The 144,179-nt window shown below is 36.4% G+C and overlaps 2 protein-coding genes across 7 annotated transcripts; both read left to right on the top strand.

Annotated features, from left to right (window-relative positions):
- Window positions 1–7,002: 7,002 nt before the first annotated feature.
- Window positions 7,003–45,317, top strand: RNF180 (ring finger protein 180). Of its 4 annotated transcripts, none has more exons than XM_026670534.2 (6): window positions 7,003–7,516; window positions 18,070–18,165; window positions 22,295–23,208; window positions 32,104–32,317; window positions 34,175–34,300; window positions 42,750–45,317. In XM_026670534.2, the coding sequence occupies exons 2-6, from the start codon at window positions 18,111–18,113 to the stop codon at window positions 42,947–42,949; spliced, it is 1,509 nt and encodes a 502-aa protein (XP_026526319.1). In that variant the 5' UTR covers window positions 7,003–7,516; window positions 18,070–18,110; the 3' UTR covers window positions 42,950–45,317. The 4 variants fall into 4 exon arrangements, with proteins under 4 accessions (XP_026526319.1, XP_087814482.1, XP_087814484.1 ...); XM_087958356.1 differs by having other exon boundaries at window positions 7,010–7,516; window positions 42,753–45,317; XM_087958358.1 differs by lacking the exon at window positions 42,750–45,317 and adding an exon at window positions 40,783–42,743 and having other exon boundaries at window positions 7,010–7,516.
- A 24,126-nt stretch (window positions 45,318–69,443) lies between these two features.
- On the top strand, window positions 69,444–141,884 carry RGS7BP (regulator of G protein signaling 7 binding protein). 3 transcript variants are annotated; one of them, XM_087958369.1, is made up of 7 exons: window positions 69,530–70,339; window positions 73,161–73,327; window positions 80,348–80,453; window positions 128,367–128,497; window positions 138,825–138,972; window positions 139,662–139,732; window positions 140,757–141,884. In XM_087958369.1, the coding sequence occupies exons 4-7, from the start codon at window positions 128,434–128,436 to the stop codon at window positions 140,846–140,848; spliced, it is 375 nt and encodes a 124-aa protein (XP_087814495.1). In that variant the 5' UTR covers window positions 69,530–70,339; window positions 73,161–73,327; window positions 80,348–80,453; window positions 128,367–128,433; the 3' UTR covers window positions 140,849–141,884. The 3 variants fall into 3 exon arrangements, with proteins under 3 accessions (XP_026526321.1, XP_087814493.1, XP_087814495.1); XM_026670536.2 differs by lacking the exon at window positions 80,348–80,453 and having other exon boundaries at window positions 69,444–70,339; XM_087958367.1 differs by lacking the exons at window positions 73,161–73,327; window positions 80,348–80,453 and having other exon boundaries at window positions 69,460–70,339.
- Window positions 141,885–144,179: the final 2,295 nt, after the last annotated feature.

Below are 144,179 nucleotides of genomic sequence, written 5' to 3'. Positions count from 1 at the left end.
CATCAAGAGGAATATGTACAGCTCCTTTTTTTCTCTGAAAACCTTATTTTTGATTAACAAAATATAGCAAATGTTTGCAATGTCTTAATTTAAAAAATTAAGAGTTTAGTCTGTTGTTAATCTATACACAAGATATTTAGTAAGTTTAGGAAGCTTACACCTTCAGTATCATACAGGTCAAAATATAGTACAGCTTTCACAACCACTCAAATCCGTATCTCATATGATTATGTTTCATATTATAATATACATGCATTTCTGAAAGCTAATGTAAAGAATATGGCTCTTACAGAAAGGCTTTAATTAAATTTGAATACATTTATTTTATTTCATGTTAGAACCTATTAAAATCTTATTTCAATGTGTTTTATTCCTATTCTTCATGTCTCCCCATTATTTTCTTTTTGGGTCCAGAAAGGAATTAGTATAATATTTGAACATCGTATTAGAAATAAAATATATATGACAGATGAGGACACATGGAGAGAAACATGAAGCTTTCGAACAGGCTTTTAGTGAGCTCAAATATCACATCACGCCAGGCATGTATACTATGCAATCTGGCCCACCAACACAATGCTGGCATGGTCCAACAGGCAAGGAATTTTGAAATATAGAAGCATCCGCAGTTTAGACCTTCTGCTAGTTGGTCTTTTCTTTCTTCCTTCTCTGCATATAGCAATTTTACATGACTATATTTAAAGATCAGCAAATGTTGACATATTTCAGTCTTCCCTGCCAATTCATTCAGAGAGCAATTATGTCCCAAAAAGATCCAAAATCAATGATATGTTTGAGCCTGACATTCTGAAAAGGAAAATTAAATGGCCTTAGAAAATATTGCTGATAACAAAGCTGCAGGAGTTAATGAAATATCAACATAACTGATTAAAATTTCACAAGATAAAGCCATTAAAGTGCTGCATGTGGTTTGTAAATAAAGCATGGAAGATACAGCAGTGGCCAAAGTCTGGAAAAGGTACCTTTTTACCTGAATACTCCAAAGCAGTGCTAAGGAATGCTCAAGTAAACAATCACAGAGTTATTTCACATGCTACTAAAAGTGGTCAAAATTGTACAATGCAAACTTCAGCAAAAGATGGTGTGAGAACTCTGTACAAGCTAGGTTCAAAAGAGGCAAAGGCACCTAAGATTGACAATTGAGAAGGCATTGGAATTCCAAAAAAGATATTTATTTTTGCTTTATTTGCTGCCAGTTCAACGATTTTGGGTCATGTATGTATATGTACAAAAGGGATGAAGCTTGCACCATGATGACATGACACTATTTTTGTCATTTCCCCCCCAACATGTCCCCCCACCCCAATGTCACTGCTTATTTAATCTCTTGCTGCTAAATCCTGGTGTAATGTTTTGTAATTAAAAAAGGCACTACTAGCTATGTATAGAGGATTTTACCATTCTAAGCTCACAGGGACTGAGAGCGTACATAGAGTTCTTGCTGCTTGGGAGAAAGACTATGACACATTTAGAATAAAATATTAATGTGCTGAGATATCACATTCACAACTGATACTTAATGCCAAGGATATGATGTTCCCAATTGCAACATATATTTGTGAAAGATGGAACATCAAAAAGGCTAAACAAATAAAAGGAAATACTTTTAAATAGTTGAGAATGCCTTGGACTGCATAAAAAACAAATCATTCAGTGATAGATGGAGTAAAGTCTAGGTGCTCACTAGAAACTTTAACAACTAAGCTACAGTTTAGATATGTTGAACCCAATACAAAGATAACAGTTAATAGAAGACACTCTGATGCTGGAATAAAATGGAAGGCAATTTAAAAAAAGAGACTGACAGTAAACAAGAAAAATAGACTATCACTAAAGAGACAAGGATAAGCTTACAAGGATATAAAAATAATCAATTTTGCAGCAATTACTGCCTCAATGTGGCGTGGCATGGAAGCTATCAGCTTGTGGCACTGCTGAGGTGTTATGGAAGACCAGGATGCTTCAATAGCAGCCTTCAGCTCTTCTGCATTGTTCGGTCTCATGTCTCTCATCTTTCTCTTGGCAATGCCCCATAGATTCTCTATGGGGTTCAGGTCAGGCAAGTTTGCTGGCCAATCAAGCACAGTAATCCCACGGTCATTGAACCAGGTTTTGGTGCTTTTGGCAGTGTGGGCAGGTGCCAAGTCCTGCTGGAAAATGAAGTCAGCATCCCCATAAAGCTCGTCTGCAGAAGGAAGCATGAAGTGCTCCAAAATCTCCTGGTAGACGGCTACGTTGCCCCTGGACTTAATGAAGCACATTGGACCAACACCAGCAGATGACATGGCTCCCCAAATCAACATAGGCTGTGGAAACTTCACACTGGACTTCAAGCATCTTGCAGTGTGTGCCTCTCCATTCTTCCTCCAGACTCTGAGTCCTTGGTTTCCAAATGAGATGCAAAAGTTGCTCTCATCAGAAAAGAGGACTTTGGATCACTGAGCAACAGACCAGGTCTGTTTTTCTTTAGCCCAGATAAGACGCTTTTGACATTGTTTGTTGTTCAGGAGTGGCTTGACAAGAGGAATACGACATTTGAAGCCCATGTCCAGGATCCGTCTGTGTGTGATGGCTCTTGATGCACTGACTCCAGCCTTAGTCCACTCTTTGTGTAAGTCCCCAACACTTTTGAATGGCCTTTTCCTGACAATCCTCTCCAGGCTGCGGTCATCCCTGCTGCTTGTGCACCTTTTTCTTCCACACTTTTCCCATCCACATAACTTTCTATTAATGTGCTTTGATACAGCACTTTGGGAACATCCAACTTCTTCTGCAATGACCTTTTGAATCTTTCCCTCCTTATGGAGGGAGTCAATGATGGTTTTCTGCACAACTGTCAGGTCAGCAGTCTTTCCCATGATTGTGATTCCTACTGAACCAGACTGAGAGACTATTTAAAGGCTCAGGAACCCTTTGCAGGTGTTATGGCTTAATTAGATGATTAGAGTGGGACACTTTGAGCCTAGAATATTGAACCTTTTCACAATATTCTAATTTTCTGAGATTGTGGATTTGAGGTTTTCATGAGCTGTAAGCCATAATCATCTCAATTATGACAAATCATGCCTTGAATTATCTTGCTTTGCATGTAATGAGTCTATCTCATATATTAGTTTAACATTTTAAGTTGCATTACTGAAATAAATGAACTTTTGCACAATATTCTAATTTTTCGAGTTTCACCTGTATCTTATATCCTTTGTCTAAATCATTTATTTAAAAAATTGAAGAGCACTGGTCTCAGAACAGACTGTTAAGTACCCCACTGCATACCTCAATCCATTTATAAATAAATCCATCAAAGATCATGAATTGCTGTTCAACCAAACTGTGAATTTGGATGTGACCATCCAGCACATGTTGCTCCATTTTATCAAAAGGGAGCTATGGTTACCTTTCTCAAATAGCTTACTGAATTCTAGCTATACAATATCCACAGTATTCTCTTGATCCAGTCACTTTGTTTTAAAAAGCAGTATGATTAGTCTGGCACAATCTATTTTTAATAAATCCATACTGGCTTCTAGTAACTACCGCGTTCCTTTCTATCCTTCCCAACCCACTCATAGAATTTTTTTTTTAGGATTTTCCAGACTGATTTCAAGCTGATTGGTCTGTAGTTTCTTGTTTTCTTTTTATACATAGTAGTTCTGACATCACATCCACCTGTTTTCTTTACCACCTTGGCATGTAATCCAACTGATCCTGATATCTTGAATTCAAAGCATCTTGGTGTTTTCTCACTATTTCCTTGCCCACGTTGTCCAGCATTTCTCTTTGACCTCCAAGTTAGGTAAGAAAAAACTTTCCCAGAACCCCCAATCAAGACACAAAACTGATAGACAATTGGGGATTATTTTGTCCTCAAGTCTCTCAGAGAATCCCATCAACTGTGGAACACTGAAAAAGCCTTGCCATAGAATATAAGGGAATTTAAGATAAATATACAAAGGATTGCTCTGCAAATAAGATACAACTCATCACTGACACAGAAGGGCATACATCTTATATTCATTTGAGAGAAAGTAGACTGCAAAATGAAAATATTTATCTCCTCATATAATTTTAAGAGTCTGTAATATGATTTATCAGGAGCATTGCCAATGGAAAGCAGTACACGCACACATCAGTTTTCATTCTAACTGTGAGCTCCTTGATGAGGGGAAGCTAGATTTCCCACTTACTGAGAGCAGTTCAGACAGCTCTCAGTATTTAAGTACTTAGTATTTCATTTAAGCATTTGTTTTATGAATTAATATCTCATCTTCCACATATGAAAATTATCAGTCAGTAAATGGGAATGCCTGAAAAATTCTGTGAATTGAATACACTACATGGTACTATCAATAGCACCTCCACTGTTTCGATGTCCTGATTTTTTTTTAGATCTTTTAAATTAAAAATAATTAAATAGGAAGCCAGCACAGCACGAACCGTCAGCCTGGGAAATGCATTCTGCCTCCTTTTTGGAAAGAAAGGGCCTGTGAACCCTTGAATTTATGTAAGCAACTCCTGGTAGATGTCTATGGAGATTCTCAGTTAATCTGAGGGACAACGGGTAGACTACATAATCACATCCATGTTGTCCACTTGCCAATGATATAGAAGTACTTTTCCGATGTGTCTTTGGGATCTTTATTTTTTTTTATTTTTCAGTCTTGTCTACAATGTTTATATTTCTACAAGGTTTTCCATATTAACTAGACTCAACCCTGCTTAACTTTCTGAGATTGCCAATTGCTGTTACCCATTGACGCTATCTAAAAGAACCTACCCATAAGATTCAGTTGCCTGTGATTGAAAATGATGGAAAGGTCATTCTGATTCACTGAAACAATCTAGAGGTCTTGGACAATTTATACATCTTCATTCCAGGAAGAATAAGAATAAAGGAAGGTAGCGGTATCCCAGTTTCAATGCCCCTTTAAAAGAGCATCTCTTATACCAGCAACATCAAACAGATCTCTCCTTTGCCTTTCCTCTACTATATGTAAGGATAGATGTGTGTATGTGTTTCTGTGTGTGTTTCTTATTTTTAATGCATTGGTACTTTAAGTACCTGTTCAACATGTACATAATTTTTCTTTGAGAAATAACAAACAACAAACAAGTTTCTCTTCTCTGCCCCATCTCAAGTTGCATTTCTAAAGAATCTTAAGATTCACATCTTATATGATTCCACAATAGGAAACCCACAGGTGTTATATTATATTTTGTATCAATGTAACATTTAACTATGTGAAACAATAACATAACAAGCAACAAGGAGCAAGATTTTGTGAATGGGATTCAGAGAATAACCACCGAGCACGTGTCCCGAGGAAGACAAAGACCGACAAGATGGCCAGCATGATCCCACCTTCGTCGCCAGTGTCGTGTCCGGCGCGGGAAGGAAGCTCGGAGTCAGTGACTGGTTTTCAGCTCTTTATTGTGCTCCGTTACAGCTTGGGCTTGGAGGGAAAAACTGCGGCTTTTATTCCCAAGCCGCGGCGAGCACCAATGGCACCGCTGAATCTCCGCGATTAGTTTCCACCAATCGCGGGGATTCGCAACGGCCAATCAGTGCAATTTGCAATTACCTTTTGAATCTTTCCCTCCTTATGGAGGGAGTCAATGATGGTTTTCTGCACAACTGTCAGGTCAGCAGTCTTTCCCATGATTGTGATTCCTACTGAGCCAGACTGAGAGACTATTTAAAGGCTCAGGAACCCTTTGCAGGTGTTATGGCTTAATTAGATGATTAGAGTGGGACACTTTGAGCCTAGAATATTGAACCTTTTCACAATATTCTAATTTTCTGAGATTGTGGATTTGGGGTTTTCGTGAGCTGTAAGCCATAATCATCTCAACTATGACAAATCACGGCTTGAACTATCTTGCTTTGCATGTAATGAGTCTATCTCATATATTAGGTTCAACTTTTAAGTTGCATTACTGAAATAAATGAAATATTTTTAAATATTTCTGTGTTTTTGAAAAGCCATGTTTTCACAGCCATGAAAACATGTAATAAGGAGAGAGTATTCCAGGTATCTGGGTTGGACTATTTCAGAGGATGAGGGGCCATCATTGTAAAGCCTTGAGCATATAGTCTTTTCCCAGTAACTGGAATCCCCTCAAATTTGGGATCCTCGTTAAGGGGCCATTATATTCTCTTAAATAATATATAAGATACTAGAACAATGCCAATAGTTGATTTTCAATTAACTGTGTGTGTTTTTGTTTCTGTACTTTTACTTTTCCATTCCAATCTGTCTATCATCTCAGAGGGGTGAGCAGATGTTCAGAATAGCAGATGTTGACCCAAGATCTTCCTGGCTGTGGTCCACTACTTCTGCTCACTGCTAATTTTCAATGTCAACTTCTACCTGTGACCATGCATGCAATAACCTCACCCAACTTTGATTAGATTAGGAGATAAGAGGACAAATGGCCCTTGCAGCATCTTTTCCTGAATAGTAAAAATAACATACCGGTTAGTCCCCATGTTCTGAAAAAGAAAAAGCACCCCAATCAAGACACAAGCAGATCTATTGATCGGTTTCTGAGTCATTAATGATTAGCAGTTGTAACAGCTGCCATCACTCCCCTCTTCATTCACAAATATCCATAAATTCAATTCTTGGTGACTTCAGGAACACAGCTACACAGAATAATTTTATTGGCAGCAATATCCGCATGATTTGCCTCTTAAGGATGTTTCCCCAATTTTCCAGTATAGCCTAAAATGATATTACCTAAGAATTTCCCTTCCAAGGGAAGGAGTAACCAGTTTTGAGTAGAAATTGGGGGGGAGGGGGATGTCCAAAAAGTCAAAAATGGCAAACCATGTGATGATAAGCCACTCCTCTTTCTACATCAGTCCCCGCCCCTTTCTATGTGATTATGTGCCAACGAATCCGCTTTGATTCCCAGCGATCACGTGGTAGGTACGATCAATTTTTCACGTGCCTCAGTTACAAAAAAGGTGGGGCTTCCATCACTGCCATCTTGACTTTTCTGACTCCGTCCCTGCAGGTGTGACACCCCACGGCAAGTTCCCGGGTTCGAGCACCGTCCTTGGCCTCAAAATGTCCGAATTAACTTTGCTCCCCCCTAAAAAAGGTGTTTGTGGCAAGCTTCTAGCGTGATTCCCCTCCCCCCCCCCGCCCGAGGCAGCTCAATAAATAAAAAGCTGTTCCCTCCCGTTTCGCACCGACTCGGGAAGGGGCGGTGACGAAGGAAAGGTGGGCCAAGGCAAACCAGCCTTTTCGCTTTTGCCTGGAACTGAGCGCTTTTCGTGTCGTTTGTCTCCAGTCTCTTCCCGTTTCCCGCTGCTGCTGCCGCCGCTGCCAATACTATACCCCTCTCCGGACCCGGCGGACTGGCACGGCTGAGACGGCCTTCCTCGTTTTTCCTCACCGACCGCGGCCCACCCACTTGCCAGCGCATCCTCGGCGCGTCTCCGGCATGGACCGCGCGCGGCGGCAGCGGCGGTGGCGGGAGGCCGAAACAGGTAAATGGGCGCGGGCCTTTCGTCAGGCAGCACCGTGGTTCGGTCCGACGTTCCGTCGAGGGGGAGGCCTACTCGTGGCGGCGGCGGCGGCCGCCGCCTTAGGACGAGAGCATGAAAGTAAAGGCGAGGTGCTGCTTCTCTTCGGCGAGAGCAAAGGCCGCTTTGGAGTTGGGGCGCCCCGGTTTCCCTCCCGCTGTTGCGAGGAAGAGCCGCGCTCGTTTCCACACCGCTTGGTTATATAGCAGGGCACGGAAAAGCGGATGAGGATGGGAATCGCTTGGGCTCCTGAAACATAAATCCCTTTATTTTGAATGGGTGTCTTCTAAATTTTGCAAGATGTCTTAGTTCTTCTTAGGTGTATTATTGGGGTGTATGCGGGGGAGGGGGGAAACTATACCAGAAAAATTTGAAATAACCAATGATTTGGGGTTTTTTTAAAGTAATAATAGCATTTAAATCAATCTCTGAGGTAGCAATTAAGTCATTTAATGTTCATTGGCTGCAGCATTTTCCCCATCCCTGCCTGTAAAGGAGGCTGCTAACTAATAAAGTAACTAATAGTTTGCTGTAAGTTTAATCAGCATTGTCCCAAAACAACAGTCAGTTGGGCAGGTTTACATTACTTCAAGGATGTCTAGGAGATGCTGTAAGTCACCTTTGTGGAAATGACCTGTGTTAACTGGTAACCTTGGCAGCATTAAGGAACTGGTTTGATGAGTTCCTATATTTGGGGGGAGTGGGGAAAGCATCCCTTCTCTAATCCAAGGGTAAGCAAAAGATGGAACTAGATCCATAAACCATGTCTGAGTGATTTCTCATTGCCTGTTGCCCTCTAATATATGATTAAAGACACAACAAACAAGGAAGTAAGACAAGAAACATTCAGTATGTCTGCTGGCATAATACCCATATGTTACATTATTTTCAAGGGAAGTAATCTAAAAAATTATTAAAACATATAATTATTTCCATCAGGTTAAAAAGTAATCCTGAAATAATTACCCTTTGATAATGCTCCTTCCACCATTTAATTTAGTGAAATTGTTGAAAATTGTTTAACGGTTATTGCAGCTCAAACCAATAATTTCTGCTTATGGTTGCATTGCTGAATCAAAGTATCTGGGAGAAAATGGAGTTGAATTCATCTTCAGATTAAAATTCAGATTAATTTTACACCATCAGCTTTTTGAGATAGGCCAGGTCAGGAAACTGAGGTTGCAAAGGTTACAGGAATGCTTCTTTGTTACTCTCAGTTATAATAAAAGAATCTTGAAAGCCTGCTAGTTTTATTTTGACCTCTCTTATACCAAACAGAATCAAGATGAAGTTACAATATTTGTTCTTCATGTTTTGCCCTGGCCTGTTAAAATGTTGTTTGTGTGGAAAAGCTGCTTAACTATTCAAAAGTTTCTTTTCTTCCTAAGGGACAGTCTACGAATTTGTTGAAAGTTTTACAAAGGCATGACTTGTGAAATCCTGAGGCAGTAAAGAATTCCCATACCATGACATTACCACTTTCATGCTTTATAGTTACTATGAAGTTCTTATGGAATTCAGTGTTGATTTAAAGAGTTGTGGTAGCACAGTGGTTAGAATGCAGTGTGGTAGGCTAACTCTGCCCACCGTCAGGAGTTCGATCCTAACTGAACCAAGGTTGACTCAGCCTTCCATCCTTCCGAGGTTGGTAAAATGAGAACCCAGATGTTGGGGGCAATATGCTGACTCTAAACCATTTAGAAAGTGCTGTAAAGCACTATGAAATTGTATATAAGTCTATTGATGTTGCTATTTAACACTTTAGTTTTATTTCAGTCAGAAATATATATCTGATAGAATTTAACTAATGACTTAAAATGTGGAGAGTCAATCCAGGTTTTTCAGTCAATGTTCAGATGAACAACAGTGTTTTTCTTCTTAAATAGTGGTTTCCTCCTTGTGACTTAGAAGTACAGGTAGTCCCCAACTTGCAAACAATTCATTTCTTGATCATTCAAAGTTACAGCAGCACTGAAAAAAGTGACTTATGGCTGTTTTTCAAACTTACAACCTTTGCAGCATCCCCATTGTCATTTGATCAAAATTCATATGTTTGGCAACTGACTCATATATATGATGGTTGCAGTGTCCCGGGGTTATGTGATCACCTTTTGTGACCTTCTGACAAACAAAATCAATGAGGAAGCCAGATTCACTTAACGTGTTATTAACTTCAGTGTTATTAACTGCAGTGAATCACTTAACAACTATAGCAAGAAAGATCAAAAATGAGGCAAAAATCACTTAACTACTAGCTCACTTAGCAACATAAATTTTCAGCTCAATTGTGGTCATAAGTCGAGGATCACTTGTATACATCCTTGAGAAATGAGGAGCGAACTTCCGGTTTGTCGGCTTCATGCGGCGGCAGGGATTTGCGAAGCTGCGCGATCCCTGCCGCGCTGCGCTTCTGGAGCTCCGACCCAGACGGGTGCGGAGCTAGGCTGCCCTCGGGGGCAGCTGAAGGTAGGGGATCCGGAAAGGGGTTTGGGGGTGTTGCAGACCCCTCCCGGCCGGTAGAACCCCTTTCCCAGGACGGTGCAGCGGCGGTCCGTAATGGCCGCCACAAAGAAGCTGGCAGCCGGGTAAGAATGCGCAGGAGGAAGTGGAGAAAGTGCTTGAGAGGAGAAAGTTTTCTTGGCTCCTAGGACTCTAAGACATATTTAATAAAATTCCTGAAAAGTATGACTTTCTGAATAATACCTGCCAGAAGAGGAAAAAAGCGGCTGTTTGATGGTGCTGAAAGGATAGCTTTCCCTCTTCTTCTACGGAATAAATAACTGGATATTAAGAAACCTATTTTTTAGGTGAAAATTGGTTTTAAGCGATGAGTGGGAAGAGAGAGGATTAAAAAGAAAATATTTGTATGCTAAGACTTTGTTGGAGCAGATGCCTTAAGGATTTGAAGACTAGAAGATATTGCAATAAGATTTTAAACAGATTTGGACTTTCTTTCTCTTTGATTGATATTACCCCAGAAGGAGAAAGTGAGAACTCTGCCTTGGTTTGGACTGACTGATAACTTTGGGACTGTTTTATTTTTTTATTTTCTTTTGAATATTCTGGTTGTTGTAAGAAGAAAGAAGGGGAAAAGAAAAGAAAAGATTTATAATGGCTCTTTCTGTTGAGGAACTAAGAAAAGAATATGAACAAGTAAAAAAATGGTAAAGATGGTGTGGAAGAAGCTTTCCTTTTTAGAAATGGCGCTTACTAACTATCAACAAACATTACAACAGATGAAGACAGCAGAGGAACAAGAAAGAAAGGAAGGAGCCATTTTTAATGAATCTCAGAATTTGATCAAGAAAGAAGGAAGAGAGAAAAGAAGAAAACTAAAGGACTTAAGATCTAAAAAAACATTTAAGAAAGGGAAAAATAAGGTGCAAAACCAATATGATGATAGTAAACAAAAGGGAAAAGGAATACGACAGAGAAGGGAAGCCGGTAAGGCAGAGGTTAGAAGAAGGGGGTAGAAAGGTTTGTTGGGAGAAGAAAGAAAGGAAAAGGTGGAGAAAAGCTACAATGTTTTGAAATTAAATGGAAAAAGAAATTTTTATGGATAATGGATAAAGTATAATTTTAAAAAAAAAAAGATTTTGCAAGGTACATAAGATGAGATGGTAGTATTGTAATGGTTTAAGAGTTGATAAGAGATTAAAATGTTAAAATGTTTAAAAATGATTGGCTTTAAAATTTAATAATAGGGAGGTTTAGAATACTGTTTTAATTAAAGGGTTTAATAAGATTATGGTATTGATGTTATTACAAAATTTTTATTATAGTATCTTTTTTAATATTTTGATTTATTGTCTAATTATGTACTTAATTATTTTGGATGTATTAGATAGAATGTACCAAGCAAAATCGGATTGGGTATTGGATATTATTTTAAAGATTAATTTGTTTTTAGGGGGAGATAGAAAGGCATCATACTCTGATTAATGATTTCAGGAGAAACTTATTTTCTTCTTTTTTATAAGGAATGAGACAAAGGGATGATAAAAAATGGACAAAAAGATATAAATATAATGATTCAAACTAAGATGATTAATTAAGATAGAATTAAGAAGGGTGAAATATGTGGAGAAGTTAATATAGAAGGCTTAGAATGGTAAATAAAATAAGTAATGATATGTAAGATGAGCATGAATATAATTGAAGTCCATGAAGAGAGAGACACCTGGGTCCAAGTTACTTTCCAAAAGATTCTTTTTATGTTTTGTGTGTTGTGTGTATATGTTTTTTTTGGGGGAGAATTAGTAAAAACTTGTAGAAATATAGAATGAGAATAATGGTAACTAAGTCAGAAAGAAATAGATGAAATAATAATAATGATATTGAATAAGAGTAAAGAGAAGTAAAGAGAAATTGAATAAGAGGTTTTGGTATGTTATATGGAAATGGTTTAAAATAGAATCATAATTTATCTGACTTGTTAAATTTACAATGAAAAAAGGTTTAAACATGTAATGAATAATGATAATTTGTGTGTTTTAAAAATTAATAAAACTTGTTATAAAAAAAAAAAAGAGAAATGAGGAAGCAAGGCTTGCAAGGGCAAAACATTCTGGAGAGAAGGCATTGTTTAGACTAGAGATATATAACAATGCTATCATTTTTTTAACTGAAGGAAGACTCTTGTCAGGCTTGTCAATAAATACTAACAGGTGACCAGGGCATTGTTTATGATAATGGCCTTCCATGTAAATAAATTCTGAATAAATCTATTCAATCACTGATCCTTAGCAGGTGGCTCAGAGTGACTCAGATATTATTTTGGTCACCAAATCTGAAGAAATCTGCATAGCTTTGAAAAACTTAGCATCTAATGAGGCAAGATGATCTGAATGTTTATTGATGCATGGAATCTGAATCCATCTTTAGGATAAACTAAATAACCTCGTGGATCATCATTTCAGAGATATTTGCTTACCAGATTCCTCAAAGTCTTCAACAATGGCAGAGCATCTAATGTACTTGAACAGTTTTAAAAATTCAGGGAGATGTATAAAGCATTGAAAGTAGTCTATGTTGAATTGTATAGCACTGTCAAAGATCAGCAGTTGATCACAGGAAATTGTTGTATTTTGTATTGTGTGATAATATGTTTTATGATAATTTTTATGTATAAATTATTTCATAGAATTTGCCAAATTTAAATTCAATGGAATTTCTGAGTCCTAGATTTTGTACACATTCTGTATATTAGCTTATTTCAGATACAGGTGTCTTGTTTAAAAGGTTTTGGCCTATGATAACACCATTTCACCTAGTTAAAGGTTACAGACATGAGCATTTTAATAATATATAGATTCAGTTTAAGGCACTTATTAATGGTAAATTACCTAATTTTAAAATTAGTTGTACTCTTCCAACTCTGACTGCTATATTAAAATTTCAACCAACTACAGAGAACAACACTCTAGGAATGCAGAAGATCATTCAAATTTTGTTGACTTTTGGTTGTCCCAGTTACTATATAGAATGATTCTAATTTGTGCAACTCCAGGTGATGATAGTGATTATCTTTTCTAAGTATCATGGTATTAAAGGTTGGAGATTACTACCTGGTTTTTCAAACTATCTTTCAGCTAATCCAGATCTTTTATATTTTTCTTAAAGTAGACTCTGACTAGCCATTGGTTTCTGGGCACTGATTTCAAAAACTGGCATTTAGTTATCCCAGTTCTTTCAAGTTAACACAATAATTAGTTTTGAAATATAAGGATGAAAGGAATAGTTGTTCAGCTGCTTTCTGTTATATTATCTTGCCAGTTGCCTGTTTTAATTAAGGTATTCAGAAGGGAATTAGTTATTTCTAGGAAGTGTTGGCTGATTTCATTCATAGGAACTTTATCTTGTAGGGAAGAAAATCTCAGTGCAGAAAATTTTTAATTTTAATATTTTTATATTTTCATTCCCATCTCGGTATTGAAAGGTAAATGAAAGAAACCTCTCCTGATATTCACTTGTATGCACACAGCAAAAACTATGTAGGGGGAATGGGTTTGATGGCAACAACCCTCAGTTTCCTAGCAAATCACATTCATGCTTGTAGAAATATTTTAAATAGTATCTATCCTAAATAGTATTCAAGTATAATCTATTATTGCTCAAATATTTTTGCTATATTAAATGTTGTCAACTTAAATGCTACTTCATTTAGTGCTATTTTCTTTTTCTTTTTTTGAAAATTTTATTTGGGTTTTCACAAAAAAAATATAATACAAATAAAACATCTTTTTTTGAAAATAGCATGGTCCTGGGTTACACTTCTTCATACAGACACAAACTCAATTTCATGCTCATTTTTGTGTTCTATTCCATATCTTATTACTGTTTTACATTTTCTGCATAGTTTTTCCCCTCTTTTAATTTTCTCAACTTTATTTTGATTATCTCATCTCAATTCAAATAATTATATTTATACTTTTGTCTGTCCTGTTTCAATTTCATATTATTTTTTCTCATTAAACAAATTTTCTCCTGTAGTTAGTAATTGGAGTATGACACCTTTATATCTTTTAATTTTATCCATTCAACTCTTATTTAAGCTTCAATGTATACTTTTAAGATTAAAATGTTCAATATAATACATAACTTACAATCGAATTCTGCTTGGTACATTCTTAAAATACACACTATATTCTTTTTAAAAAGGATTATAAATACATGTAATTAAAACCCTCATTCCATTCCAGTTCAATTCTTAACATCTTTAACATTTCTTTTCAATTAAATATCATACTTCCTTGGGGACACGGATAATCTTTCCATAATTAATTTTTCCCCTATTTCTCTTCACTTATGTTTTATAAATCATTAAATATTCATTTTATTACATTTATTTATTAACAAACATTCCATAAATTACGATAACTATTTTATCCATCATTTTGATCATACATTGTTTCATATTTTCTGAAATTGTTTCTATTTCTAACATAACAATACTATCTTATGTACCTTTGCAGAATCCCTTTTTCAAATAGATTTTCGCCCATTATCTCTAAATAGGCCCTGTTTCTTTATATCTTGTTTCTGTCCTTTATAACTTCTTTTCCTTTCCTTCTTCCTTCTCTTTTTCTCCCTCCCCATTTCCCCCCCTTGTCTCTCTACTTCTAATTCTCTCTTCTGTAATCCCCTCTTCTGTTGCTTTCTAATGTTATACTTATTTTTCAAAATATTCTTCTTTTTTTGGTTGTTTTTTCAAATCTTAAACTTTTCATTCTCTTTCCCCCCTTTCCTTTTTCCCCCCACATAAAATTACTTGATCATTAAAGATGGCTTCTTCTTTGTCCCAATCTTCTTGTTCTGCTAGCGTTTCTTGTTGTTTCTCATAGTTCCAGATCCCCATTTCTAAGAATTGAAATACGAAGCCAAAAGAACCTCTCCCTTCTTGTGTATCTTCTTTGTACTTTTTAAGTTCCATTTTCAGTTCTTCTAAAAGTGGTGCCATTTAAAACACTTTTAAACAACGACCCGATTGATTTTAGTCATTTAAATGCAGTAACCAAAAATCCAGAGATCACCAAGTAATCCAAATAATCCCAAGCTGTTTCTTCTTGCTTCTTTTTTCAACTTTCTGTTTCTGGGGTTCTACTATTTTGTTGCCAAGTTTCAGTTAAAATGTATCTTTTAGGAATCTTGTTGAGGTTTTTAGTTCCAGGTAGTCTCCTCCATTTTTCCAGATCCTGCCCTTTTATTCTTTTTCTCTCCTTTCCTGCTTTTCAAAACTTTGAAGTATCCAGAAATCTTTATTATCCCTTTGACATTTTATTTTCAGCTTAAATGCCTGTTGATGTCAGAGTGGATTTTTTTTCAATTTCTTGCTTAAGTCTCTTAGCTGTCAGTATATGGAAGGGAAGAGAAAAAACAAAACCAAATCCTTTCTCTTCCCTCTCTCCTTCGCTGCTTCAAAGTCTTCTTTGGGAACAATGTTATTTTTTTAATAGTTTAAATTCCAGGGTACCTTGCATTGTGCTTTTGCAGTTTAACCCAGTCAACCAAGACTTTCTCTTCTTATCTTCCTCCTGCACATTCTTTTCCGGTCAAGTTCTTCTTTGAGATGGCCATTTCTGACCACCACTGCAACTACCTTCGGGAAAGGGAGTAATGGCCAGCTGAGGAGGAGAGATGCGGCTCTCCTCAACCCTGCTGGCAATCTCCCCCCTCTTCACCACCTGTACGGGGTGGCTTAGCCCCGAAGCCAGCCGGCTCAGGGCGCTCCGGCGGTGAGCACAGATCGAAACCGTGCACGATCACGGTTTCGGTCTGTCAGCGAAGAAACTCAAACCGGAAGTCCATTTAGTGCTATTTTCTACTGCATGTTGGCAATACCAGTGTTACTTGTTCTTTTGATATTACCATCCAAAACAAGATCATTATATTATGAATTCTAAATATTCCACAATTTCTGTCCCCAATCTTTAGGGGACCAACTTATTTTGTATACATTCAATCCAATTTTTTTATTTTACAGATCAATTTTTCTTCATAATCCGTTGGTGCATTCCGTTATATTTTTCCTTTTTTATGTTTTCATTTTACAACATTATTCCATAAGCTGTAAAATTTAACTTGATATCCATTTTTTTCTTTATCTTTTTCAGTCTGAGCTTTTCTTTAATAATTTATGTCAACAATTCATTGTAGTTTGATCCTGTTTAATATTTTCCTTTTGATGTTTTTCTAATTTATTCTCATTTTGTCACAACTGAATTATGACTAATCTATATATATATATATATATAACATGAAATGCCACTCACGCAACATCACGAAATATCCAGAACCGTAAACCTACAAACTTGAAATTTGGCACGTATGTTCCTCTTGGCTTCTAGCTGCTCGCTAAGAATTTTTTTTTTGAAATGACCATCAGAGCATTAGTTTTCCTATATTATTATTAACTCTGATGCTAAGGAGTTTTACTCCCCCTCCCCACCTGAAAAGAAACTGCAGTTGAGCTAAGCCACACCCAGGCTCCTTGCTGTCCCCTTGCTCACACAGCAAATACTGTTTCAGTCTCCAAACAGCCCTCCACTGTCTCACACACTGATCAATGGATGCTGGTAGGCAGAGGCACATTTTTTTCCCATTTATTTTCCTCCCCAAAAACTTGCCCGATCACATAGTTTCATAGCGAAGCATGGGTACCATCCTGCTAGTAACTATATAAGATCCTGAGCATGTTTTATACCCAACAAGAATAGAATTATTTCTGACCATATTTGCAGGTGATACCTAGGCTTGTAGTTTCCTACATGGTAACTAATTAAAAATATAAGTAATTACTGTTTTTCTTAAACTCTTATACACAGTACCCATCTGTTCCTGGTAGATATGTCTCATGTTGCAATCTATTCTTCAGAAGTCTTTCCTGCCTACTTAAAAATGTTCACTGGGCTTGTCTTGGACTATTTTGTACAGACACACTTTCAGAAATGTGAAATGATTTTAGAAATGATTTTAAATTTTATATTTAAAATCTATCCTGGTTCACCATTTATCATCTTTCTTCTCCGAACTCCCTAATTATAACACTAAGCTAAAGTAACACTCATCACTAGTATTTCAGTCCTCTTCCCTTCCCCCTGAACCCATAAAACAGTTTTGGGTAAGTATAACTCCTTGTTTCCTTAGCCCAACAATTTTCCCAGGGGAGTTTCCCAGTCTTTTGATCATGCAGTAAGTTGTTTTGATCATTAAATGAGATGCTCAACTGTTTCAGTTGTTGTTAAGGGACTGCTTAACATTATTAAGCACATGGAATGAAAGAGCTGCCTGCCAAAGGAATCCATAGCATACTGTAGTTTCTCCCTTTGTTGACAGAAAAGAAGATTCACTATGAGTCTGTGGAGATTCTCAGTCATCCAGGTCATGGTAGTCACAAAGGTGCTTTTTCAGGAGGCAACTGGACTTTCTTGTTTTTTCTTTTTTTGGATGAGAAGTAAAAAAGAAAAAAACAAGAAAGTACAGTTGCCTCCTGAAAAAGCACCTTTGGGATAATCATAATTAAATTTTAGAGTAATTCCTTCAGGACAGCTTATATCAAAACATAAACAACATGCTTATAATTTGGGATCTAATAGTAAAACAGTGTGTTTTGTATTATGATATGAATGTGTAACCTTGGGCTTGGTCAGTACTTGCTGAAACTAATCAGCCTTGGGCTTGGTCAAAGACTTGACAGGGAACATATGGGAAACTTACATTTCCTTTCGGACCTGAATGGCAAGAAATAAATCAGTTTGGAGTATTAGGATGATGTTGCAAAGACAAGACATAGTTAATCTCAGCCATTTGTTTAAGCTTATTGAAAGGGTATGGAAGAAGGATAAAAGTAGAGCTTTATTAAGGATAAACTAGTTTGTGCATAGAAATATTGAGGATGGACAAAGAGTAAAAAGAGGAAAGAAAAAATCTTACAATATATACATATAATAAGATTTTGGAAGTAAAAATATTTTTAAAAATTATAAAATGCTAATAATACATTGAATTTTATTTTATAGCGACCTTGAGTGTTCATTACCTCCCTGGATATATCTAATGTATGGCACATGAATATATAACCTTTTCCAGATTGAGTGACTTGTATAATAGAAAAGGTAAGAGCCCCAATTTAATTATGAGTTAAAATATTGAGTCCATGATTGCATAGTATTTTCGTACAGATTGAAATGACTAATCCCCTCTGTTGTTGTTGTTATTATTATTATTATCATCATCATCATCATCATCATCATCATCAAATTGGTGTCAGCTCTTACCATGCTAAAAGATTTTTCTCTAGGATAATCTGTCCCCAGCTTTGTGTTTCAGGTCTTCCAATAATTTATTTATTGCCATTTTAATCGAGTCTATCCACCTTGCTGCTAGTTTTCTTCTTTTATATTCTTTTATCTTTGAATATGTGTCCATCTTTACATCTTTTAGCATACCAATTTAAGCCTGAATTCTCCTTCTGAATTCAGAGATAATTTCAAAGACTTCCTTTTTTCCATGCCTGTTTCTAGTTTTAGGTTCATTACAGATGTTGTAAAACTGATTTATGCCTCATTAAATAATAATTTTATTAAAGTTTAGAATAAAAACTAAAAAATACAAAAATAAAACAAAAAAGTGCAGGAAACAAATCAAAACCAAAAAAAATCAGTACTTTTTTAGGCCTTGTCATTTGGTCCTAATTAGCAAAAATCCATTGAAGATTAACATATGTATCTGCTACCGTTAGCCAAGGCCCCTAAAAGGACTTTTGCCAAGTAGCACTCGACCTGGACTTGCTGTAAAGGCATTGACATGCACATTGGGAAATTGGCAAATGCCAGGGTTTAGTTGTGACAATAAAACAGTTAATCCCTTCTGGTGTGAATGTGCTCATTCACCTGAATGAGCCTAAACAGGATTGTCTGATTACAAGCAATGGCATGACAAGGTAGCAGCAATTATGCATTGGAAGATCTGCAAGAAATACCATTTGCCTTCAAAGCAAAAACCGATGGGACCAGAAAATAAAGTAATAGAATATGAAGAAGCTAAAAGATCCAATCAGACAAGCTCCTGCCACATAACACATCAAATTTAGTAATTGTCAATAAGAAAGAGAAAGAATAGTGGATAGTGGGTGTTGTAGTATCTAAAGATCACAGAATAGAAAAGAACTGGAGAAAAATCACAAAATACAAAAATCTGCAAATAGAAATAGAACAATTGTAGCAAAAGAAACTAAAGATAACTATCAATAATAATAGTTGCTTTGGGTACAATCCCAAAACATCTGGAGTACCACCTGAACACCATCAGCATTGACAAAATCACCTTCATTCAATTTTTTCAGGCTTTACTTGGAACAACTTACATTCTGCAGTAATACTTTTAACCTTCAAACAACAACATTTGCCTATCCCAGGTCCTTGGGAAGGACTTGATAGTCTCTGCAAAATCTAGTCAAAATATCTGATTGACTGTGTGACCAATCATAATTATAGTAATGATTGAACCCAATAACAGCATATAGTTGATAAAAGACAACTCAATGCTGCTTTTGCTGATGGCTGATCATCTAACTCTGAGTAACACTTGCTGCTAACCACCTCTCTTTCAAGGCTAGGGAGGTCCCAACAGAGCTACATTAATCAACCTTCTATCAATCATCAATTGACTCTCAGATATTTATTGCCCATTCATTCATTTATTGACTGCTGGGATGATCATCATACTTTTGGTGACCTTGGTGGGGTTAAATCATTTTAGCATATACTCATAGTGTCCTTTGGTCATTCCTCCAAAGGAAACAACAACAATAAGGCAACTTGGCGAGAATTAAGGTGCTATGCTTTTTAATAGTAACCAAATATATGGAATTTGTGTTTAGCAACTGTATACGGTTATAGAAAATGGAGAAGTTAGGTCTGCATGCGGTCCTCCTTTTTTGTGGTATTCAAAAAAATAGGTCCCTCCCTATTAAAATCTGGTGATATAGTTTGCTGTTATTTTGTACAGAAATTCAGAAAAACATGAAACTTAATCCATAATTAAATAGCTCAAATATCCTGAATTTAAAGGCAAAGTTTTGAGGTCTATGCCTTAAAACATTGCCTCTAAATCCAAGAAAACGAAATTTAAGATTCAGAACCTATAGATTTTACTGTGATTTGGTCACTGTGATCCCTGCACTCCTTCCAAATATTAATGTGACTTACAGCCAGCCATTTATTGTACACCTTTGTCTTAAAATCTAATTTTTGTGCTTCAGTTAAGTCTAAACTTGCACATCTTACGTTCCTTCTATTGTCCCATATAGTATTATGAACATTAGTTCTTCTGATTGGTCTAGTTAAGTAGTTCTATTTTATTTTTTTAAAAGACTTTTAAATTATTGATTGAAAACCAAATTTATGCTCTCTGCCTAAGATAATATATTTTCTACAGATCATGGAATTGTATTTTATCATAATCCATTGCCACATATTCTTATTTACATCATGTACAATAGAATTCTTTATTGGCCAAGTGTGGTTGGACACATAAGGAATTGTCTTGGTGCAAATACTCTCAGTATACATAAAAGAAAAGATACATTCGTCAAGAGTCAAGAATCATAAGGTACAACACTTAATGATAGTCATAGGGTACAATAAGCAATCAAATCATACTAGGAAAGAGTCAATATAAATTGTAAGGATACAAGCAACAAAGTTGCAGTCATACAGTCAGGTGATAAGAAGCAATGAGAAGATCAACAGTAATAGTAGTGCCAACTTTGCAATAGTTGAACAGTGTTGAGGGAATTATTTGTTTAGCAGAGTGGTGGCTTTCGTGGGGAAACTGTTCTTGTGTCTAGTAATTCTGGTGTGCAGTGCTCTATAGCGTCATTTTGAGGGAAGGAGTTGAAACAGTTTATGTCCGAGATGTGAGGGGTCTGTAAATATATTCACAGCCCCCTTCTTGACTCATGCAGTATACAGGTCCTCGACTGAAGGCAGGTTGGTAGTAAGGCAGTCCTTCCATGTATATCTGTTAATGTCACAAGAATGCCAAAGTGAGTGGAATTCAACAGTTATAATTCACAAAGAAGAGACTATATGTTATATTTCAGAAGGCATAGGAAAAAGCTATTTCAAAATGGGAAAACCTACCATGCAGATGAGTCAGGCGTATTTATCTTGCTACTTATGTATTTATTTAGCAATAATTATAAGCCATGTAATCCTAATGGACTGGGTAGAATGCAAAAAATCAAATGCAAAAATCAAAACAAAAATAAATGTTTAATAAATGACTTAATTTATTAATAAATGTAATAAACAAAAGAAACAAAAACTTATTACAAAAACTTATTAATAAATTAAATAACTCAATGTAATCAGTCAATATAAAGCCATTAATAAAAATAGGCATTCTTTAACATTAAACTAATTTATTTCAAAGGTTTAACACTGGCTGAAAGGACTCTATTTTAGTTTGGTTGTAAAATGCTAACAGGAATGTGGCCATCTATACCTCTACAGAAGTATTTATCAGCCTTAGCAAGTTTAAGACGTGCAGACTTCAACTTCCAGAATTCTTCTATATAAATTGTGGACCATCACTGGGGAGACCTGCTACCTTGTCCATGATCTATCTAGCTCAAAAGGAGATGGGTCTGCAGTAGGCACTATCTTGATACATTATTAAGAGTATATATTAAATCAGTTCTCTTGCATTGAAACTATTATACTACTTCTAATTGTTGTAATGGGTATTTTGATGTGATTAAGCATTTTTCTTAATTGTCTCTTTACAATGCTCACTTTATTAGCAACAAAAGATGGTTCTGTTCCTGTAGTACTTCAGTGAAAACAGTAAAAATTCATAACCTATTCAGCTTTGGTATAGTTTATTTATCATGTAATATTAACTGCACATGATATTATAATTTCTAAGATGTTTTGAACTCTGTTTAATGTTAAAAAAAATACCCAGAAGTTAGTATAAATATTAGTATGTTTAGTAATATCAGATAATAATTTAAAATGTTTATAATGGATCATTAACATGAACATTTCCAAGTTGTATTTATCTCAAGGAACTTTTTCAAAAGTGTTAGGTTTTGTCTTTTGTTATTTGATTATTTGCTTTTTTCAGTTATAAAATGATAAGTATACAATATTTCCTATTTTGTGGAAGAAAATTGACTTCATGACCATTTCTTATCTGATGAATTATGAAGAATTAATGGCTTATTTTCTTCCATAGGCAAACGGACAACTGGAAAATTGAACTTCCCATTCTGTGAGGCTTGCCTTGGAGAATATAATTTTATCAGTAATACAGCATGTTTATGTGGACAGTTCACAGATATACATCTTTGTAAAAGACAAACTGGCTGCCAGATAGCAACTAGGTTGCCAAAATCAGAACTAAAGCACTTGTCACTTTGTAAATGCCGTTATGATTCTAGTAAAGAAATACACAAGAGTGCTACAAGTGGAATTCTGAGAGCTGAAAATCAAAGAGTTCTATATCTGGCTAAAAGTAATGACAGGACTGGAAGATTAATGGAGGCACTTTGCCTAGAGTTGAAATCAGCTAACTTTGAGATGAATAATAAAAAACTATGCTTCAGAGTGTCTAATCTAAAAGCAAGTATTTCAGCTTCACTAGCTCAGAATGATGGATACGCTGTAAAAGCTTTTCATAGAATACCACAGAGTTTGAGAAAGAGGCTTGTCTCACTACCTACTTTATATGGAATATCCACAATTGAGAGGCCTGTTTTTTCTAGGCAACATGAGACACAGCATTTTAATTCAAAAGATTGCTTACCACTGAAATCCAACAAAGTACATGATTATTTTCAGTTCCAACTTGAATCAGATACTTCCGAGCTTTCAAAGAATTTTTTCATTACTTCTTACGGGATATTAGCACAAGAAGAAACTGGGTGTAATCCTGTTTGGAAAGCTTCAAAAAGTTATTTTGAGAGTGCTGTTACTGATCAACAGCTGTTCTTACCTTCATCAGAGAATATTGCAAAAGAAAATACTCTCCAGCTGCATATCATACCTTTTTATCTTCTTCAGCCCTTCACAACTATTGAGCAAGAGTTGTACAAGAAAAAAAGAAACCAGTTGAACAATTTGGGGAGAAAACATAGGTGGCAAGACCAGGTATGTATTATAACAATTTATAGATTATATTAGATGAAAAAATTTTCTATGAGGACTAGGTGGAGTTTTAGTGTATTGTGAAATTCTTTCTGAAAGTTTCCTTGGAACTTCCAGACATAAAAATAGCCTATCATATTTAACATTTATCTCAATTTTTATTTCAATATGTCCAGCATTTTGTTTTGTAGAAAACTGTTCTACGATCCTCATGAAATATACATTCAATATCGTATCTATTCTGGAATGTAAAGATTTTCTTTCAGACAAAGTTTTCTTAGTATTTTTTAAACATTTTGAAATTGTGACTAAAATGTACAAGTGCGTTAAAATATACAACAGCAACTATAAATATGAGAAGACAATGGCAACAATGAGTAAAATGGATGAATAGTATCAATTATAGGACTGTCTTTGGAGCACAGCAAGCATTGGTCCCTACAGTCATTAGGAACTGAACTAGATACAATGGCAACGAAAGCAGAAATAAAAGTAAACAAATTCCAGTGTAGGAAAATATTAACAAGTTCACTACAAATAAAATTAAAAGGCCGGGGAGAATAAAATAGATGTTGAAAAGACAATGTTAGAAAACAAAACAGGAGTCTAAAATGATATATTTATGACAACAGAACAGTTGTTAACTTTCTAATTTTTAGATGAACAATCACCTTATCAGCTATTTGTTTTAGACTCTTACAAACACAAAGAGTGGCAAATGACAAACCAAAAAAAAAAAAACCCACAAAAGTGTAAAAACATGATACAAACACTGTAGTTTAAGTACTAATGCCCAATATCAAGGTGTAAGTATGAAAGAAAGTGTTGCATGATTCTTGACTGCGAGCTGCCCAGGATTTGTTTTAAGATAAGCAGCTATATAAATGGTTTAAAAATTATACAAGTTTATGAATGTATGCAATCTAAGGGAAAGGTTAGTAAAGCTAATGTATAGTGGGTATATGAGACTACAGAAAAAAATATCGCAGATGAATGAAAATCATGATTGCTGAAAATCTGCTTAGAAAAAGGTCTGTTTGTTTCAAATGCAGGGTTTAAATCTGTTTGTAGGTACCAATTGAAAGGAATGACTGAAAAAGATGATTCATTTGTTTATGAAGAAATACTGTGAGAATTAAAAAAGCACTACATCTGCAGAACGTTGTTTCTATTGGACCCCTAGTTTCTATTATGTTGAAATTAACTCCTGTGTAGTATGCTGCAACATTCAACTTCTTCCATTCACCCTTTTTTATCCTTTTAGTTAAGCCATTTGTATAATTCACCCTGTACATTAAGAAGTTATACATTTTTAAATATAAAGACGTGTATAGTTGCATCAGCATTCCTATCAATTTTCAGTCCCTTTTAGCGTGTTTAACACACAGTGGTAGTTTGTTCTTATTTCCTGAATATAAGAACTATATTTTTTAAAAAATATCCTACTAATGCTGCATTTATTATATAGCATGCCAGCATGATATAAGTTAATCGTATGTCTGAGTTACATTTTCTTTTCTTTGTTGACTAATTTTTTTGTATCAAGGAATTCTCAAATAGATATATAGTAACAGAAGTGTGGGTTTTTTCTAACAGCAGGGGGCACCAAATTTCCTCAAGTTACCAAGCAACAAACTTTAATAAATAAGATGCCACATGCTATATTATGCTCAAAATGTTTTATAAAGTAAACTTTAACACTATTTCATGTGTTGGCTGCAGAGTTTAAACATAATAATGTTTATACCTGGCATTGAAATGCAACATCTGCTAACTTTTCTACAATAAGTTGTCTCTTATGACTGATTTTATTGCATTTTCAAAATGCTGGTGATAAATGTGTATTTATAAATATGTGTAGCATCTTAGTCAAGGAATTGAATTTTTGTTTCTTAAAAGTCAATGTCAAAAAATCTCAATACCATATAATCATTGGGTGAGCTTTACAGAAGATATAAACTCTACTTCATTTTTTCTTGTTCCTAAGAACTTAATAAGTGCTTTACATAATTATCAGTGAGAATTAATTTTTTAATGAAAACTTGTACTCAGAATCATTTTTGGAGCCATGAAAATATTCCATCTCCCAAACCCTCAATTGTATCAAACTTCATAGGCAATGTAGATTTCTCAGACTGCACCCTGGAAAGATTAAATAGGAAATTTGGTTTTCTTCTAGAAAGTTAGAAAGTATTTATTTTTATTAAATTAAACACTCCAGAATTTGCACAATATTGCAAAGATATTGCAACATAATTACTACTCAAAAGTATTTTCTAACTAATTTAAACAACCTGAAACAAAGATTCAATTCAAAAACCACTGTCATTATTAAGAGAGAAGCAAGCAGAGAAAGTGGCATTTGTTAACATCATTAAGGTTAGATACTGGCCCCTACCTTCTCTGGAAAGGCATTCTCCAGAAAAGAGAAACAGAATGGAGATATTAAGAAAGTAATGTGATATCCAAGGAAATCAACTGACTTTAAAAGTTTGCCTCGGGGTGACCTCAATGCACAGAGTATAATGAGAAGCAGCCAGTCCTGGCTCCAGTACAAGTCATCAAGAGTACTGTAGCAGCTGCAATATGTTGGCTTTCAGGGATTCCGCTCCAAGCTATTAAAGGAAAATAAATATTTGTTACATTTCTTACAGATATTGTTTGTTCCATGGAACCTAGGAGGCATTTGGTGTGTTATTTTAGAATGCAATGAACTTTCTACCAGCAGTAGCTAGGTCAGATACTAAAGAGTAAAAAATGACAATTTTTTATCAGAATCCTTTAAAATTCCATAGGTATAAACTTATCTACTTTTCAGTAAATTCAGGTGAGGGGGTATAAAGCTGAAGTTTATTAGTTGAGTGCCAGAAAAACAGAGTGGGGACAAAAAGCTCAATTGATGCAGATTAGGAACTGGGAGACTGAGTTCTAGTCCCAAAGGCAGCTGGGTGATCTTAGGCTTTCTCTCAGCTCTGGAAAGAAAGCAATGGGAAACCACTTCTGAAATCTTGCCAAGAAAACCTCAGGGACCCGAGTCAACACTGACTCGAAAGTGATACAGGATTTAAACAAGGTCCTTATTAAAAATGTTTATCTGTAAAGGCTAGAAAAATGTACTCCTTTAAGTCATGCTCAACATATGCTGACCATAGGAACATATCAGTAGAGGGTTTTTGTTTTATTTTGTTTTTGCAACAATATAGAAGTGCTTTACTATTTGACTACAGCCTAAGTATTTTACTGACTAAGTGAGATCTGGTGAACTTAGCACTCTTAATTGTGGCTTTTATTTAAGTTCTGCTGCACTACTCGAATTCTACCCTAGTTTTGTTTCTTCTATATAGACTTATTCTATACCAAGCATAAGTTCAATTGTTAATAACTTGATAATACAGAATAATAATAAAATTATTTAGTGTCACAAGAGTGAAACACTATTTAAATAATTATAAACGTAGTCTCAATATGACTATAAAGTTGTCTGTGGCTTTGCATGAACAAGGCCAAAAAAGAGACTGTCTAATCTTAAAATTTGGGGCATTATTGTACGTTGCACAACATTTTACTCAGTTACCGAAACACATATATAAGAAAGAACATACTAATTTCTGCATGAGTTACCTGTAAAATTTATCTAAAAGTAAGGCATGTATAGTAACACAAATAACCAAATCAGTATGACAGAGACCTACTTCCATTTGAAATAAAAAGTTTGTGATTTTTCAAAGGTACTGTCACAAACTATATCTGTGATGGCGAACTATGGCACGCATGCTGGAAGTGGCACACAGAGCCATCTCTGCCTGCACGCGAGCCCTTGGCCCAAATCAGGTCCACTGTGCATGCATGCGGGCCTCCCGCCAGACAGCTGATTGTCGGGTGTCTGCCGTACATGAGTGGGGGGCGGGCGCGCAGAGGTGCGCAGGGACGGGGGTTGTGTGCACATTGCATTATGGGTGCAGGCACGCACATGCGCACTTTCAGCACGCTATGACGAAAAGGTTAGCCATCACTGAACTATATTATTTAGTTCATAGGTCTATATTCTGTGTGTAATGTTTGCGTTCTTTGAAATGGTGACTTACAAAAATATGTGACCCATGACAGTATCGCTTATTAAAACGACAGGGGATACACAATTAGTAACTACGTTTCTCTACCAAATGGTGATAATGGGTTCTGCTTGTACAGATAATTACATCAGTGTTATAATTGCAGTTACAAGAGTTAATGCAATTGTTAGTAAGATAAATGATAGGAAAGCAGTCCTCATTCCTGCCATGCTGTTTCCAAATTCATTTCCATGACATTTAACTTCTTGGATTTAAAAAAAAAATAGAAAAGGGGTTGCAAATAAAAGTGTGATTGTAATGAAATGCAAGATACAGCCATTGTTGTAATATGGTGTTCTAATTATGGAAGGGAATGGAAAGGATGAGATGAGTTAGAATTTATCATTTATGTAATGACTACTTGGGCCTTCATTTCAGGAATTAATGATGGCTTGGGCCTTCTTGTTGATTTCTGGATTTGCCACTTTGACAGGTAGCAGTTGAGTATTTTGAGTGTCTCAGCTGCTACTATATGCATTTTTCTGTTGTTTTTAATTTTTTTAATATCTGTTGGTTGTTTTTATTTTTTACTCTATTTTGAATGTTAGCAGCACAGAGTTAGATTTAGGAGATGGATACATACATACATACATACATACATACATACATACATACAAAAATACATAGATACATAGATACATAACATATATACATTCATTCATTCATTCATTCAACAATTTAGAACAAGAATTACATCTTATATCAAATTGGTTAAGACTGATCCCAGTCTATGTTTGTGAAAAGATGCCAAGCAAGTGTTTCGCTATCTCGTCTAATACATGAGTCACTTGGTGGAGAGATAGGTGGCATAAAATTTAATTAATTAACTAATAAAAAGAAATCTATTATGTGTAGGCTGTGCTACATTTGTGGCACATATACTATGCCACATTTGATTGATACATTTCTTCCACAACTAATAATTTAGGATTTGGTTTCTGAGAGCCAAAGCTAAAGTACTAAATGTTAAGCTGAGATAATTGGTTTAATATGTACAGGAATAATTGAACAATAGCAGTTGCAAATGAAATCATATTGAAGGACATGGAATCCGTGGTCTGTAAGTGTAGTCAATAATAATTTAGGCGTCAAGTTGAATATGTAGATAATTCTGCTTCAGATAAACTTTAAACATTTTCATTCCTATGTTTTTCTTTGGTTGGTACCATGAAAGTGTTGCTGGTACTACTTATACATGAAAAATATGGAAATGTTAATTACATTTAAATCTATATTTAAAAATTGACTGTAAATGTTACATTTCAGTTGTCTTTATAAAATTAGTAAAGAAATAACATTTTCTATTTACATTCATAATGGTTGCCAAATAAATTTAGTTTTTCTGCTGACCTTTCTTGGTTTTGCATATGTTCTATATAGAACTCTAAATAAAGATGATTTTGTGGAATCCTTTTGAACAAATTATATAGGGCAGTGAAGTATTACTTGAGAGTGGATCAGGATGTTTGCAATTTCATTGGAACCATGGAGGTGAAATAATTGAATACTGATACACGCAATAACACAGAAGGTTCCTAGGTCACAATTTCATCAAAAATCGTCCTATCATACTACTAACTTAGAATGACTTGATTCTGAAATCTCAATGAAACTTTGTCCCTCACTATTTTATTTATTTTTAATGCTAAATAAATTACCTATTTTAAAGGGGACATTTAGGTTATTGAGTCCAACATCCTTTTTCTCCATGACACGATACCAAATTAAAGTATCCTCAAAAGTTCAGTTTCTAAACCAAGCGTCTTCAAACTTGGCAAATTTAAGACTGGTGGATTTCAACTCCCAGAATTCCTGAGCTAATATGACTGGAGGAGGAATTCTGGGAGTTGAAGTCCACAAGTCTTAAAGCTGTTGTTAGGCATCCAGAAATTATCCATAGTAATCAATCACTCCGAGACAAGCACAATCTCCAATTGTTTTATTAGGAACAGCTCTGGTACGCCTATGGAAATTTCCAAAACTGAAACTCATTCCCAGTGTGTCTCACAAAGTCCACCCTATCTCCTCCCACTTACTACACTTCATAAATCACAAGAACAAATTAACTGCAGCTGGAATTTTTTAATGCGACATACTAAATAACCTTGAACTGTTCAACTCCCTCACCCCCCTTCATTGTTCACATATTTTCTTGTGGCAGCTGATCTCAGAGCTGACAGCTGTCAAGTTTGAAGACCCCTGTTCTAAACTCTGCTTTAGCACATTAAAATGGAGGATCATCTTTGCTAATGGTACTACTTTGGTATTACTATTAACTGCTTTTACCAACTGCTTTTTCACCACATTCAACCAGAAATTGTATTTCTGTAACTTAAGATGTTTACACTGAATCAGGCACTCTGGAATGATAAAAAGCACTATTTTATAATGACAGCTCACGGAACATTTTTTTTTCTTTTTGCAAGGTTAAACATTACCAATTATTTCAATCTTTTCCCATAGTATTAACTTCTAATCTTCTAGTCATCTTTAAGCATTTCTGTCTCTGTTCCAGTTTCTCATTTTTTAAAAGTATCTAGAACTAAAGATGGGTTTCTTATCAAAGCAGAATGAAGTAAAACAATGAATTTCTCTGACTTAGGAAATATACCTTTATTGATCCAACATAAAATTGCATTTGCTTTTTAACAATTGTGTCGCATTGTTGCCTCTTTGTCAGGTTGTGATAAATTTCATTTTTTAACATCCTTTTCACATATGCTGTTACCAGTGTCATTGGAATTCTTTTGGTTTTGCGAAAAAAATTCCATTTATCATGATTTAAAGTTCATTCTGGTATTTTCAGTCATTCCAATAATCAATCATTCTGAATGTTGTTTCTCTTTTTAGAATATTAGCTATCCTGTAAAATGTTATGCTGTCTGCAAGTTTGAAAACATTCTATCTACCTCTTTATATGCAAAATTTAATACAAAGACTGAATATTCAGCCCTTGACTGAATATTGTAACATCTGACATTATAACTTTACTTCTGTTTGTTGAGGAATGTTGATAAACACTCTATCATTTTTGAATCTACAAAGCATCCTAATAACTATACCATTGGAATCTCATGTTTATTATATCATGTTGTTTGAATGTCTAATTCTGGAGAAGGTTTATCTGGTCACTAAGATTCAATGTTGACCTGATGACATATCAGTGGATCAGTCAGAATGTCATGGGATATACTTATCAAATGCTCTAGTATTTTTACAGTCCACTAAGAAAGTTACATGTTGAAAAAAAAATCATCTGACACAAGATTTTATCAAACCTCCATGGACTAATTAACTGGTGCATGTTTCTAAGGCATTTACAAATAAATAACGTATAACAAATTTGGTTAATTGTCAATTTTTAAAGAACTGGTCTTTTTCCATTTGAAGCTAGGAAAATCTTTGCTTCCTTCCAGTCATTTGATGCTTTGTAAAGTTCATTTTCCTGAACTTCTCAATAATAATGGATACACGTTTGGAATGGAATAGAGTGCATTCCATCTGGCTCTGGAGATGTAGATTCATTCAAGATCAATAGATATTCTCTGGCTCTCTTCCTGTGAAGCTCTTGCTCCTTCAACCATCACAATGACTTGGTGAAGTGCATATCCACTTGACATGCTTCCAGTCAATGCATTAAGCATGTGTGGATTGACCCAAGCAGACCCAAGCTAATAAGCTTATTAACAAGGAACCTACGGGAATACTCAGTCATGTGCAAGTTTAATGCTTAGCTTTAGTGCTTTAGGGAATTTATTCTGTATAATGATTTATATACAATTCCTTAGAATGCCTTATAACAGCCATTTAAGTTAAGCTGTTATCTTTTAGGTAATATAGGCAAAACAATCCTAAAGGCCATCTTTTGAATTCAAATAGAGATACATTTTAATTGAGAACTTCTGCTTCAGTTTAATCTTTTTTGTTGTCCAGAGTCGATCAGTGTTCAGTGAATGCCGCTGTAATTTTCCACCCTTTCATCCTACAAGGTACATGAATCATTATTTCTTGATGTAATAAGTTAAAAAATTTCTTCATTCTTTTTCCCCAATGAGCTATTATTTTCCCCACACTGAAACAGAGTCAGGAAAAGAAGACTTAGCTGATGCAAGTCAGGATGATGAAATTGACAATCTTGATGGGAAAAAAGATTTGACAAATTTTATTTCTACTTGGAAACCATTTTTGGACTTTTTATGAGAAACTGAAGGAAATGAAATGTTGATTGTAGGATTTGATGATTATAATTATATGGAATTATTGAAGTAATACAAATGTTAAACTTGGAGTATGCGTTCAAATTTTGTTAACTTATATTGGTACCAAGGAAAGTCATTCATTTTCTTTTCTTTATCTTTTTCTTTCTTGCATGTTCACTTTTTCTTCCCTAAGCTTTATTTTTTCAGATCTGTTTTAATTTAATGAATGATCCACTCATATTGATAAAACTCTACATTTTTCTAGTCCTATTGATATACCCTTATCAAAGTATATAATTTTATATATAATTTAATACTATCATAAAATATGCTCACCATGAGAGTTAACAGTGATTGACCAAGTAGGTTGATTTTGTTATTTTTCAAGTTATTAAATGTTGGTTATTTGAGCCACACTATAATTTTTCATATTTTATTAATATTATTTTCAACCAAAGAATATATTGCAAAATAAACTTAGAATAAGTATTCCGTTCTCATAAATGATATTATGGCATGTATTGTATTTTAAATTTGAATGATTAAAACAGTTTTTGACATTGCCTCATGTTTTCATTCCATTGTAGACAATGAATACAAAAGAAGAATATGAACACAAAAAAGATAAGGAAAGCTACCTCTGTGCAGTTTGCTTGGATATCTACTTCAATCCTTACATGTGCTACCCATGCCATCATATTTTCTGTGAACCTTGCCTACGTATGCTTGCCAAGGATAATCCAACTAGCACGCCATGTCCTCTCTGCCGTACTGCAATTACCCACGTTTTTTTTCAATCAGGTGAAAAGCCTTCCTAAAATACATTTCAGTAACTATTGCCTATATTTCCAAATTAGTACTGGTATTAAAACTATCCTTCTCAAGAAAGTGTTCAGTATTAAATGTATTCCAAATACCAGAATATATACCGGAATATATGGCCAATGAAAATATAAGCAAATTAAATGTGATGCCAGCTGATATGTGTTTCTAAAAGTGTATCTGTCTCAGTAAACAGTGTCATCAGTGGCAATGTCATGTAGAATTAATTTGTAAATATTTGAATGTATTTCAGTCAAAATTGTTCAACAAGTGGCACATCATCATAGCAAAATCCAGAATGCATGTAGCATTTTTCTCAATTATCATTTATATGCATAGTCTGCCCTTCCAAATATTTTTATTTTATTTATAACATGTATATGCTGCCCATCTCACTATCAAGTGCCTATGGTCAGCTTAATTTCTAACTAGGCTTATATGTGAGGATTTCTCAGTAGTGAGAAATGGAAAGAAAGTGCTCATGGAGTTAAACTATCACGAGGCAAGTATTTCTCAATGACCCTTACCCCTTATATAACTAGGTTGGAAGTAAGTTTCAGTACCAATTTAGATTAGTTTTAACATTTACTGCTTTCCTTCATTGCCTCCTTGAGATGCCTACAGAACATTACTCTGTCTGGTAAGTTAAAATTAACCACAGATTCTGAAGTGTGTTAGCCTCATAATCATTATCTAGACCTAGAAATCAGTTTGAACAGATCCAGACATGCATATTGTGTCTTCTGTACATTATAATCTGTCTTTTTCCAAGAGCTAATGAAGAAGCTATTTACCACAAATTTAATGTAAAAACGGAGTATTTCAAATTGAACTATAAGTCTCTAAGGCAGTAACAGAGGAAAGGGTTCTTGGCAATATATCGAAACTGAACATCTAGCTAATTATTGCATTGTCCATTATACACAAAAGCTATAAGTTATTGTTTGGGAACTTTTATGAAGACAACAAGATTTTTTTTCTTATTCCATATTATTTTTTTTCTGTGTAAGAGGAAAAACACATTAGTAACAAGATTTAATAAAACTGTGACTGAAACAGTAATTATAACTATGATTGTGGTGGAGATAAAGATTTCTCATTTATTGCAAAGTTAATGAATATGAGAAGTGGTATTTATGTGTTTTTACTCTTTAGATGGCTTTGCATAATAGAAGGTCCTAGAACAAATTACACTCTATCATTCTTCAAACTATATTCAATAGAAGAAATGGGTGTCTCATTAGTACTCCATCAAATGCTTTCATTGATTAAACAATGAGTGAAATAATATTAGAGTCACCTATCAGAGAAATGGGTGGTATATAAATTTAATGCATAAAAAATATTTAAATAGGGCAAAGATGTAGACCTACAGGACTTAGACTGACCCCAGTCCAGAAGGCCTTATTTGTACAATTGGCTTTTCTTTCTGACATATGTAATTTTAAATATATATATTATTTTATATCCAGCAAAATATCATTTCTGCTCTGTATAGTCTTATAGTCTTCATATACTCTAAATTTGGTGAGAAACCCACAACTTCTCTTATAATTGTTTTGCAAAGCCTTTTGAAAGAGTCCAAAGTTTCAAATCTCATTTACTTCAAAAAGGTAAAAGAGGTTATCTAAGAGTTAATCACATGATTCCGTAGATTTTCTTATTCATCTTGATGGATATAATAAATACTTTGGGAAAGTAACAGACTTATCTTCAAGAACTGATTCTCTTTTAAGCTTTCATAAATATGAAAAACAGTGGAAAATTAATACTAATATTTTCATTACTAAATAAAGATTGCTAACATGTTCTATGTTTTTTCTTCTTGTATTGTAGAACTGAACAATTCCACAGAAACTTTTTTTCCAATGGAATATTCAAAATTAAAGGAAAATTTTCAAAAATCAAATTTAGCAAATTGGCCTCTCCCTAGTTGCAAGAAAGTATTGAGAGTTATTGATGGTAAGTAAATTATTAATTATTATTTTACCTTAGAAATTCATTAACTTAAAAGTCCAGTGTTCAAGGATATGCCTGAATGGATAATACTTTATGAGGATTTGTTTTTTTTAATGAATTTTCATCTATACCCATTCTGAAAGTAATACCATAAACTATAAAGGGTTGCAGTAGAAACAATACAAGTCAAATTTTTGTTTGAATTTACACAATACATTTGGATGCCTGAGTAGGCACTCTCGGAACATTCTAGCTGAGTTGTTTATGCAGAAAGATACCCCATTTCGGTACATGTGCAGATATCTGAAATATCAAGACAGTTATTGCTTATGTGGTAAGAATGGTGAATTGTCGAATGCATAGATAACTGCTTAAAGATCAACAGTTGCAAATATGCAACACTACATCATAAAGGCATTGAGTAACAAGGTATGCTTAGAGGCAGTTATGGAGATCAGAAGATAGTATTGCTTAGTTGCATTAAATCTTGTATATAAAATTGACTAAAAAATAATTGCAAATAGTATAGATCAACAAATATCTGACAGCAGAATCTATTAAAAATGTGGTAGCTCCACTAAAATGACAGATAAGCTTTCTGCTAGTTAGTCCACCAGGTATATAGTAGTTGTTGCCCAGCCAGTAAGGTATTATGATGAAATTGCCTGTCGTAGGTGAAGGGATAAGACACAGATCGAGAGCTGAGATACAATACAGAAGAATAAGTACACATAAAAATAAAGGCTTCATAAACACAGAGAAGATAAAAAGAAGCTTCTAACAATGAAGAAACAAACAATGCTCTGAAACATAATAGTAAGTCATCACTTTAAGCAAGAATATGCAGGTTGCACCAACAAAAATAGAAAAAAGTTCCAAAGCAGATCATGAAATGTTAAATAATAAGCATAATAAGCTTAATAAAATAAAGAGTAATTCTTCATAATGCAAAACACAAAATGAATAGCCTTCTAGATTATTGGAGAGGAACTTAAAGCAGCATAAGGATTTGGTGCAGAAGAACATCAAGTGGCTGCTCACTTCTCCTATTATAGGTATAGAAGTAGGCAATGATCTGTGGGTATAGCTGCCAGTTACCTCTACAGTCTATCGCTGGGAATCACATTAAAATTTATTTTTTCCTGCTTCTGCCTTCTATAAAGAGTTGTCTAACTTTATAGACATCATTGTCAGCCAATCAGTCATGTCTGACCCTTGACCACTCCATGGATCAGAACTCTCCACGCCCTTCTGTCTCGCACTGCCTTCTTCAGATCCACCATCGTCATCCCAGTGTCATCCTTTACAATGTCCAGGGAGCTGGTACTACCCTTCCCCTTTATCCTCTGATCATTCCCAGCATGATTGGTTTCAAGTGAATCAGCTCTCATGATATGGCCAAAGTATGACAGCCTTTGTATAGCAATCTTGGCTTAAAGTGATATTTTTAGTGAGGTTCGGTCTAGGACTTCTTTGTTTGTTATTTTTGCAGTCCATGGGATGTGTAATAATTGCCTCCAGCATCACAGTTCAAAGTTGTCCACCCAACTTTATAGTACTAAATGTGTAATATGAAAGCTATAGTTAAAATTCTTGTAGCCCCATTCCTAATCTATTTGATCTGTATGTCTTTGGGGTTATCAGCTATCTTGGAGTTTATTAGCTTAAAATATCTTTATTATTTCATGACTTATGACAAATGAAAGCAAAAGGTATTCTGCTAACAGTGGTTTAGAACCTTCCAGATTTTTTTGTTGGAACTGAGTCAGGTACTGGTTTAGCATTATTTGACACTCCATTCTAAAATATCCAAACTTTTTGCTGAAAGATTCAAGTGCAACCACTTTATATGAAACGGTTCCCTAGAACAGAACATTAATTAGAAGGGTCAAGACTGGTGTTTTGAGACTGAAAGTAGGAGGAACTTTATGTGGTCTAGGGTACAAATGTATTATTTTATCTTCAGGCAAAACTAACCAGAACCAAAGACTTGTCTGAGGTACTCATATTTTAGAAAATCTTTATAATAAAAGGATTTCATTCTTTGAGATATTCTTATGAGTGATCATTTCGAAGCTCCAATCAAAAATAGAAAATATTATATTCCAACCAATGTGCTGGCAGCTATTTGTTTATAAATAAGTTTAGCATGAACATTGCTGTGAACAGCAGTCTTCATACTTCTAGAACAGGGGTGTCAAACTGGCAGCCCACAGGCCGGATGTGTCATGCACAGGCCACGCCCACCCCAGATTCACAAAGGGGAAAACATCATGATACATCATGTGATGGCAATGTGACACCGTGAGTCTGATACCCGTGTTCTGAAATGTCTACTTCAACAAATATTACAATAATAATCCTAACTTTTATACTTTCCTCTTTCAGATTCAATATCTTTTTTAATTCTTAGTATGAGAAATCTTTCCAGCTTCAAAACACCTTTTTGAAAACTGAAAGAAAACATAAATAAAGCTGAACTTGTGCCAAATACAGTTTAGAAGTCCTTTGGTTATGTTTTTTCATAGCCAATTTAAAGTGATACTACATTTTCTTTAATACATTCAACTTATTGCCGGTGATCCCCTTTTCTGTTCAACACTTATTTTCCTCCTTATTAAACACTTCCTAAATATTATTATATATTTGAATGTAAACTCATCCTTTAAACTACTGCAATTGTAAAATATTACCACATTTTGGAAGTGCTAATATGTATCTTCAAGATTAATGAAAATTAGTGTTCATCAAAAAGATTCATAGTTTCGGACACAGTTTTTGTCTTGTCAATTGATATTTTGCTAGATATCAGTTTTCTGATGTCAACTAATAATATTAGGAAAACATTGGTAACTGTGGAATATTAATTCATATGTCCTTTTTTGCCTTAGAAATCATATTTTCTGTTAGGTGAAGTATTAAACTATAGTTTACTCTTAACAGATTTTTTCCTTTTTTTTCCTCCAATTTGAATTTTCATAATTAAAACAATCCCTGGTATTTTTTTAAAATGGGAACTGTTATGTACATTTCTATCAAGTTATATTCAGATGTTTTTGAAAAAATCTTCAGAGAGTATCTCTGTAATGCTGTATACTTGTTGGGAAATTACTTGCCATCTATTCTTTCTAAATTGTATCTCTTACAACTGATTAAATATTTATAATGTCTCTAAAGTCTTTTAGGTCATTCCTCCCAAAGGCTCTGTGAGTTATATTTTAAACATAATGGATTATATTTCTTTTCTCACCTTTCTAAACTTTCAAAACATTCAGAGTACATAAGTTTATTGCTCCACACATTTGTGATCTTTTTCTTAACAGTCTCTATTCTCATTATTAAATTTATTTTAGTTTTCTAGATACCGTAGTAGTTGTTTCTTAAAATCAATGTTGAAAAAAAATAATCTGTAGTACAAAATTAGCATTATTTTCCAATATAAATTGACAGCAAAATCTGTGAGGTAGTACCATTTTTTTGACCCAACGTATGACTGTTTCAATTTACTTATGGTTGTAAGTCAAGGACTATCTATAGTAAAATGTAGGGAAGAAAAAAGCGTACTATATCTCTGTGTTGATTATACATCAAATTTCTGTTTTAATGTCATTTGTAATTTAAATGTAAATACTTAGAAAATGTCCAAAGTATTGCAAGATGCACTTATTTATTTAGTATTTGTAGTATTTATCCTAATACTGCAGCTACTGTTGGCAATAGATTGTCAAAGGATTCCTTCTCTAGATCCCTTAATTAAAAACTGAAGTTCTTAAGTCTGTTATAATTTCCAGTCTCCTGCTATGCCTTCCAATGTCTGATATCACCATGATGTTGTGGCCCATCTCTCTCCCCGACCCATGGAAGCTCATTTCCCCATCCCAGGCTCTTTAAGACCCAGGTTCAGGAACTTCCCAGTGTCATCCTCAGCCATCCAGAGAAGCCAGATGTCCCAGCTCTCAGCATCATTAGAATACCCAGCCACTACTTCCCCAGCCACTACAAAACATTACAGCATGTTCATTACATTCCAACACACAAGGCTCCCTTCCCACCTTTGCCCACCTGAATGTGGCTCCTCTCTGTCTCCACTATCTTGGTTCCAAGTGGAATGATTGTCCTTCTCAAAAGAAGACTGCTTTTCCCAAGATGCAGTATGACCATTGCATGATCAGTGAAAACAATTCAGGATAATTTACATGTAGATACTATTAACTTTAATCTCTGGCATCTAAAGTAAAAATGATTAGATAACAGATTGTATATAGAAAAGTCCTTTGTTGGGAACTTGGAGAGTTACCAGTAATAACAATAGAGAACAATAAATTAGATGCACAGTTATATGTCCGCTTCTTCTGTTTTTAATGACAATATTGTTTTTCATACCTGTGGTACTCATTTTTTAAAAATAGACCAATTGCTTGATTAATATTTTCATCTTAGTAGAACCTTCAGGTGTATCTATTTTTTCTTTTGTTTTCTTGTATAAAGCTTCACTCCTATTAGTTATGTTCATTAACAGCTGTGGCTATGTAAAGCCTAAAAGAAATTTGAGTGACTGTCTTCCACATAATTTTCTCAACATCACACCATACTCACGTCTAAATATAAATTGCTTTGCCCAATTATCATACATTTTTATCACTTGATAAAAATAATTTTTAACTGAAAAATGCAGATGTTGCTGAAAATGTTTTAAAATGTTGGCTCGCTTTGAAGAGCAACTTAGAACAAATAATACCCATTATATTCTTCATCACTTCACTTTGTGCCATTCTTCTGTTCTTAATAAAATGAAAATGCTATGTTGTCATCATTTTGCATCATCTTCCTTAATGTCATCTAATGGATTTTTGACTATCATTCTCTTTACTTGGGGTGAGTAGAGTAGAATTGTTCCTTTCTTAAATGCTACAAAAATCAATGCAAGGAAATGAAAGGAGCTGAAGGAAAGAAGATGGGAGCAGACTGTTAATTGAATCTAAGTTCCATTCTTGGAGCAAAGCCCAACACTTTTCAGTTCAGTAAATGCAGCTCACTTTGGAATGTTTTATTCCGACATTACACATAAGCAAGTAGATTTTAGAATCTGACAACACAAGAGTCTTAATTTGAATTGGATTATTATATGACCTAACTCTAAGATTCAGGGTAAAATATATATATATATATTAAAATATTTTATGAAAAAAAATTAAGAAAAATCTGCCATCTGAAATTTTTTCTGTTTATTCATGACCACAAAGTTTGAACCACAAACTATTGGCATGGATACCACTCACCAATATCAAGGCTCATTTAAATGTGACTACTCTGGAGATTGCAGAATATCTTCACTGTGCTTACATGACGCAGATTTTAAAGCCAGAGCATGCGTTAGAATTTTGAAGCTTTTTAAAATGTGAGCCTATAACTTACACTTCAGATTTGTGATTGTGTTTGTTTTCTTCATTTGATTGACATGTTCTCAATTGAGAAAAATTGGGTCAAGCATTTAACTAATGCAATATTAGATATATCTCAGGTTCTTACAACAAGAACAATTACAGTAATAAAATTACTATTGAATGAAGAATGATTACATTATAAAGTCTAATCTAGGGCAAATGTAATGTAGATTTGCTTAAAGTAAAACCAATAGAGATACAAATCAACTATTACATTAATTTGTTCATATCTCCTCAGCTGAAGCAACACATAATATATCACTAAGTATTTGCATAACTATGCTTTGATTAGAGATTGCAAGAATATTCTAAGATGATTATGTAAAATAGCCCCTATATATAGATACATATTTATATGTTATTTTCTGTAAGAGTGGAAATAAATAAAAGAATCACTTGTGGCCAATTTGATTTGAGTTCTCTAGAGAATATATCAGTAAACAGTAAAGTGTTTTCAGCTGCAGCTACAAATTCATTTCTTGGAAATCAAATTAAAAAAACAGGTAAAAGAGGCATAATCTTTAGGATGTAAGCCAGCACAGATTTGAAACATTCTTTAAGAGCTTGCAAAAGGACGGATATAAAATCAAACATATTTATCTTCCAAATTTAAATCTTAAAAACTACACTAACATAGTATATCAAATATGTTTGAGGCAATGCAGCTCTGATAATATCAAGCCCCATTTCTATATTGTGAAATTAAATTTGGCAAATTTACAATAAAATATTTGTTATTACATATGATGTCTTGATTGATTTGAACAGCTTAATTATTTGAATAGGATATAATAAATAAATAAATAAATAAATAAATAAATAAATAAATAATAAAAAGAAAATAAACAAAAATTCAAAGTGCAGACTCAATGGACCACTGGGTCTTTTTCTGCCATTGGTTTTCTAAGTTTCTATATTAAGAGTTTGTTAGTAAATTCAAATGAATTTATTTCATTTCAAAGAATGAAAACATTTTAGAGGACAAAATGAAGTTTCTCAGCCAAGCAAATGGAATGACCTGTTTTTCTTCTTTTTGTGCAGAAGGTGGAAAGACCACTTTCCATGCTGAATTAGGAAGATGACAAAGAAATGGCACCGCACAGTAATATTTTTATTTATGTAAGAAATGTGTAAGTTACCTCAGTTGCAAAGACTTAGCTAGTTTAGGAGTATCAGCAATTTAGTAAAAACAGAAATTCCATAAATGCAACTAAATTAAACATGCCCTTATATAATAATAGCAATAATAATATTCACAGTGGTGCTGGATCATCCAATCCAAAAGCTTTTCTGAACAATTTCTTTCAAGCTTCCCAAAAACTAGCATAGACCATACTTGCTGTGGCAAGCTACCACAGAGAATGCCTTCTTTTGAGCACCCTTCCATTTTATTTCTTAGAAGGTGGAGATCTTCTGGTCAAGTAGACTGAGCGAGATAGTGGAATTTGCTTGGGATGTGAATTTTAAATCTTGAATTATACATGGAACCTTGCTAGAAGTAAATTCAGTGCCTTCAGCAGAAATATTGTATCACAGTTATGAGGCTTCTCAGCAAGCTTATGGGCTGCTGCATTTTGCAATGAGTTTCCACGTGTTCTGCATAGGTAGTTCAACAAAAAAACAAATTACAGTGATCCAGATGGAGGGAATAAGCCATATGCAGTATCATTTTCAGCATAAGAATCACAGTAGTTATCCTAGTGGAGCCAGATGAAGTCACTCTTGACCATGGTCTCCATTTGCTTTTTCAGCAAGAGCCATGAGTTCAGAAGCACTTCCAAATTGCTAGTCTGTTCTCCATTATTACATTAAGATGGTATAGCCCCAGAGTATTAACCTGTTTCTTTGTTAATGAGACATATTACATATCATAATTCTGGGAGGATCACAACTATAACAATAAAAACAAAATTAGCAATAAAATGAGCTCCCCTTCTGAAAAACTTTCCAGCTCTTGAGTCCATCAGTTGCCCAGGATATGCCAAATGAATAAATATTTTTCACCATCCAGACTTCTAGTGAATCTCTTATTTGGCCCAGGAAATTTAAAGATGGGTATCATCTTGTTGATATGCATCACCTCTGAAGGAGAGGAGTTTTTTCTCAAAATATACATTTAACTTAGAGATCAAAACACAATTATGACAAACTGATTGTTGGACGGATTCAGTACAAGAAGCAAGGGAATGTAAGCTTAAGTGGGCTGGTTAAAAGCTGTCTTTATAGATGTAAGAAAATCATTATCATTTAATTGGCTTCATTATAATTATAAATAATTAGTAACAGCATGTGATATGATCAATACAGTTGATAAGGTTAGCCATTTAATACATATTAAAATATATAATGGGTGGATATCTTGAGATCACACTTCACTTGCACAATGAAGTCTTTCGTTTAAATAAAGGGAACTGGGTCGCACAAGCGGCAGGTGAGTGTGTGAAGCTTCATTTGCACAAGCAGGGGATCTAGGCTGTGCATGTAAAATTCCCCCAGCTGCCGCTCACTCACCAGTGCCGGTCCATGGAGCCAGCATTGGGAATTGCTGCTGTAAAGCACTGTGAGCTGTATATAAACCTAAATGCTATTGCTCTATTGCTACAGGAGTTTTGATCGAAAGTTCTGAGTCTTTACTACTTCACTCTTGGTTTGTAGCAAAGGTTATAGAAACCATAAATTAACACAGGGGTCCTCAACCCCAGTCTGTGGACCAGCATGGATCCATGATAATGCCAGCAACCGGGCCACACAACCAAACGAAGCCCCATCTGCAAGATGAAGGCAGCATGCAAAACTACGGCCTCTCATGTACATGGAAAAAACTCTCCACAGAACCGGTCCTTGGTGCCCAAAAGGTTGGATGGCGTTGAATTAATCCACACAAGTTTCCTTCTTTTTCCTTATGCATTTTCATTTCCATGTATTGAGCATATATATAACATAGTTGTAAAGGTTGTGAAAAAATTATTTTCCATAAACTGTTTTATCAGATTGTTATATTTATTCAGCAGGTTTTCAGAGTACAGACTCCTTTACACGAAGGCATTTTCCACACGCTGCTCACAGAATGGATTATATGGACTTTGAGGACGATAGCTGGGGATGGCGATTTGACATGGACATGGTGATAATCTACATTTATGCCATCAACTGGGTCTTGGGATTTATCGTGTTTTGTTTCCTTTGCTATTTTTTCTTTCCTTTTTAAGGATTTCTGTTCCCTATTTTGTATCTGAGTGGTGAGACAAAGAAATAGACAAATCTGAATTAATGCAATCTCATGTCACCTATATAACACTGATAAAGCTGCACAACAAGAATTTACTCTGTTTTGGTTTACTAATTTTTATTATATTTTGAAGTGAAAAAACATTTGCATATTTAAAATATTATATTGCTTTTTCTAATACCTATTAAGATGACTTGGTGCTTTAAGTCTATAATTGCAATCTGAACATAAATTTGGGCAGCTTCATGAGAGTATTCATAAAGCAGTGAGACTTCACTAATTAACTTCAACTACTACCTAGTATGTATAAAATACATACACAAACTATCACCTCACACTTAATAGTTTCCGTAGAGATAGTTCACATATTAAATGCTTATGTTCAGTTAAAATATTTTTTCTCATCAACTTTGTCATTCAGTATGATGTTTTTCTTTATATCCAGTGCTTATTGCATATAATGATCATGTTGAGTCTTAGCTTTCCACCTCTTGAAATAATTTCAGAAGTTTCATCAGAGATTTTTTAAATAGTAAAATGTGTTATGTATTTAAGATATATGCCATATGACTTGGGAGAAATTTGATAGAGAAATGTGTACAGTGCCTACGGTGGTCAGTTTTTCAGCAGAGACAATTTAGCTGCCTTTTTATTTGTGGATGTCAAATTACTCAAAAGACTCATTGGTTTGCCTTATTGATCAGCAATGTTTATGTTAAGAGCTGACATTAAAGAAACAAAAATCAGATTTTCAATTTTTATACGTGTGTGTATGTATATATATACATACATACATATATATATATATATCCAAGAATAATGGAGGGAGGGAGGGAGGAAGGGAGGAGCACTTTATTCTAATTTTATCTAGCTTTAGATTTGTGTGTTTTGCTGTTTCTAATGTTCTGTGATCATCAATCCAATTTCCCCAAATTTGAGAAGAGATGAGGGGAAAAGAGAGAGTACAGAGATGGCCAGAAAAAGAAACTCTGAAGCACCTTTGACCCATGTTGCTGAAAATGTCTGATCCCTGACTCTTATGTGATGTTCCTATAAATTCTTGAACTTCTGACCTCTAACTAACAACCTTCACCTGGCTCTTGGAACTCTGGCTGGGATTTGGACTATTCTTCTGTGTGCTCCTATTGAAAACTAACTCTTCAAGCAAGCTTCTGTTTTGTTTACATTTTTCATTTGCTGTTTATCTCTTCAGCCGTGAAGTAAAATTGCTAATCTCCATAGCAATCACATTAATGTATGTGTGTGATTGTGAAATCTAAAGCAAGGTGCAAGATTACAGTGTTACTCAAAAGTTGAAAGCAGAAATTAGAGAAAATCAGCAGGAGTCTGCGTTGCCTGGTATACTAGGCCTGCAATTCTGGGGAAAGCCAACATTTAGGATTATGGAACAGATTTTCTCCAGTAGTCATCAACTTCTTTCATTTCTGGAACAGTTTCCATCCCCCAAAATGCTACAGAGTGATACCATTTCCAGCTGCCTTGAGTTACATGAATGGGAAGTAAAAGATCAATTAAGTTCAATTAAGTAATGTATAATTATGCAGTATATTTTCTTTAAAAATCTTTTACAGATTGAAGCAAATTGTGGAAGTACTCTTAAAAGTTCTAAATATTCTGAACTGGTTGCAGGAGTTGGAGATGACAAGTGTCAGCCTTCAAAGTATTAACAATTGAAAATTGTACCTGCAGTTGATTACATGTTGGGATCACATTCTTGATTGCTATTCTTCATATATAAGTAACAATTCTCTAAAATTCCTGGCCTAATTTATTTTCAAAGATACAGTAACTTTTCTATCTGAATAGTCATGATAATAGTAAATGAGGTTTATCTATGAATTCCCATCTCTAAAATATTTATTTCTAGACTCCAATAAATACAGTGACTTTTTAAATGTCTGAATCCAGAGATTTGGATATATATTATGATCATAATCAGTATAAAAAGTTTTTAAATTATAATGGCAAGAATTGACTTTTGGATTCAGGTATATGTTACTGAACAACTGGGAATATTACTTCTAATTTGAGAAAAGCCAGAAATTTTAGCAGTAGAAATGGAAACAGTATTAATATATTTTTAACTCTGTAATTCTTTGTAAATACAATTCTGAAATATTTAGTCTTAAGTCTGTTTGTTAAATAAACTATCATGAATATGCTGATGATATCCTAGTGAGCCTTCTGAGATTTGGTTTAATTTTTGGAATAATTTTTATCTAGGTTGTATATTTTTATGTATAATGTTATGGTGCTCATAGTAACTTTTAAATTTTAATCCCTGTTAAGAGTGTTATTGTATGTTTGGAGCAATTAAACTAAGGGTTTTTTTGTAAATATGTTTCATTTTTTATGCATAAAGAACTAAGAAGGAGGTGTTTTTCATATAAAATAAAAAGATTTTACTGATATGCAAGCTCTGAAAAATTAAGGGGTTCGACAAACTTTAATTGTAAATTTCCCAAATTGCATATCTACTGTGCAGCACAATCCAATAACTTCAATACATAGCAATGATTATAGTGCAATACGTTTTTTTTCTGTTCAACCATATCTGATTCTCGGAGACTGCCAGTGCATCTGTGGGTGTGTAGGGATGGGTTTGTGTGTATGTCTGTGCTTTCATTGAGACTGTATTAGAGAGTTACAGTTCGTAGTTTGTTCTGGTGATGGTTGGTTAGAACTTTGAGCTGCGCCCAATTTTGATCTTCTATTATTAGATTATAGTTATTGAACAAACATAATTCATAAACAAGTTCTCATCACATATATACAAACTCACATGTGCATGACTAATAGTGCAATAGTTGAACAGTTAATATAAGAAAAGAAAATGGCATGCATGAAATAACACAATATACACTTTTGGTTTTTTACAATTTAGAAAATGACAACCTTTGATTCCCAAGTGGGGTTTATTATCTCAGATCTTATATTCAAATTTACAACCAATGGAATGTAATTAGCTTGGCAAGCCTTGCAATAGCAAACACTGGGAAATTATTAATTCAGACCCTAATGTGTGTCGGGGGGACCACATTATAAAGTCAAATATATCAAGCTCTGTCTGCCAGCATAATTAAGATAATTGTTATCCTGAGAAAACCAACAAGCTAGTTTCTGGACAACAATTTGATCATTATGAGAAAAGATTGAAGATACCCACAGCACTTTTATGCAGTTTTTTGGAAGACGTTTGCCATTGCCTTCTTCCTAGGGTTAAAAGACAGCAACTGGTCTGACGTCACCACAGGTGACTTCATGCCTAAAATGGGATTAAAACCAGGGGTGGGATACAAAAGGGTTAACTACCGGTTCGGGATTTATGAGCTTCCCTGCCCGCTGTGAGCCACGCACCTGTAAATCATATGAATCATCACATCATTAGCATGCTGCCTGCCGAGAAGCAGCCTTTGAAATAGCCCTCTTTTCCTGCTTTTTTAACTGCAGCTGTGCCTTGTTCGGCAGCTGAAGTTGAAAAAGCAGGAAATAAAGATCAGGTAAGAGCCCAGGTGGGCAAAAACATCAGCAGACATAGAACCAGTTCTATGTCTGCTGCTCTTCAGAGCTACCGGTTCTACAGAGGTGGACAGAACCGGTAGAAACCCACCCCTGATTAAAACTCATGGTTTCTTAGTTCTAGCCTGGTACCTTAACCATTTTGCCACTTATTAGAAACAAAAACAGTATTGTTGACAATATATGATGTATAATTGAACAGACACTCAGCTGAGCCCAGCAAGATTGGTATGAACTGATTTTTAGTAATACTGTGTTTAGCTTAACCAGATAAACTTAGTTTAGTAAAGCCAGATTAGATAAGTGTTGCTATCTCACATGATTTCTGTCCCAGATGACAGAAAAAAATCTAGAGGTTTTGTATCTCTCTGCTCCTTTAGATTTGAAGACTAGAACTTGTAGCCATACATATGATATCCAATTGATGTTTTTCAACATGTTAATTTTTTCAAAGGAGATTCAACCGTTGATCAAAAAGAATAAACAAAAAGAGCATCAGCAATAGTCAGAATTTAAATATGCATTTATAAACCACAGCATCAGAGAACATAGTAATCAGAGAGCTAGTAGTCCATAATTTATTACATGGTTGCTGCAGTAGCAACTATGAAGAACATCTATCAAATATTTGCTCAGCCCAATGTTAGCTGATTCAGTCAATTCAACAAGAAAGAGCAGTTGTATCACAACCTGCACCTTTTATATTAGTTGGAGTGTGTAAATTTTAAAGGCAAGTAGGACAAAACAAGTAAGTCTTAATAAGATAATAGTCAGGGAGCAAAAGAAACTTTCAAGTGATTGTTTCAAGTCCCTTGGACAATAGCTATCTTGCTACACCTCTAAAATTTGTACGGAAGACTTTTATCAATATCTTTGAGAATGCTAGTTAGTTATGGGCTTATAACACAAATCGATGTGAAGGAATTTAGAGCTGACCTTGGATATACAGAAAATGCAAACAAGCTGTTAAGAGGGAAAGTGATAAAAGACCCACAAGGTAGGAATTTCAGAAAAGTTTACATAGTCCAGAGAATGAGGTGATGCATGAGAAAGAAATTCAAATTAACCCATTTGTTTGATGTAAAGTGGAACAAAGAGAAACTAGAAGATTTTTGTGATGGCTTCTGACGCCTACTCAGAAGACGAAGAGCCAACTCCAGGGATTTCAAAGAAGGGCATGGGGGAGTGTCAAGAAGATGAGCAGGGAGTAAATGGGACAGAGGAAGAGGAGAGGCCAGGAACCTCAAAGGGGCTGTCGGGAACAACTGAATGAGCACCTGGTTGAAGAAGAAAGGGGAGAGATGCAGGTGTAGCTGGAAGGCTCAGGGATCTAGTCAGAAACAGGGCAGAGAAGTAACACAGCTGCAGCTAGTCAGTGAGATAGAATTGCCTCCTCCATCAGATCCCAGGATGCACAGGGCCAAAAGAAGGCAGCCATAATGGAGAACATTGAGGCTACTTGTGAGGAGACAGCCTCATCCCTCCTAATGAGTTACAGTGACTTATGCCTACTTAGCTCGAGGGGTGGAGAAGTGCAAAGCTAGAAACAATGATTTTATTTCCTACTGTGTCTATGTTCTGGCTTTTTGGATTCCTGTCTTGTTTCTTGACTGCGTTCAGACTCTGGCCTTGTGAGTAGATTCTGGCCTTGTACTTTGGATTTGGATATCATGAGTTTGGACTCATTCCTAGACTTTGGGTTTGGTATTTTGGTTGGTTGACTTCGTACAGGATTTTGTTTTATTGGAACTTGGGAAGGGGGGAATATTTGCAGGCAAGTTTAATGTAAAAGGTCTCTGGGAAATAGCATTAGGAGCTGGCAATATTAAATAAACCCTTCAACTCTTTGTGCGTGTGGTCTAGAACAGGACAATTTTCAAGATTCTGACATTCTACTTTACTACAATAAAGAGCATTCCCGGAATCCATGCGGTGGCTGTGTTTTTGACCTGGAGCAAAAGAAAATCGTGACACTTTTCATGATTTGAGCAATCATTCTTTCAGCCAGAAGAAAACAGCTGGAAGTGGAAATACTAACAGTGTTTATGTGGAAAGAGTTTTAGTGAAAATCCATTTTGCATTTTGACAAAAGCTTCAGATCCTGCTGATACCTGTGCTTCTATTCTTCCATTGGCTCCTTGCTAATTATTAAAGGACCCCAGATTGTCTACAGGGGACTCAACTTGGTGCTTTGTATGGGATAAGCTCTCATTAGAATTTAACAGTGTTTTATAGTGTTGAATTTGATCACCAAGAGTAAGTAAAGATATATGCAAATTCAATCCTAGAAGCAGATTCCTAAAAATGTACAGGACAATTTGCATATTCTGATATATATTTGTGGCACATTATTAAATACGTTAATGTAAACATTGCATTGATGAACTATTATTATTTAAAATTACTATGGTTTTATTAGTTTTAACATGGGTTAAAATGATTAAAATGCTTCTGTTTATGTGGGCTGAGTTGAATATTAGAAATACATTTTTAGCAACAATTTTGGGCACAAATTAAATCCATCTGCTTAGATTGGTTATATTCCAATGATTGCATAGTTTATCCTTGGAAGTGAATACATATTTTAATTAGCATAGTTATTGATTATGGTCCATATTCTGTTTTATTTATTCTGTTCTACTACCTCAGTTCCAATTAAATATTTCTTCTTCTATGATATATTAGATTTTGTTTGATTTTAGTTAAGGTCTGTTTCTATCTTACAAATAAATTCAATTATAGTGACTTCCATTTATACTATTTCTATAATTATCATCATAACAGCTTTACACTGTTAAAAGAATCATGATTATATCATGAGAATACTATAAGGAAGTTGCATGTCATGCTAGTATCATCAAGAATCTTTCATCTTTGGAGGATTTTTAAATTCTGTGAACTTTTTAACCCATTAAAAACAGATTTCATTCCTTCCACCAAAAACTGGTTATCTCTAAACTCTATTTTCCAAGCTTCTAACAATTTGCTTCTCACTCTGAAGGAAAGAAGTCATGATGAAAATAATTAATGTTCTAAATGCATTCAGTGTAAAAAAAAGTATCCCCCCCAAAAAGACATAATTTTTCAAAAATGAAATTATAATTAATGGGTATTCTAATGAGAACATTATTTGATAACATACATAATAGAATTTAAGAATTAAAAGTCAATTCTATACTTGAAAATATTTGAGATTTTCAATAAATATTTCAAACCAGTCATCCACTCTAACGTTTCTAAACTTGTTTTACAAGTTGAATTAACTGGGTTGGGAGGCAGACTAAATTATAGTTTTGAAGAAGTATCAACAATTTACAAGGTGTGCTATTGCTGAGCAGATGGATACTGAGGAGCTCCAGTTACTATGCTGTCTGAATGAGACCAAAGACTACAGAGCTATTAGAAATTAAATGAAAAAAATATATGTTTTGAGTGCATTTTAAAACTGGAGCTATTGTTGCAGTTAGATCTGATCTATTTAAGCCGGTTATGTTGAAGATTATGCAGGCAATGGGCTCAATAAAATATTTTTTTATTGAGCCCAATGATATTTAAAAAGAATCTCTACCAGATAAAACTAAACTTCTTGGTTTTAAATCATCATCTGGTTTGAAATGTAAATGAATTATTTTTATAATCTGAATATTTTTCGTTTCTATTTCTAAAGATTCAGACCAGGCTTTCAATTCAACCATACAACTGAAATTGTGCTAGAGTCTTTACTGACAGCCTCTGTCTCAAACCTAGCGGTAAAAATGTAAACTTCTGATCTCAGCAACTTTTTAAAAAGGGAAACATGAATAGACAAAGAGGAAAGGGGAGACTGAGAAGGTTGTGACTGGGTGGATCCTCTGAAAGGAGGTGAACATTTAAAGAAAAGACCATTTACAGGGCAGGATTTGGCCACAATGCAAACAAACGTTAGTTGGAAGTATAGAGAGGAATGGAAAGAATTAAGTGAATGGAGATAGACTAAACCCATTTTTTCCTTCTGCTTTTCTTTCATTTCTTCTGACTCCCTTGTTGTACTCTGCATTATGTTGCTTACCCAGAAAGGGAATAGGTGATGGGCACGTATTATATATGTCATTTTTAATCCTATTAAAAGACATTATTTTATTGTATGGCATAACAAATATAGCATGAATAGCCATTAATCTGTTCATTTGGGACTCTCTATGACAAAACTCTAGTGGAAAAATCAGTATGTCTATCAAGATATGTTTGTATATCAACTGAGCTGATGTCATCATAAATTGGTCCTAAATATGCTAGGATGATTTAGGATTTTTTAAAAAGACCATCTTAGTTCATCCTGATGTCTTGATTTTCAGAACTGCATAAAACAATTTTATATTACCTATTAAGCACCTGGAAAATATTCAGATGTTTTAAATATTATAAAGTCTTTTGGAGTGTTTGACATCGAATCCTCCTTTAGTTGTTATCTCTACCAGAAATAAAAAAGTTATCTGAACCAATATTTAGGCTGTCAATGCTCAGTTAAATTAAATGTATTAAATAAATCAAGTTTTGACAATAATTGTGTGCCTTGAAATCTTCCAAGCTAGTCATTGTTATGGAAAGATCTGCACAAATTATTAAAACAGGGACAACATGTAATGACAAATAAACACTTGTTATAATCTGCTGTGTTATGTTTCATCAGTTCGCATGAGATACAAAATTCATTAGCCTAATATTCATATTCCTTTTCCCTCTCATATCAAAATGGAAGTTGTATTACCCATTTTTCATTTCTCATGAATAAATACTTAATTTAGGGGAAATGGCATCTTTAATTTCTTTGAAACTGGATGGGATACTATTTTATCCCAATCTTTATACAGGTTTTTTTCACGTTGTATAAATTTGTTATTATGAAATCAATCGTACTACTTTTGAGGGTTTTGGTCCTTTGGATTTTTCTTTTCAATATTTTTTCACCTCAATTTTTTGTTCTTTTGTACATTTTCAACTTCTTTGACATTTATCCATTTATGTGCATATTGAATAACTATTTCCAATCAAATGAATAGTATCTGATTTAGAATGTAAAGATTAAGCAATTACATTAACTATATATTGTCTTATAATTCAGCAGAGTTTTCTACATGATAGAAATTATCTCTTCTCCCTTCTCATCAGGATTCTACTACATTTTTATTTTTTAATTAGCGTAAAAAGTGTACTAGACAGGATTTTTAATGGCTTTTTCATTTTATCTAGTCCCTTTATATTGCCTAATTGCAAGTCAAGCCCACTATTCATGTGGGTGATGACTGGGCAACACAGATGGAGATGTACTTTAATCACAGTTGGTGTATTACTTAATTGAATCCAATAATATTTACTAGCAAGCTGCTACATTCTTGTGGAATATATTCATCTCGGCAGAGATAATTTACTTTGATCCTGTCCTCATAACGTAAGTATTTATTTGTACATGGTAGCCAGACTTACAATAATGCTCTCATCCTACATAGATTGAAGAACAAATATGCACACCTGTATACCTGTAGGTCCTTTATGCACGGTTGAAATCTGAACTTCTTGCAAATGTCCAGTTATCTGAAGATATTCAGTGCTTTACCATTTTTTTTTACTTAAGGCATATAAACATCAGAAGTATCTGTGGTTCTAAAAAAGTTCTTTTTGGGATACACGTAATATCACAGATAGAAATGAGCACCTCAGTAAGATTTGGATGCTTCTGCATTGAAAGAATTAGCCAGCTGAAGTAAAGACAGCAGACACATTTTCTATTTGTTCATCTAAGTAAATAAATAATACTAAAATCAAAGTATTTAAAATATGATGAGGGCTGAATATTAAATAACAAAGTTTAGCTTGCTCACTATATAGTTGTTCAGCACATTTCAGGAAGTAAGTTAAATTTATTCGCGTTTCAATAATTATTATAAATCCAGACTGTGCATCTAACTGATATTATTTTGACCATGACTAAAATAAGAGTTAATGGTGAAGACTCAGAGAATCCTTCCACTATTTTAAATTCCATTCATGCCAATTTCAGACAACTGTCTTCAACTACACTGAACACATCGTAGTCAGGAAAGTATTACTAAAGAATTCATCATTTGCAATCCTTTATCTCATATTCTTGATCATTTAAAAGTGGTCTTTTTAAAGGTATTTTCTAATATGTTGCATGAAGAATAGAATTAAACCTATCTAGATCACTAAAACTGCGATTTAGATCACTAAAACGTAGGGATAAGTGTTTTTCTCAAAATCTTACAGTACCAAGATGCTGCTGGCAAAATACAGGATGTCACACCTCCATACAATACTTATAAACAGCCTGCAAAGTATTGCTAGCAGTAGGTAAGTCGGTTTCGTTTCATATTGCATATATCAGATTCCAAAGCCATTTCCAGTTATTCCCAATGTATAATTCAGTTACTTGAATGTTTCCAAATACATATTTTTTTAGGACTGGAGAAAGATACTCCACTGTGTCTTTCCAATCTCCCACATTCTGCAATCTCTTGCAGTTCAATTAGCAATCCTGAGTTGCATAAAGGGACTGTACTTTATAAAATGCCATACTATGCATTGCAAGATGATTTTGCATGAATTAAAAATGTAGATGGGTTTAAGTTTAATGAAAAAAGTGAGTTGAATATTTCTACTGAGGGCTGTGTTTATTGCATCAAACAATGCACAAACATTCAAAATTCTATGTAATTTATTAAGTGGACTGAGATAGGATAGATCAAAGGGACAATGAATAGCTGCAGCTGTATTTTCTAATACCTGTCACAAAAATATTCAATTATATTCCTAAAATCAGACATATTGAGCTTAATAGAACTTATTCCCAAAGATTGTTCTCTAAATATAGAATAGTAGTATTGACATATATGAAGCTGTGTTTACTGGAACCACCAGATATGATTATCCTACATATCCAGTTACATTTAATATACAATCATTGCTATTCCATTCCTTTCTTATATAAAGTTCCACTTGTGCACTCCACTATGTTTGTCACTGTATTCTTAGATGGGAAGCAAAGAAAAGCAAGATGAAGTTTTTCTTCTTCCATTGCCACAAGAGAAAATAGTACTGCTTTTATTAGCGTATAAACATTGGAATATGCAATATGATTTTTACTATTTTACAAGAATATAACCAAACATTTCATAAAAGGAGTTTTGGTGTGCATTTTCGATGAACAGGGCATGGCACAAAGGCAACACAGCCAGAATAATAAGTAGGGGTCTCTTTATTAGCTCCAACTTTGCCCCTAATGTCACTGTTATCTTCCCGTCTGGAGAAAAACTCTCCCAGGAACCTGCAACAGCCTTTTACTACAGATATTCCAATCCAAAATATTTTAAACAGAAAACTTTAAACTATGAATTCAGCAAGACAAGATAAGGTAATAAATCCAGCAGGGCAAAATAAGGAGATCTAGAAGTGAAGTCACACGGCAGTAAATCAAACCAGTTGGGAGGATGCCAGGAACTCACATAACAGCAGCCAACATGAGATGAACACAACGTTTGTTTCCAACAAACGCCCCTCCCAAACTGCCTCTCCTTTAAACTCCCTTCCCAAGTGTGCCTTGTGAAGGGAATCAGGGTCCTTTCCTTTCTCCTAAGCCATGCAACCCACATTGCTCTCTTCTCTGTTCTTCCCTTTGTGCCCTAGGTTGAAGAGAGGGTGGGGCTTGGTCTTCCTCTGAACCATCTCTCCCTTGTTCTACCTCTTCCGTGCTCTGTCCAGCCTCACTTTGCCCTTTCCCATTTTCCTCCACAGCCAACTGAGCCTCTCCCGCTCTCTCTCAGCTGTTTGTCTTCCTCCTTGGATTCAGACTCTGACGGGGCATCACAACATGGTTTTATCTTGAAGTTGTCATCCACTATTAAAATGGCTTCATTATGACAATTTAATATATGGAATTTGATTTGAGTACTATATGCTACTGTAAAATACTGTGAAAAAATAGTCATGTGCAAATGCCCAAAACGTATGTACTATAGCTAAAAATATACAAGTAATTTTGGATGGACAGAAAATTTTAATAAACTTTACACCACAGCTACTATATTTTGATTTATAGTAATTCTGAACACTTTGGAAGGAAGTGTCGGTTGAGCTAATGAGCTATTATTGTTATTCAATTCACATCAAGCATTCTTTTACTGACTTGGAAGGTTAGTTTTCTCTCTTCTCCTGTTAGAGCTTAACATGGGGAATAGAAGAAACCTGCAGCTAGGATGAAGTCTGGAAAGGAAGCAAGTTTGCATTTTACATAAAATTGCCATAGAATAAGCATATATAATTTTTTTCAGCTTCCCACTGAACCTCAACCTTCTTCAGCCTCAAATTTATAAACTTGAGACATATAATGGAAATGCAATAAGAGATGTTTTGCAATTAAAAATATTTGGGGGAGTTGACATTCTTTCCATCACCAAAACCATGGATTGAATTTGATAACACAGTGAGCTCCAACTAAAATTAAGTCCTGGAAACATTAAATAATTTCTATTACACACATAGGCATTTGAGGGCTCAGTTAAGTAATTTATCAGGAAGTGTCACATAGTCTAATCATATTGTTTTTAGAAAGCATGATAATAATTATATTTAGAAAGCAATTTATAACTAACATCCCATCTACCAACTGTCACAGATGTCTCAAGATGGCCAATATGTCCAGCAGCATTTAAGGCACAACGTTGTGTAAGTGGGTAAGCTTTTGCTGCAGTGTAGGGCCCAGATCCAAATTTTCTTCATTGTCAGACTTTTTCTAGTGCATTAACTTCCCTCCCCAAGGACCAGCTTAGGAATAAGCAGTGTGGTCAACTGTGAACATGGCCTAGAATGAATCATACATACGGTTTTCTATTCCAAATAAGGACTTTGTCTTGAAAGAAATTTATTTTATATTTGTCCATTTTTCATGTCTTCCACAAAAACCTAACCCAGTATATTTTGGGCCACTATTTTATTTTTTTAAGTGTACAAATGAAAACACGTTAAGAAAGATGACAAAACTGAAAAACATGCACAATCACATATACAGACATTTTTCATTTATCAATTTTCTGTGACATTTTTCTTCTCAGAAACTCTTTACAAGAAAACAATAAAGCTATCTTAAATATTGTACCATCATAATAGAGTTAGCAGTGTTTAAAAACAAAAAAATTATAAAAAAATTAAGTGTTCATTAAAAAAAATCCTAACCAAAGCGAAACAACAGGTAAGTTAAAAACATTCAGGATGTTTTCTTATCCCACAGATGCTTGGCAGAAGAGGCATACCTTTCCAGTTTTGTATAAAATTACTCTAGTCAACATGCTTTGAGAGAGAATTCCTACTTCTGGCTGATGAATTATAGTGAAATTATAAGCAGAACATCTTGAACTGATATTAAAGCATAGGTTGAGTGCTTGAATGGGCCCTTTTAGGAACTTGCAATCTATGTTATATAAGCAATATCTATACCTTATTGAGTCCAGTACCTCATACTATAAACGTAGCATTTTCAGGTCTGCAATTGCATAACCTCATTTAGTTCTCCATAGTTCTCCAGCCTCCATATTTTGTTCAAAGATAATTCTATATTCCCAATTTGTGACTGACATAGCCTAAATTATCTCAAATTCTAGGGATTGTTTGTAGAGATTAAAAATCCAACAATTACTCTGACATAAATTCATCAGAAATCACATGTCATTTAGAAAGTATATTGGATGTGTTCCTTCAAACAAACCATGTTTTTGATACTTCTCCAAAGACATGCAGCACCCAGGTCCCTGAATCAAACAGCTCTATGTAGCATTACTCAAAAACCATGGCAACAAGAAACCACAGAGCTTCACATTTTCATAATGGCTAAAACCACAAGGAAACAGCAAACTACAGCTACATGCCACATTACAGTTTGCCTATTTACAATGGGAAGTGATGCATCTCATTTTGAAAGGGAAAAAAAGCCCTTTAAACCCACATATCAAATAACTGAGCTATCAAACATATATTTTCGCCATAGGATGCACCACCATTCCCAACAGTAAATTATGATTAACAAGAAAGGCAAACTAACTTGTTCTGGAAAAGTATTTTCAATGATTACCTCCCTATGTGAATAGTTAAAAACAGGGAGGATGTTTTTTCTTCTTGAAGTACAACACAACACAACACAATACAATAAAAGTAGCTTTATTGGGGTTTTGAGCAATAGGCCGCTGTTTCCTAAACTTAGAATTGTTTCCAACCAAATAAAAATATGTTTAAATTTAACTTTCCATATTTTGGGGGATGAGAAAACAGAATGGGGACAAATAAAAACTGATAAAGTGGTATACTTGCCTTTCAATGCTTAATCTACTCATTTAATTAGATTAGTTTATCATTTGAAGCAATTTACTTTGTCTCAAACATAACTGCAATCAGCTTCCATAAAAATTGGACCAGGCTAATAATATTATGAAAATATTATTATTGCCAATTTTCCTGACACTGATCATCTAACTCAGGAGTCCCCAAACTTGGCAACTTTAAGACTTGTGGACTTCAACTCCCAGAATCCAACTTGTAGAGTTGAAGTCCACAAGTCTTAAAGTTGCCAAGTTTGGAGACCTCTGATCTAACTTGAATAGGAAAAAAAAGGAAAAATATTACTGTAAACTAGGAGTAATATTAATTTAAATGGCTCATTTTTATTGAATCAAAAATATAATCTGGAACTTCTTTGTCAAGTACATTCTCAGCTATGTCTTGAAACAAAAAAGGCATTCAGAAGACAATTGATTCACAGCATAATGCTTTCCAGTAGACCACTTCATATACCATAACAGATTTCCTCTTGGTTAAATATTTTATAAATATTATGTATTCATTGTAAGCCGTAAGACCCACCATGAAGCTATTACAGCCATTATACTAGAAGCATTATTGGCTCTTTAAAGCCAGTTTTAAGTCAGTTCAAAAAACAAATATCATATAGATTCCAGGAATGCTACTTTATTGAAAAAGAGATGTGCTACCACAATCTTGAAAGCCTGTCCAAGTAAGTATCCATTGCTCCTTTTGTGAGGATAACAAAGTCAGGGTGAGGCTGTCTTTAATCTTTTTACTTTCCTTTTTTGCTTCTCCTGTTATATCCCTCTATAATTGTAAATATGAATGTATAGTGACCCACTGTTGCTATTTTAATATCAGTGCTTCCTCTAGAATTATTTTGGAAGGTTTTACTTAATTTATTTCAAAGAAGTCATGAGACAAGAATAAGCTTAATTGTGTGTTTCTCTATTTATTATCTTATGCATTTCAGAGTATCAGAAGGATCCACAGGATTTTTTTTCCTGCTATGTCATCTTTGAAAGTTAAAAAAAAATTCCCAAGCAAGTCTGCTCAGCTACTTTGAAACGATGACTCTTGGATCCTGACAAAAACCAATGAATGGCAGTGTTTTTAGTAGGATGGCCCAAGGTAGCCAGGAACAGACGACTTATAAGACGACTTATTCTTTGGTTCTGTATACATTAACAAGGAAAAGCTAGGCTAAACTGCATTTCTGGTAAGTCACATTCAGTGCAGTGCAAAATTTGTAAGAGTGGCAAAGTAGGGCAGGGAGAAGGAAAGACTGCCCTCCTTCTAACACCTTTCCTATTGGAATGCACCTTCACGCCTCCAAACTAAACTGAAATTTTCATTGAGCTATCACAGATCCTAGATCCCTTTTCCAGTCTGTCACTGCCAGCTCAGATTCAATTATTTGTTGCTTGTTTAGGTTTTTTTTAAAAAAAAAAAACAAGTTTTATTAGTTTCAGAAACAAACAAATCATCATCAACCATTACATATTTGAACCTTTTTCCATTATAAATTTTACAAGTCAGATAAAACCTTATCTTATACAATACAATTCTAATTTAAACCATTTCTAAATGAGCATAGAAACATCTCTTGTCCTCTATTTCTTTCTGACTTGATTATCGTCATTCTCTTTCTGTGTTTCTAGAAGGTTTCACCAATACTTCTCAAAAACATAAACAGACACAAACAAACATATAAAAATCTTTTAGTAAAGTAACTTGGCTCCCAGTGCCTCTCTTTATATGGGCTTTAATTATATTCATGCTCATTTTACAGATCATTACCTATTTTATTTGCCATTCTGTATCTTCTATATATACTTCTCCACACATTTCACTCTTCATAATTCTATCTTATTCAATCCATCTTAATTTAAATCATTATATTTGTATCTTTTGCCCATCCTTTATTATCCCTCTATCTCATTCCTTGTAATGAAAAAAAAAAGAATTTCTCCTGAAATCTCTAATCAGAGTATGATGCCTTTCTATCCTCTCCCTAAATATTAGATTAACATTTAAAATGACACCTAATACCCAATCTGATTCTGCTTGGTACATTCTATCTATTAATTTTTACTTTTAATAACAATAAAAACAGAGTAATAAATCAAAAATGTTTAAATACATAGTATCCTCCTAAATACGTAGTTAAATAATAAATCTAAATAATAAATCTTATAGCATTCTCATTGCCTTTCCCTTCAATATTTTATTACATTTTAAAAATCAATCATTATTAAACATTTCAACATTTTAATTTCTTATTAACTCTTAAACCATTCTAATTTTCTATTTCTAATACAAATATTACAATACCGTCTTATGTACCTTGCAAAATCTTTTTTAAGAAAATTTATGCTTCACCCTTTATCCCTAAAAAGATTCCTCTTTTCCCATCCAATTTTAAAACTTTGTGGCTTTTCTCCGCCTTTCCCCTTTCTTTCTTCCCCCACCAGATCTTCCTACCCCCTTTCTTCTAACCTCTGTCTTGCTGGCATCCCTTCTCTGTTGTATTCCCTTTTTCTCTTGTTTGCTATCATTGTATTTATTTTGCATCATATTTTTCTCTTTCTTAAATGTTTTTTAGATCTTAAGTCCTTCATTTTCCTCGCTTTCTTCCTTCCTTCTTTCTTAGATAAATTTTGGAATTCATTAAAGATGGTGGCTTCTTCGTCTTTTTCTTGTTGTTGTTGCATCTGTCGCATTGTCTGTTCATAGTTAACCAGCACCATTTCTAAAAATAGAAAAGCTTTTTCCATACCATCTTTACAGGCTGCTTTTGTTTGCTCATATTCATCCCTCAGATCCTCAAAGGAGAAAGCCATTATAAATATTTTCTTTTTTTTTCCCCTCTTTCTTCTTAGTCCAACCAAAATATTCCAAAAGAAAAGTAAGACAATCCCAAAGTCCACAATCCTCAATCAATCCAAGCCAAGCCAAAATTTCCTCTTTCTCTTCCAGGGGTAGTATCAGACAAAGGAAAAAAAGAAAATCCAAATCTGTGTTTTGAAGCCTTATTAAAATTTTATTTCTGTCTCCAAATCCTTAAGGCATCTCCTCCAACAAAATCCAACCAGATAAATATATTTTTGTCCTCTCCTTCCGACTTATCCCATAAAGCTAGTTTTACCTGAAACAAAAACAGGTTTCTCAATATCCGCTTTGTTAATTCCGGCCGGAGGAGAGTAAACTTTCCTTTCAGCACCTCAGAATTGCCGCTTACTTTCTCCTGTGGAAAGAATCATCCAAAAAGCCATCACTTCCAGGAATTAAATTAAATATATCTCAGAGTCCTGGATCGACCAAGAAGACTTTCACTTTTAAAAACTTTCTCCTCTTCCTCCTGCGCATACTTGCCCAGCTGCCGCTTCTTTGTGGCGGCCATTACGGACCGCCGCTACACCGTCTTGGTAAAAGAGGGTTCTGCCGGCCAGGAGGGGTCTGCAACACCCCCAAACCCTTTTCCGGATCCCCTACCTTCAGCTGCCCCTGCAGGGCAGCCTTGCTCCGCAGCCTTCGGATCGGAGCCCCAAAAGCGGCTAGCGCGGCAGGGATCGCGCAGCTTCGCGAATCCCTACCGCTCGCAAAGCCGACAGACCGGAAAATCGTTGCTTGTTTAGGTTTTATATATCTAAACCACACTACCAATTTTCCCCAATATTTTATAATACAGTCAATCATATTAATACATATACAAAAAATTTTTGGGGATCTTATAATCTTTTTTGGAAGAATCCATAATCTTTTTTGGAAGAAAGACGGAAGAAGGAAAGATCTTGTCTTCACTTTTCTAAACACAACTCCGAATTAACTGTTCCACAGAGATAGACCCATTCCAAGGAAAATGCTGTCTTCTGCCACTCCAAACCATGTCAGGGCAGACATAAGCATCTCTGTTCAGGATCAGCAAAATGCATGGAAATTAGAGAATGTTTGAAGTTCAGAATTTTTAATTTTATTATACACTTTATTATACACCATTTGCACTTACATATATTAATCTTTGTTCCTTATTTTAAACCAAAATGAAACATATCTTCAGATTCATGAAAATCAGTTCACTAATGGGCATCTAAATAGATGTTCAGCTTTATTCTTCTTCCACACTCTTAACACCCATGTCATCTTCAGTAGCCTCAAAATAGTTTTTCTTCTTAGAACTATTTAAAGAATTTCCATAATGGGTTTTAATCATCTTGCAAGTTCTTCTTGACATTTGTTTTTGTATCTGGCTGTGTTGCTTCTGTCAAAGATTATATTTATTTTTGTTCTTCACATTTGGGCAAAGGTTGCATTTGTTTTAAGGACTTTCTTCCTCCAGCAGTTCCTCATTTCCAACTAATCACAGCACAAACATGCCTGTTTAAATTGTTTTCCCTGCAATTGTCTCCTAGCATGGTCTTTATCCTATCTCCAATCCTTGTTAGCAAGATTGTCCTCGGCTTTTCCAGTGTTAAAGTAATGATTTGCCCTCTAGGCATGCAACAAGACATGGCTGTTTTACTGATATGGTTTATCAACCAGCCAGCATTGCAGTCAGATAAACCCTAAGGATCAGCCCAGGATTCATTGACTACTTTAGACTAGTGTGAGCAGTACTCTTTGATTTCTGGGTACTGTCTTTGAGGTCTGTTTTGCTAATCCAGATCTGATAATCAGATCTTCAATCTGAACAGCAAGTGATCCATGGTATAGCAGGAAGAGCTGCTGTATATAATGAAGAGAAAGGGATATAGATGTTTTTATTCTCTGCTACTTCATAGCACAACTCTTCCACCATGTCAGCTGTTTAGACCACTTTTGAACACTATTTTAATGTTCTGGAAGAGCCCTTAACATCATATCCCAAAGGTGTTTGACAACCAGCTCTCATCTGGCACAATTGTTTTGCACAACAGTGTTCAAAAGATCCCGTTTAGCTGGTATCAGTTAATTGTCAAGCTTATGCAGCATTATTCCACAGTAACACTATTATACATAATTATATGCATACATTATGCACTATTATTATAACTAATTAGAATTAATCAAATTTCATAAGTTTTCCTTCTGATAAATAATGTCCTCAACTAGTGTTTTTCAAACTTGGCAACTTTTAAGACATGTGGAATTCAATTCCCAGAATTCCCCAGCCAGCATGCTAGGAAGGGCATAAGTGTTGATGTCCACTCATCTTAAAAGTTGCCATGCTTTAAAAAAAAAAAAACTGCACTAGACCACCAATAGAATGTTTAAATCAGATGAGATCTTGGATGTGTGAATGGACCATCACCTAATAGTTATTGCAAAACCCTCTTTTCTGTGATAGTGCCACATCTCTGGAATGCTCTGTCCCTGAAATTCTCAAAGTACCAAGACCTACTTTTCTTTAGACCTACTTTTTTTTTCCTGCCTCGTCTTTCCCATTTTAGATTGTATAATGCTCCATAAATAATTTATAAAACGTTTTGTTGAAACTGATAACACGGCATACATTACTGCAAATTTCTTTTTTATTTTTTCCTAGTTTTTCCTCCAATGCAGGATCTGTTTTGCTTTGATCTACCGTGTTTCTCCAACAATATGGCCTCCCCCAATAGGAAGTCCCAGCATGTTTTATAGGCATAAAATCAAATTAAGCCCCTCCCCCCAAATTAAGGCCAATATTAAACATGTGAAATGGGGGGTAATGGTGGGGGGGCTTGCCGTTAGGAAGTACTTTTGTTGCATACCTGGATATGGTGCTGCCTGCGTTGACCTCGGCATTGGTGGGGCACTTCGTATCGGGAGACCTTCCGCCACCGTTGCTTTCTCTTCTCCCTGTGCTGCTGCAGCATTTAGAGCAACGCCACGGCGTTTGGCGCAGCCACGCGTGGCCAGACAAGGCTCCTCCCTGCAACTGGAGCCCGGTGGAGAAACTCGGCTTCAGGTGCTCCTGTCGCCGCCTTCCCTTCGCCTTCGAAAGCAAAGCTTATTCTTTTAAAAATGATGCCCTACTACCAGTACGACAAATCCTCCCCTGCCTGAGAGGGCAGCCCAACCCCACGTGGGGAGGCGAATCTCCCGGGGCCGCAGCACAGGATCAGCCCACCCCGGGAGAAGCGCCCAGCTGTCATACCTGCCTGGTGCCAGGCAGAGCGTGAAGAGCTTCACCTGGGACGCCCAGCGCAGCTGACAGGCAGGCCCTCATTCCCGGTGGTGGAGCTCTTGCCAAGGCAGTGAGCGCCTCCCCGCCGGGCCCTCTGCTCATCCAGCCAGGGCCGCGCCAGAGCCGTGAGGGCTGGGCAGAGCCGGGAAAGTGAGCCATGGGTGCGCGCCTGCCTGCCAAGCAAAAGAGCCGGGCTGACCCGAGCTTGGCTTCATTCCCAAGTCCCTCCAGCCCAAACCCGAAGGAGCCACCGGGAGAGGCTGCCCGAGGCAGTGATAGCGCCCACCCGTCCGCGGACAGGGAGGTGAGGCAACGGCAGCGCTGCTTCCCTGGCCAGCGGGTCTGGCAGAGAGAGACCAAAGCCACCTGTCCTTTCCACCCCTCGCCCAGCCCGTCCCCATCCCCATGCATCTCCAAACACGCTGGCAGCTCCAAACGCTGCAACGGCACGGGCATCGGGCAGAGGCGCCCACTCGGGCGGGGCTCAGCTCGGAGGACGCCACACAGGCTGTTGCCTTGCCTCCCTGTCCATGGATGGGTGGGCACTATCACTGCCTCCCCGGTGGTCCCTTCGGGTTCGGGCTGGAAGGACTTCGGAAGGAAGCCAAGCTTGGGTCAGCCCGGCTCTTTCACTTGGCAGGCGGGCACGCACCTGCGGCTCACTTTCCCAGCTCTGCCCAGCCCTCACGGCTCTGGCGCGGCCGTGGCGGGATGAGCAGAAGGCCCGGCGGGGAGGCGCTTGCTGCCTTGGCGAGAGGGGTGGTCCGATCCTGCGCTCCGGCCCCGGGAGATTTGCCTCCCCACGTGGGGAGGTGGGGAATTAAGTCACCCCCAAAAAGATGGCCTAGCCGTCTTTTCAGGGCTCAAAAAAATAAAATAAGGCCCGGCCTTATTTTGTAAGAAACACGGTATTTGATTGCGACAGGAATAGACCAACCGGCTTGTTGCCCGTGCATGATGTCATGGGTTGAGAGTGACAGATCCAAAGTCACCCAGCCGGTTTTCATGCCTAGGGGAGAACTAGAACTCATAGTCTTTTGGTTTCTAGTCTGGAGCTTTAGACACTAGACCAAATTATCTCTCCTATATTGGTGCAAAATACGGATGAAAAAATAATTCACATCAGATGAAGTAATAAATAAGATCTTCACATGCGCTGAAATGGACAGAATGACCTTACAAATGAAATATAAGGATGAGTCAGAATATTATATGATTTGGAACGAATTTTATTATTGGTGGGAACAGAAAGGGAGGACTCAAAATGAAAAAGAGAAATAGGATTTGTAGAAAGGATATCTGAGATCATGTGATTAAACTAAAACTGAGGATAGCGGATGATGTATTAAAAGAAAATTAAATGTATTAAAATTAAATGTATTAAATGTATAAATGTATAAAATTAAATGTATAAAGATTTAATATGTATAAATGTACATAAGATATATATTATATAAGATGTAAGATATATCATTTTGATGTATCAAAATGATTTCACCATGTTCAGTGTTTTTAAATAATGTATTTAATAAAATTTGGGGGGTGGGATTCACATCCAGCCCAAAATTCTTTCTGGCAACTTGTTTGACCAAATGCTATTAGAAAGAATGGCAGAAGTTTCTCCTGGAAGTTTTTTTCTTTTTAGTTCCCTCCCCTTTAAATCTGCCTCAGCATTTTATCAGATCTTGTACTTTACAAGCATTATGGAGGAAGGGGTGAGATATACTTTTTTTCAGAATGCACTTTATTCAATAGCAAAGGTGAATACATGAAACCTTTGAAATATATCAAATGTTATGGCATTAGTTTTTGTTGAAGTCTCAGAAACCACAGAGAGTAGTTACTGAAGTCATCGATATCATAGTTTGTGTTCCACTAGGTTTTGCTTATCGTTACTAAGAAAGAAGAATGCTAGTTATATCAACTAACAAGACAATTTGTAAATGGGAAATGCAGACTAAGAAGCAATTATGTCAAGTTATTAGACATTGCTTACATAAAATTAATTAGCTCAGTATTTGTTTGGTTAAATTTACCACCCACCTCACACATGCATGAAGGCAGCAGCATACATGGATTAGAAGCACAAAAACTACAACTCTGGTTGTTCAAGGATAAAACTATGACCCACCTCCATAAAAAGCGCATCAACAGCAGAGATCATCAAGCCTCCTGGCCCAAATGCCTGGGGAAACAACCAGGTCTTCAGTGCCTTATGAGGCTAACAGGGTCGGGTCCAGTGGTGTTTTTCAAAAATTTTTACCAATGCTTCTTTGGGCGTCGCTTGATGGGTGTGGCATGGCTTGGTGTAAAATTTTCATTTCCACCCCACTCCAGGGGAAGCATACTATAAAATTGCCATTTCCTTCCCACCCCACTAATCTGCTTTCCAGCTCTGTTCTCCTGTTCAGGGCAACAAAAGAAGACCCAGCCAATCAGCTGGGACTCGGGAGGCAGAGATTAGATGGGGGCAGGGCCATTCAGAAGTGGCATTTGCTGGTTCTCCAAACTACTCAAAATTTTCGCTACTGGTTCTCTGGAACCTGTCAGAACTGGCTGAATACCACCTCTGGTAAGGTCCTACTGAATTTTGGGGGGAGGAGGGATTTTACTCCATAGATCACGTGCTGCAGTGAGAAGACACAACCCCAAAGTCCACCAAAATAACACTGTTTGATACAAAGACTATTAGGCCCTGGTTTGTTAAGACCCACGTGCCAAACATTGTCCAAAACAATAGCGTCTCTAAGCAAATGCAGTATTTAAGCAAAAAGATTCAGATAGTATGGAAAATCTGTGATCTGTTAAGAAGTCCAGAACTAAATGATAAATACGACATGGCTTATAAATATTAGGTACAGTTCTGTTGTTTATAGGATTCCTTATATATTGTTTATATATCTGTACTATTCGTAGGTTTGTTTTGCATTTTTATGGGAATTCTTTTTGTATTATTAATAGGAACAGTACTATATTGTAAAGCAAAAAAATGCAATTCTGGGGTGTTCTCTGTTCATGAAATATTTCAGATTGCAATTCCAGATGGTTTCAGCTTCTTCATCTGTGGAAATATATTTAAAGATTTCGTTTCAAAAAGAAAATAGCACCTAAGCAACTTTCATGTTCTGTAATGGACCGCACTGCTATTACTAACTACACATATATATTCCTAGAAAGTATCCATTGAGGCAGGTTATAAATGAAATAATAGAAATGTATATCAAGACATATTACTTATGTATACACATAGCTTACTATCAGGTTCTGCATCTGGATTTGTTGCCAATATTTTCATTTGTTTGTGAACGCAGTTTCATTATTTTAAAAGCTGCAAGACAGAATTTATTAGGTGAATCTTCTCCATCACATCCAAATTGTTATGTTTATTCATCTTTTGTAGTTGTTAAGGGCATAAAAATCATATCAGAGAAAAGTGTACAATCAGTAATCCTACACATGGGTACATTAAAATGTTAACTGATCATTTAGAATGATGTGCTACACAAAGAATATACTCATGTTCTCTGTATGCAATATTTGATTCTGGACACTATTTTCTGAAAATGATACAAGCATGCTTAGCTCATCTTAGTGATTTGGTCAAGAATTATGTTTTTCTGCACCTGTGTAATCATATAACATAAATATGCAAGAACATGGTTGGTGTTATATCTTTCTGTAACCAAAATGAGTGTAATTATTGCTGAAATAAGAGTAACAACCATGGCAACAGGAAACTTAGGAATTTTATAATAGAATCCAAACTCAGCCTATGGATGAGGTTTAAAAACACTGGTCTATACTTACATATTCTATAATTTCTAACGAAGTCTTCCAATACCCAACTAAAGGTGTTTGGATTGAACCTCAGATTTGTTCTATTACTGGATTATAGTTCTTCCAACAATTAAATGTTATAATTATGATATATTCAGATTCTTGTTATCAGAATGCACATCTGTATACAGCGTTTCTCATAGGTTATCGTAGTTGACTGTTTTGGGCCATACCAAAATTCAGTTCCCGGACAACTACAAAAAAAAATGGGAATTAATAGTACAGATATTTCTATAGTCCACATTTCCAGTGCTCCCTAGGTTTTATGTGAAAGCAATAACATGCACCTTAAAACTACTGGAATAGTAGCAAAAACAAAAGATATAGAAGCAATCCTTAATTGTATATTCTTGCTTTTCAGGCATGAAATCTACAAATAATTAAAAATGAAAGTACCTCAGTTCTGATGCCAATTTTTAGTAATGGATACAAAACATTTCAAATTTAAAATGTTTGAGCATGAAATGCTTTCCATTTTGAATTTGAAATGCTAGAATCAGCAATTCAAACTGAATTTAAAATAAGTGTTCTGCATTTCAGATTTTAAGCTTGGAATGCTTTTGGAAGCTGAAAATCAGAATCGATTTTCAGCTTCCAAAAGCATTCCAAGCTTAAAATCTGAAATGCAGAACACTTATTTTAAATTCAGTCCTGAAATGCTTTCAAACTGGCTAATGTACCAGCTTTAATGTATTCAAAAAGTGCAACAAGTTTTCCTGAACTCAAAACAGCCATTTCAGTCTTCAATTGGATGTTTCATGTTCAAAATCTTGGGAGTCTGAAACCCAAGCTGTGAGTTTTCTTAAATAGCTGTGATCGCTGCAAATAGGCTGCCAGCCTTTTTACTATTATACAAGAGCAATACGATTTATAAACCATAATTTATATACATACTTAAAACAGTCAAATTTAGAACTGTTGTTCAATCAGTGCATTAAGGAAGGTGATCATACTTAATACACTTGGTGAAATTATCTGGCCTTTTTACCGGTTGGATTTAATAGCCTTAAACAATTTGGGGCCCGAAACATCAGGCTAAGTTTCTCTTAACCCATTTGAGCCTTGCAATTGGTTTCCAAGGCCTTTTTTCAACAAACTCTATTAAATTAGTAGGTGTTTGTAATGGGCTTTTGTACACTGACTGCTTCAATTTAGAATTTTCTTCCAGGAAATACATTCTAAAGGCTGACTCTGAATAATTTTATAGTAGGATAATTCTATCATTTATGTTATAATCATATTATATAGTTATTAGTTACATGTGTTGTAACTAATTATGGTGTTTTAATTGCCATTAGTTGTATAAGTTGATCTGACAAGACACACTGTAAATTTAAGATGGCTTTATTAAATAATGAAGCCACTTTATGTCAAAGCTGAATCTTACATTAATTACAAGTTGAGATGAAAAAGTTGTTTTTCATAACTGAAAGTACTGCCTAGTTTTATGAGTAACTCCCAATAAAAATAATTTTCATAATTTTGCATAATAAATTTTTTTCCTATTATAAAAAAGCCATTAAGGAGAGGCTAGACATATACATGCCCATCTAAGGTTTTTTGAGAGTAATGTATTTGTATCCCTTTATTATTTTTACAAATAACTCATGGTGGTGAACATATCCAACACACCTTCCTCCAATTTTCCCCACAACTCTTGTGAGGTGAATTGAGCTGAAACAGTGACCTGCCCAAGGTCACCCAGAGGGCTTTCATGACCAAGGCAAGCCAAGACAGTCTCCCAATTTTCTGCAAAGATAGTTATGTCCTTGGAAAATGTTTGTTCTATCATTAATCATTCTATTTTACAGCATATCCAAAAATTGCAGGAAAATACTCCCGATGAACATCTAGTAATTGTTTGCCTCAAATGCCCAAAATATATGGTAACTTATCCAATAAGTGCTAGCCAAAAGTAGATCCAAATTTGGGGTTCGCTGGTCTGTGGAAATAAATCTAGTTATTTTATTCAAGTGAGCCAACTGGCTCTACTGCATGAGTAACCTTGACCTTTGTTATCTAAATGTTTTTTTTTTCCCTGAGAAACACCTGGTGTTTACTTCAATAGTTCATGATGCAGATGACACCGATTGATCCAATTTGGTGGCTTTGTTTGCAAAATACAGTACACCTAGCCTGGTTACTAAAGTAAGTTTTTCCTTGTATTGAATTGAACCACCACTGTTGAGTCCACACAATATACAAAGCACAATCAATCCAGATTTTTTTTGGGGGGGGGGGGACACTAACCAGGTTGAGTATACTATATGAACGCAGTTGTTACTCTTGCAACTGACCTGGTTCAACATGAGAGGGGGAAGACTATGCCTCTGCTTTTTGGGGGGGATACCAGGTAGAAAAGGGGGTGGGTGTTTGTAGGGGGGAAAAAAGGATTAGAGCCTAGTGATGGAACCTCAGAAGGCCCCAGAACGCCACTTTTGTAAGTGGATCCTATTTTTAAAAAAAAATCTTGCCTCCGGTACGAGAGGCTGTTTTGGAGGGCTTGGGTGAGTTTCGCGGGCTAAGGCTTTAACCTCAGCCCCCGCCTTGTTGGAGGAGCAACCTCAGCGGCTTTCTGTTTCCTCCCGTCGGAGGGCCCTTTGCCAAGGGAGCCTTCCAGGCGACGGCTCGAGGGGAACAAGTAGCGTAGAGCCCAGGGAAAGAAATCGGCCGATTGAGGCGTGCGCCTGCGCGCGCCCAACTCTGCCTGATATACACAGGCGCACATGCCTTCGCTCCCCTTCTGTGCTGCGGCGGCGAGGGAGGGGAGCGAGCGAGCCCGGAACTGGTGCCGTGCGCGAAGGAGGCACAAAGAAGCGGGGTTGCTGGAGACGGGCGGGCTCGGTTTCTCCCCTCCGTCCTGAATGGAAGCCCCGCTCGGCCGAGCAACCTCGGGTCTCCGCCGCTTTCAAACCGGGCGGGCAGAGCGGACCCGCGTTCAGTTTGGGCTCCAGGGACTGACACTCTGCTGCGGGTGGCGGCGCTGAAAGGAAGAAGTTGTTGAGCATCCTTCGCCTCGAACCTCGCTGCCGTGGCCCGACGGGAGGCGATGCTGCAAGCCGCCGCCGCCGCCGCCTCTTCGAGTGCTCCCTTGCCGGTCGAAGGCTCCCCGGAGCCCAAACAGCTTTCCCGCCTGTGAAGAGAAGCCGAGGGGGAAAGGCGTCGGGCGAGCGATTCTGGAGCTCTCACCGGGTTCATCGACGCGCTGCTGCTATCGCCGCCGCCGCTGCCGCCTGAGGCGGCGGCACTCGAATCTGGCGTGGTGGAAAATCTTTGCCCCCCGCCCGCGCGGCTGGCACCCGTGTAAACAGCAGCTTTTGCTTGGTGGATGCGTATGAATGAGTTCTGCACCGAATGGGCGCAAAAAGCGCCCCAGGTCCACCGGCTCGATCTTCCAAATCGGCAAAACGTCGCTGCACGGCAGAGACTGCGAAGGCCGAGACAGCGGCAGCACCGAGGGCGCCCCTAAGACCCAGAGAATAGCCCTGGATGACTGCAAGATGGTGGGTACCGCGCAGCTGCGCCCCCTCCCCTTTGTGTTTTTGTAGACGTGTTTGTGTGGGGCTCCACTCCTCTCCCCCCCCCCCCCACGTCTCCCCGTCTTCCGCTCCTTGTCTATTCCGATCACGTGCAGCTGCACTATTTTTAAAACTGCAGTCCGCATTTGAGTTGACACCCTTTTTGCTCAAGTAGCGGCTTCGAGACCAGGGCTGGTGAGGCGGCGGGGGGGCGTTATAATGATCGGTTGGTTTTTTTTGTTTTTTTTTAAAAAAAGCCTCCGGTGTTTAATGGACTGGAGAAGGAGGTCGCGTTTATACGTGTTTCGTAAGAAAAGTAAAGAAAGATGCGATTTGGGAATATTGGCTTGCGTGGGTCAGTGGACACTACAGAAGTATCAAACATCTGCTCGTTTAGTAGTATCGGCCCACCGTGCAATCGGGAACGATACTCTACGCCCTGTGTAGTAGACCTCAGAAATCCAGAGCAAGCACTTTCTATACTTCCCCTTAATTTCGGAATTGGGAAATAAAAATAAATAAATAAACCCCATACAGTTCCACTGGTTCAATAGAAAACAAGGCTGTGAATGCACATGGAGGTGATATTAAAAGATGTGCACCTGTCTTTTCACGCCACAGTTGTGCTAACTTACTGGTGCAAATAGCAGCTGTGCCTGTTGATGTATGAACTAACTTGCCACTTCAACCCCACCCCCCCCAGGGTAGATAGGAAGTTAATCTACCAGAAGCATATTCTTCCCAAATCAAAACTAAGTTGAACTTTGGTGCAATTGAGCTCTCTATATGGTTAACTTATAAATTCATTAAGATAGAGTTCTAACAATCCAAACTGTTCCTTTTTTTAAAAAAAAAAGTATTTTTATGCTAACTGGGGCAGTTGGAACAGCTAAAAACCATAGTACTTGATAGGAAAAATCTATTATTAGTTTTCTGATTTCTCTATTTAGGTACTTATCCTTTTGGAATCTTTTTGTTGAAGATACTTCTTAGGTTATTATTTATAGTGACCATGACTGTAAACAATGCATGATTTAAAAAATTTTTTAATGACAACTCAAAAACAGTTACACAAACATTTTCATTGTAATCTTATATAGATTTATTTCAGAATATATACTGAATTCAAAAGGAATTTCCTTTGCATAAACTTACATAGGATTGTAAATTGCCTTGGGCTTCTAACTCTGAATTTGTCAGAGTTAGCTGAAATTGAAATGCAGCTCTAAAAGTCTGAGCCTTCATAAATCAAGCAAGAGAATTTTACAATTACTGCTTTTATTTTGATGTGATCCAAGTAGTCTGAACACACCGTGGCTGAGATAAGCTGCAGACTAGTCAGACACATTGGATTGGAATAGGCATCTTCCTTCATCAAGACCTATGTGTCCTAAAATGGACAAATTACATTGAGATTTGCTGTACACTTAATGGGATTCTTACTGAAATCTATGAATGTAAATAAAGTCCATTTTGTGAAATGAAACTTCAGATTATTTGCGCTGAAAACCTTTCTTCGATTATGGAAATATGTGAACTGGGCTATGAAAGTTACAATATTGAATTTAGTCATTTTCTTTAGGAAATGACTTGCTTAAACTTTTTAGTATTCTTTTCATTTTAAGGCATTTAAAAAGAATCTTACTTTTTAAATTTCTTTTATACAAACTTACAGTTGTGAGTTTACAAAGTGTTAACCTTTAAAAATAAAGCCTGATATTCACAAGGTTTTATTAAGGCTCAGCAAGTGTCACAAAAGAGCTTTTGAGGATAGTGTTTTCAAGCCTTGGTTTGGGCAGTCTGTCAAATGTGTTTTTTCTTTTTCTGTCGGGGCCATAACATGCTAATCTGGAAAGGAAAGAGTAGAAGATTAATTTTATCGCACAGTGCACAACAGTCCCTTGGAGTTGAAATGATTGGCCAGAGAATCCAGCTATGGTGGAGAGGTGTTTAACTTTGTACAACAGAAGTGTTGAGAATATAATTTGGGGTTAGGGTTATGGTAAACTATATGTCAACACAACAATAAGATATACTGTTTTTTATTACATATATTCAAACAAAGGGATGCTATTTTATGATAATTTGAGGGTTAAATGGTGGGCAAATCTGAACTATCTTACAAATTAATGTTAGAATATATTGTTAATCTTTTTCCTTGTTGCATACCATACATATACAAATGTAATTTGTCTCAGAAGAAAAATCAATAATAGTAATTGTGTTAAGCAAAATAATAATGATTCATTTAACCCTGAAGCCTAGCACAAATACTGACGGGCAAGGGGTTTTTCCTCCTAGGTAAATAGTCAGATTCTTAAGAATAGTAAAACAGCCTTGGAGCCAGGAAAAATAGTTTAAAAAAAAATAACAGAGCAATGAGTGACACATTCCACTCCTGATAGACAGCAAATCAAAAAATTGGAGTGGGTGGAGGCTAGGGCAGGGGGCATAGAGGAGAAACTATTTCTGGAAACATTATCTTCTTTCATGATAAAATATTTGGCTTCCGGGAAAAGAGAAGCTGTTAAGTCAGCCATTTAGCATGAAAAACACTTTCAAAGGCTTAAAATATGTGAAATATCTTCATTTCCCAGTGAAAATGCATGCTCTGGGTGAGCAAAGGGCAGCTTTTGTAACATGCTTCATTATTTATGGCATGGTAGGGGCAGATCTTCGTTCTGGTTCAAATGCCTGCATCAGCACGGCTGGAACAACATTTTTTTTTAAAAAAAAAAAAAAACCTGCCTTATCTCTCACTGCAGCAAAATGTTGGTTTTATGTAAATAGATTTTCTCTTTCTCAGCTTGTCCAGGACTTCAACACCCAGGTGGCTCTGTATCGGGAATTGGTCATTTCCATTGGGGATGTCTCAGTCAGTTGCCCATCGTTACATGCTGAAATGCACAGAACACGTACCAAAGGATGTGAGACCGCCTATCAGGCACACCAAAAGCTATCTGCAATCTCTGGGTAGGAGACTTTCCATGTTCGGTCTACTCACCTGTATTGTTACCGGTTCTGTACAAGATATAGGAACAAGAGATAGCCACTATTGTATTTTAATAGCCTGGATTTTAGTTAAAGTATTTAATTCGTTCTGAGCCTCACCTTTGGGATAGGAAAGCACCTCTTTGGTTTTTAGTTACAGCTCTCAGAACATTTGGAGGAAAGCTGTGCCATTTAAAATCGTTTGAAACTGAAGGGCATTTTGTAATCTGCTGTATCAAACACAAATTCATAGTTAAGCTGATATGAGTCTTTGATAGAGATAGAGGAACTTTAAAAAAAAATCAATGCTCAAATACAAACAAAGTTAAAAGAGTGACGTTATTAGACTGGACTATTATTTTAAAACTTTTATCATCTGTTAACTGGAAAATAGCATTGTAAGTAATGTTACAATATGCTTTCAAATGCTACATTTTTGTTTTGCTTCAATTAAAGCTAAAACAGCAAATCATTTCTAAACCAGTGTAATAAATAGTGTTTCATTCTTGAAGGTGCAGTTTGCATCCATGATTTTTGCATCCCATCAGTTACATCTAAGGTGGAAAGAAAACTGGAATGCATTTAATTTACATTGAATGCACATTTTATGCAGCCTTGCAGTACTAATTGCATCTGTAATTAGAAATAATAATAATATTTATTAATATATTTTATTTTTAGCTGCCTGCTACCAAAATACCAAGATGGTGTGTAAAAAGCAAGAATATTAAAATCAAGAGACTCTACAAAAAGATAAAATGGTGATTTAAGTCATTAAAACTATAAATTAAAACTTAAATGTTATACTTAGGCATAGTGAAAGGTAAACTGGAAGGTGTTTTTTTTAAAGCCAGTGTGGTAGTCACCATTATATTCCATGAGCCATAGTGGTGCAGTGGTTAGAGTGCATTACTGCAGGCTACTTCTGCTGTGCCTGTAATTTGGCAGTTCAAATCTCACTAGGCTCAAGGTTGATTCAGCCTTCCATTCTTCTGAGGTGGATAAAATGAGGACCCAAATTGTTGAGGGCTGACTCTGTAAACTGTTTAGAGAGGGATGTAAAGAACTGTGAAGTGGTATATAAGTCTTAAGTGCTATTACTATTGGGGAGCAAATTCATTATATTCAGCCATGACAAAAGGTCAGGGCCCAACTTGCAGCAAGGTGGACCATCTACCGTTGAAGATGTACTTCCCCAGGTGATTTAAATCAGGGATCCCCAACCTTTTCGACGCCGCGCCCGGTTCCGACATCAGCTGGGCGCCGCCCGGTATCGGCGTCAACTGGGCGCCGCCATCTTTTATGACGAAAAGGCGCTTCGGTGACGTCACGGGCGCTGTTTGCATAAAAAGATGCCGGCGCTAGCTGCTTGGTGAGCTTTTTCGGTAGAAATGGCTTTCTACCCGGAAAAGCTCACCGAGGCTGGCGCCGCCATCTTTATGACGAAACAGCGCTTCCGGTGAGCTTTCTACCCGGAAAAGCTCACCAGAAGCGCTTTACCAAAAAAGATGGCGGCGCCCAGCAACCAGCGGCCCGGTAAGGGTTGTTCCGCGGCCCGGTACCGGTCCGCGGACCGGCGGTTGGGGACCCCTGATTTAAATGATGGGAACCTTGCAGAAGGAGGCAATGTCTACGGTATCCTGAACCCAAACCATTCAGATCTGTAAAAACAAGTGACTCCTTATATTGTATCCAGAAGAAAATTAGCAACCAGTATAGAGATTTAAAAATCGTTAACTTTGCCTCTAGAAAATAGACCAAAGACCAAAGTGAGTGTTGCACTTTGTACCAGTATTTCACAAGTGGGTAGCCCAACACACAATGCATTATCTAAGTGAAGCTTAGTGGTTACAATTTGCTGTTAGGTCATTATTTAGGAAAGAAAGCCTACAATAATGCTTCTGGCCACAAATTCCATCTAAAAAAATGAGGGGTCCTAATGCACAATAACAAACAATTTGCATATCTGCTCTGTTTAGGAAAGTTTGACCCCATCTTATCTGTCTTACCTGAATTATGTCTCAATTTATTTTCCTTCTGTCTATTATATAATAAATCGTAATTGACAAGTATAACTAAATAGTTCTATCTTGTTTCAGTTGAAGCAAAATTCAAAGCTCTAGTTTTAGTAGTGATTGAGTAATTTTAATGCTCTTGCCATGGAGTCGTAATGTTGTTTGATGCAGATATACTTTTAGCCCTATGGATGCAAGCATTGTAATAATTGATTGGCACCAGTGCCATTAGTTTGAATAAGTGCTCAGTAGAGGCTTGGTAATCAGTTCAGCAAGCAGCAATAAAAAGACACAAGTAGCAACCAAAAATACAACATTTAAATATCGAAAAGTGGCAAAACCAGAGATCCCCAAAACATGCATTTAAAAGTAAGTTTGTAAAAGTATAAGTAAACATTAGTTGTAATACACAATGAACATCAGTAATTGCTTATGCTACAGGTAAGTCTTAAAAGTCAGAACTGCCTTATACTCCATTGCAGCCTATTTTAGGCTTATAGGATCTGTTCTGATTGACAGTATCCATCCATATCTCAAGTAGAATACTTTTTCATTAATTTCATGAATACTTTCACTGATTCTTTCAGTGAAAGCGCTAAGCTAAATGTTAGACCACCGTTATATCATGCTCTTCTACTAAGCAGGGAGCCCACACGTTGGTTCCTAACCCCACTTGCTTTTATCATGCCATGCAGTGCAAAATTAAGCATATATTTTACAAAGCAGATGAGTCAAGTAGAAAAGAATTTGGATTTAATTTCAGTTTTGCTTGTGCCAGAATGCTGTACTGGGTTGTGGCCCTTAAATAGTCATCTGTGATAATTAAAAAGATACGAAGTTGGTGGCTCCAAATTTGATATTTTGACATTTTATTTTAAATGCATGGCAGTGTAACAGATGTAATCTTGTTTCCAACCTACACTACTGGCTTTCAGACTGCAGGAGGGATTAAAAATGCCCTTTTACTTACACAGTGTTCTGTACATAGCCCCTGAAATGTTTATTAAATTAAAGATACCTATAAAGGTCAGAAGTAGGACAGACACTGCTTCAATTTTCCTTAATACTATTTGTTCATGCTGCCCTTGTGATATACTTGTTTGCCGGACACCTGACCCATCATTCCCATTCCCAACCAGCCAGGGTATCATACTTGGCTGACGTCTTTCGAATGAACCTTGTGAAAGTCCTTAAGGTGAGATATTTGAATGGGCAATTGATCCAGCAAACAGACTAGAATAAGAGTAGATAAAGCAGTCTTCAGTCTATTATCTGAATTATCCATTTCATCCTGTCTAGTGGTGTGGCTTTTTGCTGCCCACACCCTGGCGACGACAGGGTCTGAGTTCAGAGCCCTGGGCCTCTCATGGTAAATAAATAAACACACGGACACAATGTTTACTCGGGATGAAGGCACTTTGAACAAAGGCAGGTACCTCCTTTTATTAGGTTGCTTGCAAGCGTCATAGCAGGAACAAGGAAATTTTCCTTATAAGGTAATCTACATAATTATGCTAATGCAAAAACTATACCATTGCTGGGGTCTTATCACCCCCACTCTTAGCCCTGCCCAGTTACTTTCTTTTCCCACATAACTTTCGTTTCTCCAGCCAGTATTTTTCCACACAGTCAGCACTTTATCACATAGCAACATTAGAGCGTCCATCCAGCATTTTTACAAGGTTGACCATTGCAACATTTAGCGTCCATTTATTGTAACAGTTGTACATTGCAACATAGTGGTAGGGCTAGCCCTGAATAGATGAGCTGTATTACTGTTTGCTTCTTCAAAAAAGAAATGCAGGAAATAATACTGTGTTCCATTTAAGTGTCTTTTTTCAAAAAAAATAGTTATATACAGGTAATTTCAGTTTCACAGTTCCTTTTATAGGTTTGCTGCAAACCTTATGGAATATTATTGAATTGTGACTGGTGTGTAATGTGCTAAAAAGCTAAGGGCAAATTCTCTGGTGGCTGTGCTTTAAATTGGAATTTCTACACTGCTTGTAAAACCATTTAAAACTAATTAGTCCCAGTTTCCTAAAAGAAGCAAAAATAGAGAATTGATTCCAAACATTTGTGTGATTGAAAAAAAAAAAAAGATTTATAACTATTTTCAAACTGTATTTTGCTTAGAAATTTATTTTAAGAAAATAATGTGGAACCTTAGAGAATTTAAGCTAGTGGGGTGCTTGAATAGAAAACTACAACTGAAAGTATAATTTAAATCATTAATAAAATAACAAACAGGTCAGTTTGAGTTGTGCTCCTGAGATGTGAATGCCTCAAGTTGCTGAATAAGATTTCACAGTTAAAATGTGACTGAAGTTTTCTATCCATAGGACTATGGAAAGTTGGGGGGATCTACATCTTCCAACAATAATCTTTTTATGAGGCAGAAAATGCCGTGTGTCTATGGCCTTCAGCTTCCTGGCTATGAAAGATCTTATTTCTCCCCATTGCTTTTAAAGAGCAACTTAGTTGTACACCCAAAAGGGATTAACAAGATGCTTTATCTTTGGAATAAATGGTAGTATATAAAATGTTACTCGGTGCTGAGAAATAGTGAAATGATAAATGAAAATAAGTTTAGCTTTGGCTCAACCTGCGACCCTGGAAGTAGATTAGGGCAGATAAAATAAACCAATTGTTTACACAATCAATATTTAATTTTATGCTGTTTGTTGACATAGGATGCAGTGGTGGCCATTGGCCTCCATAGCTTCAGAGGGATTTGATATAGTACTGTTCCTATTTCCTCATTCTCTTCTGCCTAAAAGACTCCCAGAATAGTTCGCAATTACGTATATGTAAAACAAAACTGCCTTTTCCTACATGCTTATAGTCTAAAAGACACAATTCAAAAGGAAGGCAGGCTGGGAATAAACAAACAACTTAGACGTCATTAAAGTCTTAAGAATAAAGTTAAAACACAGAGTAAATTCAACTGGGAATGGAGCTGGATTAAAAAATAAGGGATTGGCTGTTGCTGGTTTTTCTCTGGTGGCCTCAGCAATCACTGGCAATAGCTGGAGGAAGAATACTCAATTGGAGTAGTATTCAGGCATAAGGGAACATTCCAGTGAATACATTTGGAAACCAAGAACACGGGAGAACCCCTTTTTTTTCCCCATAAGGGTATGTGACAGCCATGGTTAGGAAAGAGGACATGCTGGATTGACCTCTATTCTTAGGTATATACAAAGACACAAATTGTGAACTTTGTCCAGAACTGTGGTGCACATACTTCAAATCTATTTCCGATGCTTTAACAAAGTGATGTATAGCTATTGCTAAAATGAGAACTAATTAGTCCAAACAGCTATTCAAAGCCAAGGCTACAGATTTCATTTTTCATATACCCATATGCCCATCTCCACATTACATTATTAATCCCCTAATTCATGGGCAGATATAGTGTTTCCAAGAGTCCTAAAATAGTGTATGGGAGTATACATTTGCCAGAGCAGAAAGGGTTATCATGAAAAGGAAATGCAGAATTGAAACATAAGAGGCTTATACTTATTTTATTTCAAAGCAGAGAAGCACAAACACACACACACACACACAAATATACACACGCATGCTCAATTTCTGATTAGTCGGACATTTGGAAAAATACTGTCTGCTTTTGTAATTACTTGATTTATATAAGAGAAACCAAATACGAGGTGCTTCACTGCATTTGAGTACTGTTTCATCAAAAGAAGTAGATTGAAAGGTTCTTTTTTATTTTTATTTTTTTATTTTTGCTTTCAAGTCGGTGTTGATTTCTTGTGACTGCCAGGATTGGTTCCTGCAGTTTTCTTGACAAGATTTCTTGGAAAATGGCTTGCTATTGCCTCCTTCCTAACACTGGGAGAGTCTCCTCAATCAGATTGAACCACTTGGAAGGAACATATAAATGAGGATGGGAGAAATAACACATCTTCCTCCTCTTCATGCTTCTCCTCATAGACTTTTCCGGACCTTTACTGCAGAAAAGGCTGCTGAAGGACAGCTCGACAGGACATACAAGCAAAAGTAGTAGCAGCTAGTCCCACTGCTTGCTGCCCACAATTCAGACACCTCCCTTAGTCATTTCAGTTGAATATATTGCTACTCAGCTGTTTTAGATAAATTACACTGTTTTTGTAACCCTTTTAAGAGTTTTAAAGGTATTAGCATCTAGAGCAGTGACCCCATTTTTAGCCCAAGCTTTTCAGAAAAAAATTACTTCCCAGTTTTAAATAACAGTTATTTCAAAATATCAATTTCTCATGGAATCAAAACTTATTTTCTTTCCCAGTGGCATCCATGTACATCTGACTGCCTACAATAAAGTTCTGATTGCAGCTACCAATAGAATAAAATGCTTACTGCAATTTCTAAAGTTGCAAATGATAATCCTGTAATTCTATCCATAGTGGTACGTATTGAGTCTTGTGTTCACTTCATTAAAAAACAAAAACAGGTTAACTAAGTGTGCCCATGGTCCAGTTGAGAATTAAGAAAGAGTCCCATATTCATTCAGGAGCTGCAACTTTGAGCACAAAACCTTGTAGTCTTAACAAAATTTAATTGGTGTTATTAATTTGTCTAAATTAAAATATCTACGTCAAATAAGCTTTAGGTTTAATGATTATATTAAAAGGTAACCAGCCCAAGGATCCTCGCAACACGAAGGTGAAGAGCTCCCTCAGGTGGCAGTTCTCAAAAGCCTTATCCAACCTCACTAGGTCAAGTTCACCTCAGATGAAGCTAGAAATTATACAGTTTAAGTGAAATAGGAGACTTTGTATAGTAGAAGAAGCCGAAGGCAGCATAAACCTCCTGGAACGATATATAATACAGCTTGCTCTAAGGAGAGGTCACACTCCTAAAAGGACAGAATATCCTCCTATTAACAAACATGATCAGAGAAAGCCATGTCACAGGAGAGGGAGGCAGCAGTTCAAGGTACCCAGGCTCCTACGCTGAGCTGAGAAAAATGTATTGTCTCCCACAGCATAACCCTCAAAGGAATCTACAACACAGCAGTGGACTGGGTAAGGTGCAGAGATACGGTGCTTCAATCCCAGAGTATTCAAACAAACAGCCTTCATCTTTAGGAGGTTAGTATTTAGCAGCCATTTGCAAAGACTCATTTTATTCAGATGTAACAGAGGTTTCTAGAGGTACCTGTCCCCAAAAATGTTATATAACTGGTCAAAATTACAAAATACTTTAAGAAAAACTATTTACAACCTATCCTCAACATTATGACAATTGCCTCTCCACAATCACGTGATTGTATTTCAGGTGCTGAGCAACCAACTTGCATTTATAGCGTAGTATTCTTTGTGGTCACATGACACAATTCGCAATACTTTTTGCCTTTTTCACCATGTTCAATTGGCAAAAAATGCCCATTGGACCTGATGAATTCATATGATGACCAGGGTGGTTTATTTTACAGCTTTCATAACATAGTTATAAAATTAGCCTGATCACATGGTGCCTTGGTTTATGATTACAACTCCTTACAACCCAAATTCAGGACTCTATAGAGGTTGTAAGTCGAGGATTACTTATAATCAATCTCCTTCTATAAGTTGTAGCCTTCCAGCATGGGACTGCCTTGCTGTGGCTTTCACAGACATAAAACAGTCCTTTCCTCAGTCCTTTTTTAAAGAGCTTGATGCTTCTCTATACCCATGGTAGCATCAACGATTCCTAAAACAGACTTCTGGCACTATCCACTGATATCCACAATGAGACTTTCAGGGACTTCAAGCCTAACTTGAATCCCATTTGAACCATGCTGTGAGTAAGAGCATTTTATATAGAAAAGGAATTTCTAATAGTCACACAGTAATGCCTTTCACTGGGACCAAGAAGTCATCCTCCCCCCCTGTTATAATTCTCAGGCTCAGTTGAATTAGGATTTGTGCTTACTGACATTTCACGAGTCATCAAAAATTGAGTAGAATGAAGATAAATAGAATAGACAAGTCTTCTAGTTTCCTTATGACTGCCACAACCAAGTCCCAAAGCTTCAGCGACTCTGATGTCCAGGTATATCAAGAGTTCCATTGAGCTGCCTGCAAGTTTTAAAATAAGTGTGCTCCGTAGGAAATTGTGGCCCACTCTATACTGGAAGTGCAATCACCACTGCCATCCTCAACACCAATGTTCCCTGGGTGATAACTGTATCTGTATCTACACAGTTTGCCTTTATAAAGTACCATAAGTTCTCTTGAAGCTTTGTTGAAGCCTTCTCAGCAGGACACTCAGGAGAGTGGGAGGATGCATTTGTTTTGTAATGATGAAAAGTTGATTTGTCACCAGTTTTTAAAAAAATTAATGGTAGGAGAGTTTTAAATGTTATGTATCATTTGTTTCATTATAATATATATGAAGTATTTTTCGAAATGGTCTGAAGACTACTATGAGTCACCAACAACCTTTCAAGGTATCGGTCAAATAAATCAATACTTAAAATTTCTCAGTTTTAATTTCTGATATAATAAATAACAATGGATATAACCCACATAAACCAAAGCTCTTTGAGATCCTCCATCATTTTTAGGAATGTAAAAGGGTTGTGATGTCAAAATATCTGAGAATCATTGCCCAAACTGATTTCACAATACCTAATTGGAGCATTACCCACTCAATTTCTTTCTTTGCAGAACTGAAAAAAAATGTTAACGTCATTTAAAAACATGTCATCTATGAATTATAATCCTTTTTTATAAGTCAGATAGAAGGCAATTCCATATAGTACTATAATTGCATAAGTCCTGGATTAGCATTGTGGATTGATCTTGTGTTCCTCTGCCATCATCTGTATTTGGCAGCTGGCTGATTAATTTCCAGGTCAGATGTAGTGCAAAAAAAAAAAGTTATTGAACATTGGCAGGAAAAACACTACAACATGTGGGGGTATCAGAGTTAGTGTTCCCAGGCAGGAATAAATCATTTACACAATCTCACAAGAAATCCAAATAACTTCAGATAATTATTATTTATTGAAGAAAGTAAGAAGCTATAATGAATGAATTATATAAGGGAATTCTTGGCCCTCTCTTTTAAATTGGGCAACATTTTTCCATCTATCTTTTGATTGTACAACAGTCAGAATGCAAACTGTATGAGGAAGTCACTAGAGAATTGTACTAATCTGAGATTAGTCTTTTTTTTTTTTAATAAAGTTTTATTTGGGTTTCACACACAAAATACAAGTAAAACATCTTTTTTGAAAATAGCATGGTCCCGGGTTGAACTTCTTTATACAGACACAAAACTCAATTTCATGCTCCTTTTTGTATTCTATTCCATATCTTATACTATTTTACATTTTCTATATAGTTTTTTCCCCTCTTTTAATTTTCTCAATTTTATTTTGATTATCTCATCTCAATTCAAATCATTATATTTATACTTTGTTCTGTTTCAATTTCATATTATGTTTTCTCATTAAACAAATTTTCTCCTGTAGTTACTAATTGGAGTATGACACCTTTATACCTTTTAATTACATCCATTCAACTCTTATTTAAACTTCAATATATACCTTAAGTTTATGACCTTCAATATAATACATAATACATAACTTCCAATTGAATTCTGCTTGGCACATTCTTATAATACACACTATATTCTTAAAAAAAAGAAAAAGAAAGAAAGATTATAAGTATATGTAATTATAAACCCTCATTCCATTCCAGTTCAGTTCTATCATTAATAATCATTAAAACCATAACATCTTTAACACTTCTTTTCAATTAAATATCATACTTCCTTAAAAACACATATAATCTCCATAACTAATTTTTCCCTTATTTCTTTTCACATATGTTTTATAAATCATTAAATATACCCTTTGTTACATTTATTTATTGACAAGCATTCCACTGAATTACAATAGCTATTTTATCAGACATTTTAATCATACATTGTTTCATATTTTCTAAAATTATTTCTGCTTTTAATATAACCATACTATCTTATGTACCTTTTCAGAATCCGTTTTTCCATTAAGTTTTCACCCATTATCTCTAAATAGGCCCTGTTTCTCTATATTTTGCTTCTGTCCTTTATAACTTCTTTTCCTTTCTTTCTTCCCTCTCATCTTCTCCCTTCCCTTTTTACCCCTTTGTCTCTCTAGTTCTAATTCTCTCCTCTGCATTTCCCTCTTCTGTTGTTTTCTGATTTTATACTTATTTTTCACTCTATTATTTTTTTTTGGGGAGTTGTTTTTCCCAATCTTAAACTTTCCATTCTCTTTCCCCCCTTTCCTTTTTCCCCCCTATCTAAGATTACTTGTTCATTAAAGATGGCTTCTTCTTTGTCGCAATCTTCTTGTTCTGCAGGCATTTCTTGTTTCTCATAATTCCAACTCTCCATTTCTAAAAACTGAAATACGAAGCCAAAAGAACCTCTCCCTTCTTGTGCATCTTCTATGTACTTTTTAAGTTTCATTTTCAGTTCTTCTAAAAGTGGAGCCATTTTAAAAAGTTTTAAACAACCACCCGATTGAACAATAACCAAGAATCCAGAAATCATCAAGTAATTCAGATAGTCCTGAGTTATATCTTCTTATTTCTTTTTCAACTTTCTCTTCCTGGGGTTTTTGTTGCGATATTTCATTTAGAATGTATCTTTTGGAAGTCTTGTTGAGATTTTGCTGTAAGTTCTTTTTTAATTCCAGGCAGTCTCCTCTCTTCCAGATCCTCCCTTTTATTCTTTTTCTCTCCTTTCCTGTTTTCAAAAGCTTTTAATTATCCAGAAATCTTTATTATCCCTTTGACTTTTTATTTTCAGCATTAAATGCCTATTGATGTCAAAGTGGATTTTTTTCTAATTTCTTGCTTAAGTCTCTTAGCTGTCAGTATAGGAAAAGGAGAAAACCAAATCTTTTCCCTCTTCTCTCTCCTTCGCAGCTTAAAAATCATCTTAGGGAACAATGTTATTGTTTTTTAACCGTTTCAATTCCAGGGTACCTTATTTGTTGCTTTTGCTGTTTGACCCAGTCAACCAAAACTTTCTCTTCTTATCTTCCTCCTGCACATTCTTTTCCGGTCAAGTTCTTCTTTGTGGTGGCCATTTCTGACCACCGCTGCAACTGCCTTCAGGAAAGGGAGTAATGGCCAGCTGGGGAGGAGAGATGTGGCTCTCCTCAACCCTGCTGGCAGTCTCCCCCCTCTTCACCTCCTCTATGGGGTGGCTTAGCCCCGAAACCAGCCGGCTCAGGGCGCTCCAGCGGCGAGCACAGATCGAAGCCTTGCAGAGTCGAGATTTCGTTCTGTCGCCGAAGAAGCTCAAACCGGAAGTCCTAACCTGAGATTAGTCTTTATGACTAGTAGTTGAACTATTTTGCTGCTCCCTTCTAAATGAATGCCTGGGTTTTGTAATAAAATATGCCAAGAAAAGAAATAGAACTCAAAGTAAGGACCAGAATTTGAGTGGAGGGAGGAATTGACTAATTTTTGAACTCCTTAATGATCAGATTCAGAGACTGTTGGCTGGCTTATGCAAAGATATCAGTGTTTTGAGAATGCTAGCAGTTAACAACTATTATGGCCTGTTTTGTTAGCTGATTCTGAGCATTGGGGAAAGGATGTGGAAGGCTATGTAGAAATGCACAATTATTCCACTTTTTTCTAGTTTGGTTTATTTCAACCATGTACCTTCTTTTATTACATATTGAATATTTCTCTTTCCCTTTACCCATTGTGAAATTTGAATTTTGGTCAGAGGTCTGTGTGATTGGGCACCTACCAGAGGCCTTTTACAATTCTCCTTCCATTTAGACTCCTTGAAATATTGAGAGTTTTTCTGTCTGGCATCTCCTAACTAAATTCCACGTTAAATGACCACTGCTAGTCAACTCACTTTGATAGGTACACTTACCTCCCAGTAGTGCCTAATACAAACCAAGTCATCATATCAAATTTCCAAGATTTTCCCTGGAGATTCATTGCTTACTATGACAGTTGTTTGCAATGAAGTGGGACTTATAATTTGCTTGGCTTCATAAATAACTTTTCTTGCAAGATGAAGTATCTTCTGGTAGAAGAGTGTGTGATAAGAGATGAATATCAACAAAGCAGTAGCTTCAGGTGGACTCTAGTTGGAATGCTTGGAGATGTTTCTTAGTTGCTAAATTGAATCCTGCCATTCCATATTTAAATAAAAAAAATAAAGGAAGGACAAACCATATTGCCACCTTCATAATTTGATGACAAATTTGCAACTCAGAAATTTCTCAACAGTTAGAATGATTTTGAAGTGGTAGCAGATTGGGATGCTGCACAGTAGCTCCAAGGAAACAAAATGGTACTCTCAAAAAATTTTGAGATGCAAAGAATGAAGTAATCTAAAAGCAAAGGTGGATTTTGGATGAATATAGAAGAACATAGAATGTTGACTTGTGACAGTATTTTCTATGATCTCACTGACCACTAACTCAGAACTGGCAAATCTCTGCTAACATCAAAATGTCCTTTATATATATTTTGTCGTCTGTCCTCCTTCCTTTCCCCCCCAATTATTGCAAGATTTTACATGAAGAAAGTTTAGGTCAGGATTCCATTAGGAGGATCTGAAATACATAGAAAACCTTCCAGTGGGATTGATTTTGTTGCAGGTATATATTTCCTTTGGGGATTTTATTAGTAAACACAAGTTCAGAAGATGTGAGACAACTGCAATATTCACTTTAAAGAAATTGAAAGTTAATACATGGGTATGCAAGTGCCTCTTTATTGAATGAAGCGTTTCTTCTGCCTCACTCTAGTAAAAAATTTAGTAACAATTTTAAAGCACAATTTAGTATTGGCAAGGAAATACAGAAGAAAGCCGACATAATGGACTTATTGACAAATAAATTTGTTGGATTCTAGAATGAACAGTAAAATGATTTGGTGAACCCTGCACTCTCTTTTTAGTGTATTTTATAATGATGCCCTAATTGCTTGATTTTTCCTGCAGTGTTGTGTTGCAATAACTTATGTTATTAAAATCATTCAGAATAGTGACTACTAGTTAAAGAAAGTCTCAAGACTGATCCCTGGCTTTTTTAGTTTCAAAAAGATTTTGCAGCAGTTTATTTGGAATATCTGAAGAATCTAGAAATCGATAATACTAAACAAGGTGGTTAAATAGTCTGATTGGATATAAGACAATTTCCTACTTAGAGCCTCCTGCATTTGAGCTTGATTTGTAATGCTTGAATAATTTAATTTCATATCTATATGGTTTTCTTGGCAATAGTTCAGAAGTGATTTGCTATTGCAGAATCCCACCTCCCCTTCCTTTTCCTGTCTAGCTTAGGGTCCTATCTTCCTGGTAGCTTCCCAGTCAGATAGCAACCATGTTCCACTGTTAGTTTTTCAAGATCAGCCAAGGTCAGAGTGCTGAGCAAGATGAGTAAGATAATTGTCTAAAGTGATCCAAGACAGCTTCTCATATTCCTGTGAAAAATTAAGCTGGAAATGCTGCAAAGGTATTGCTAAATGAGAAAAATATGAAGGGACCATAGTCCAAAGAAATTGCCAGTTTGCTAATGATTGTTGGGCATTGTTCAGTTCCACCTTGGAAAAAAAAATATGAGAGCTAACTAATTCTAATGTTCCAATTCTCTGAATTGAAAATTTTCCTTTGCTAATATGCTCCATATTGAATGTTCACGTCATCTTGATCAGCATTTATTGATATGTGAGTACTTATATATCATTGTATTGCTAGTAGTAATTCATTTAATACATGAGATTCTTGAAGTCTGTAATAGGTAATTTCTTCCATGCTTTTTAGATAGGTAATTTCTTCAGTGCTTTTTAGAATGTGACTGTTTTTAGTTTGCCCTAAATAGGATGCATAGATTATATATAGAAAATTTGATCCAACTGAAAATTGTTATTGTGCATAACAATAAGAGTATATTTTGACTCCACTAGATTAAATTGTTTTTCAGATATACTGTAGTTTTGGCCAAAAGTGTTGGTGCCCCTCAATGTTATTTAAAAAACAACCCAATTTGCCATAAAATAAGTTGAAATTAACATAATGTCCTGCATATTTCTTAGAGCATACACATAGCGATATATCTGGCCATATCTGCACAAGTACATTCCAAAACAAAACAAGGACCCTAACTTGCAGGTTAGCTACAAAATGTTATAGACCTATGAACAATTTTTTGATTGGCCATCTGTTACTTATATAATAAAAGCAAAATAAAAGTATTATTTTAAAAGTATTCATCCGTGGTCAAAGTCCAATCCTGTACTTGAGTAATTCATGAAATAGAAAACAGAGTAATTTACCTATAATGGTACTCATAGAATATCTCTGTACTATGGGTTTACTTCCATCTTACACTCCTCTTGCATTTCCTGGGGAAGCTGCTCAGAAATTGAACGTGAAGGTGCAGAGGGCTGTTGCCTCTTTTTTAAAATAACTTTTTTTTTGAACAAGTTACAACCTGTCCTTTCGTCATAGCCACGTCTCACAAGCTTTCTACTGGATCTAAAAGTGAAAAATGCACCCTTGAGATACAGGCAAGAAAAGCTGAACAGCCACTGAAATTGTAAATTTTAAAAACATTATATTTTTTGACTTCATGTGCCAGTATTGGACTTAAACATTTATTTTTTGTGTCATTTTGTTATCATGGTTAACATTTTGTTATCGTGGTTAAATCAACCTAGGTATTAAGTCATTAAGTAAAAAAGCAAAAAAGAAAACACAACCTCAAATTCAAATATACATGCCCTCCTTTTACTACATTATGTCTCTGATTTGAGCCGCGGTGGCACAGTGGTTAGAGTACAGTACTGCAGACTACTTCTGCTGACTGCCGGCTGACTGCAATTTGGCAGTTCATATCTCACTAGGCTCAAGGTTGACTCAGCTTTCCATATCCTTCCGAGGTGGGTAAAATGAGGACCCAGATTGTTGGGGGCAATATGCTGACTCTGTAAAATGCTTAGAAAGGGCTGCAAAAATACTGTAAAGCAGCATGTAAGTCTAAGTGCTATTGCTATTTATACTGGCTTTTTATTTATTTTTATTTTAATATTAAATCACTCTGTAAACATACATGTATTTGTTTTCCTGTTGGGGTAATATAATGCAATTTTCTACTTTCCCAATGGCAGCTATACAATAAAATTTATTCTCTGTTGTTCCAGAGTATGGAACATAATAATTAATGTTAGTTTACAGCAGGGCAAGTTTTGGTGAAATCCCAACCTTAATGACAAGTAACCTTACTTAAAAATGGAACCATTTTCCATGGAAAGTCATAAAAAAAGTGCAAGCATAAACAAGACAATCATCTTTCTGATGTGTTTTTGCCTGGATTTCTGTACTGAACAGAGCCTTGGATGGCCTAGATCAGTGTTTTTGAACCTTAACAAGTTTAAGATGTGTGCACTTCCACTGCCAGAACTCCCCAATCAACTTCCATTCTGGGAGTGGAAAGTCCATACATCTTTTTGTCAAGGTTGAGAAATAATTGTGATTCTGCAAGCATGCTTGGAAAAGCCTGAGGTTTTAGTACAAAGCAACCTTTTGAAAATTCTTTTAAGTGTCTAGACAGAAACAAGGAAGAAGCCACAGAATGTTCAAAATCAGGTGGAAAGGATTCCCATGTGTTTATGGAGTATCTGAAGATAGATAGTGTGCCACTTGTAAAACTGAGAGGCTTTCAAGATTTTGTTATTCTACTATACAACAATAAAGCATTCCTAGAGTTCTGCTGCTTTTGTTTCTTGAGCTTGGCTATACACAGAACCTATAGAGGTAAACCAGATAAACAGAAAGTAAGTTCCCACTCCCCTTTAGCACTGAAAGTGTTACCCATTTGGGTAATGAAATGTCTGCAAGAAAATAACCAAGCTTAGAGACTACCAAGAACTCTCCACAGAGTTCTATCTCAAAAAGCTAGCACTGCCTTAAAAAAAGATTGGTGCAGTGCCTCACTTTACTGAATTTTAAAAGAGAGAGGTATTTGTTCACAGTATGTAAGCAAGCATCCAAGTCTCCACTAACATTTAACTTTGCCACAAGTTATGATGAGCCCTTGCTAATCATGATAGTGGTTGACTTAAAAAAAAAAACACAGCTAAGTTGTACGAGACAAGCCATTTAAAAGCAAATGAGCTGAAAAGCATTCCTGTACTTTATTCATAGAGGCATGAATAAATAGCAGCACAAAAATACTTTTACCAGCTAAATAAATAGATTTTACGGGTTATTTTACTGTAGGTGTGCGTATATTTCAACCGATGTATTCCATGCCCTGAAACAAGAAAAAAGTGTGAATAATTTTAATAATTAAGATACTGGTCTAAAAACAGGGGACTTGAGTTCTAATCCCACTTTTGGCATTAAAGCCTACTGGGTGATCTTGTGCCAGTCACACTCTTTCAGCCCAACTATTTCACAGGGTTGTTGTGGGGAAAAAGAGGAGAAGGAAGGACGATTATTATGTCTGCCATTTGGAGATACTTTTAAAATAATAAAGTCAGTTTGGACTAGTGGTTAAGGCACCAGGCTAAAAAGGAAGAGACACTGAATCCTGTCTTAGCCATGAAAATCAGATGCATGATTTTTGGCCAGTCACTCTCTCTCAGCCCAAACTCACCTCACAGAGTTGTTGTAGGGAAAATAGGAGGAAGGTGTGTTAGATATGTTTGCCACCTTGAGTTTGTAAAAATAATAAAGGTGGAATGTGATAAATAAATAAAAACAAACAAATAAATAATAGCTGTAACCATGTCACAGGAATATATGCCTATACCAGTTTTGTGATTGTTATGTTCAATATTAGCATGATAAAACAAGTTTTATTTATAGACTAAATGTGAACTATAAACACAGGTAAAGTCTATTCATGGCAGAACTTTAATATACATCATAAATCTTCAGCTGTACCAGATAGTATTACCAAGAAGTTTATTCTGCAAAGGCTAAATTGAATATTCTATTCTAATTACTAGGAGGATACAGATCCCAGATATATAAATAACTACAGGCCGATTTCACTTTTAAATACTGATTATAAAATATTCACTTCTATTATAGCAAACAGATTAAAAAGAATGTTAAATTTGTATATACATGAAGATCAAAACGGATTTCTCCCAACTAGGCAAATAAAGAACAATTTAAGAATAGTATTAGACGTACTAGAATTCTACGAAGCCCACCCCGAGAAACAGTAGCACTTATGTTTCTAGACGCAGAGAAGGCCTTTGATAATCTAAATTGGCAATTTTTAATTCAAAAAATTTATAATTTGAATCTGGGCACCAAATTTGAAAATATTATAACAACCATATACGACAAACAACAAGCTAATATTATAGTAAATGGGGAACGTACTCGCCCAATAAAGATAGAAAAAGGAGTGAGACAGGGCTGCCCACTCTCTCCCCTGCTCTTCATACTAGCATTAGAGACATTATTAACGCGAATTAGGGGGAACTCAGATATAAAGGGATTAACGATTAAGAAAGAGGAATATAAATTGCAAGCATTTGCGGATGATATGATTTTCTTTATCGAAGAACCAAAAGACGGGACCAAAATTGATGAGTGAATTAGAGGAATTCGGAGCAGTAGCAGGACTCAAAATAAATAGAAAAAAAACCAAATTAATGACTAAAAATTTAACAGAAAAACAGAAAATAGAACTAGAAGAAATAATGCATATACAAGTGACAAAGAAAGTGAAATACTTAGGAATCTGGCTAACACCACACTGTAAGACACTTAAAGAAAATAATTATGATAAATTGATACACCAGGTAAAGAAAGGTTAGAATCATGGGGTAAACTTCAAATCTTACTACTAGGTCGAATCGTTAAAATGAACATTCTCCCCAAATTCTTGTACCTATTCCAAACGATCCCAATTAAATTACACAAAAAGTTTTTTGAAGAACTCAATAGAATAACCCTGAAATTTATTTGGCAAGGGAAAAAATCCAGAATAAATGTAAAAGCAATGCAGGATATGAAGAGCAGGGGAGGGTTAGCATTCCCAAACTGGGAGTTATACCATATGGCCACCTCGTTAGTTTGGCTGAAGGATTGGGTGAACTTAACCAACAAAAGAATACTATTTCTAGAAGGCCACGATTTACAAAGGGGGTGGCATGCCTTTTTATGGGATGTAGGGAAAACCACTCAAAAATATTTCCTTAGACATTTAATTAGAGACGCACTATTAACAATTTGGAGGAAAACACGGAAAAAACATTATACAAAAGTACCAGTATGGATTTCAACAATGGAGGCGATGATCCACCCAAACAATCTGGAGATTACCAAAATGATTAAATACAAAGACTTATTGGACCCACAAGGAAATTTGAAACCGAGGCAGGAACTTCAGGAGCAAGGACAAAAAATTGATCAATGGGTTTACCTTCAGATTCAAAGCAGATACAAACAAGATAGGAAAGAATTCGGAATCAACAATAAACTGCAACAATTAGATAGAATTTTATTAGGAACAGATAAAAAAAACATAACAAAATTTTACAATTACTTATTAGAAACAGAATTAGAAGAAGAAATCGTAAAAGGAAATATGATTGCTTGGAGTAAGAACGTAGGGCGCAGCATCACATTAGCGGAATGGGAGAAAGTTTGGGGCAGAAATAATAAGACCACTAGATCAGCAGCATATAAGGAAAACCTTTATAAAATGTTTTATAGATGGCACCTCCCCCCTTCGAGGTTAGCGAAGATGCACCCCAACATGAGTCCGTATTGCTGGAAGTGTAAGAAAAAAGAAGGAACCTTTTTCCATATGTGGTGGTCTTGTACAGAAACCCAAAAGTACTGGAAGAAAATCAAAATTTGGTTGGAAGAAATTACAAAAGAGCAGATCGAATACAAACCAGAGTCCTTCCTGTTAGGGATTTTTGACAAACAAATTTCCAAAAAAGCTAAATACATAACAATACATATTTTAACAGCGGCCAGATTAGCCTTCGCTCAACACTGGAAACAACATCAAATCCCATCAGATGAAATGATTATTGAAAAAATTTCAAAATGTGCAGAAATGGATAAATTGACTTTGGCGCTAAAAAACAAAGACACTTCACTATATTATGATAGCTGGAATTGTTGGTATAATTGGATTGACCAAAGATAAATTATATATCATAAGGCATAAGAGAAAAGTATTAACCTATATCAATGAGGTAGCGATATAAGTAAAGAACAGGTGTGTGTACATGACATAAATTAAGGTTATGAAAAAAGATCTTGCAAACTAAAAATAAGAATGCTTTTAACTCTTTCTCTCCTTTTTTCTTTTTTCCTTTTTTCCTTTTCTTTCTTTTTTCCAAATTTTTCCCTTCTTTCCTTTTCTTTCTTCCTTTCTTTTTCTTTGCTTATTTATGTATGTATTGTTGGTTGGTTTTAATTGTAAAAACTAATAAACTATATTTTTTAAAAAAAATAATAGCTGTAACCATGTCACAGGAATATATGCCTATACCAGTTTTGTGATTGTTATGTTCAATATTAGCATGATAAAACAAGTTTTTTATTTATAGACTAAATGTGAACTATAAACACAGGTAAAGTCTATTCATGGCAGAACTCTAATATACATCATAAATCTTCAGTTGTACCAGATAGTATTGTATTACCAAGAAGTTTATTCTGCAAAGGCTAAATTGAATATTCTATTCTAATTACTAGGAAGATATTAGTATAACAATACATTTGAATTGTGTTATCTTAGCACAATCATGTAGTTAAATCATGGCCTGTTTTGTATGTGATGGGAAATCAGGGTATCCATGCTATGGATGAGTTTTATTATGCTTTGAGCATTCTTTACTTTTTCAACACCATCCCTATTGTCCTCATAAGAAGGTATCTGAAACAAAGGCTGTCTGATTTAAATAAACAATTCTTCTTATGTTTGAACTGCTGGAGTCCAATTTCCTTTTGTCAGAATAAGACATAATTGATCCATTATTTGGGATCTTGACCTCCTCTGAAAATATAATTTAAGCAACCACACTTTCTAGAATTGGATGGAACAAAGCAATCTGTGTGAACAAAACAGAAGCTTTTGATTCTTTGGAACTTAGAAATCATTAGGAGATTAAGGGAAGTATGTGGGAACTTGAAGCTTTGTGTGGTTCAGTCACATAAGAGGAACCTTGTTTTTTCATTTTCCATTACATCTGGAAAGGACTTACGATAATTTTGCATGTTATCATGTATTAAGTTAAATCGCTATTATTTCACATGAGTGTCTTGTACTTAAACAGTGTCACTCATTTGAAAATTTGATAAATGCAGTCTTTCTCTGTTCTGTTCTATTAAAATGCATTGATAATTGTATTCCACCCAGTGGTATTAGTAATACTACAAAAACATATTTAAACCTGTAGACGAAAGATACAATTAACACCCAAGTGATAAATTTTTATAATCACTGCTGTTTCTATACTAGATAAGCTCAGTTGTCAAATTTATTATATCCCTGAAGAGGTAAGTGGGCTGGATTAATTCAGTAACATCCTATTAAATAGCGTGTGAATGTATAAGAATGAGCTATAGTCCCAGCTTCAGAGGTATTTTGCAAATAGTTGCCCAAGTGCTAATAAAGATGTTGAGTAACAAAGTTTCAAAATTAATAAAATAAAAACTAATGCATATCTTGTACCTAGTTACTGAAGAAATAATGTATTTTGATGTGTATTTTGGAATGAAATATTTTTTGGGAATTTTAATATCAACGTATTAAATCTTGCCTAACCTGGAATTTTTCATCTGTGTCAAACTACAGCTTCCATCAATCACAACAAGATAACCAGTAGCTGAGGATAATAAAGGGAGCCTAGTTGGGTAAATCTGTCTTAAAATGAGCCATAGTCCAAGAACCATTTTAAGCATCAACAAGATCATCTTCTCCCATCAAAAATAACAAAAGTAGTAGGCACTCATTAATTAGAGCACATTTGAAACGCTTATATGAACTTGCATTTAATCATTGCCCAATCTCTGGCTGCCTAAGGGAAGGACTGGAAGTTAGAAGTACAACAGAGAATTGCATGCATTTATTGACTCTTCCTTTCTCTGTGTACAGGGACACACAATTTGTGAACCAATAAGTGGAATATATCCACTAGTTATTTTTTGATGGGTTGCTGCATATATGACATTAGCCTTTATATGTTTTCCTCAAATTGTAAAGCTTCACTGATGAGTAGCATTTGAGTTGGTCAAAGTATTTCATATAAAGCCAACGAGATGACCGCCAAATTGGATACCCTTGAAGGGTGAGTTTTGTGGAAAAACAGGGTATCAATGGCTAGTAATTATAATAGCTACATGCTGTTTCCAGGATCAGATAGGAAGTTGGCTGAGGAATCTGAGCTCAAAGGTGTTGTTGTGTTCATATTTTGCTTATGGTTTGGTGCATCTGTAGATCTGGTTTTCGTTGAAATTGAAATGTTAGATTAAATATATATTTGATCTGAACAAGCAAGATCTTTGGCTTCTGATTAAAAAGTTTGGCATTGTGAAATAGGTTGACATTATGAGAAGAATGATTTCAGATTTCTAAAGATTTCTTTAGCAAGGTAACTAATGGGTTATCAAGTTTAAAACATAAACCTAGAAATAATTGCTTGTAATTGTAAATTGAATTTTCTGAGAGGAGATACATTTTGCCAAGAATAGCCTTCTAATGCAGAAGCCAGCAATATACTGTATAGCCTGCTGATACTGTTCATTGTGATCTTAAATAAATTCCTCATTGTTGTTCTATGTTGTTTAGGACCAATAGGAGTTGAAATTCACATCTATAAGGTGACTCACCTTGTGCTAATGGATTAACCTGGATTAACAACTGCTAACTTCTCCATCTTGGAACTCTCCATCTTTTGTAATTTTATAATGTTTTATATTTTTTAAAATTTTTAATCTTGAATTGCTCTATTTTAATGCTTAATTTTATTGATTAAATTGTACACTGCCCAGAGCTCCTCTCTAAGGAAGATGGGTGGTTAAGAAGTGTGAAATATAAAGTAAATTAATAAATAAAAATACAGAATTTCCTATATTTAATATCTTATTATTGCCTAATGGGGATATTTCCATATAAAATATGTATAAATTGATTATAAATGTGAATGTACTTTGCATTCACAATTATGATCAATTGCAACATCAGCAGAAAATAGCAATCTCTTGGCAATATGCAAGTTATACTTTCTTAGGTTTTTTGCATTAATGAGAAAGAGAGATTGCAAATATATATTTCCAGTTAGGAAGATTATTGCAGATAGAAGACATGTTAAGTAATGCATATCTGCTCCAAACTACAGTCATAATTCAGATTTGGTACTGTATTTTGTGCTACTCTCAAGCAAAGACAAGAAGGTATTCTCAAAGGCCAGCTCTGTTTACAGCTGTGGGTTGGAGAACTTGTCAGTTGCCAGAGTGGTTTATTAACTCATCATGAGCTTTAGTTGTTTTTAATTGTTGATAGACTAAGATAGCCTTCCCTAACTGGTGTATCTCCAGATACCTTGAATTTCAACCCCCAGAATTAGGAATTAAAGTTCAGAATATATAAAAGTAATAGTTTGTCCCAATTTTGGAAACCTGTGCTATATAACAGCAGTTGTCTTTATTTTTAAGATTCAGTACTCTTTCAATATACTGTGACAGTGGAATAACATACATGCAGCATTTCTCAGTGATGGAAATTAAGTGGATTGGTTTCATTCACTGCCTGAGCGTTTCAGAAGCACCTGCCTAATTTTGAGTAATAGAGCACTTGACTCATGTCCATTTATTTTTGTTTAGTTTGAATTTTTGAATGTATGCTACTTTAGATTTAAAGAAGACTCCAGTTATGACTAAGTTGGACTGCTGAAATCCACTCTGTTTATGGATGTCTTGGAACTTGCAGTTGGCTCAGAATTTAATAATTAAATACTGGTTGCTTATAAAGCCACAATTAAGTCAACTTTTCCTGTTACTTGAAGGGCATGGCAAAACTTTGGGTAGAAAAAAGTAGGTAGAACTGTAACCCACTTTTTAGTGGTGTCTTGAGGCTTTAAGTACAAAGGTTGCCATAAACAAAACTGGAAGGCATGTTTGGCCTTCAAGCTGACCTTTTTTGCACTCTGTTGTAAGAAGTGATAAAATACCCCCCCCCTTTTTTTTTTTTTAAATGTCCCAGTTATGGTGTAGACCTAATGGTGGGAAATTATGTGGGACATCTTCATAGCTGAAATTATGTAGAATCTTTTTCTTCTTGCTTGGCAGCCTTTCCAACAAACACTTTTTTATTTAGATAAATAAATTTTCTCCAGTATTTGCTTTGAAGTCTGTTTCTTACAGTAGTTTTTTTTTTTTTTTGCTTGTTTGCAATTTCCTTTTTACTTATTTTTTATTTATTTTTTAATTGCTAAAATTAAGGGGAAGGATTTTCTCCAGCCCATACACTTCCTTTTTATCAATTGCATTGTTCTAAAAATCAAGGCATTTGAATCTGCTTGATCATCCTGTGCCATAATTTAGATTAAATCTGTTTTCATTCCTGCTAACATGCTGGAATTTAATAATCATATAAGTACTTATAAACATTTAGGGTAAAGTAACATACAAGAGAGTCACTAATGATATTTCTGCACTGTAGCTTTCTCCTGTGTGTAAATTGGCAAGTGTTGGCCCCTTGAGGTAGGCCGCGTCAAGAAATCCAGAGATTCCAAGAATGCTATTTATTGTAGCAGTGTCTATTTAAAGAACATTGGAAGCCTGTCCAGAATCTTCACTCTGCCTCTTTTGAAAGACAACAAAATCCTGGAATAGCCGAGTTTCTTTCCCCCTGCTGTCTATTTTCCCAGGATTGCATAACTGTTTCTACTTTCCCACCCTCTTCTCAAGGCCAAAGTTAAATTTGTTTACAGCTGGATATTAAAGTGGCTTAAGAAATTCCTTTGCAGATTTCAACTCCAGCCTTCACTTTGGTTGCAGGGGTGGCTTGAAGTTCTATCAGAATTTGTTTCCTGAATGGTTGGTGCTCTGCTTCTTGACTCTACCTGGATTGGAAAAGGAAAATCAAGACAGATCCATCATTGCACTCTTTCCATCAGTGAATGTGGAGAAATTTTTTTACATTCCACCAATAAACTTGTAAAAAAAAAAAGTCTGATGCGCAGTGATGGTGAGGAGGACACTTCCTACTAGAGGCCACAGTAGCTAGTTGGAGCTGAGCAATTATTAATAAAATAACTGAAAAGTAGTACATGCGTTGGACAGGATAAGAAAGCAAGACCTAAAAACAAGGGCAAGGTTGGAATAAGGAATTTATAACAAGGGATAAGATGAGAATGATGTCATGTATTTTTCCTCACCAGAAATGAAGAGTGGCTCTTCATTTCTGGTGAGAACTGGCTAAACCCAGTTCCTTTGATTGACGTTGATGTCCTGTAGTGGAAGAATTAAGGCATTAGAAAAGACCCGAAGCCTTGTAAAATGAATTTACCTTGCTGAGTTTCAAACTGTATGTGCCTGACAAATGGCAGGGAAATATCTTTTTTTTTTTTTTTGCTTGCTTTTTTTGGGGGATTATACTCCAAAAATGATACATTCATTAATCTAACACAACAAGATTTTAAAAAGGAATCTAAATTGAAAGCATTGGACTCTGGCTGCAGTCCACTTTCCATTTATTCAAGTGTAAGTCCATTGAAGTTAATGGGAGTATCTCAGAATAAGTGGTTTTTGGTTGATAGCCCAGATCATTTAAGGCTTTTTTTCCCTACAGCAACAATCCATTTTTCATCTTAAATCAGTAAGCAATGGTAATGTTTCCACATTGTACCTTAAGTGCCTTGAACAAAATTATTATGACAGATTTTATAAGTTTTGGATACAGAAAATAAGCCTACCTATCAAGATGCTCACCATAGGCATGATATATGTATAGAATAGAATAGAATTGTCAGCTGGTGCTCCATTCAAAATCCAAGAAAGAAATACTTAGACTCTTTTAATCAGAGAAAAGGTATCTTTTACTGGAAATCAAGTGGTAGCAACAAAAGAATTCTGAATCTGAGAAAATGGGCGCGTAAATCACATATACAAAGTAATGGCAACATTCCCACCCCCAATAGTTCAATTGGCTCATCCAATTAAAAGTTGTATATATCACCATGTGGGCATCTCCAGGTGGTGATGAGGCTTCTGTCTGTTGACCTTGACATAGTTTGATAAAGGGTTGCAGCTGCGCATAGCATAGGATAGAAACCTAAGCAAGAATGTACATCCCCCCCCCCCAGCTTATACAGTGCTGGTTTGTAACACCTCCAGCTCACTTCCCATAACCATTCCCCCCTCCTCCACCTGTTACTTATGACAGCCAAAAGATGCAAAGCAAAGGGAGACAAATCTTGAAGGCTGACAAGAATAGAATAGAATAGAATAGAATAGAATAGAATAGAATAGAATAGAATAGAATAGAATACTTTATTGGCCAAGTGTGATTGGACACACAAGGAATTTGTCTTGGTGTAAATACTCTCAGTTTCTTCTAAAGAAAAGACACATTCGTTAAGAATCAAGAATCATCAGGTACAACACTGAATGATAGTCATAGGACAATCAACAATCAACTCATACTAGGAAACAGTCAATATAAATCGTAAGGATACAAGTGACAAAGTTACAAATTATATTCATTAAGTTAATATATATCTGATTTTATCCTACCCTGGACTCAAGTCAATATCTAAAAATTTGCCAGATTGTTCCCAAATACTGGAATTAGCTCGAGACCTGCTTAGCAACAATTGCCTGTTTTCTTTGCATTTACAATTTCACTGCATCTTTTAGCATTCCTGTAGAAGACAAAAACTAGAAATTAGTAACTTCTGTTTGTAAGCTATCCAGTATTGCACCTGGGCAAACTCTGCAAATTAATAAACAGGTGTCAGAGACTTCTTGATAATTTCTAGTGTATTTTTCCTAGTTCATTTTCTTTTTATTTAAATAGCGCAAGCTTATACTATAGTGCAAGCTTCCATTATAAGAAGCTTTTGCAATTAATGACAAAAACAGAAAAAAGGACACACATTTACTGCATTTTCCTTTCTTCTTTTCTTTTAACATCAAGTGTGTTCGCTTTCAGTGACTCCTCTGAACCATTGGGATACATTTTGTCTGTTTTGCCATCCAGATTATAAAATATTTAATACTAGTTCGATACCTGTGCTTTGCTACAAAACTATGTGGTCGGGCTTAGTTTTTGGGGAGGAAAATAAGGGGGGGGATTCTGCCTCTGCCTATCAGCATCCATCGGTATTCAGCGTCCTGTCAGTGTGTTTGGAAACTGAAACAGTATTTGCTGTGTGAGCAAGGAGGAGACAGCAAGGAGCCTGGGCGTGGCTTAGCTCAACTGTTCTGTTTTGTACTAAAGCTGCTTGATGTTGCAAAACTGAAACTGAAACTCCTCTGCTTGTGTTTTGCATTTGGAACAGATTTCTTTTCAGGTGGGGAGGCGGAGTAGAACTCCTTAGCATCAGAGAGTGTCAATAATAATATACGAAATACAAATGCTCTGATGGTCATTTCAAAAAATCGGTTCTTAGTGAGCACCTAGAAGCCAAGAGGAACATATATGCCAAATTTCAAGTTTGTAGGCTTTATGGTTCTGGAGATTTTGTGATGATGCATAGATTATGGAAATAAAATAACAGGACAATAACATAAACACTAATATTTTTCAGTGAAAAATAATAAGTTTGTTTCTACATTGCTACTCTGTGGTTGGAGCATAATGATAATGGGCGTTGGTGCTTACCTGATACGCCCTTTCTTGACGAGCTGCGTAGAGCATCCAGAGTGGGAGGTGCTCCAGTCACTGCACTCACAGGCTGAGCTTTAATTGAGGAACACTCCTCCACCACGTGACTCCTCCGTAGCGTTCCCCAGTTTTACGAAGACGAGAAGACAAACAAACTATCATCTCATCTTAACTATTGTAATAAACATTAACTCCTTGACTCATTGATTCATTGGCCAAAACAGGATTCCCCACCAGACGGTTAAAATAGGGTGGGGCTGGATGCTCTATGCAGCTCGTCGAGAAAGGGCATATCAGGTAAGCACCAACGCCCATTCTCCATCGAGCTGCTTTGAGCATCCAGAGTGGGACATACCAAAGCATGGCCTGTCCTACGGGAGGGACTCCGTCTGGGTCGGAATCTCCTCTGGATCTCGGACAACTTGTTGTAGGACTTGTCTGCCAAAGGACGCATCTGCTGAGGCAAACACATCGATCCTGTAATGACGAATGAAGGGTGACAGGGACGACCAGGTGGCCGCTCGACAGATGTCGTTTATCGATGCCTGAGTAGCCCAAGCTGCTGAGGTAGCCGCACTCCTTGTGGAATGTGCGGTTATTCCGCTGGGAACAGGAAGTGCTTGTGTTAAATAGGCCTTGGAGATTGTTGCTCTGATCCAACGGCCTATAGTTGACGGGGATACTTTGAAACCCAGCGTCTTAGGTTGAAATGAAAGGAATAATGACTCCGACTTCCTGAAAGGTTGAATGCGGTTGATATAAATACGTAGCGCATGTCTGACATCGAGGGTATGCCACTGTCTTTCCCTCTCTTGAGAGGGTCTAGGGCAGGGGTGGGCAAACTACGGCCCGTGGGCCACATCCGGCCCGTTGGTCTTTTTAATCCGGCCTGCCGAAGATTGGTCCGTATGTAACCGCGGCCACTTTTCGGCTGCTTTCAGACACGTCGAGAGGAGGCGGTTGAGGCGGAGGGCGGGCGGCGGAGAGCGAGCAGGGTGCCTGGCGGGCTTGTCAGGCGGAGCAGGAAACGTGGGCAGGAGCCCGGCGGAGCGAAGAGAGCTGAAACCTGTTGAGGTCTTGCCGCAGTCCCTTTGCGGGGAGAGAAGCCGCCAAGCCGGGAGGAGCACGGGATGCTGCCGGCTCACCTCCCCGCCCCTCCGTCGTGACTGTGGGAAAAGGATCCCCGAGCGCTGCCCTTGCGGCCGCCACCGATGGAGCCCTGCTTGATTTTGCCTGAGCCGTGTTTGATTTAGAAGGGAGCGCGGGAGGCGGTGCCAAAGGAGTGCTCTGGGGTTCGGCCAACTGCCTGCTGAGCAGCTCCGGGCTCCCCACCATGGCCGGCAGACCTTGGGGCTGCGCTCCGGAACCCAGCACCACAGGGCGGCGGGAAGAGGCGTGTCGAAGCTGCAGCGGCCGGCTCAGATCTCTTGGTCTCGGGGAATCCCCCTCCACCAAGGCGCCTGAGCCCCGAGCACCGCCGGTGGTGAGGAGCACGAGAAGCGCAACGGGGCCACGGGAAGAGCAGCCAGAGCGGCCAGGACTGGCAGTGGCGGCGAGGGCCCGACCTGTGCGGGGGGGCTGGGGTGGTTTTCTCCCGCGCCTGGCTTCGGAGCGGCCCGCCGTGCGCCCGAAGAGCATCTGGCTTGCTGCGCCTGGGCGCACCTTTCCCTCGCCTCAGCCAGCAGCAGCAGCAGCAGCACAGCAGCAGCTCCGCCGCCGCCGCCTCCTTCCTCCCCTAACGCCCGCTGTTGTGATGCGTATTCCCGTAGACCCGAGCACCAGCAGGCGCTTCACACCTCCCTCCACAGCCTTCCCCTGCGGTAAGATGGGAGAGAACAGCGGCGCCCTCAGCGCGCCGGTGCCAGGACCTCGCAGCTGGACCGAGGCACGCTCAGTGGTGGATGTCCTGGGTGGGTGGAGCGGGCAGGTCCTGGGAGAGGCGCGCAGATGTTTTCTGCCGAGCGGGCTTCCCAAGTGCCCGGGAGGACTCGCGGTTTAACGGCAAAAGCGGCGGCAGGATGGGAGCTGGGCAGGCGGGGGGAAAGGCAGGCGAAAGCCCACACACACACACACCTCGGCAAGTGGTTTGCAGGGTTAGCCAGCAGTTTCTCACAAGAGACTGAAGGCTGGTCTGCTCCGCCCAATTAGATGTTGGTTCAAGAAGGAGGGTCAGCCCTGCTACTAATTGGTGGTTCACAGTTTATCTGTGGGCACCGGAGGAGTTATATTTTGCGGGGTGGGCGTTTATTTATTTTTTATCTTATAAGTGGCCAACTTGTGTAAACTGAGGGGGTACATTCATTCATACATACATACACACACACACACACACACACACACAGTCGTTTATTCGTAGCGCAAGAATCTATCTATCTATCTATCTATCTATCTATCTATCTATCTAAATGGCCTTTTATAAAATTGGTTCGGCCCTCGAATGCAGATCTGATTTTCCATGTGGCCCCCGACAGAAATTAATTGCCCACCCCTGGTCTAGGGCAAAAGTTAGGAAGAATGAGTTCCTGCGATCTGTGAAATGCTGAGTTAACCTTGGGCAGGAAGGAAGGGTCTAGTCGTAGGACCACCCGATCAGCATGAAAAACGCAGAGATCCTTTCTAATGGATAGAGCTGCGATTTCAGATATCCGGCGTGCAGATGTGACTGCCACAAGAAACACTACCTTGAATGTTAGGAATTGAAGTGATGTCTCCCTTAGGGGTTCGAAGGGAGGTTTAGTAAGTGAAATGAGGACCTTATTTAGATCCCAGGTTGGGTATCGGTGTACCGCTGGAGGATGCAAGTTGGTGGCTCCTCTAAGAAATGCTCGGATACGAGGATGGTGTGAGAGCGAACCAATGTTGCCGTAGGAGATGACGGTTGATAAGGCTGCAACCTGTCGTCTCAAAGTGTTAGGGGATAGACCTTTATCTAGTCCCTCTTGCATGAAGGCCAATATTTGAGCAATAGATGGAGAGAGTGGATCAATTTGCGATTTGTGGCACCATCTACAGAAAATGCTCCATGTGGCATTATATATCCGGGTGGTTGAGGGTCATCTTGCTGCCAGAATGGTATCGATGACCTGATTGGCAAATCCCTCTTTCCTTAAGCGGTCCCGCTCAACCTCCAGATGGCTAATTGAAGCCACTGAGGGTTCGGGTGCAGGAGAGGTCCCTGGGATAATGAGATCCTGTCCGGTGGAATCCTCCAGGGAAGGGCCACTGACAGGTTGTGAAGGTCCGCAAACCACCGTCTCCTGGGCCAGTATGGGGTAACCAGGAGGAGTTCCGCCCTCTCATGAATCAGCTTTTGGATTACTCTGGGGATTAACGGTAGTGGGGGGAATGCGTATAAGAGCCCTGTGGGCCAGGGACAACATAGGGCGTTGTGATTCTCCGCCCCCTGAGCGGGGTACCTCGAGAAGAATCTCGGGAGCTGGGCATTGAGCGGTGATGCGAAAAGGTCCACAAGTGGTTGGCCGAAGATTGCTGAGGCCTCCCTGAACAGCGAGGGGTGCAGGCGCCACTCTGACTGGTCTACAGTGGCCCTGCTCAACCAGTCTGCCTGAATGTTTTTTTTTTAAAGTTTTATTGATTTTAACAACAAATAAAAACACATAAAACATAAAACATAACATAAAAACACCATCATTTTTCATAAATTTACAGACAGTGTATCGGTTGGTTTGCCACTCCTTTTTGTGCATCCATTTCATAGTCATCATAATAATTATGTTACATAATAACTCATATTATCAATTAACAATTATATATCCTACTATCATTATTAAACAATCATTTGGCTATAATTTTACTAATTCATACTTAAGCGAGATAACTATAATTTAGTTAATTTATTTTATAACAGATCGTAAAATCATACCAAATCTATCTTAATAAAATATTCTGAAGATGTTATCAAAACCAAAAAAAAAAGTATATTCATTATTTCCTAGGTTTCTAAATATTCTATTATTATATTGTATTATCTAACCATTTATTAAAAAGATCCCAAACTTCATAAAATTGTTTATCTTCTTGTTCTCTTAATTTCAAATGTCAATCTACTCATTTCAGCACATTCCAGTACTTTCTTAATAATTTCTTCCTCTAATGGTATTTTCTCACTCTTCCAATTTTTAGCAAATACAATCCTAGCCGCTGTTAACACATTTACAATCAAATACTTTAAGTTTTTATTAAATGTATCAGGTAAGATTCCCAATAGAAAAATCTCTGGTTTCAAATCTATATGTTCTTTTGTCATTTCTTCCAACCATATGCGAATTCTAGTCCAATATTTCTTGGCCTCCTCACAAGTCCACCACATATGGTAATATGAGCCAGGGATCTGATGACATTTCCAGCACTTTTCAGATTTGTTCTTGAACATTCTTGCTATTCTTGTCGGGGGGAAATGCCACCTGTAAAACATCTTATACAAATTTTCTTTATATGCTGTTGACATTGTCATTTTATAATTTTGAGACCACAATTTTTGCCATTTCTCTAAATCAATCCCATATCCAAAGTTCTTCCCCCAAACAATCATTGTTTCTTTAACTTGCTCTTCCTCTAATTTAATTTCCAACAAATAACTATATAGTTTTTTAATCACTTTTTCATCAGAACCTGTCAAAATCCTATCTAAATCAGTCAATTTATCATAAAATCCTTCTGTTTTAGAATCTTTAAGATACCTTGAGTATATTTGCGCATATGAAAACCAATTCATCTTTATATCTTGTTCTTCTAACTTTTGCATCGTTTTAAGTTCACCCTTTTCATCCAGTATTTCCCCATATCTAACTGTTTGTTCCTTCTTATAAATTATGGGATAGGAAAAAGCTTCGATAGTTGATAACCAAACTGGTATTTTCAAATAACATTGTTTCTTAATTTTCTCCCAATTCAACCATAACGATTCCCGTATATAGTGCCTTCTGAAATAACCCTGCGATTTAATTCCCTTATACCATAAAAAAGCATGCCAACCCAATAATAAGTCATGTCCTTCCAATGCCAGTAATCTAGACTTTCTTAACGTTATCCATTCTTTAGCCCACATTAAGTTTGCAGCTTGATAATACAACTCCCAATTAGGAAGGCCAAATCCTCCTCTAGTTCTAGCATCCTGTAAAAGTTTTAGTTTTATTCTAGCTTTCTTACTTTGCCATATATACTTCAGCACAATTTTATTTAATTCTTCAAAATAATCCTTACCTAATTTAATTGGTATTGTTTGAAACAAATATAAAATTCTGGGTAAAATATTCATTTTAATTGTTGAAATTCTACCTATCAAAGATAATTGTAGGTTTTCCCATTTTTTCAAGTCAGATGCTATCTGCTGTTTAAGTTTAATATAGTTATTCTCTTTCAGTGTAGTACATCTTGACGTCAAAAATATCCCCAAGTATTTAACTTTATTCGTAACTTGAATTTTCAATAGGTCTGCCAACTCTTCTCTTTGCCTTAATAACATATTTTTTGTCAGAATCTTTGTTTTGTCTTTATTTATTTTCAAGCCAGCCATCTCACCATACGTCTCTATCTTTTCCAGTAATTTTAAAGCTGTCTCTAGAGGGTCTTCCAGAATAAAGACCAAGTCGTCCATAAAAGGCTTGCAATTTAAATTCCTCCTTTTAACTTTCATTCCTTTTATATTTGTATCCTCTCTAATATTTCTATTTAACACTTCCAAAGTCAATACAAATAACAAAGGGGATAATGGACATCCTTGTCTTGTGCCTTTTTTAATATTGATAGAGTCTGTAAATTCTCCATCTATCATCACTTTTGCTGTTTGCTTGTAATATATGGCTTCTATTGCTTGAATAAATTTTCTAGCAAAGCCCATCTGTTCCAATAATAATAACATAAATCTCCAATTCACGTTATCAAATGCCTTTTGGGCATCTAAGAATATCAAAGCCATTTGTTTTTCAGGATGTGCCTCATAGTATTCCAAAGTGTCCAAAATTACTCTCATGTTGTCTTTAATTTGTCTCTTTGGTAGAAATCCATTCTGATCAGGATGGATAAAATTATTTAGGTATTTTTTAAGCCTTTCTGCCAAAATTGAAGCAAATATTTTATAATCTGCATTCAATAAAGAAATAGGTCTATAGTTCTTAATTTGTGATGGGTCAGCCCCTACTTTTGGGATAAGCGTAATATAAGCTTCTGACCATGTTTTAGGTATTTTCTTATTTATCATAGCTTCATTCATAATTTCTAACAATGAAATACTCAACGATTCTTGTAATGTTTTATAAAATTCTGCCGGGAAACCATCTGGTCCTGGTGCTTTCCCGTTATTCTGCCTATTGAGTGCTTCAGTTAATTCCATCATTGTTATAGGATTTTCTAACATTTTCCCAGTTTCATCAGGTATCTTAGGTAGGTTGGCATTTTGTAAATACTGTTTAATTTTCCCCTCATCAAAATCCTCCTGTTTATATAATTGTGCATAAAAGTCTCGAATAATTCTCTTTTTCTCCTTATTACCATGACAAACTTGACCTTGTTCGTCCATTAACTGTAGTATTCTCCTTGATTCTTTCTCTTTTCTCAGTTTGTATGCTAACCATCTACCTGGCCTGTTTGCATCCTCAAAGTAGTTCTGTTTAGCGCTTCTGATTTTTTGCGCCAATTCTTCTTTCTCTGCTTGATCCATTTTATGTTTGATTATGTCCATTTTAAATTTAATATCTTTTTTTCTGCGCGTTCTCTGTAATTCTTTTTCCAATTTTTTATAATCATCTTCTAAGGTTTTAATCATTTGCCTCTTCCTAATATTCTTTTTCTTTGTATAATCCATTATCAATCCTCTTGCATATGCCTTCATTGTGTCCCAAACATTCTGTATTGAAGTATCTTCTTTTCTGTTTTCATTAAAGAAGAAGGCCAGTTCTTTTTCCATCCATTGTGTAAAGTCTTTTTACTTTAAAATAGTATTATTTAATGTCCATCTAGATCTTCTTTTTTGTCCTTTCCATTTAATTGTCATTGGGTTATGGTCTGCCCATGTACTTGTTTCAATATTTATTTCTTGAATATTAGATAATAATTCTGTTGACGTCCAAATCATATCTATTCTGGACCATGATGAATGTCTATTCGAATAGAAAGTATATTGTTGAGTTTTAGTATTTCTTTCCCTCCATATATCTTTTAAATTTAGTTCCTCTATCATTTCAAAAAAGGATTTAGGGAGGGTCTTCCTATTTTGTCGTGTTATTTTTGCTGTATAGTCCAATTCATTGTCTACAATTCCATTAAAATCTCCCATTATAAATATATTAGCATAGTCCAATTCAATTATTTTCATATGTAATTTTTTATAAAATCTTTTTTGCTTATCATTCGGAGCATAGATTGCAACCAAGAGTATTTTTGTATTGTTATCCACTATTTCAACCATTAATACTCTTCCGTCTTCATCAGTATAAATCAGTTTTGCTGGAATGGTTTCTTTAATGTAGAAAACCACTCCTCTTTTCTTACAGTGGGTCAGAGAAGTAAAAATTTTCCCTATTTTTGGTCGCACCAATAATTGTTGATGTTGTTTTTTCATGTGTACTTCTTGTAAGCAAATTATGTCAAATTTTAATTTCTCTATTTTATGAAAGTTTTCCTTCTTTTAGTAGCTGAATTCAGTCCATTTATATTCAAAGAAATCAATTTTTTTCCTCCATAGTTATGATTTATATTTAGGTCTAACAGCTCTCGTTGATCTTACTTCACGTTGTTCTTTAGTCTCCACTTGTCCACCTACTGCACCTTCTTCTTTTCCCATCTCTATTTGGTCCTCTTGAAATTCAGTTAGAGTAATCTCTTTTTCTATCTCTATTTCTCTTCTTTTAGAGAGTTCATTATAAAACGATTCTGCTTCGTCAATTGAGCCAATTCTGTATCTCTGTTCTTTCCATGTAACCATTAATCCTTCTGGATCAACCATCTGTAATTCACCTCCTTTTCCAATAATATTTTAGTCAGGAATCGATATTCTCTTCTCATCTCTCTAACTTTTCTGGGTACTTGTTTTAAAACCACAATCTCTTTATCTCTATATTTCAATGCCTTCTCTCTGCCGCTTGTAATATCTGTGTTTTAATAGATTTTTGGTAAATCTGACATGAACTTCTCTTGGTAGCTTGTTCCTCGACGCATATCTTGTAAAAACTCGGTATATCTCATCTATTCCATCCATCATCTTTTCCTCTGTTATTTCCAGAACTTCAGCCAAGATTTCTATCATTACTGCAGCAAGATCTTGTCCTTTTTCTTCCTCTATATTTTGAAATCTGAGGTAATATTCTGATCTGTCCATCTCCCACTTCAACATCTCATTCTTGTTTTGTTCAAGCGTTGTCACTCTGTCATCAATATTTCCAATTTTCTCATCTCTTTGATTATCTTTCTCTTCCATTTTTTGCAGTTTCTCATCATATTTCACCATCATTTGTTGGATGTTTTCAATTTTTTGTTCAATACTCCCCGTCCTTTGTTCAATACTCATTTTAAGTTCTTGAATTCCTTGTATAACCGTCGTTAGATCCATTTGTCCTTTATCTTGCTTCGCCATTGTTGAAAGTCGTCCTCCAATTGATGGGGAGGCAGGAGCAGAAGTTGAGATACCAGAAGGTAGAATTTTCTTACTCATTTAAATAAGTCAGAATCTTCCCACTCTTTTAATCCAGTTGGCAGAGTGGCAATTGTAATCCAATTAGGGAAAGGAAAAACGTGAAAAAGAAAAACCAGTAAAAAATAAAAAGCCCAAAATTTAAAAAAAGAAAAAGGTTTCAAGGAAAAAAGAAAGATTTCTTCAGGTTCTTCTAGACCTTAATCCTCAGTTGCGATAGTCAGAAGGAGAATAAAACCCAGTAATATTAAAAAATAATAATAATAATAAAAGGGAAAAAAAAGAAAAATTCTTCAGGTTCTTCACACCTTAATCCAATTGCGAGATCTCAAGAAAATAAAACATAGCCATAAAAAAAAGAATATATACATATAAAGGTGAAAAAGCAAAAGTCCCCCCAAAAGGAAAAAGAAAAGGAAAAAGGAAAAAATATTCTGAGGCTTTCCTTTAGAAAAAATAAGTGAAAAATAATAATAATAGTAATAAGCAAAAGTGTACAAATATTACGAAATGCTATAGGGTTGAGGAGGAGGGATAAAAGCTAACAACAAGTAAAGCAAGGAGCACACTGCATTTTATTTAAACGTCCAAGGCTCTTATGATGGCTTCTCCACAAGTTTCAAAGCCAAGCTTCAAATATTCAGTTGATTGTAGAAATCCCAAAGAGACACCTGTGAAAACATTCTCCAGAGTTCCTCCCTCTATCTTATCCACTCAGTGTCCTTGGGAAAGAGTTTCTCACAGTTCTCTCAACTTCCAGTAAAGTATTTTCAAGCCTCTAGTTGGCAGTGTTACAAAGTTACAAAGTTTCTCTACTCCACTCCCCCTTCTTCCCGAAAAAAAAAAAAGCCCAATAGAAAAAGAAAATATGTGTATATATATGTATATATTTAAAAAAAGAAAAAATTACTAAAGGGAGCCTCTATTAAAAATATAAACAGTCAAAAAGGAAAAAGAAAATAGGTAATTATAAAAGGAAACACCAGTCTGGTTACAATTACTAATCACAATAGAAGTTCACTAGAAAAAAAAAAAAAAGTAAAAAGCCAAGCCTCATTTTGACATCTCCTAAAAAATCGCCACTAAGTCCATCTTATCAAGTTCTGTCAAAAAATCTTACAGGTTTCTTCTTCTTCTAGGGTGTCCTTATCCCAAATAAAAAAATAAAAAAAATCTCACCAGCCGATACACTTTCTCTTTCTTTCTTCTCTTCCTTCCGGAGCTGTCCCTGCTTCAGCAGCTTAATGGCTGCCTCTCCGCCGATGGTAAAGGGGCTTCTTCTGGATCCACCAGGGACTTGCGTTGTCCCTGTGATCAACAGAACGCGCCCCTTACTATCACCGTCTCTACGGGACGGTTTAGGTCCATTGGACCGACCAGGGGCGAAGATATTAGCTGTAACTTCGGAGCCCCGAAATTACAGCTGTAACGCGGCGACGTGGCTCCGCCTTCTGAGTCTGCCTGAATGTTTGAGGCCCCGAGATGTGATCTGCCCTGATGTATAAGAGGTTGGCCTCCGCCCAGCGACAGAGACGCTCGGCCTCCTCATGAGCCGAATGGAATGTGTGCCCCCTGTCTGTTGATGTGCGCCTTGGCTGTGATGTTGTCTGTCAGAATAAGGACGTGACGCCCGCGTACCTGAGGGAGGAAACTGCGTAGGGCCAGGTATACAGTGTGAAGCTCCAGCCAGTTTATGCTGCACCTTTGCTCGGTTGCTGACCATGTGCCCTGAGCTGAGAGCGAGTGGATGTGAGCGCCCCATCCGGATAGGCTGGCGTCTGTGGTGAGGGTGACCCTCTGGGGCTCCTTGAAGTAATGTCCTTTGTTGATGGTAGGTCTGGTCCACCAGAGGAGGGATGCGAGAACCCTTGGAGGAACCTTCACCACGGCCTTTGAGTTGCTCCTTCCGGATCGCTGATATGGAAGCAGGAACCACTGAAGGGATCTGGTATGCAAATGGGCCCAGGGAACAATGGAAATGCATGAAACCAATTTGCCAAGTAGTTTTGACAGGTCCAGTAATGCTACCTTCTTTGCTCGTCTGATCTCCCTGACCGATTTCTGGATGCTGAGAAAACTTTCAGGGGACAGGAAGACCCTTCCCTTAACCGAATCAATCATTCTCCCCAGGTGTGCTATTCGGGTGGATGGAGATAACTGGCTTTTTTCCCAATTTACGAGAAAGCCATGTGCCTGGAGAACAGAGAGGGTAGTTCTGGTGTCCCTTTCTGCTTGGTGTTTGGAAGGAGACATGATGAGAATGTCATCCAGATAACAGTGAATACGGATGGGGAAATTTCTAAGGTGAGCCGCTAGGGCCGCAAGAACCTTGGTAAAGGTCCTCGGGGCCGAGGCCAAACCAAAGGGAAGGGCCACATACTGAAAGTGTTGACTGTTATAGCAAAATCGCAGAAATTTGAAATAGTAGGGTCGAATAGCGATGTGCAGGTATGCCTCTGAGAGGTCAATGGAAGTGAGCCAGTCTCCTTTCCTGGTACCCTGAAGAATAGACTGTAGTGTGTGCATCTTAAATTTATGCCAGATAATGTATCGGTTAAGCCTTTTCAAATCTAGTATGGGCCTCCACCCTCCGGAGTGTTTGGGAACTATGAAAAGGTGAGAGTAAAACCCTCTTCCTCGTTGCGAGGGTGGGACGGGCTGAATAGCCTTGATTTCGATGAGATGCTTGATAGCGGCCTCTATTAGATCACGCTTGGTGCGATCTTTGGAGAGAGGGGATTCCATAAAATGCTCTGAAATTCAAGGGAGAGGCCGAATTTGATGGTGTCCCTAACCCAGGCATCAGAAGTAGAGGATTCCCATTGGTCGGCAAAATGTTTGAGGCATCCGCCAATGGGAAGGGGGGTTAGAGACTTATCTTGGGCGCCGGAAAGGTTTACTTCCTGCACCCCGAAAGGGTCTCTTGTAGTTGGCACCCCTTCTGATCCTGTCACCCGGGTCGGATCGATCCTGAGGTTGGACCGACCGAAAGGGCGGGGCTCTCTGAAGCCTGGGAGAGAAAGGTGACTGATAGGAGGTTCGAAAGGATCCCCTCCGAAAGGACTGGGATACTCTGGATTCAGATTTGCGAAAGAGAGACGGAAGAAATTTTTTCTTATTTCGGCTTTCCATTAATAAAGGTTCCAGGGCCGGACCGAAGAGTTTGCCTCCCGAGATGGGAGCGGAAGCCAATTTTACTTTGTTTTTGACATCTGCCTGCCAGTGCTTAAGCCAGAGCAGACGATGGGCTGTAACCTGAGATGAGATAGCCCTGGCAGAAAATTTAACGGAATGGAAGGTAGCGTCGGCCGAGAATTCTGCTGCTGCCGTAAGCTTAGCAATGTCCTGGTGTGCCCTGGTATTGGATGGAGGAACATGCTGCTTTAATTGGCGGAGCCATCTAATGGAGGATCGTGTAAAGAAGGATGCAGCCGTGGCTGATCGAATGGCCTAGGCATCGGATTGATGTGCCCGGCGTAGCGCCATTTCGGCCTGTTTGTCCTCTGGTTTTAGAGCTTCCAGAGCGTCACTTGTGGTAGAGGATGACGCTAACCCCACTATGGGCTCGTCAACCTCGGGAGTCTCTAACAAGGTGGAAAACTCCGCATCGAGATTAAAAAATCTATCCTGACTGGAGGGAGCGGGAGGCGCCCCTGTTGAAGCCAATTGTTTCGCTACCAGGTCGGAAAAAATGGATGGGGTAGGAATAACTTTGGCCTCCACGACCGGTTGCTTGAAAATGGAGTCCTCTGGATCTCCAGAGGTTGCCGGGGAAGTATCAGAGGGTGACTGAGACATCAGGCCAGAAATGTTTTTTGCCTTAAACAATAAGGACTTGAACAGGTGGGGTTTGAACAAACCTACAAAAACGGGCTGGTCAGGGGTAAGACCCTCATCCTCTGACATTTCACCTTCCATTGGTTCCAGCTCTGGAAGAGGCTCAGAGTAATGAATGGACCCCATATCAAAATCTTCCTCTTCCCCTAGGTGTTGTAGGCCTGCTTCCTCTTCCTCCTCCTCCACTCCTTCTGGAAAGGGGATTTCCCTCTGGGGGAGTACCTGACCATGGTGAGGTTCCGATCTGGGGAGAGATCTGCCAGATACGGATTCGACATCAGGAACCATCGTTTGTAGGCCTGGCCTGGCTATCTGCTGGAGACTTTCCGCGATTCCTTGGCGGATAGCCAGCTGCATCCATTCTCTTATCTTGTCTGGGACCAGGTCTGCAGATGGTTCTTCTTGCCGTAGGCCAGCAGCTGTCGGGGTAAAGGTAGCCTCAGGTGTCCGGGTGGCTGGTGTAACAGCGGTTTGAAGACTCTGAGCGGGCGAGCTGCACCTGGAAAGAGAAAACTGGTCTGGAGGGGGCGGGTTGAGTTGAGGTAGATGGGGTGGGAAGATTAAGTACTGAAGGTACAGATTGTGAGTCCCTTGATTGTTTATCAAATTCCTTCTCTAGCACTTTGTGGCGTCTTAAGGCATCTCTCTGAGAGGCTTTGGATGTTTCCTTGGCCTGCCTGTGCAAATGGTGTGTTTTTGATTTGGCCTTCAAAGAAGGTCCCCTGGGGTTGTCCTTTGCCATAATAGAAATCAATGTAAGGTATGCTAATAACCAAATGAGGCAGTTGGCTCACCTAGGAGTTCGACCTACAACAAGGCCGGATGTCCTACAGTTGTTCCACGTCCCCCTTTTGGAAAAAAATTTTTTTTTAAATATATATATATATATATATATATATATATATATATATATATATATATATATATATATATATATATATATATATATTTATATTTATATATTTATATTTAATAGAGAAGAGGAATATGAATAATCAAGGTCTATCAGTACCAGAGTACTCTAGGAATTATTCCCAATTGAAGTAAAACACTTGAAAATTTAAGGAAAAAAATGATCAGATTAGCCAATAAGCCAAATGAACGCTGAGGCCAAAAGAAAAGAATTGGCCCTCCTGCAGCTGCCTCCCAGGCAAAATGGGTGGTAGTAGTGCTGCCTTTACTTCGCCTCTGAGCAGGCTGCGGGATAGCCAATAACTCTCAATAATAGGCAATAGGATTGGGAGCCACAATGCCTAAACGATTAAATCGGCTCTAAACAGGCCTGCTGGTCCTGCTATGGGCCCCTGAACACTCACCGCAGCAAAATAAACAGAAAACAAAATGGCGGCCGGCCACGAGGCAGCGCCCAAAATGGCGGCCGTTAGCCGGCACGAGAGCTCAGCGACGGAATTAGCCTCCTCAAAGGAAAAACAAATCTGAAAAGTCTGAATTGAGGGGCAGGAAGGAGAGATTGGCTCTCCCTCCAAGTCTGGCGTTCGTGGGGGGAAGAAACAATGAAGCACAATAAATTGCGCAATAAACGAGCCGCTGCTGTGCGAGCAGAAGCGGCTTTAAAGAAACGGCAAGGAGAAAAGAGAGGCTTTGGAGGGGGAGGGGGGACACGAAGGTGCTGCTAGTCCCCCGTTTCTACCCCCTTGAGGGGCGAAAAAACGCTCCTCTTTTAAGTGGAACAGACCAGTTGCGCAGGGGCTAGAAATGAAATAGATCAAACCTGAATTTAAAGTCCTGTTTTTTTTATCCTGGGTCAGCCAAGGAGCTTTGAAAGAAACTGCCTGTCTCTTGCGAGGCTGAGCTAAAACTGGGGAACGCTATGGAGGAGTCACGTGGTGGAGGAGGAGCGTTCCTCAATTAAAGCTCAGCCTGTGAATGCAGAGACTGGAGCACCTCCCACTCTGGATGCTCGAAGCAGCTCGATGGAGAATACTTTAGATCACATCTTTAAACAAGAAGTGGTGACATCTAAAAAGCCTGGCTAACTAAGATCAGAATAGCCTTTTTTGAGTGGCTTAGAATGGACTTTTGACCTACAGGACTTGCTTTGTTTTTCACTTATGGGAGATTTTTATAGGCGCATTTAGAAAAGCTGACATGAAATAGTGAGGAAAGGCTCCTTTGAGACAGGTGTATTTAAAAAGGCAAATGCAAAAAGGTGCCTCTCAGCACATGGTTAGCTCAGCACCCATTTTCAGAACCGTGTGTGCCTTTCACGTAAATGTCTCATGTACCAATCTCTTCCTGTCCCAGTCTTAGATTTCAGCAGCCTGATTTAGGAGGAAAATAAGACTTCTTAATTTTGCCTTTGCTAGACTATGAAAGTTTGCTTATCTACTGCAGCTCACTCAGGGAATTTTGTATACGTGTTCCTAAACCTGCATGTCTCTAAAATGTGGACTAAAAATTTTATTTGCATTATGTTATTGTCCTTCAGTTGAAAGTAGATTTGGAAAGGTTCCTTCAATACTGAAGGCTTGAAAGTAAATTGTAGAGCACAGTTTAACTGTTAACAATTTATTATGTGTTTTTTTAATGTCAATGCCCCAAGCTTAAACATTTTGAGAGGAAACTCCTGGTTTGTTTTAGGGGAAGGGTCATGAGGCACCTAATTTGGATAGTGTTCAAGGGGATTCACAATTGTTTCAATTTATAAAAGCAGCTCATAAAAGTAGGGCACACAAAATTATACTTTTATATTCTGTACACTTGCATATTCTTTGTACTCTTGCCCCTAGTAGAACACAAATCATGTGATATGGTGTGTTATTGCAAACAAAGCTGTGATTTTAACAAAATGAAGAAATAGATAAATCTCCTAGAAGCCTGTTCACTCCATCTGTGTTAATTGAGATGATCCTAACCCTGTCTTCTTTTCTTTTCTACTATATGCTGACGTTAAAATGATTTTATATAATCTTAAGAGTGGCATTGTAATATGAACCCTCCTCCTTTAGATTTTCATTTTTCTTTTCTTTTTTTTAACAAATTTTATTCAGTTTTTCACATAAAAACAAAAATCTCTTTTTAGTGGACAACATATTTCCAGGTCATCATCTTTATATACAAATATGACAGCAATTATACATTCATATATGCATACTGAATTCTATTATTACCTTTTCCATTCCAAATTTTCAGTAAGGAGAGAAACAAACACATTAATTCTAGCCTCTTTCATTAATCTCAATCGAAACATCTTTTTGTTTCATTTCAATTATTTCAAATATAATCCTTTAATATTTATTTTAAAAATAAAGATAAACAATATGTGTTTGCCTAATAATAATGATGATAATGATAATAAAAGTTACCAATGTCTCTCCTTGCTTTTAATAGTCTATATTAACTTATTAATTTAATTGGTTCTTTTGTCTGTCATATTCCCTTTCCATTACACATTCTTTTTATAAATTCTAGATTAATACAAATTTTAACACTTAAAAAAAAAACAAGTATAGGTTTCCCCCCTTTTATTGTTTTGAGTATGACACCTTAATGATTAAAATATACCTTTATTCCCTCATCTTGATTCCCAATAAACCATTATTTTTAAGAAGTTATAATAATAATCATTACATCTTTTCATTTGGATTCCGCAGCATATTTTCCCTGCTTGATTTTTAATAAGAGTTATCAGTGTCTATATTACCCTATTTTCTAAATATTTTTAATTGCAGAAATATTCTTATTACCCCCTGTCACCCTGCAGAATCCCCTTTTAAATTCATCAACCATTATCTCTGAAAAAAACAATTTCTTTTCAACATTCTACTATTTCCGTATTTCTTTATTTCATGCACCTGTTTCTTACTGCTTCTCCTCCCCCTCTTTTTCCCATATCTTTTCTCATTCCAGTTTATATCCCTCTCTTTCTTAATATCTTCCTTTCCCCTTTTCTGCTGGGTCTTTCTGCCTTTCCTGACTTCACAGGTATTCCCCCTTTTGATTGCCGTCTTAAATTTCAACTTTTTAACCTTCCTTCTTTGTAGTGTTCTTTGTATTAATTGTCTATTTAAAATGTCTTCTCCTTGAATTGACTCCTCCTCCTCTGAAGCTCTTTCTTCTCGTTCTTCAATTGCCATTTCCATTTTTCTAACACAGAGCAAAGTGATTCGCCTCTTTCCTGTAGTAATTATCTCATATTTTTAAGTTCCATTTTTAATTCCCGAAGAGATATCATCATTACACACTCTTATATTTTATGATCATTAAAGTCCACACCAAAATTTTTTTTTTACTTCTTTCAATTTTCTAAAGTTCTCAGTTATTCCAGCCGAGGGTCTATACCAAAAACATCAATCAATCCCACAGTCAGTCTTTCCTTGCTTTTTTCTTTATTCTGGTTCTGCTTTCACTTTCTAAGATTCTTACTTTGTTTCAATATTTCTTTAATGTTATATCCACACAAGTTCATTCAGAAACAGGATGCTTTCCCTTTTGTTTGAGCTCAACTTTTTGTCAAAAGGTGGCACTCTCCATTATACAAAGTCTTCACCTTTTCCCCCTATTTTTTTATTTAGGGTTTTTCGAACCTCAATATTCCAGCATAGTCCAGTCTCCAATTTGTAAACTTTATTATTATTATTATTTGACAATCTTAAGTCCAGCTTTATTTTATGCCTGTTTATTCCCAAAATATTTTAGTCCAATTTAGTTAAATCTTTAGTTCTGGCTTCTTCCTTTCCTTTCAAAGCCCCACTTAGCTGTCAAAAATATTTTCTTTTCTTTTTTTTCCTGTCCCTTTGTAATTTCGCTGCTCAGTTTTCTTTTCTTAAAAATTCCATATTACCTTAATCCCGGGGTACTTTTGTTTAGTTGTATTGCCCAGTTGTCCCGGTTCAGATGTTATCCACCTCTTTCTTCCCTCCTGCACAAATCTTAATCCAGCTGAGTCCTCCTCTTTGGGGTGGCCATTTTAAACCACCGCTGCAATCGTCTTCAGGGGGAAAAGACCTTGCCCCGGGGGGGAGATGCGGCACCCCTCAACCTGGCTTGTGGCTTCCCCTTACTCCACCGCCCCTCCAAGGCAGCTTCAGCCCCTAATCGTAATGATCAGGGCTCTCCAACGAAAGAGCATGGACCATAGCCACAGAGAGATGCGATCTACGGTCTGTCAGCGAGGAGGCTCCGCCTTCTCCAGATTTTCATTTTTCTTATCCATCTGCACTGTACTCAGCATTCTTTAAGCTATTTGTTTTGGGGACCTTAAAGACTGCAGAGATTTATTGGCTTAGCAAGCCCTTGTACAGTACCGGCAGAACATGCAGGCTGAACTCTTACTTAAATTCTGTTTAACCTTCTCTTCTTTTGCTGTACAGTGCTTTCCCCCTCTTTCTGCTGTTTTTATTTTAAACAACTTCTCTGCTTGAGCAAGATTTCTCAGCAAGCAAATGAACGAGTTAAAGTTCAGATGGTCAATTTCTCTTAAGTGATGTTGGTTGAAGAAAAAAGCCCTTGGGAGAAATAAGGTGTTTTTTTGGGTGGGCCACAAAATATTTGTTATTCCTGACTTTATGTTTTCCACATGGAAATTATGGTTGCTACAATTCTCATATAAGAATATTTTCCTGAAATGAGGAACAAAGGAAAGTGAACTATAAAATACTTCATGTGTAATTCAATCTATCATTTGATTGCAGTGCTGGAAATTACAAAAAAAAATTGTATGGACACATCTGCAAAGTCACTAGGAATTGACCAAAAGCGATGTCATGATACTGATCTTGAAAACTGGGAGGGAAGGGAAGAAAGGAAGGACTTTCCTGTTCCACCCATAGAATCTCATGGGAAGTATGCTGGCAAAAGTCATTAAAGCCCAACACGTTTTTTGTCTGCATCACAGAAGTACATAAAAGGTGTATAGCTTCAACTATGCATCTTGTCTTCTCTGCCTTCCTCTTCTTCCCCTTTGCAGATTCCCCTGGTTTTCACAACCGTTGCTGAACACCTCTGAGGTCCCCATTGAACAAAACTAGTGGATCATCAGGATTGATCAAGATTGATCTGTGGCAATACTCAGGAACAGAGAATATGCTATGCTATCATTTCTGATGCAATTCAGAATTGGCTGAAGTTCTTTTGCCCAGTATATTCTACTTCTCCCACTCCCTCTCTTTCTGTGCGTTTTTCTTTGTTCATACAGCAGGCTACAAATTAAATAAGTTCAGATTTCTAAGGGCACCCAGAATTGCTGCTCAGTTGAATCACCTTAGACTCTAAATAATAAATGGATTCATCAAGAGGATCACAGTTGGTTTATTTAAAAAATATTTAGGCTGCATCTCATTAAAATACTGAAGCTAACAATCAGATGGTAGTTGTGGTCCCAACCGGTCCACATTACTAGCTATGCATGCAGAGTCCTGCTGCCTCTGCTAGACTAAATATGAAATGAATGCAGAAATGAATATTTCTCTTGTTCTATATTAATGAACAATCTGAAAAGAGAGTTTACAAGGAGTGAGTAAAGATTTTAATATAATGTTCTTCAGGAGTTAAGTGAAGTGTATAAATTGCCTTCAGACTTGTATTACTGAGATAAAGGTAAGCTTATTCGTGCTTTTTAAATTTGGAAGTGTTAACAAGAGTATTGAATATATTTATTATTTAACACCTTGGCATTTCTTAAAAAACGGCATCCCAGAGGCTTATTTTCATGACAGTTAATAGCTATATCCTAAATTCCAGCAAAAATCAAGGAAGAATTGTGTAGGTGGCTTGTGTGTTTTCTGTGTAGCAATTCTAAATGCCAAAGAGAACAGATTTTTTTTTTCTCTTAGGAAGTTATGCCGCTAGAGCAAGGGAAAATGCTTCTAGGTCTCTTGTACGCATTTTTTTTTACACTGATTAGGGTGACTTTAATAGATCTTATACCTTAAAAGTAGTACAAATGACACCTGAAGATATTTATCTTTTTTTTCAGGTCCTACTCATTTACTTCGTTTATGTCAGCCCCCCCCCCCCCCAAGAACAAAGAAAAACACATGGAGTTACTTCTTTTTTTATAATAAAAGTTTTATTTAAGTTTTCACAAAACATACAAATACAAATAAAATACCTTTTTTTGAGAACAGCGTGCCCCCGGGTTATCACTTCTCCATACAGACATAAACTCAATACGTATTTATCTTATACATTCTAATCCATATCTTACAACTTATTTTCGCAATTTTTTCAATAGCTTTTCCCTTTCTTTACTTCCAATAGCCTTATTTTAAATTATCTCATTCCTTTCTTAATTCAATTACATATCTTTTTCTAATTTTTAAAATCTTTCTAATCAATGTTTTTATACTTTCATCTGTCCTGTTTACAATTTCATACTATCTTTTCTCATAAAACAAATTTTCCCCTGTAATTACTAGACTGGAGTGTAACATCTTTGTATCTTTTTTCAAATCTTATTTAAAAATTTTAGTTACATCTTTACAGTTATAACATTCATTTTCTAACCTCTATTTTATAACACATACCTATTTTCAATCGAATTCTGCTTGGTACATTCCCTTAAAAATACACACTAAATTCTTAAAAGCAAAAAGTATATATGTATATATATCTGTATATGTGTATAACAATAGTAAACGGAATAATTATTCTATTCAAGTACAGCTCTGCCATTAATATTAATAACAATCTTTTACATTTCTATTTATTTTAACAAACATTACATAGTAATATCAGTTGTCTTTCACTTTAATCATCTATATTTCATATTTTACTTATTACTGTCTTTAAATAAAAAACCAAACAATAGTTATTAACAGTAATCAATAAAGTTAATATTCTTATTCAAGTTCATCTTGTCAACTGATAAAAATCTTCCATGTTTCTTTTCAGTTTTTTTAAACTTTCTTTTTAAATAATTGAGAGCCTTATTCTCTTTACAAACAAATATTCCACTACATATCAATAGAAATTTTTTCTATCACTTTAATCATCTAACATATTTTCTAACCCTTTTCTATTTCTAATATAACAATGCTATCCCATGCACCCTTGGAGAATCCTCTCCTTAAGTTAAATTTTAACCATTGTCTCTGTGTCTTTTAAATAGGTTTATACCTTTAATTCTTGTTCGCTTTTCCTGCACCTCTTTATCTTGTTTCTGTCCTTTGTAGCTTCTTTTCCTTTCCCTCTTCCCTCTCTTCTTCTCCCTCCCCTTTTTATTCCCTTTTCTATCTGATTCTCCCTTTTGTAATCCTCCCTTCTACTTCTTTCTGATATTATGATTACTTTTCAAATTACTCTTAGTTTTTTTGGTTGTTGCTTCAATGCTTAAGTTTTTAACTCCCTTTCCCCCCCCTTCCCTTTTTTACCCCGCTTAAAATTGCTTGGTCATTAAAGATGGCTTCTTCGTTTTCCCGCCCTTCTTGTTCTGCGAACGTTTCTTGTTGTTTTTCATAGTTCAAGATCTCCATTTCTAAAAATTGAAATACGAAGCCAAAAGATCATCTTCCCTCTTGTGCTTCTTCTTTTTGTTCTTTAAGTCTCATTTTTAACTCTTCAAGGAGTGATGCCATTTTAAAAAAAATTAAACAACCCCCAATTGCTTTTATTTTGTTTCATTAGGATCCTCCATCCAAAGTTCCAGGAATCATCCAATAATCCAAAGCTGTTTCTTGCTTCTTTTCTCACTTTCTCTTTCCAGGGGCTTTGTTATCTTGTAACAAAGTTTCAGTTATAATGTATCTTTTGCAAGCCTTGTTAAAATTCCACTACGGTTTTTTTTTAAGTTCCAGGTGGTCTCCTCCATTTTCCAAATTCCACCCTCTTTTTTCCTTTTTCCCTCCACTGCTTTCTTTCTTTTTTTAAAGAAAATATTTAAATTATCCAAGAATCTTTATCCCTTTGATACTTTATTTTCAGCTAGAAATAGCCTATTAATGTCAAAGTGGATTAATAACAATTTTTTATTTGAATCTCTTCTTCTTAACGTTCCAAGTCAATTAAAACTGTCAATGTGAGAGGGAAAAAAGCCAATTCCTTTTTCTTTCCCTTTCTCTTTTGCCACTTAAAATCTTTTTTAGGAATAGTATTAGTCTTTAAAATTCAGGTTCCGGGTACCTTAAATAGATGTTTTCCATTCAACCCGGTCAGTCAAACTTTCTCCTTTAAACTTCCTCCTACACAATCTTGTCCGGTCGGGTTCTTCTTTGAGGTGGCCATTTCTGACCACCACTGCAACCGCCTTTGGGAAAAGGAGTAATGACCAGCCGAGGAGGAGAGATGTGGCTCTCCTCAACCCTGCTGATAGCTCCCCCTTCTTTACTACCTCTACGGGGTGGCTTCAGCCCCAAATCCAGGTGGCTCGGGGTGCTCCAGCGGCGAGCACGGATCAAAACCGCGCAAGATTGCGATTTCAATCTGTCTCCGAAGAAGCCCAAAGCAGAAGTGACACATGGAGTTACTTCTGAGTAGTTTCCTTTGTTGTTCTTCACCTATAGACTGAAATCTTGCCAAACTAAAGCAACTAACTGCATGATAATAGGCGTTCTCTGAGAGTCGCTAGGGAGGAGCCGTTTTTGCCATCATCCACCTGATCAAACATTCAAGAGGAAGCAAACATACTTGGCTTCCTCTTTGGCCTCTGGAATGCAGTCCCTCCTGGGAATCCAGACTTCATTCCATCCCTGTTCATGAAGAATTCACATGAATTCATTTATCATTTTAGGAGTTTCACAGTGCTCAATGGCATCTGCAGGGGGAGGGTCAAGAAAGTCAAGATAGTACATGGGTGTCAAACTCGCCATGTCACATTGCCATCATGTGATGCTTTGCAACATTTTCCCCATTTACGGAGCTGGGATAGGCGTGACCTGCACATGACGCATCTGGCCCACAGGCCACCAGTTTGACACCCCTGAGATAGTAGTTACAATTGAAGCCCTTCACCTTTATATATGTATGTGCTTACAAAAGAGAGAGGTTGCAATCACATGATCTCAACCACCATCTTGATTTTTTTTAGTGCCCATCCCCCATGCCTGAGCCTGAGAATTCCTAATGTCATCTCTTAAATGTTCCATTTATGTGTTGCCATTTAAAGATCAGAAGTAAAAAGCCAATCAGAATAACAATTCATGGCTGCAAACGCATTAAAAATTTATAATGCCATTTTGTTTCCAGAACAGTTTGGTTGCTATTACACTTCTTTTTCTTAAAATCTCAATTATATCAGTAGTAAGAGTTAATTCTGGATTTTTAGTGCTACAGATTCAAGAGATAGAATCCTTCTATAAAGTATATGCTAATTAAATAGCTATATATCCACAAGAGGGACCTTTGTAGCCTAGTACATTAAATAAATAAATAATCTCTAAAATTGTATATCGTGAATGAAACATCCAGGTTGTCGAGGGAACTGATTGTGTTTAAAGGGAATAGTCAGGGAACCAAAATGTGTCAAATGTTTTTGCATCATGCTCTCCAAAGGTATCTAAAAATATAATTCAAATTAATCTTAACACTCTAATTATATCAAGTTAATATACTAAACATATGTGCCAAACCCTTTCCTTTTTAGGAAAAAAAAAACCCAAGAAAAATGACTGTTCTTTTTCTTATGCAACATTCCTGGAAATTTGTATTGGAAACCAAATCAAAACACAGAATTTATCCAGATTGTTTCTATTTCTTGCCTGTCCATACAAAAAGAAGTAAAATGATGGTATTGACAAATAGCCAATATCACCAGTTCACTGTTGCAAATCAGGTTTAGGTTTGTCTTTCCAAAGTTGTGTCCTATCTTAGTCACCTCTGTGCACAAAAGGGTTCATGTTTATTGATGCCTTAATAAATTCCAATTACTGGTGATATAACCAAGCCATTCACGTGTTTCATTTTCTTCCCAGAGGGACTAAGAGTTTCTTCAGACTAGTTCCAAAACTTCTGGAAATGCTGTATCTTTAAATGTCCATACTATGTCACAGTTAATTGGGTACCATTTTATTTCTATATTTCCCTAATGTAATTCTATTTTAGGCATTTTTTCTCTTGGAGGAAATTAATTGTGAAGGATAGGGATGTTCCCCAGTTCCTTTCTGGCTCTGGTTCCTATCCAAGATTATTGAAGAAACAGAATAGGGAATTAGATGCCATAATATGGGAATAGCCCTAAAAGAAATGAGCACATTTTGCTAAAGAAAATCTACTTTCCAGTGTTCTGTCATAATTATATTTTCCAGTGTTGTGTCATAAGGCACTGCTGTAATATACTATAATTTAAGAAGAACATTTTAATAGGCGGTAATAACCTTATGGATATACTTTTATTTTCAATAGAGACAGTCCTGTCCCTGTTCATTCCTTTCTCTTGTATTAATTTAAATACTAAATCACTGTTGGCTGGCTACAACATTGCAAAACTAATGGTTGTGGGGACTAAATTAAGTACTTTAAAAGCTTGTTACTTGCTAATCTAGGTGTATTCTCTGCACTTTACAATACTTCAGCAGTTGGTTCTCCACCCAAAGGATACAACTTAGGAAGTGAGTCACATTGATTTTGAGATTTTTTTGTCGCTAATGTTAAGAAAATCACTGCAGTCACTAAGCAAATCATGTTGTTAAGCAAATATGGCTTCTTCCTTTGATTCTGCTTGTCAGAAGCTTGTTGGGAAGGTTGCAGATGATCACGTGACCATGGGATACTGCATTGTAAATACGTCCTAGTTGCCAAGCGCTCAAATTCTGATAATGTGACTATGGGCTGCTACAATGGCTGTTATTTTGAGGAACGCACATAAATCACTTTTTTTTAGTATCGCCGTAGCTTCAAAACAGTAGCTAATGGGATGATCATAAGTCGAGGATTACCTGATTCAGATTTTCATGAATAGTTCCAAAGGTGAAGACGTGGCAAGGCTGAAGCCACAAGAAACAAGATAAATGTTGAAAAAGGAATCAAGGCTTGTGGTTGTGGTTGTCTTCAGAAGATGACAATAAGAATACATGCTACAAGTGCTCCTGGAAGAGAAGGTGAAAGGCTAATAGTAAAACTGTCCAGTCCCCAGTTTTGTATGGAAGTTGTGCATCAGACACAGAAGGCACTTAGGCAGGGCCAGCATTCCAAGAAGCCTCCCAGATACTAGAAGGAAACAAGGAAACCATTTGGATGTGATGAAAAGGCAGAGGATGGTGGCATACAGGTCCAAACTTGTGAAGAACTCATTCTCCTGAGTTTCAGAATGAATTGCAGAGCCTGAAGAATAGTATTTCACAGGTTCTGCCAAGGGAAGGATTTCTTCTTCTGCCTGAGAGGGGGAAAGACAAATTTAGCATTTATAGTTGAGAAATGTGTGCATTGTTGTATCCCACTAAACCACTCCTATTTTAAAATGAGCTCACATATTCAAATTGCTATCATCAGCTGTTAAGTAATTTGTCAGTGATCATTATATTTTGGCTTTTAGTTTCTTGATTAAAAAAAATACCATTTTATTTTAATTTTAACAGAACATGCTTCCATTCACAGGATAATTATCTTTTCAAAATGTCCACTTGGGTATACAGCAAGCTACCATATACAAAAGCATATTTTTGCCTATTTGATCAGTGTGTAGAATGTAGCCAAATATTGCCTAATGTGACTAATGGAATCCTTCCAAAGTCTTGGGCAGTTTTTTCCCTTTACTTGCTTCCTACTAAGTGGATCAGGGCTGTCAAACTCCCGGGCCACAGGCCAGATGTGTCAAGTGCTGGCCATGCCCACACCCAGTTTAGTGAAGGAGAGAAAAGTCCAGCTGGATATGTCATGTGATGCCGCCATGACGACATGAGTTTGATACTCCTGAGTAGATGGTCCAAAGGCCTTTTCCTTGCAAGACATTTGTTCTGCTTCTGGGAATCAGTATAACTTTTTCCTTTAATTCATGCATTGAATACTGCATTGAAATTATTACACTGGGATTTTCCACTCTATTCTCTCCTTTGCAGACCTCCATATTGGATTTTCAGAACATTAAGAGAAAATGTGTGGCCCATGAGCTAGTAACTTTAATAAATGTATTTATAACCTTGTCTGAATACCTCATTAACTGTAATCTACTTCATAGCACCCTTATTTTTTTCACTTCAGCTTCAGGACTTTGTCCAAGCTACATTCATTTAACTTTCCAGAAAGAGAACTTCTTCAAGCATACCTTCCAAAACATATGTCGAATTTCAGTACACATAGGCAACTGATATGTAGAAACTCAAGCCTGCATTCTGTAACAATAGAAGCTTCAAAAATTTAGTCAAATTGCAGATAGGAAAGTAATACCAAAGGCACCTATTCCATTTTACATAATGATTATGTCTGGCTGGAGAATCACTGTATACTGCTTTGTCAGTTTCTGTCCTTATGATAGATTAGGGTAATTTAAGATAGAAAAATCTCTTACAAATAATGGCAATAATACTAACTCAGAAATAGTATTTTGAAATTGCAAGTATTGATTGATTCCTCTTTTTTCTTTTTTCAGAAAATTATTGCATTGAAATGTCATATTCTGTACAATTAATTTTATTTCTTATTTGTGTAAATCCGTAGTCAACCATTTTTCAAAGACAACCCTGAGCAATGTACTATAAAAATAATTAACATGGTTCATAAAACCTGTATTCAAAATAATGCCTACAACACAAGCCATGGGTCAAAAAGCCCATTGCCCTTCAAATTACTGTGACAAAACAATTAGCAGATGAGACTGATTTTAACATTTCCCAGCCCAAACATGGGTGGGAAGGTTCAGATCTTTAATGCCTTGTGAAAGGCCAACGAAGTCAGGGCCATATGTTGATCTATGTGGCAGGCATAGCAACAGATCTTTGAGAAATACTGGGTCATGCTTGTAATTTATCTTGGCCTAATGAAATGTTTATTTAATGTTTTGGTTAAAAATAAATATGGCTGTAATCCAGAACCCTGTACACATGGCTATTTTCCCATCATTCACATGGAATATTTCCCATATGAATAAAGAAGGAAAATATCCTGTGCTCCAAGAACTATATTTTGTATAACTATCAAGCTTTTGAATAGAAGTCAGTAGATTATTATGTTTTCCTTCATAATCTCTCAAAATGTAAAGTATCTTTTATTGTTAAAGATTTGGTTCACATATAACACTAAGACATTATTTTATTTTATTTAGGCTTAATGGTATATGCAAATCAGGTCATTATTGTTCAACAGCTAGGATTTTAAAATGGCTTAGTGTTGCATAGAATACAGGTAATCCTTGATTAATGACCACTCATTAATGACCATTGGAAATTACAACTGTGCTGAACAAGTGGTACTTCCAATCGGTCCTCATCTCTACTTTGTAAATACAAAGTTTGTAAATACAAATACAGTCGCAGTATCACTATTTGCAAAGTCAGTAGGTAAGCCAGCAAGAGGTGACAGATGGCGACCATGTGTTTAACAACGTTACACAATTTAATGATAGCAACCAGAAATGCTGGAACTGCCATTACTAAGAAGCACCATCATGTGGTTTTGCACTTTACAGCTGTCATTTAGCTATGGAAATTATGGTCCTAATTACTGTCATTAAATAAGGTGTGTACCAACTGATTATAATTAACCTCATAGATAAGAGGAGCAGTACATCTCAGTATCTTCCATAGTAAGTCCTACTAAAGCTCTCCACAGAACTTTGTTTTGATTTTCAATAAATCACACTGTTTAATTTTGTTTGAACCTAATAAATAATATAGAATTGTTATCTTTTTCACAACTCATAGTTAATTTCAAAATAAGTTTCTAAAAATAACTTTTCAGCTATAATTAGGATTGACAATAGTTGTGGTCAAGTATAATGCTATATCGCAGATAATTTAAAAAATAAATGAATATGTTTGGAGCCAGAATGGTAGTATACTTGATCAAAAGAGCTATATATCTTTAAGCATTCATACATTTCTATGCTAAAAGAATAGCAATCTATAAATTTTATCAAAGATTTCACAGGTTGTTACGTTGATGTAAATCCGTTCTTAATGTAATTGTAAATCCATTTCATATGGAATTAGAAATAACATTCTCTTACATAAAATGAAATTGCATTTCCATTTGGCAAGTTTTGGGAAAGATTTAGTAATCGGGGTTGGGTGATTTTTTTAAAAAATAAATCAGAAAAGTTGGAAAATGACTAATGAACTAGTGATCATTAGCATACTTATTTTTCTTGCTGGAGAAAGAAGCAACAGGAAGGAATCAACACCTTGAAATAAAATTGGGAATGTTTGTTCCTGAAGTGTTTGCTTGATTTTGCTACCTGGGTTTTGAAATATTCATTGGCTTATGCAATTCTTTTGACGTCATTGACTTTCATGATAACAATCACAAATTGTTTCCTCAACTGAACTTCCAATCTTGGCTTGTCTTATACAGAGAAGTAAGGCAGGGAGGAATTGGTAGCTGATGATTCTATGCCTTCTAGATGTCCCTACAATTAATATTTTTTTGTTTAGGCATTTCATCCAAAAGAAAAATATTTTATATAGTGTAAGTATCGAGCCCCAATCCAGGGGCTTGCCATACCTGGGGAGGGGTATACACATACACACACACAGAGAGAGAGTGTGTGTGTATAATGCACTGTATGGAGAAATGTGGAGAGGAGAATTATAGGTTGACAATGATAACATTTTCTATTCGTTTTACACATACATATATCTGTTGCAGGCCAGAAGATGGTGAAATTCATCCTGAAATCTGTAGACTATATATCCAGTTGCAGTGTTGCTTAGAAATGTACACCACAGAGATGCTGAAATCCATATGCCTTCTTGGATCACTTCAACTTCATCGGAAAGGTAGGAAGGTAACATAGGATAAATCCTTCAGATATTGTTTCATTCAATTCAGCTGTCAATGGCTAATTGTGAAATAGGACATTCATCTGTTAATCTTCAGTCAGTCTGCCCATAGATAGTTACAGAGCCTTTATAACTCAGCCCAGACCTTTGTAGCCATTCTACTGCAGTTCAGATTTCTTGCATCTTTAGGCAGTATAAATAGTCCGATACAGATTTTCAAAAGAATATGAATGTTGAAAAGAACCATTTTATCTCTTCTTATTTCTTCCGTAGGCTAAAATAAAATCCACTGTCATTTGGAATCACAGATCCCACATTTCAAAATAGCACACCCGCTCAAAATCAGCAAAACAGAAAAATTGCACTAACTTCCTTTCATAGGTCATTCTTTAGTTCAGCAATCTAAATATGTCTCTCATGGATTCTCTAGAAGTAAAGCAGGGCCCTATTAACCAGCTTCTGGGGACTATGAAAAAAGTCTTACTTGGAGCAGAAAATTACTTGGCTTTTCATGGGGGTGATTATTATACCATTGTTAAAAACTGACCATATAAAATGAAAGTGGTCAACACTGATTTTTCTCTGTTTTTTTTAGGCAACTTATGCACAACTTCTATTTTCTGTGTACACAGTATTTATATTTGCCTCATAGAAATTCACATATGTTACATGGATTTCACAAATAATTAGTATGCCATGGTATAAGTAAGGTTACCATAATAGCTCATCATAGGGGAGTCAGAAGTAAAGACTCAGTTGAGGGTCACGGAAGAGGTTAGCGACTGGAGAATTGAGTAAGTTCATTCAGAAGTCAGAAAACCTTGTCTAGAAATCTAAAATCACAATAAACATCAGGAATTGAATAGTAGGTTGCTTTATGTCATAAAGCCAGATTGATAGTGCTAAAGCATGACTTTAATGTTGCTGTCTTCATTTCTATTGCTTCAATTCCATACTCATATTGATCATATACCTTTGTTTAGAAAATGTCTTGTTCCCAAATGTTCTTATGGAAAAGCTCTCTTGTCATCAGCTGTTTCTGTACTTTTATACTTTTGGCTCTTGGGTTATTTGTATTCATATGGGTTGGAGATGCCCCTGTGTCCAATTTGGTCTTGGTTGCCAGGTGGCTGGACATAGAAGATGGCTGTGGCAATCTCAGCCCCAGGTTTCTGAAGATTTCTTTGCTGCCAAATTATAATACAGTTCACTTACCTTTGTATTGATGGATAATGGAATGGGCATAATGTTTGCTGCTCAGCACCCTCTGGCTTTTGTTCTACCTTGCCACTGAATAGAGGTGTCCTGAAATGGCATGGTGAAAAAGCAGGTGGGCTTTTGATACCTGGCATGCTAGTGCATGATACATTTGTCTTTCAAAACTCTGTCCACTTAGTTTTATGAAAGAACATTTCAATTTCTTTCTTGTTTCTCTGCTATGTTGACTAATGGAGAGAAGTAGGCCTTCCTTTCCAATTAACAATCGTGGGTGGGGACATTCCCTCCTTCCTGCTGCAAAACATGTTTACTCTCCCATTTTGTCTCATGATATACGTTCCCAGAAAATGAGCTATTCTTCTAGAGCAGTGTTTCCCAATTTCAGCAACTTTAAGTTATTTGGACTTCAACTCCAAGAATTCCCCAGCCAGCATGGCTTTGGGCCCATCATTCTCTCTCTCAGCCCAATTCACATCAAATGACTGTTGTGATAGAGAAGATAGGGAAGACAATGGAGTGTGTTTGCTACTTTGAGTTATTTATAAAAATAATACTATAAAGTTGGGATATAAATAAATAAAATACCTACACATACATGTCTCTAGCATATTGCTTTTATTTATGAGAAATAGGGCCTCCATGTTGAAAACATTTTGTTGCCATCTACTGGTCATCTAGAGTTCTGTAACCAGATCATGGTTAGATGAAAATTTGGAGAGCTCTTTCCTTTCTGAACAAAGCAATTTTCAAAGAGGCTCTGACTATAAAATATGCAATATGTTGTAGAAAAGGAAGACTGGAACATTAATTGTCTGCTTCCTCACTGATGCAGTAGTAATTTAAGCCATGGTTGCACCATTTATACACCACCTTGTGTTTTTTAATAGAGGAGGGCAATTGACAGCATTCCGTGACATGAAATACCAAGTCTAAGGCTTAGTTCTCCGTGAACAATATCTCAGTCTGTAGCATCAAGGATCAGTATTACTCTGGGGAAGGAACGATCAAGCTTGTTTGTTTTAAGTTTTGAGGTTGTGGATGGGAGATTCATATGCCGTTTTCTTTTCCACCCAATGTAGAAGCTATCAGTATATAACAGTTAAAAATAGCATGCAAGGCTCTCTCAGTTAACCATTTGTCTTCTTTTTTATTTCCTCCTTTATAATATTTTAGTAAGCTGTTTAACAGAAAGAGAAAAGTCAATCCTTTCAAGTTTGATTGGAAACATAAGGCATGAAAGGAAAATTAGGGAATAGAAAATGGGGGGGAGGAGCAAAGAAAAAACACATTTTTTCAATCTACTTAGAGTTACCTTTAGGCAAGATGGGTGGCATGTAAATTTAATAAATAATTTCTTAGAACACAGAATTCTCATAAAAATTAATTAAGACAGAAAGAAATCAGAGAGGGAGAAATTCAGAAGCAGAATTGTTGAAGTGATTCTACTTCTTAGTTCTGGTAGTCGGTGAAATGGCAATTTATAAGGGAGGGAAATTGGTTCAGTAGTTAATGACATTAATATCACTGGCATCTCCACTTACCAAATAGAAAGCAATATGATGGTCTCCTGAGCAGGACCTGAAATTATGCCAATCAAAGCAAGCATATTGGACTAGATGCAAGAAGCAAAGTAAATACATAGCAAGACAAGCCAGTAGAAAAAAATACTGTTGGCTTCAAGTACTAATGGAACAGAATTTCTGAATAATTATCTCATTAATGCTAGAAAACCCTATTTCTAAGAGGCGTCAAGCAATACCTTTGTTCTCAGTCTTCTCTCAGCAGTAAGATGGTGTCCACCAAGCACTCCTAATCCTCTGAAAGTAAGAGTGTTATCACTGCATTATTAACCAGCATTTAAAAAGCATCACAGTTGACTTAACATATAGCAGCTATTCACAACTACATCTTCCATGTTTAACTCTGAATATTATTTTATTTCCTGGCACGGTGGTTTTGAATCTGTGCTGTACAGTCAAGTTGCATTACTACGCAATTTTCTGGGAGATGTCTACCAAATAATTTTTCACCTGACTGCACTCATTTTCTTTATGAATATGTTCCCAAGAACGTGTAATTATGACTATATCATCATCAGGTCTCTGACCCCCTAAACTCAGGAAGATAGGTTATCAACTTAAGCAAGCTGCACAGTTGGATGCTTTGGTGATTTTTCTTACCTTGTGGATACAAAACAATTTTGCAAAATCAAAGCTTAAGGTTCCCTGTTGCTTTTTATATCGTTTGTAAAGTTCACTTTGCTACCTAGGTCCAATTTCTTCCTTCAGGGAGCTAATCTACAGAAATAAAATCAACCTCCTTGTAAGGAGGCAGTAAACATATTGAAACTAAAATAGCTCTTTTGCAAAAAGACACTGAGCTGTTTTTAATCCAGATGTGCCCTTCTCTTGCAAGCATGATGCCTTCCTCCTACACACTAATTGAGCAGAAGCCAAACCTTAGGAACTCAACTCTGCACGGCTTGCTCTGGAGATATTCTTATGGGGGAGAGAGGAGGAAAGGAGTACTTTAAAAGGAGTAACTCCTATGCCACACAAAAATAGCACGTCCCCTCATCTGTTTTTGGTAAAGTCGTATTTGTAACCAGAATTAAGAAAGTAACTTTTTTTTTATCCACAGGACTTATTTCTCCTGTTATTACTTATAAAACATTCTATAAGAATGTTACACTTTTAACACACAAATGCTTTTAATTTTTTAAAATTTTCTCACAATGTTCACTCAGTCCCCTATGCTCTTCTTTCTAAAGTACTATAGAATGTTATTCCAGTAACTCCTTGCTATGTGGCATAAGTTGGGATATATTATCTGCCTTGCCTGCTTATTTCAACTATTAACTTGCTAGCAAACTCGGTGCTTATGTCACAAAGCTGATGTGTGCAGCTTTTCCTGGATAATATTGTGCAAATAGATCGTTGCATCATTTTGTCAAATAAAAGAAATGCAGGATTGTAGATGCCATATGTATGTTCCTTGTAGGAACATAAAGTATTCTTGACCAAAGACTGTCCAGACTCACCGTGATTCATTTAGTGGTGAGTTCATCTACTTTCTGGGTATATCTATATATTCTGTCATCTCTTGCTACTAAGAAGTCACTTGGAAAGTGCTTTCTGGTAATTAAATGCATCATCATTTTAATGTTATAGAATGTGTCTTGGTCTTCTGTTTAATACCACATCCCTCTAGATAAATAATAAATATACCTAATTAATACCTCCTTTATCCTTTTCAGGATTGATGTCTAGTTTCTTGATCATTCTTATTACCATCAATATGATAGGCTGAATTGAACGCAGTAGTCAAAATGAGTATTGTTCATTATTCTTGTTTTATGTATTATTAGTTCTCTGTAACCCATCTAGAACACACTAGAATCAAGGTAGTGATAAATTATATACATGCATACTAGTAATTTCACATCATTGGAAATTAAACTTGCTGATTTATCTTTTGATTATAATGACTTACTCCAAGGTCTTTTTCACAAGCACTTTTGCTAAACCACTTATATTTACACATTTAACTTCTCTTTTTTAAGTGAAGAAATTTGTATTTGCCTTATTTGAATTTCTAACATGTAGGAAATTTATTTTTTTGTTCGCTTCATTAACTTTTGGCCTATCAAGAAATCATGTTATTTATATTAAAAATATATACACTTCATTTTACTCCATTATGATTTATTTCTTTATGTAGCTGCCCATCTTACATATGTTAATTAATCCACATCTTTAGTAACTTGCCTGCTTTGAATATTTTTCCAACAATTCTCTGATATGCATGTGCAGTCACACAGACAAACAAAAACATGGCCAACCTGCAGAGTCTAAAATGCTTTGAAGCAAATTTATTTCCATTTGTCTAATCAGTGTTTCTCAACCTTTGCAACTTTAAGACTTCAGCTCCCACAATTTCCCAGCCAGGTTGACAAACACTGGTCACTTGAAGTAGATGCTTGTTTATGCATCTTATGCCCAAGCAATTAACATACTGATTTTTAATTATTTCACCCTCTAAGTCTACTCTTCCACATGTACTTTTAAAAAGACAGACTAGGGAGGAAATGTGATGGCTGAGGTGAACCATAAAAAAAGAAACACAGTCACTGAGAGAATTTGGGTGTCTATTTACGAGCTTTTGCTGTGATGAATGTTGGGAATTTCTATCTGTTCACAGGTGCCACTTCAGAGCCACTTCATAACCATTTTGTCCTGAACAAGGTGGAACAATTGCCTGGCGGCAGTCAAGTGTTTGTAAGGAGAAAATTGCTGACAGATAGTTGAATGCTTTTTGTACTTGTGGCATTGATACTGACCGAACGGAGTCATTATTTGCAAAGTCCTTCAAATTCAAGCAGATTTGAAGAGTTGATTGAAATAGAAGGAATCCTGGGCAAGAGAGCCTTCTGAATTACCTAGAGAAGGCATTTTTTTTTCTTTTGGTCTCCCTTTGGAAGCTGAAGGAAGTAGCCTCTTACTTCTGTTTTACCCTCTTGACTCAAGCTATTTCTGCTAACGGGTGAGCTATCTCACATGTTAGACCAATTGTGTCCAAAGCAGGGCATTTTGCTTAAAAGAGTTCCTTTAAAAAATCAATGTGCTACATACTTGGGGAAATATCAAACTTGCAAAGAAGAAAAGGGAAACATTATTTCCATTGGTGAAAATGGTTTGTGCATCATAATGCATTTCTGCCATAGTGCTTCTCCTTTGGAAATTAAAAATGAGGCACAGTCAAGATAACTTGAAAAAAGTCAGTACTGCACTGCCACCATAAAAGCTGCTTTAGAAATCAAAAACTATGACATTTATTCCCTATGTTGCGTATTTCATATTCTTCTTAGAAAAGTACATGAACACCTACTTTATTTATACACTACTGGATTAAAAAAACAAAAACAGTAAAAAAACGTAAAAGCCAATAAAAACACAGGCAACCATAAAAGTGGTAAGTAGATTTATGGCCATTCATTTCTGAAAGGACAAATTCTGTCTTTCACAGTTTCTGGAAAGGCAACAATTAGGGTGCTAGTCTACACTCAAGACAAGAGTGTTCCACAATATGGTGAGTGCAACAGAAAAATATTGCCTATGAGGGTAGACCATTTTTGTTAAGGGCTTATCTTTACAGTTTTATTTCTAGGCTGCTGTGTTCCATAACTGTAATAAACTAATGACTTCTAGTAACTTACTCTTGGCATGATACAGAAATAGCTTGCCAAGCATCCAAGGAATGGATTAGTTGAACAGTGTGTTTTGATTTCCTCACTCTTATTATAAAATGTGCAAGTGCTGCATAAATAGAATCTTAAGTACATGAAGGAACTTAAGATATAATGAAATTGCTTTAAATTGACTAACCTGCTGTCACAGAGACAGATTTTGCTCTGGGGTGTCATAAGATCTTGAGTTCTCAAAAAATAATCAGATGCTCAGCATCCAAAAACCTTATGATTTTTCTCCCTTTTATTGATAATGTATGCTAGATTAGAAGGGTTTCCTTCAGCAGTGCAAATTTCTTTTGAGTCAAGCAGCCTTTAAGCTAAGCCATTTAAATTATCATCTCTCCTGCCTTCCTGCAGCTTTCCAATAAATCAGCAGGGAGTAAAACTGTGACTTATGTTCAAGCATTTTAAAGTTAATTATCTTGCCAATGGCAACATGAAGCTTCCATTTCTGATATAGTCTATCTTGTTAAGTATGTTACCATTTGTACAACCCCCTCTCCCTTAGAGTTAAATAAGGACATGAATTATTCTTAGCTTAATTATTATTCTTAGAGTTTGCAGCCTTTGATTTTTTTTTTTTAGTCTTCAGCCAGACTGACTGCAGAAAGAAGACAGGTGCCTTGCTTCATCCCTGGTCCTATTTGTAGCCTTTGGGCTACTCTGCAACTGCAGTCCTTTCCTGGGCTGCTCTAGACCAAGGGTCCTCATCCTCTGGTCCATGGACCGGCAGCAGTCCACGGCATGCTAGAAACCAGGCCGTGCAAACTAGGAAAGCCCCATGTGCAGGATGCAGGCAGTGTGCAAAACCACGCCCCCTCCGATCCACAGAAAAACCTCTCTCCAACGTCCCTGGTGCCCAAAAGATTGGGGGCCACTGCTCTAGACCTCTTCAGTGGTCCTGAGTCTGCTCTGAAACAAGCAAAACTTCAGCAGGTCCATAGCTGTATAAGCCATGTAGTTTGTCAGCCATTTTTTTTTTCTTTTCATTTTAAATGAAAGTTTTATTAAGTTATTATAGCATAAAGTACAATTAAAATAAAGATTTAAAAAGGGGGAGTGCAGAATAAAAAAAGGAAAGAAAAAATGGTGTTGACTTCTAAATCTTTCCAACACAGTAAAATGCTAATACATTTATGACGTCAGTTTTTTTACATTACTGTAATTATTACAAACTGATTATAGAATTACTAAACCATCGATTAAATCTTCTATTAATTCTAAATTTCATTTTTTTGTTTCAAGCATAAAAACCAGAAGCAATATCCCATAAAAACAAGATCAAATTAAATCTCTTGGTTAAAAAGTTTACATCACCATCTTAACTAAATCCATTTTTCTGTATTGTGGGAAATGATATATGTTTCTATTTGCACTTATTAATCTTTCTAGATTATCATCATCTTTATTAACAAAGATCACTATACTTGTTCAATTTATCAATTTTTTGTTAGATTCTTCAATAAAATTATAAATTATAACTCCCAACATCAAATAAATGTGGCAGATTCATAGAAATGACAAAATAAAACCACAATTCCTTTAATTCCTTGTATTTCTCTATCAAAGAAAAAAAGTATCCCATGTTTCTCAAAAATGGAGCAGATCTTTAAAAAGGAGTAAGAGGCTGTGGCTGAAAAGAGCCTCTTTTATTAGCTTAGTAAGGATAATAAATAAAGTGTTTTAATAAGTGAAATGTGTGATTTATTACCCATTTTAAAAAAACACCCCAAAGGCTGCTTTTTCAATCAATCGTGAAGTGGTTGCAGCTCTACCTCCCAGGTTTTGTAGATGTTGTCTGGCACTTGAAAGTGCAGTTCCAGAGTCTTCTTGCAGACTGCTACTATACGGAGGATCTTATGGGATGATTCTGGGACTTTATCTAACTCAGGAGACTCATATAAACTTAGAGAACTCAATTCTCTGTAAATTAAAAAAGCTTTGGTCCAGAAAGGGCCTTTTGGACTGGTCAGTTGGTCATATCACAGAGTCAAAATAATGGCTGTGACCATGCAGCTGAACATTTTTACATGCCTCATAAAAGGTTTTGATTGTGAGTATCATCTTGCCTTTTTTGACACACATGTACACTGTTCGCCTCTTCTATAAACGCGTATGCATTTTAAACGTTAAGGGTATAGCATAGGTGTTACTTGTCTTTTCGTCTAGTTCATGTAGTGTAGATTTTTGCATATTTTGAAAGTTTATTTATTTTGACAATCTGATCACTAACAGTAAAGCACAAGTATCAGCAACATCTGATACATATAAACAATATCAGCAATATCTCAGAGCATGAAAACCCTGCACAGAAATAAAACACTTACTTGCACCTTAAAATCATTTGTTTAAAAAAATTGCTCCAAAACACTATGGCAATACAAAACATGAGAAAGAAAGCATGTTTTAAGATTATTTCAATATGGACCTGATTTGTTCTGGAAACTGCTGTGGAAACAGAAGCTATAAGGGCATTTGTTTTAGAAGATTGTACAAAAATTGTTCAAAAAATGTCTCTTAGAAAGAAGCATTTTATTTCATATTTTTTTATATTTAGAAGCTATTTCACTCACGTTTTTCTCAACAACTTTAATGTGCATTCTATGTCATTATTTACTGTTCTGCTGCTTGCTTATGATTAATCTACCATTCTGTGTTCTAGAGCAGGGATCCCCAACCTTTTCGATGCCGCGGCCCGGTTCCGGCATCAGCTGGGCGCCGCGGCCCGGTACCGGCGTCAACTGGGCGCCGCCATCTTTTGATTTGGGCGCTTCGGTGAGCTTTTCGGTAGAAATGGCTTTCTACCGGAAAAGCTCACCGAGCGCTGCGCCGCCATCTTTTGACGAAAAGCGCTTCCGTGAGCTTTCTACCGGAAAAGCTCACCGAAGCACTTTTACCAAAAAGATGGCGGCGCCCAGCAACCAGCGGCCCGGTAAGGCTTGTTCGCGGACCGGTACCAGTCCGCGGACCGGCGGTTGGGGACCCCTGTTCTAGAGGCTTAGATGTCCATGTTCTTCTGTTTTATCAGTTCTCTTGATAAAGCTAGTATTAGACCCTGCTTTATGTTTTCTTAATCAGGATTCTTCTGCCCCTCCTCAGCCTGCTAACTCATGCTGCTGTTTCAAATGTTCTCCTTTCTTTCAGTGGACAATGTGCCTGGCACCATAGCTGAGGCTTTTTTAAAGGGCCATTTTATCATTCTAAAAGACAGATCCTGCCTTTTAAAAAAGAAAGTGAAGGGGAGACTTGAACATTCCAGCTGGCGCACATGCTTCAATTCTTTTTTTTTCTTAGCAGAAAGAGAATAAAGTATGAAAACTGCAAACCCTGCATTGCATTATTTATGAAGCAAGTATTATTCAATTTGTCATATTGTTATATAGTGCAGAGGTCTCCAAACTTGGAAACTTTAAGACTTGTGGACTTCAACTCTCAGAATACTGGGAGTTGAAGTCCACAAGTCTTAAAGTTGCCAAGTTTGGAGACCCCTGATATAGTGGAATGTAGTCTGGAGCCACAGGAGGGAGGAGCTTTCCCAGAAGGCAACAAGACAGGGAGCTAAGAATCTCTATTAGGCAGGAAGAGAACAATGTGAGATCCTCCCTAGGAACTCATGGACTATATTATTGCTTTAGTCTGGTAAGATTCTATTTGTAGACAAACAAAAATAAACTACTCAGAAGTAGCTCTTGATTATGATTATTTGGGCCTGAACAATGTTGGTTTGTTTATGTAATTTATTTATAGCACCGAAATTAAGCAGACGTTGCCAAAGCGGCAGGTGAAAGGATTAGGGGGAAGATATTGACATAACATCTTTGTGATTAAATATGTTTTGTTTGGTGCTTTTTTTCAAAGGGACAGAGACCTGTGCAGCACCCAAGAGCCTTGACAGTAAGCTAGAGGAGAGTTCAGAAGCTCCTATTTTGGAAGAAACATCATCTTCACCAGTAGAAATACAACAACATTTATGGCAGGTTTCCACAGATATTGAAAACACCGAAAGGTATGATGTTTTTTTGGGGTGGGTGGGGTCTAATTTGGTTCTTAAATTATTATTTTTTTACTTTTATATTTATTTAGTAGAATTTGTCCAAGCTATTCCATATGTTCAGTATCACAACTGAAAACAATGCAGGACTAGATACCTAAATAAATGGTAACTGATCTCAGTTTTGTTAGCAAAACTAATATGCTGAATGATACTGATGTATATTTGCTGTAAATTGCCTGGTGTATATTTGTCAACCTACAGTAAGTATATCATGAAGATGTACTAGTTTTTTATTGCTGGTTTTTATTGTCATAGGTTTTTAATGTTTGCACAGTAATAATGAGTTGACTGTAATAAAGATTGGTTTGAATGTTTATTTATTCATTGCATCCTGTCATCCCATTATGATGGGTCTGGGCTATAAATATTTAAATAAGTATTAGAAACGTATCACATACCCAAGATAAATAGATTTTGAATATATATTGATGCCATTCTTACCATTCTCTAATTCTTCCTTATGTTTTTTTTAATTGTTGTTCTTATTGTTGGGCATAAAAGCTGATATTTATTGAAACCATGTTGATACCATGTTTGGTATGTGTGCATATTCCTTTTTTAAAAAAATTCCGTAGTGTTATTCTTATATTCTAAAATGTAGAAATAGGTTTTTATTTAAGTTCTGTGCTTTATGTCTGCAGGGATATGAGAGAAATGAAAAACCTTTTAAGTAAACTCAGGGAGACTATGCCTTTACCATTGAAAAATCAAGGTAAGCTTTTCTGTATTTATCAATACGATAGTTGAGTCGGCTGACTAAATTCCTTTCAGTAATGGTGAATGAATTTCTTATAAACTAGATTGGATGCCTCAAAACAGGTGATATCTGTTGTTGTCTCCCATGCCAGGGAGTATGGGACTACCTGTACTACCTTTCTCCTCCTCCTCCTCTTTTTTGTAGTTTATATTTTGAATATAAACTAAAATGTAACTGAGGGACATGATCCTACAGCTGTTGCTGAACTCTAAGCATCCTTTGATTTTGCCCACACTGGCTAGGATTGCTGAAGGGTTCAGCAATGTTGGGAAGGAACAAATTCTTTACCTCCTTAGCCCAGCTAAAATAAAGCCTAAAATATGTATATTACATCTGCTCTTGTGTACAGTATCATGTACTTTAGCTCCCATCCCTTCCTATTCTCATATTACTCTGTAAATTTGCAGATGCTGTATCTGTAGTATTAAAAGATACTACTGGTCCCCATAAATTGGGAGATGTAACTCCATTTTGAGTTAATTGTGTTAATAACTTCTCTGCTATCAAGTGTTACTTCGACATCTCTTTCAGACTTTTCTATTTTGACAAGTTTGTAATTTGGAGTTTTTAACTGATGTCCATATTAAATTAAGCCGGTTGGTTTGGTCACCAAAGAGTGATATGTTTATAGGCGTCCTGGTTACAAAAGTAGATCAGAATAATTGTTGATAATAGCAATAATAATAGTATTCAAGATGCTGGCATTGCTGAAACCTGAAGGTATCAGATATGATTGAGGAAGGTGCTTCTCTCCTAAACCATAATAAAATATATTCTAATAGTGAAATGTACACAAGAGTTACTATTTATTATAGTGAAGTCTGAAAGAAAACTTCCCCAGACCCCATGAATCAAGTTTTCCCCTTAAAGCCCTCCAGATTTCACAGCTTGCTCTATGGTAAGGCAGAAATGTTGCTGTTAAGAATTCACACTCAATTGCTACTGAGACTAACTCTGATCTTTTTATTTAAAATCACAGATGATAGCAGCCTGCTAAACTTGACTCCTTATCCATTAGTGCGAAGACGGAAGAGAAGATTCTTTGGATTGTGCTGTCTTGTCTCCAGCTAAATGATCCATTTCAGAAAGAGTATAGATGACTGCAGCCAATACAAAATGTCCTTTATTGGGATCAGTTAAAATGATCTAAGTCAGTGTTTCTCAACGTCAGAAATTTTAAGATGGGTGTACTTCAACTCAATTGGCTGGGGGAATTCTGGAAATTGAAACCCACCCATCTTAAAGTCTCTGAGGTTGAGAAGCCCTGTTCTAAAACGACCATGTGCGTTTTCTACATGCCCCTTGTTATATTTCTTCCCTCCTTTTCAAAGAGTTTGTTGCTGAAAAGAACCAAATTCAGAAACCCAATTGAACACTATTAAGAATATTATTAAACTTTTTTTTGATGGCATATAGCATGTCTACTTTAAATCATTTTGTGATTAGATGCAAATATGATTATTAACCAACACATGCAAATTTTTTATTTAGTGTACAAGCCACAACCAATTATGTACAGTGCAACAGTATGACTGTAGCTCTTGCTAGTATGATGTTATGAACATTTGAACATATTCTATTAAGCAATTTTAATCCATAGAAAACTGTTTAGAAGAGCAAAATTGTGCTTAAATTCTAAAATGCTAAAATAAACAGAGCCAATATTGTACGAGAACAAACACACTCTATTGCTTTTTGTGCTCTCATTCATATTTAGTCTTCCACTCTATAACACAACTTATACAAGATCTTCATAGTACAATTTTTTAATTTCTAATACATAAGCAACATAACATTGATATGTTGTTCCTGTAAATATGAGATAATATCTACATATTGTATAATGCATAGGAATAGCTATTTTACTTTTTTTAAATAAAAAATCGGAACATGTTTATGTTACAACCTTAAGTAGAAAATTTAAAAGATGGTGTGGGAAACAAAAAAATCCACTGAAACATTATTCCATTTTGTTTCCTGTAAAGGTTGAAGCATGGTGTCAGAACATCAACTTAGTGTTATTGCTTATAGGGCATGCCAAAATAGCTCTAACTGTAAAATATTAAACATTTTACATTGTTAATAAATATTTTTAGTTAAACTAAAATATGTCTTCTTTGTAATATTTATATTATTATTTTTTATTCCTCAGCACTATATCTGCTATGTGCCATGATTCTGAATGTGATCCTGACCTTGAATCTCACAGTGTTGCTCCAACTGAGCCTCTGCTTCAGAATTGTCAAACTCTGAAGCCAGTAAGCCAGAATTCAATTGAGGCTGATCAGCCACAGGCATCTCCTGTTCTACTGGAGCAATTAGATAATGAGGTACAATCCCCAGGTCTAGATGTCTATAGAAACAAGCAGAGCAACGCTCCTCAATGAGACTCCTTACTAGGCAAAGGGCAGTAATTGTAGCCAAGTGTCAGCAGACAGATAGTCACTTTGCTTGTAGTCTTTGTTAAGAGTCAACACTTTGGCTTTCCAGCTCATGATTTTTCTTCCTCCTTCTTTGTAATCCTTTCACTCTTGGACCCGATTTGACCTTCTATGACTCTTGGAACATATTCAGACTCTGCTATTGTTTCTTGGTCTATATTGACATTTTTTTGCCAGGCATTTTAATTACATTCCTGTTTCCTGCTATCTGCTTTAATTGTACCAACTATTTCAACTTTTGTATATGTATGCCAGCAACCTTGAAACAGAACAATAAGAGGAATCTGTCACAGAATTATCAGTGGTATCAAGTCTAACTATCTTACTGTTTTTCTACTCTTACAACCAAACAGAATGAGTTGTAGCAAAGGAACAATGTAAGTTGTTCAAGTCCTTCTGTCTTCCACTTTTTTCTTACAATGATTCCATATATTTAGATTCATGTATTTGGGTCTTCTGCTCAACATCAACACAACATGCATAAAGCAATGCATTTTTTCTTATTTTTCTTCTTCAGGAACAGTTTGATTCATCAAAGGAACTTCAGACATTATTATTGTTAAACAAATCTGAATAAATTGATGTAAACATGCATTGCCAAAACAAATTTCATACAAGACATAAGAATTCTGTAATCTTTCTCTTTTTTATATGCCAAGAGAAGTTCCAGCTGTGGATTGAGGAACCCAATCCTATTTTTTATATGTTAAGTCAGTTTATTAAGCATTTTCTGCTATTAAACTCTAAGCAAGTGTATTTAAGATTGTTTCTAAAATTTTGCAACCACTATGATGCCAATGAAGCAGGACATGATATAAGAGAAATACCCTACATTTACATTTCCTTGCTCCTTTGGATCTTTTACATCAGTCAGTGACCCAGAACATCCTCTGTCAATGGAAGGTTATCTTTCATGCCAAAAAGTAGCTTTCGAATTTGTTTTTTCCAGGATTAAACACACTATCTGTCCATCATTTGGCTCTTAATTCGTAAGCACTTAACCATTTGTCACAAATTTAATTTGTTTATATTCTAACCAGTATTGCAAAATGGCTAGCATATACTGGAAACAAAATAAATTACTTATGTTAATTGTATATACAGTCTTATGCAGACAGCAAATATACATTACATATAAAAAGATTTGAGATGTAAAAGGTAATCTAAATCAGGGGTCGCCAATCTTTTGGACCTCAGGGACCACCAAACTCGTAATTTTAGAGCCCAGGGACCACTAACCGGTTCTGTGGGTGTGGCCTAGTTTGTGGGTGTGGATTGGTGGTCATGTGACTGGCTGGGCATGGCTTGTATGTAAATATTATATAAATATTGATTTTTTTATAAAAAAGAACTTTTACCGAAAATGAGGCAAAGCAGGCAGATTGAGTTGCTCACAGAATCAGAGATTCATTCAGAGATCTATCTGCCATTGGCTAACTCAGTCTGTCACATAAAATTTGCTTGCAAGCAAACTCACAAAATTAACTCACAACACACCATGCATGTAAATATTGAATTTTTTATAAAAAAAAGAGCAACTTTTACCCAAAATCAGGCAAAGCAGTAAGAATGAGTTGCTCACAGAATCATTCAGTGATCTATCTATCTGCCATCGGCTAGCTCAGTCTCTCATTTGCTTGCCATGAGTCTGCACTGAATTTGCTTGCAAGCAAACCTTGCAAGCAAACCTTCAGTCCTAATCTAAATGGCAACTCTAAAACAGGCGTAGAAATACTGACACTAAACAATATTAAAGGCTAATAGGGCAGAAAATTATTTTAAAAACATGACAGATGAATTTAAATTATAAACTTATTTTTTTATAATTGCTTTTCCTTAAATATATGCAGAAAAATCAACATTACATTGTACTGATAGGACATGTAAAATTTATGCACTTTTTCATTGGCTCACATATATTCAGTTACTGGTTTTCACAGCTGAATGGCATAGATGTTTCA

The sequence above is a fragment of the Notechis scutatus genome, chromosome 2 (genome assembly GCF_049901735.1).
Source record: "Notechis scutatus isolate UNSWTSFEM ecotype Mainland chromosome 2, rNotScu1.2, whole genome shotgun sequence".
In the NCBI taxonomy this organism is placed as follows: domain Eukaryota; kingdom Metazoa; phylum Chordata; class Lepidosauria; order Squamata; family Elapidae; genus Notechis; species Notechis scutatus.
This window is presented reverse-complemented; position numbering and strand designations above follow the sequence as displayed.

Excerpts from the sequence above, each read along its gene's own strand:
- RNF180 (XM_026670534.2), top strand. The coding sequence starts at position 18,111 with ATGGCACATGAATATATAACCTTTTCCAGATTGAGTGACTTGTATAAT. Across the intron at positions 23,209-32,103 it reads AACATAGGTGGCAAGACCAG|ACAATGAATACAAAAGAAGA; the intron begins GTATGTATTATA and ends ATTCCATTGTAG. Across the intron at positions 34,301-42,749 it reads AGTATTGAGAGTTATTGATG|CAGGTTTTCAGAGTACAGAC; the intron begins GTAAGTAAATTA and ends ATATTTATTCAG.
- RGS7BP (XM_026670536.2), top strand. The coding sequence starts at position 70,175 with ATGAGTTCTGCACCGAATGGGCGCAAAAAGCGCCCCAGGTCCACCGGC. Across the intron at positions 70,340-73,160 it reads CCCTGGATGACTGCAAGATG|CTTGTCCAGGACTTCAACAC; the intron begins GTGGGTACCGCG and ends TCTCTTTCTCAG. Across the intron at positions 139,733-140,756 it reads TTTACCATTGAAAAATCAAG|ATGATAGCAGCCTGCTAAAC; the intron begins GTAAGCTTTTCT and ends TTAAAATCACAG.